Genomic DNA, 130514 nt, shown 5'->3' on the forward strand with positions numbered 1-130514 from the left:
TCCCACCCTGGGCAAGCCCCCACCACCCCAGTGTATGTGTCCATTGGTTATGCTAATATGCATGCATACAAGTCCTTTGGTTGCTCTCTAACATCCCCCCCTTTCCATTTTTCTCTGGATCTATTCTTGTTCATCAAATTATGTTGATCATTATATCCCACATATGAGTGGGATCATGTTTGTTTTTTAAGTAAAAGCTTAGAAGCATGCCTTTAAAATGAGATCGTTCATGATTTGTTCTTTGAAAGACTTTATTTTAATAAGATTCTTCTACAATTGGATGGTGACAAAGTTTAGGTTTGTTGGGATTATTTTCCAACAGCCAATCAGCTAGCCAAATCTATGGGGAAAAAAAAAGATATCTTAACTTAGTAAACATTTAAATATTTTCTTCAATATACAGTATATCGATTTAAACCTTAAACAGTTTTCAAAATCACTCTAAGAATAATGAGAAAATGACCATTAAAAACTGAAACACTAAATTTTATAGTATGTAAGATTGTCAAGTACAGATCCAAATTGGAAAGGAAGAAGTAAAACTATCTCCATTAACAAATGATATGATCCTATATATAGAAAATCCCAAAGAATCCACAAGAAATCTACCAGAGCTAATACATGAATTTGGCAAAGTTATAGGTTATAAGATCAACACATAAAAATCAGTTGTTTCTATACATTGCTAATGAACAATCCATAAAGGAAATTAAGAAATCACTTTCATTTATAATAGCACTGAAAAACAAGTATCTAGGAACAAATTTAACCAACTTGTATAACTGAAAACTATTAAACATAGCTGGTATCCTATGTTTAGAAGTTGGCTTTTTGCATATCTTGGTGTTAAAAGATAAAACAAAAACAAAAAAAATCACCACATAGTTGAAAGAAATTTAAAGACCTAAATAAATAAAGACATCCTGTGTTAATGAATAGAGAGACTTAATACTGTTAAGAAGTTAAATATCAATACTACCCAAACTGATATGCATATTCAGCACAATACATATCAAATTTCCAACAATAATTTTTGCAGAAATGGAAAAGTCAATTCTCAGATTTATATAGAATTTCAAGAGGGCTCTGAATAGCCAAAGCAATCATAAAAAATAACAAAATTGGAGGATTTTCTGACTTCGTTCTTTCTCATTTCAAAATCTTTTTCAAAGCTATAGCAATCCAAGCAGTGTGGTTCTGGCATATAGATAGATATATATAGACCAATGGAATAGCACTGAGAGTCCAGAAATAAATCCCAACACATATATAAAAATTAATTCAAAATGGATCAACAGCTGAAATATAAGAGCTAAAACCATTAAAATCTTTTTTAAAATATATTTTTAAATTGATTCCAGAGAGGAAGGGAGAGGGAGAGAGAGAGAAACATCAATGATGAGAGAGAATCATTTAAAGGCTGCCTCCTGCAGGCCTCACACTGGGGATCGAGCTCGAAACCTGGGCATGTGCCCTGACCAGGAATCAAAATGTGAGCTCCAGATTCATAGGTCAATGCTCAGCCACTCAGCCATGCCAGTCAGGCAACCATTAAGATCTTAAAAGAAAACATAGAAATAAATCTTCATCACCTTGGCTTTAGCAATGGGATTCTTAGATATGATACCAAAAGCATAAGCAACAAAAAAGATAAATTGATTTTCATCTAAATTTTATAACTTTTTGGTATCAAAAAACATTATCAAGAAAGTGAAAAGACAACCAACCTACAGAAAGGGAGAAAAATGTAACAAATAATATATCTGACAAGGGTTTGATACCTATAACATATAAAAAACTACAACACAACAACAACAAAAAATTAAAACTGGGCAAAAAACTTTAACTGGAACAGACATTTCTATGAAGAAAAGATATAAATGGCCAATAAGCACATGAAAAGATACTTAACATAATTTACATTAGAGAAATGCAAATCACTGATAAACTATTTCACATCTACTAGGATGATTATAATGAAACAAAAACAGAAAAGAACAAGTGTGGGCCAGGATATGGAGAAACTGGAACTCTCATACATTGCTAGTGGGAATGTAAAAAGTGGTCACTGTGGAAAATTAGTTGGTGGTTCCTCAGAAAGCCAAACACAGTATATGACCCAGCAATTCCACTCATAGGTATATGCCCAAAAAAATTCAAAACAAGTACTTAAATAGATAATTGTGCACCAATGTTCACACAACATTAAGCACAATAGGTAAAAGGTAGGAACAACCCAAGTATCCATCAACAGATGAATGAATAAACAAAATGTGATATATACATACATGGAATATTATTCAGCCATAAAGGAATGAAATTCTGATACATAATACAACATGAATGACCTTTTAAAACATTATGCTAAGTGAAATAAGCCAGAAACAAAAGAACAAATATTCTATAATTCCACTTACATGAAATATAGAGAGGTTACTTTACTAGGGCCTGGGGGAAATAGGAAATGGAAAGTTATTGCTTAATGGTTACAGAGTTTCTGTTTGGGGTGACAAAAAGTTTTGAAATAGGTAGTGATGATGGTTGCACAACATACCATATATGTATATGCCTATACAATGTGGCAAAAGTTTATAGTTGTAAGCAAAAAAGTTTATTCTTGTATTATTGATTAGTGGCCCAGTGCATGAATTCATGCACATTGAAAGAAAATTAATTAGAAAGTGGCTGGCAGGGTGGGACTGGGTGAGGTGGGCCAGACACACCCTGGAGCCAACCTCCCACAGACCCTCCTTGGTGGCTGCACCTGGGGCGGAGCTGTGGCTCAAAGGGCATCTGTGGAGTGAGTGGGGTCCCTCCGGCAGGTTGGGTCCATTGGCCTGGCCAGTGGGGCCTGCGGGGATTGAGTTGAAACCAGCTCTCCAACATCCCCCCAAGGAGTCCCAAAGTGCGAGAGTTGCTATCCCTGGGCAACTCCTGCATTGAGCATCTGCCCCCTGGTAGTCAGTGCACATCATACCTTCCAGCCAGTCAGCCAGTTGCTTAGCCTTTTATATATATAGATTCTTGTATGATATATTTTCCCATATGATCAACTGTAAACCTACTTTTACCAATACTAGGTGTACTAGTTAATAATGCAGATTTTTTTCAATAGATGGAGTTACATATATGTTGATAAATATGTGATTTGATATGTATGCTATTTTGTTGTATTGACAGCAAGCTTCAAAACTTCATATGTCAAATTTGCTGAAGGTGTTAACATCATCAATATTTTTACTCTTAAAAATGTCGAATTTCATGCCAAAAAAAGAGCATTGGCGGGATGTTTTAATTCATTACTTTATTTTGAAGAAAAGTGCTGTTGAATATTTCGGGAAGCTTACGGTGAACATACTCCATCTCAAGATACTTGTGAACGCTGGTTTAAATGCTTTAAAAGTGATGATTTCAATGTGAAAGACAAAGAACGTCCAGGTCAACCGAAAAAGTTTGAAGACCAACAATTACAGGCATTATTGGATGAAGATACGTGTCAAACTCAAAAACAACTTGCAGACAGATTAAACGTTGCCCAGCAAACAATTTCCAATCGTTTACAAGCAATGGGAAAGATTTTAAAGGAAGGAAAATGGGTGCCACATCAACTGAACGAAAGACAAATGGAAAACCGAAAAGTCATCAGTAAAATGTTGCTTCAACGGCACGAAAGAAAGTCTTTTTTGCATTGAATTGTGACTGGCGATGAAAAGTGGATTTATTTTGAGAATCCCAAATGCACAAAATCATGGGTTGATCCAGGCCAACCATCAACATCGATTGCAAGGCCAAATCGCTTTGGAAAGAAGACAATGCTCTGCATTTGATGGGATCAGGAAGGTGTGGTGTATTATGAGCTTCTAAAACCAGGTGAAACCTTTAATACTGATGGCTACCAACAACAAATAATCGATTTGAACTACGCTTTGATCTTGAAACAACCAGAATGTGCCAGAAGACACAGCAAAGTAATTTTGCTTCTTGATAATGCACCATCACACACTTCAAAACCAGTTAAAGACATGTTAAAAGATCTTGCCTGGGAAGTATTAACCCAACCGCCATATTCACCAGACCTCGCTCCTTCAGATTACCACTTGTTCTGATCAATGGCACATGCACTTTCTGTGCAGCACTTCAAAACATACAAAGAAGTGGAAAATTGGGTCTCTGAATGCTTTGCATCAAAACAAAAAAAGTTCTATTGGAAAGGTACCCACAGATTACCTGAAAGATGGTAGAAATGTGTAGCTAGTGATGGACATTACTTTGAATAAAGCACTTTTGATGTTTCTCTTGAAATTATCGTGTTTTCTTTGATTATAAAATCTGCATTATTAACCAATACACCTAATATATGCATATATTTTCTCACAAAGATTATACTAGAGGCTGGTAACAGCAATTTACTTCAAGGACCACAATTGGGTGGGTGAGGAACAAGAATGGCAAGAATTACTTTTCATTATAAATCCTTTTGTGACCTTTGAATTATACTATATTCAAATATTACTTATTCAAAAATTAATAATTAAAATATAAAGCAAGTTCTTTAAGGGTCAATTTTAAATTATTTGTTATGTTTTGAATTATAAGTCTACTTTCTGATTTCTTTCCAAATGAAATAATCTCAATATGTGAAAAGTTTTATTCTAAGGCTGTTTATTGTTATAGTATTTATAATAGCAAACAACTCAAACAGTAAAAGAATAATAATAAAGGTAATAAAATAAAAATCATGTAACTATTAAAATAATCTCTATAAAATATATATTTAAATATAGTAACACTTATGCCATGGCACATGCCTGGGTTGTGGGCTCAATCTCCACTGTGGGACACACAGGCAACAGCCAATCAATGATTCCCTCTCAACATTAATGTTTCTATCTCTCTCTCCCTCTCCCTTCCTCTCTCTGAAACTAAAAACAAAAAAAGTTAAATATACAGAAGTATCTAAACTATATATAAACCTTTTTAAAAATGACTCTCATGCCCTACCTGGTTTTGCTCAGTGGCTAGAGAGTCAGCCCATGAACTGAAGGATCACAGGTTCAATTCCGGTCAAGGGCACAAGAGCATGTACCTTGGTTGCAGGCTCCATCTCCGGCCTGAAGTCAGAGTGTGTGCGGGAGGCAACCAATCAATGTGTCTCTCTCACATCAATGTTTTTCTGTGTGTCTCTCCCCCTCCTTTCCACACTCTCTAAAAATCAATGGAAAAAAAGGTGAGGATTAACAACAACAACAAAAAAAACCCAATGATTCTCAATACCTACACTGTTTCAAAGAATACAATGTTTGAGATATGAAAACTATATTCAATATTCTTTAGTGTGAATAAAAAGATTTCTTACACAAGGATCTGCTGGTTTTTGCTTACAAAGCTCTGTGAGTCCTTTAAGCAGAGTTGGTATTACATATAAATTTAAATAGTCCTTAGCAGCTTGTCCCACTGGAATAGGCTCAACAATCACTGCAAATACAAATGTATCCCCATTAAAGCTAACATAAATGATGAAATATTATACAGACATTAAAAAGGATACCTTCAAAGAAAGTTTAATGTCATGAGAAATACTTATAAAGGTTTTTAAGGGCATAGAACTGATACATAGCATAACAGTTGATTCAAAAACACACAAGCACACATATAAAAAAATAAGACTACATAAGACTGGCAAGAAACATATCAAAATGCTAATAGTAATCATGTATAAGATCCTGATTATTTTTTCAACTATATCTTTTTCTGAATTTTCATTTCCATGTTTTTTACAGTAAATGTTATAACACACAATGTTACGAAAAAGAAAAATATGAAGAACATGTAAAATCAGGGAGATTAATTCATTCCAAAAATTCCTGCCAACAAAATGAAGGCGTTTTGCAAAGTGGTAGGTACAACAGTGAATAGTTTGTAGTTCTTGCTCTCTTATAGACTAGTGAATATACACAAAGAACTTATATCTGTCTATATAATATGTATTAATATTCTTGCTCTTATTTTTTAGGTTTTTTTTTTTTTTAAATGTATTTTATTGATTTTTTACAGAGAGGAAGAGAGAGAGATAGAGAGTTAGAAACATCGATCAGCTGCCTCTTGCACACCCCCTACTGGGGATGTGCCCGCAACCAAGGTACATGCCCTTGACCGGAATCGAACCTGGGACCCTTGAGTCCGAAGGTCGACGCTCTATCCACTGAGCCAAACCGGTTTTGGCATTTTTTAGGTTTTTAAATGAATTATTTAAAAACTTGGAGAAACTGTAGTCTTTTCAGCCTTATTTGAACACTATGGAGGTGAATCAGATTTGCAATACAAGAAAGAATCCTATATGATAAAAGGCAAATATGCAAATTGTCCCCTTGACCAGAGTTCAACTGGGAGTTCGATCAGGGGACAGGGCCGCCGGCCAACCACCCATGGCCCTCCCGCGATCAGCCCCCTCCATCCCAATCAGGGCAGACTGGCTGGACCTCACCCATGCACAAATTCATGCACTGGGCCTCTAGTATATTTATACAAGAAAGAATGTATTTTATAAGGTTTAGTAGATCTTTTGAGATTGACCTCCATCAATATGCTATTGATTTTAGAGAGGAAGGGGGAGAGAGAGAGAAACATCAATTTGTTGCGCCACTCATCCATGCACTCATTGGTTGATTCTTATGTGCACCCTGACCAGGGAGCAAACCCACAACTTTGGCATATTGGAAAGATGCTCTAACCAACTGAGATACCCATCCAGTGCTCTTGGCCCTATTTTTAAAATGAAAATCAGATTATATCACTCCTGTCCTTAAAATGCTTCATTGGCTCTTGCTTGCATATATAGTCAAGACAGGACTTCATATTATGGCCCATAAGACTCTGTAGCATGTCACCTATACTACCTCTCCAACCTCATCTTATTTCTCTTACCACTATCTTTTTTGTTTATAGAATGTGCCATGTTATTTCCTGCTCATGATTTGAGCACATGCTATTCCTTCTGCTAGAACATTCTTCCCTTTACTCTGGTTAACCACTGCTTACTCTTTGGACCTCAGCTAAAAAGTCACTTCCTCCTAGCCGAAACCGGTTTGGCTCAGTGGAGAGAGCGTCAGCCTGCGGACTCAAGGGTCCCAGGTTCGATTCCGGTCAAGGGCATGTACCTTGGTTGCGGGCACATCCCCAGTAGGGGGTGTGCAAGAGGCAGCTGATCAATGTTTCTCTCTCATTGATGTTTCTAACTCTCTATCCCTCTCTCTTCCTCTCTGTAAAAAATCAATAAAATATATTAAAAAAAAAAAAAGAAAACAAAAAACACACAAACTGATGTTTGAGATATGCTTCAAAATAATATGGAAGCACGAGATATAGGAGCTGGCGTTACAGATGAAATATGATTGACCATAACTACTAAAATTGGGTGATGAGCTCATTAGGGGTTTATCATATTATTCTGCCTACTTTTGCATATGTTGCAAATTTTACACAATAAATAGTTCTGAAGAAAACGACACCTTAATACAATGGATATGTGACAGAAATTAGATCAGTAAGATTAAATATAAGTAGGCAAATACTTTCGGATACAAATATCTATAAAACAGGTTTTTTTAAATATATTTTATTGATTTTTTATGGAGAGGAAGGGGGAGGGACAGAGAGAAACATCGATGAGAGAGAAACATCAATCAGCCTCCTCCTGCACACCTCCACTGGGTATGTGCCCACAACCAAGGTACATGCCCTTGACCGAAATCGAACCTGGGACCTTTCAGTTCGCAGGCCAATGCTCTATCCACTGAGCCAAACCAGTGAGGGCTATAAAACAGTTTTTGTTTAAAAATCAGGACTTTTAAATATCCAAGATAGCTTTTAGTTTTCTTTGAATAAATATTCAGTATAAAATAGAGAGGAACAAGTCTAAATGAGTTAGAAAAGAAATAACATGCAAAAAAAGATTCAAAACTACCTGATGCTTTGCATTTTGTCTTCATAATGAAAATCAGCAAATGTTCTTTGTCTTAAAATTACTGAAAACAAACTAAAAACCTCAGTGTTGTCCTCATTGTGCCTACTTCTAAAAGATTTATAGCCCTAGCTGGTTTGGCTCAGTGGATAGAGCGTCGGCCTATGGACTGAAGGGTCCTGAGTTCAATTCTGGTCAAGGACACATGCCCGGGTTGCGGGCTCGATCCCCAGTGTGGGGTGTGCAGGAGGTAGCCAATCAATGATTCTCTCGCATCATTGATGTTTCTCTCTCTCTCTCCCTTCCTTTCTGATATCAATAAAATTATTAAACAAACAAATAAATGATTTATAACCTCCACAACAGGATGGAAACAAACAAAAAAGGCCAAGAATTATTAATTTCACAATTGCATGTGTGCTGGACAAACAGTACACTGTTAGAGAAAATGGAAAACCAATAATAATTTCCAAGGGAGATTCTTTTTTTCATGTGTAACAAACTTCACTGATGCATTATAGATAACTCAAAGGAATTACAACAAGGAGAAGAGAAATCCTAAATATTTCTAGTCCAAGAGAAAAGAAAGAAAAAAATTAAACTGTTCTCAAAAGACTTCCTAGAAGGCACAATTTAGTTCTGAAGATAATGTTGAGTTTTCTATGCTTGGCTTTAAGTTAACTACAACTTGAAAATATGACAAAATATATTGGAGAAAAGCCATTACTTTTTTCCTAGTTACATGTCAAAATAAAAGAAAAATCAAACAATAAGGAGATGCAATTGACTAATTACTCATCTATAACTCACCTTCAGGAAACATGAATCGAATTTCTCTTTCAGCTGCAGCAAAATCGTAACTCCCATGAAGTGCATTCCTTAGGTCATCTGTGCCATAAATTGCCCTTAGACTAAAAGCAAGTTAGAGATGATGACCATCCAACCTGACATCCTTTTTCTTACTTTTTACATATAAATCCTATTTAAGTATTTTACAAAAGCTTTGCCACTTCTCACATATGGTTTTAAGCTTGAATTCAAGCTTTAATCTATCTAGATGAGGGTCAAATATCTTTAAAATCTTCAGGAGGGATACAATGGGGAAACAGGAGTTCTCTGGATGAAAAAGAGGTGTTTTGTGAGAAGTGAAAAAGCAATATCAATTCAAAAGTGCAAGAACTCGCCTGGCTGGCGTGGCTCAGTGGTTGAGCGTCGACCTATGAACTAGGAGTTCATGGTTCAATTCCTGGTCAGGGCACATGCCCGGATTGCGGGCTCAACCCCCTGTGTGGGGTGTGCAGGAGGCAGCCGATCAATGATTCTCATCATTGATGTTTTGTATCTCTCTCTCCCTTCCTCTCTGAAATCAATAAAAATGTATTTTTTAAAAAAGTGCAAGAACTCACTGTCCACTGGTTTCTAGACATTAATGATAATGCTGGAAATCTTGAGTTCTGGTCCTGTATTATCAATATTCTTTTAAAATACCACACCAATTTTCTCATAAAAAACCCTACTTCAGCGGTAGTTTAATTCTAGAATAAGCGAATAAGGTTAATCAACCATAAACAGACATTCCCTGAGACCTTTTGTGGTATTTGGTATTAAGATACAGATTTAAATAGTTAAAACATAAAATGGACCTCCCTGCCACCCCAAAAAAAACAAACAACAACAACAACAACAAAAACAGTTAAATTTAGGAAAACTTTAAATAAAAGAAAATCCCTATTACAATAAAATCAGATTTTTTTTTTTCATTTTCATAGTTGGATTGCATTTTTCCCTTGGAAAGTTACCTGTCTGGGTGTGTCTCCTTAGCTACTAAGCTATTACTTGGTCCCAAAAGTTCTTTCCAGTAAGAGATGGCTTTATGTCTAGCTAATATCATGGCAACAAGTGGTCCAGAACTCATATAAGCTGTTAAGTTGGGGAAAAACATTTTCCCATACTGTTCCACATAAAAGTTACTACAATGCTCAGGGCTAAGTTGTAGTTTTCTTCTCTATAAGAGAAACAAAGTCAACAAAAGCATTTAAAATGACAGTTCAATAATACCTGGTTAAGTCATTAATAACTTGAAATTAGTACCAACCTGATTACAAATTTGACATTTATTTTTGTATTATGAAGAAAGGATGAGGTAAGAAAATTAAATGTAGGATGTAAATAAAATTATAAGAATTATTTAACCAACTTAAGAAAAATTATTCCATCAACATATAGTTTTAAAAAATATATCTTTATTGATTTCAGAGGAAGGGTGAAGGAGAGATAGAAACATCAATGATGAGAGAGAATCACTGATTGGCTGCCTTCTGCACGCCATGCTCTGGGGATTGAGCCTACAACCTGGGAATGGGCCCTGATCAGGAATTGAACTATAACCTTCTGGTTCATAGGTTGACTCTCAACCACTGAGCCACTCTAGCTGGGCAACATACGCCTTGTTATTAACAAACTCATCATATCTCCTTCTTAAAATAAAAACATTCTAATCACCAGTATTTTGTTTTTTGCTTTTGTTGTTGTTGTTGTTAATCCTCACCCAAGGATATTTTTTCCTTGATTTTTAGAGAGAATGGAAGGGAGGGAGGGAGGGGGAGAGAGAGAGAGAAAAACAACAACAACATCCATGTGAGAGAGACACATCGATTGGTTGCCTCCAGAACATGCCCTGACTTGGGGGGCGGGGAGGGGGGGGGAGGAATCAAACCTGCAACCCACGTAACTGCCCTTGACTGGGAATCAAACTTCTGACCCTTCGGTGTGCAGGGCAACACTCTAAGCACTGAACCACACCAGCCAGGGCAGTATTTTGTTGATGTATACTCTGTGTACATTAAAGTAACAAAAATGAACTTTAGAATATTCCCATTCATTCTTCTTATCTATTTGTGGTATTTTCCTATTTATTGTGAAATTTTCCTACAGTATTTTAAGGGAGCTGGTCTAACTGTGGCACTTAAAAATATGCAACTAATATGCAGTAGTTTCAAGATGGCAGCAGAGTAGGTGGATCTTTCTTGCACTTCCTCCCAGAACCAAACTGGAAATAAACTAAACTGGGGAACTTTCACCCTGATGACTAGCTGAAGAGGAGATTTTTTAACAAGAAAGGGCAGAAACTACCTCAAGACTGGTACAAAAGGTGGGGTCAGGAGAGGGGCTGGCCCTGATCCGACCAGCTGCAAGCCAAGGATGAGGAGGGATATGCAGGCTGTGGGGGATTTTCTTTGAGAGGAGCATGGCCTGGGTTACAAGCCAGGCTCCTTAGCCCAGAGCACCAGAACTAAGAACAGTGGTCCTCATAATATCCAGCTGTGAAAGGTATCAAGGCATCTATCCATCAGGAAGAGAATGAATCTATTAGAGATAAAGCCACACCCAGCAGGTGTGATTCAGTGGATGAGCATCAAACCATGCACCAAGAGGTTCCCGGTTCCGTACCCTGTCAGGACACATGCTTGGGTTGTGGGCTCAATCCCCAGTGTGGGCCATGCAGGAGGTAGCCAATTAATGATTCACCATTGATGTTTCTCTCTCTCCCTCTCTGAAATCAATAAAAAAATATATTTTTAAAAACCTATATATGCCCTGGCCGGTTTGGCTCAGTGGATAGAGCGTCGGCCTGTGGACTCAAGGGTCCCAGGTTCAGTTCCAGTCAAGGGCATGTAAAAAAAAAAACCTATATATGTCACTTCCTATTAATACATACATTAGATATATTAATACATGTATTAATATAAAGTAGGACTGTTGAGTAATAGGGTATACCATCTGTAATAATGATAGAAACTTGCCAGATTCCCTACCACAGGAGTCATGCCAGGTACTTTTATATACATTTTTTAAATTATTTTTATTTTTTTAATTTTTTAAAAATAAATCTTTTTGTTCAGATTATTACAATTGTTCCTCTTTCCCGCCCCCCCACATAGTTCCCCTCCACTGGGTTCCCATCCCACCCTCTGCCCTTACCCCCCACCCACTGTCCTCATCCATAGGTGTATGATTTTTGTCCAGTCTCTTCCTGCACCCCCCACACCCCTTTCCCCCCGAGAATTGTCAGTCCACTCCCTTTCTATGCCCCTGATTCTATTATATTCACCAGATTATTCTGTTCATCAGATTTTTTATTCACTTGATTTTTAGATTCACTTGATAGATATGTATTTGTTGTTCATAATTTTTACCTTTACCTTTTTCTTCTTCTTCCTCTTCTTAAAGAATACCTTTCAGCATTTCATATACTACTGGTTTGGCAGTGATGAACTCCTTTAGCTTTTTCTTATCTGTGAAGATCTATATCTGACCTTCAATTCTGAATGATAGCTTTGCTGGGTAGAGTAATCTTGGTTGTAGGTTCTTTTTTTTTTTTTTTTTTTTTTTTTTTTTTTATTTTATTTTATTTTTTTTTTTTTTTTTTTAATTTCTTTATTGATTAAGGTGTCACATATTTGTCCTCATCCCCCCATTCCCATCCCACCCCTCTCCCCACGCATGCCCCAATCCCCTGTTGAACTTAACCGTTGGATAGGCTTATATGCATGCATACAGGTCCTTTGGTTGAACTCTCCCCCTCCCCCCACCCTCCCCCTACCCTCCCCTATCCTCCCTCTGAGGCCCGATAGTCCGATCGATGCCTCCTTGCTTCTGGTTCTGTTCTTGTTCCTCAGTCTATGTTGTTCATCATTTCCCCTAGATGAGCGAGATCATATGTCACTAGATATATACTAATAAGCACTGAATGTGAGACGAGCAATAATAGTTATGCTGACAGGCAAATGAATCAGTCTGTAGCGAGCTTCCCCCTGGACCAACAGTTCTTTTGAGACTCAATTTCAATGTCCAGTAGTTCCTTATGTGTACATGTCAGCACTGACCCCCCAGCTCTGGATGGTGGACAAATGGCGGTAACGGAGGTCCGACTCCCTCTGGTTTGGTCTCGGCCGAACCCAGGGGCACGGCGTCACCCGGACTAAGGGGCACGTGGCCTCACCCATACCCAAGGGGCGCGTGGTCTCACCCGGGCCTGGGACCCAGCCTCACCCGGATGGATCCAGGGGCACACGGCCTCACCCGGACCCAGGCTCTGGCTTCACCCGGACCCAGGGACACTTGGCCTCTCCCAGACCCAGGGCCACTTGGGCTCACCCGGGCCTAGGTGCACGAGGCCTCATCTGGATCCAGGGACACATGGTCGCACCCGGACCCAGGGACGCTTGGCCTCTCCCAGACCCAGGGCCACTTGGGCTCACCCGGACCTAGGTGCACGAGGCCTCATCTGGATCCAGGGACATATGGTCGCACCCGGACCCAGGGACGCTTGGCCTCTCCCAGACCCAGGGCCACTTGGGCTCACCCGGGCCTAGGTGCACGAGGCCTCACCCGGATCCAGGGACACATGGTCTCACCCGGACACAGGGACGCTTGGCCTCTCCCAGACCCAGGGCCACTTGGGCTCACCCGGGCCTAGGTGCACGAGGCCTCATCCGGATCCAGGGACACATGGTCGCACCCGGACCCAGGGACGCTTGTCCTCTCCCAGACCCAGGGCCACTTGGGCTCACCCGGACCTAGGTGCACGAGGCCTCATCTGAATCCAGGAACACATGGTCTCACCCGGACCCAGGGACGCTTGGCCTCTCCCAGACCCAGGGCCACTTGGGCTCACCCGGACCTAGGTGCACGAGGCCTCATCTGGATCCAGGGACACATGGTCGCACCCGGACCCAGGGACGCTTGGCCTCTCCCAGACCCAGGGCCACTTGGGCTCACCCGGACCTAGGTGCACGAGGGCTCATCTGGATCCAGGGACACATGGTCGCACCCGGACCCAGGGACGCTTGGCCTCTCCCAGACCCAGGGCCACTTGGGCTCACCCGGGCCTAGGTGCACGAGGCCTCACCCGGATCCAGGGACACATGGTCTCACCCGGACACAGGGACGCTTGTCCTCTCCCAGACCCAGGGCCACTTGGGCTCACCCGGACCTAGGTGCACGAGGCCTCATCTGGATCCAGGAACACATGGTCTCACCCGGACCCAGGGACGCTTGGCCTCTCCCAGACCCAGGGCCACTTGGGCTCACCCGGACCTAGGTGCACGAGGCCTCATCTGGATCCAGGGACACATGGTCGCACCCGGACCCAGGGACGCTTGGCCTCTCCCAGACCCAGGGCCACTTGGGCTCACCCGGACCTAGGTGCACGAGGCCTCATCTGGATCCAGGGACACATGGTCGCACCCGGACCCAGGGACGCTTGGCCTCTCCCAGACCCAGGGCCACTTGGGCTCACCCGGGCCTAGGTGCACGAGGCCTCACCCGGATCCAGGGACGCATGGTCTCACCCGGACCCAGGGACGCTTGGCCTCTCCCAGACCCAGGGCCACTTGGGCTCACCCGGGCCTAGGTGCACGAGGCCTCACCCGGATCCAGGAACACATGGTCTCACCCGGACCCAGGGACGCTTGGCCTCTCCCAGACCCAGGGCCACTTGGGCTCACCCGGGCCTAGATGCGCGAGGCCTCAACTGGATCTATTGACCCCTGGCCTCACTCGGACCCAGGGGAGCGCGGCCTCCCCCAGACCCAGGGGCGCTTGGCACCTCCGCAAGAGTCCCGCCTCTCCCCGCAGGCATCTGGGTCTCCCACGGGTCCCCAGAAGCTGGATTTCAGTGTGATGGAGAGCTAATCTCCCCTAGGTTTGGAACAAAAGCCCCTTTCCCCCGCCACCAACCAGACCCACGCGCCTCCACACCTCATCCCCTCCGATTTCGCTGGTTTCCTCTTCCCTCTTAGCTATAGATCTACCATTCAGCCATCTCTCCTGTAGTTCTGGATGGCAGAGGCTCTGTCCTCCATTCGTGCCCCTGAAATTGCTGTGCGCGGTGGAGTTCGCAGTTCCTTTGTTTAACTTAGCCGCCTTCTTGATTCTCCTCTGTCAAAATGGCTTAAAGGGCTTGAATGTAAGATGAGAACTCCTAAGAATCCTCCAAATCGGTGTTGGCGGCCTCCGGGGCCTCGAGGATCTCACTGCGCAGTTCGGCCAGGTCGGTGGCGCGGATGCGCCCCTCCTGCAGAAAGATGGTCTCTTCCTTCACCGAGAGCCGCTGCGCCGAGTCCGCGGCCGCCGCCACAGCAGCTGCTGCGGCGCCCACGAGCCCATGGCCCCGGCTGCGGTGCTGACTGAGAGGAGCAGCCGCCCGGTCTGGGGAGACGCGAGCAGCAGTCGCCACCCTCACTAGTCCATGTTCCAGTTGTATTTCCGAAACTGCCATGTGAGGCAACACATCAGCCTTCACCTCCGCCGTCATCTTTTTCGAATTCCCCAATTTGTTCTTCTTAATCCCTTGAATTCAGTCAACTCTACTGAGGTCTAGTGGCGCCGGGAGGTGCACGGAGAGGGCGCCCGGGCCTCCGTCCGTTGTGCGGGGCGCGCGCCCCGCGGAACCAGGCGCGCGGGGGCCTCGCGGCGGGGATGGGCGCTGGGCGGCCGCCGGGCTCCGGAAGCCGCTGCCGCCGCGGCGTCCCCAGTGCCCCGGGCCGGGCGGCCTGCGGGGGCGGCGCAGTTGCGAAACTGAGTGAGTATCTACAGTTAAGTCTTGATTGTTGTTGGTGTCACTAGGAGGAATTGTCCTCCAGGCCAATTGTCCATGAGGACCCTCTTTGTCTATATAGGAAGAGTTGCTGTGCAGGAGACATGAGGCTCCTGTGTCTGTGTCCCTCTGTATTCCTTGCAAACACCTCTGAGAGAAACGCGCCCTGGAGTTTCGCCCGCTGCCTGGAACTGGGTTTCAATGTAGTTGGAACTGGGTCTCAGCGCAGTCTGGCGCCTTTGTCTCCTTCCCAGCAGGGCCATTCAGTGGCGCAGGCAACAGTCCGTCCTCTGCGCGCCCTCCCGTGCGCGCCTCTGGAGCCGCCGCTCCTCTGTGCCTCTGCCCCACAGGCCAAATTCATTCCCCCAGCATGCGCCTGGCTTCCCAGGGTTTCGCCCGGAACTGGGGTTCAGTGCAGTCAGAACTGGGGTTCAGCACGGTCCGGAGCCCTTGTCTCCTTCCCGCTAGGGCAGTTCAGTGGCGCAGGCAACAGTCCGTCCTTTGCGCCCCTTCCTGCGCGCGCCTCTGGAGCTCTGCCTTCCGCCGCTCCTCTGTGCCTGCGCCCCACAGCCCAGATTCATTCCCCCAGCCTGCGCCTGGCTTCCCAGGGTTTCGCCCGGAACGGGGTTCAGTGCAGTCGGAGCCGGCGCTCAGCGCAATCCGGAGCCTTTATCTCCTTCCTGCCAGTGAACGCCGGCCAGGCCGTCAGCCGCCCCTTCCTCTCCGGCTCTATCCTCCCCGCAGGCGCGCGTGCTCGTGTCTCCGTCCGTTTCTCCATACCTCAGGCTTTTGCGGCTCCCCCGACTGTCCCCGTGGCCTTCTCCTTCTCCCCAGCTGTGGGCATTTCAGTCCGCCAGCTTTCCTGTGGTTCTGGACGATGACCGTTCTGACCTCTAGTTGTATTTTTGAAATTGTTGTGCCCGGCTGCGGGTTAGGTGTTTAACCTATGGCGCCATCTTGGTTTTCTCGGTTGTAGGTTCTTGCTATTCATCACTTTGAATATTTCTTGCCACTCCCATCTGGCCTGCATAGTATCTGTTGAGAAATCAGCTGACAATCGTATGGGTGCTCCCTTGTAGGTAACTAACTGTTTTTCTCTTGCTGCTTTTAATATTGTCTTTTGCTCTTGGCATTTTAATTAGGATGTGTCTTGGTGAGGTCCTCTTTGGATTCCTTTTGTTTGGGGTTCTCTGCGCTTCTTGGACTTGTAAGTCTATTTCTTTCACCAGGTGGGGGAAGTTTTCTGTCATTATTTCTTCAATTAGGTTTTCAGTATCTTGCTCTCTCTCTTCTTCTGGCACCCCCATAATTCTGATGTTGGTACACTTGAAGTTGTCCCAGAGGCTTCTTACACTATCTTCATATTTTTGGATTCTTTTTTCTTTTTGCTTTTCCAGTTGGGTGTTTTTTGCTTCTTTGTATTTCAAATATTTGACTTGATTCTTGCGATCCTCTAGTCTGCTATTGGATCTCTGTATATTATTTTTGATTTCAGTCAGTGTATGCTTAATTTCTAGTTGGTCCTTTTTCATATCCTCGAGGGTCTCGCTAAATTTATCAGCGGTTTCGAGGAAATTCTTTTTTTTTTTTTTTTTTTTTTTTTTAGATTCATGAAGCTGGGAGCTGGGTGGGCCGCCAACCTCTCTGATGGAGAGGCAGCATGTCGCGCCCAAGCCACGCAGCACGTTTATTTTAAAGGCCTAGATTTACATATCTAGTCCCACCCCTGCCTACACCTGGGCTGCTATGATTGGGGAAGCATGTTCCCAGGGTGTGACTCAGCCTACGCCCTGAGTTCAGCTGATGATAATTAAGGAAATGCCAGGTGCCTCCCAGGCGGCCCTCTACATCTCACCCTTTCTTTTGTTTTTAAGCTACTATAATAAAAGTAAAATTTAAACATTAAGAATAAAACTCTAATATTAACACAATTGCAAACAATGCCAATGCAAAACTAAACTACATACATGTTATCATTTTCAAAACTTGAATGTCAAGAGCAAAACTCTGGCTATTAAATAATAACAAAACAATGCCAATGCAAAACAATAGTAAGAGAGAAATCAGAACTATGGACATGTTAACATTTTTAGCTACTAAATGAAAGTCTCTTTTGCTTCTGGTGTATATTTACTCAGAGTCCTTGAATTTGGCTGCGCAAGACTTTGCAGAAGACTGGCAGTCAACAGATGCTAGCATGAGCAGGAACATGGTTGAAGTAGCTTCAACTTCTTGCTTTTCCACAATCTGCTGCGCTTCAGTCATTAACTTCTTCAGATGACTCTATATTGGCAACTCAGTCCCTTGTGTAGCTTTCAGTTTTCTTCTTCCTCCGCTTTGCTGACATCAGGGCAGTACTTAGTCCTTTTGAGTGAAGGGACACAGGAGCTTCTCTGGGTCCATTGTGGTGATGGACGTAAGGCTGTGGCACCCAAATTGGCTACATTGTTCTTTCTGGAAAGATATAAAAAACAAACTCTTCCCCACATTATTACTGAATCTGATAAAACTCATGTCTGGTTTGTACTTCCTTCTACCTAGCTAACTCGGTGGAGGCTATTGTACAGGAGGCCTGATGCCTTTCACCTGCTGTACAATCCTTTGCATTACAATTAAAATTTTTTTTAAAGTATAAAAAGCATGACTGAGCCTCTTTAGAGGTGACACATAACACCTGTCTTCCCCTCTTTGTTTTAATAAATGATTTTAAGAGTATAATTGGCTCTTTCTACAATTGAGTGACATCCATTTTGTCAATTTGATTAGGTTTAAGTCCTCAGGGATTTACCTCCAAAGTTGGCACAGAGGTGGATAACACACTGAGGACACTGCTTCCAATAAAACATGGACATTGTCCTTCTCTAATAACATTTTAAAGGCTGAAAATTAAATGAAAAGTTCCACTGAATTAGTGTGGTCTATAGTAGCTGTTTCAATAATTTTTGCCATACTTACCACATAAGCACTATTACTATAAGTTGATGCGCTCCGTAGCAAATTCTATTAAGGCATAAATAAGAGCTTGTATTTCTACTGAAATATAAAGGGTTTGAAGGATCTTTGCTCTTCTGCTGCAGTAGATCCAGCCTTTCCAGAACTGGATCCATCTGTAAAAATGGTTAATGCCTGAGGTATAATATTTCTTTTAATGTGGCAGTTAATACCATTCCCTGTGTTAGAACTAAAGACCCTCAAGTCAGGGGTCCTGGTAAAAACACAAAACATCAAACATTTTAAACTACAGAACACTGAAAAAAGAGATAGAGGAAGACGTAAACAGATGGAAGAACATACCATGTTCATGGATTGGTAGAATCAACATCATTAAAATGTCCATACTACCCAAAGCAATCTATAGATTCAATGCACTCCACATTAAAATACCAATGGCATATTTCACAGACCTTGAAAGAATTCTCCAAAAATTCATCTGGAATAAAAAAAGACCCCGAATAGCCACAGCAATCCTGAGAAAGAAGAATAAAGTAGGAGGGATCTCAATACCAGATTTCAAGCTGTATTACAAAGCCACTGTTCTCAAAACAGCCTGGTACTGGCACAAGAACAGACATATAGATCAATGGAACAGAATAGAGAATCCAGATATCGACCCAAACCACTATGCTCAATTAATATTTGACAAAGGAGGTCGAGGAAATTCTTGAAAAACCTTATAACCGTGGTTTTGAACTCTATATCCAGTTGTTTGCTTTTCTCCATTTCTTTCATTTGTGACCTGTTTCTTTATCTCCTCATTTTGGCTGCTTCCCTGAGTTGATAGAGTGGCTCTGTGTGCTAGGTGTCCTATAGGGCCCAGTAGCTCAGCCTCCCCAGTTACCCCAGGTGGACACTCTTGGTGCACCCCTTTGTGAGCTGTGTGCACAGTCTTGTAGTTAAGCCTTGATTGTTGTTGGTATCACTGGGAGGAATTGACCTCCAGGCCAATTGGCTGTGAGGATCAGCTGTGTCTATGATGGGAGAACTTCTGTGCTGGAGACACCCTTATGAGACAAGACTTGCTTCAGTGGGGCTTTGGTGCTCACTGAGTCTGCCCTCTGAGTGCGTCCCTTATGTATCTGAGGAGTTGTAATCTGGATGGTCCCACTCTGACCCCGGGGTACACTGGCTCTTGAATCTCCAAGGTGGGGCTAATTTAGCCTCTGCCTGAGGCCACCCAGCAGGAGCTATGGAGAGATCTGCAGATTCCTCTTCTTTGTTTGGGTTTTGGAGGTGCCCAGATGAGGCCCAGCTGTGAAGCAATGCAAGCTGCTGTGGGGCCTTGGGCCTTCTTTTGGATGTTCTGGGTCTCACTGACTCAGTGGCAGTTTGTTAGGTAAGTTTAGAATTCAAAGTACCAGGCCATTCACATGCAAAGCCTCTGCACTCAGCTTGGATGGGGCGGAGTCTCAGGGCAGAGCAAAGAGCAATGGCTTCCTATCAGCCCTGCCCTAAGAGGCCCCTGGGTCTCAGTGTCCCGCAGTAATCACTGCAAGCACCTCTGAGAGAAAGTCGCCCTTGAGTTTTGCCTGCTGCCAGACAGTCCAGTTTCTCCCCATATGAGTCTGGGTCCCCAGAGTCTTGCCTATAACTGGAGTTCAGAGCTGTCGGGAGCTTTTGTCTCCCTCCCAATTGAGAAAGCCAGCCGCGTACTCAGTTGCCAGCTCTCTCCACGTGCGCCTTAGTACCTCTGCCTTCCGCAGCTCCTGTGAGTCTCAGTATGCTTTTCTCTTTCCTTCTAGTTGTAGAATTTCCACTCAGCCAGCCTTCCTGTGGTTCTGGATGATGTCCGTTTTGTCTTTTAGTTGTAGTTTTGAAATTCTTGTGCAAGGCAACAGTTGTAGTTTTGAAATTGTTGTGCGAGGCAACAGTTTAGGTGTTTACCTATGCTGCCATCTTGGTTTCTCCTACTTTTATATTTTTGACAGATGCTTTCTCAGTGTTAGTTTAGTTTGCTTTTTTCATACTTAGAGATTGAGTATCTTTTCATATGTTCAAGAAGCATTTTTTAAAATTGATTTTTGATAAAGAGGAAGTGGGAGAGAGAGAAACATTGATTTGTTGTTCCACTTCATGCATTCATTGGTTGATGCTTTTATGTACCCTGACTGCAGATCAAACCTGTGACCTTAGGGTACTAGAACCAAACTCTACCCAAGTGTACTATGGGGTCAGGGCCAAGAAGCATTTTTGTCTGTGATCATCTACATGTTCTGCCAATTTTCTGCTGAATTTTTATCTTTTTCTAGGAGCTCTTTCTTATTAGGGAGATTAGGCCTTTGTGATATGAGTTGCAAACCTTTTTTTCAAGTTTGTCATTTGTGTTTTGACTTTGCCTATGGTGTTTATTTGGTCATGCAGAAGTTTTTTATGTTTATAGTCCTATCGAACTTTTCTTTCATAGTTCCTAGACTTTAAGTCAGAGTTAAAAAGGCTGTCCCACTCCAAGAATAAAGAAAATCAACTTGCCCTAGCTGGTTTGGCTCAGTTGATAGAGTGTCGGCATACAGACCAAAGGGTCCTGGGTTTGATTTTGGTTAAGGGTATGTACCTTTGTTGCAGGCTCCTCCCTGGCCTGGGCCCTGGTGCAGGAGGCAACCAATCAATGTGTTTCTCTCAGATCGATGTTTCTCTCTGTCTTTCCCTCTCTCTTCTATTGACCCTAAAAAAATCGATGGAAAATATTCTAGGGTGAAGATTAACAACAACAACAAAAATTTTTAAAAAAGAAATTCATCTTTTCTTCTAGTATATGGTTTATCCTATATAATAAATAAGTAATATTCAAATTGACCATCACTCCAACACACAAGATGGCCGCCCCCATGTGGTCAAAGATGGTCTCTCCCATGTGGACACAAGATGACCACCACAAGATGGCCAGCAGGGGAGGGCAGTTGGGAGGGACCAGGCCTGCAAGGGAGGGCAGTTGGGGGCGATCAGGCCTGCAGAGGAGGGCAGTTAGGGGTGACCAGGCCTGCAGGGGAGGGCAGTTGGAGGGAACCAGGCCTGCAGGGGAGAGCAGTTGGGGGAATAGGCCTGCAGGGGAGGGCAGTTGGGGGCAATCAGGCTGGCAAGAGAGGGAAGTTAGAGGGTGATCAGGCTGGCAGGCAAAAGCAGTTAGGGGCAATCAGGCAGGCAGGCAGGAGACTGGTTGGGAGCCAACAGTCCTAGATTGTGAGAGGGATGTCTGACTGCCTGTTTAGGCCTGATCCCACCAGACATCCCTCGAGGGGTCCCAGATTGGAGAGGGTGCAGGCTGGGCTGAGGGACACCCCCGCCCCCATGCATAAATGTTGTGCACTGGGCTTCTAGTTTTTTTAATATTTAAATTTCAGAACCATTTGCCATTTATCCTGGTATATGTAGTATAATACTTGAATCCAACTTTTTAAAAGAATCACAAATAGGATTTTTTATTTGTCACCATTAAATGTCTGAATTTTAAACAGATTCTCAGACTGGGGGCTCATATCCATTAGCTCAGTGGTCGGCAAACTCATTAGTCAACAGAGCCAAATATCAACAGTACAACGATTGAAATTTCTTTTGAGAGCCGAAAACCGACTTCTGTGCATGGGCCACGAAGTTTCAATCACACTGTACATGCGCGCCCGCATGTGGTATTTTGTGGAAGAGCCACACTCATGGGGCCAAAGAGCTGCATGTGGCTCATGAGCCACGGTTTGCCGACCACTGCATTAGCTCATTCAACTTTAGCACCGGTCTGATCCCCAGTAGCTTTTCCAGAACTGCTACCTTCACCATGAAGCTCCATGAGTTTTCCCAATTCAAATTTGAACTTCTTCAGCATTTTGACTTTTCTTACGAAGACATCATGGAGAGAATAAATAGATTGGTAAGCTTTTTCTGCGTTTTCTAATGCTACCTGGAATCGGTTAATTGACCACTTCTTTCAAGTCATTTGTTTGCACCTCTTGGGTCATGATTCCCTCGAGGGGTCCCAGATTGGAGAGGGTGCAGGCTGGGCTGAGGGACAACCCTGCCCCTGTGCATGAATTTTGTGCACTGGGCCTCTAGTTTTTTTAATATTTAAATTTCAGAACCATTTGCCATTTATCCTGGTATATGTAGTATAATACTACATTATTTGGTGGACCTGTTGATGCTGAGCTTAAGAGTCTTCCAAATCTGATTCACTTTTTTAAAAAAATAAAAACAAAACAGATAGATGAAACAACTATCGCTAATATTGACAACAACATGAGCTTCTATCATGATCTGCCACTTTTTTTACCATTTTGTCACAGGTAAGATCCATGCCATGGAAATTAGTCACACAGTTTTTGCCTGAACAGCCTCAGTAATTTGCTTGAATTTTCTAAATGCAACTCATCATTCTGCAGATCAGCTAGGCTCATTTCAAAAACATGACCCTTGAAACCATCAGATGTGATTTTGGTTCCTTGAGTTCTCATGACTAGTGTTTTTCCAACATTTCTTTTTAAAAATTAATTTATTAATTTGTTTATTTTTAACCCTCACCTGACAACATTTTCCCCCATTGATTTTAAGACAGAGTGGAAGAGAGACAGGATAGGGGGAGAGAGAAACATCAAAGTGAGAGAGACACATCAATTGGTTGCCTCTCACATGACCCCAACTAGAGCCAGGGATAGAACCTGCAACTGAGGTACATGCCCTTGATCAGGAATTGAACCCTCAACCCTTTGGTTCAAGGGCTGATGCTCTAACCACTGAGAAAAACTGGCGAGGGTTCCAATATTTCTTATATTGAATATAGCTAGTGCTTTCACATCATATCAAGTTTTCTTAGAAAATGGGTCAACCCCCTTTATTCTTGGGTCCCTTTTTGCCTCCTTTCGTAAGAGACTGGTTCTTGCCCACTGCCATGGTGTTGCTCAGAGAGCCTAAAGGCCAATCCAAGTTTTTAAAAAATGGCTACTTGATTTTCCTAACAACATTTATTAAAAAGTTCATTTTACCTGAGTCCTTTCATTACTATATGAAACATTTCCTTATACTTTCCTGTATTATTTCCTTACGCTTTCTTATATCTCCCTGTCTTCAGCCTCCACCTATCCTAAGTTCAACTAATATCCCATTTCTTTCCTGAATATTCTGTTTTTCATTTTTTAAAACATTGACTAAATAGGCAATATGACACAGTATAAGAGAATAAAAACAGGAATTTCAAATAAAAATGATGCAAAAAAGGAAGATTAAACTTATTCACTTCTATTTAATATTTTTTACATTCATTTTCAAACCTCTACCAACTGCAGAACAAAAAAAGGCTTAAAACATTAAATGTTTGTAATGATTGAAAAAAAAAATACCAACAGTCTCCAAGTCCATCAATAGAGGACCAAGTAGCCCAGCCAGTGTGGCTGTCCTTGAGCATGGATTCATGCACCAAGAGGTAATTGGTTGGATTTTCAATCCGAGAGCCTGAGTTGTGGGCCCAATCCCCAGCAAGGGGTGTGCAGGAGGCAGCCAATCAATTTGGTGTTTCTCTCTCATTGATGTTCCCTCTCTCCCCCTCTCCCTTCCTCTCCCTCTAAAATCAATCCTTTTTTTTTTTTTTTATGAGGACCAAGTAAATAAATTGTGATTCATCCACACAGGGGGATATTACACAAAAGTTAGGACGAATAAGCTAGATTCAGATGTAATGATCTGAAATGCTATTTGAGGGATTTGTAAAGGTGGTCAAGAGAAGGGGATTGTCCTGTTTTAAGCGGGGAGAGGGATACTTGTGAATGCATAGAAAATCCTGGAAGAACAGAAAGTGTTAAGTGGTTGCCTCTTCAGGAGACTGGGATTTGGAGTGGGAGAGGAGGCAAAATAATTTTATTTTTCATTTTACATATTTTGAAGTGTGAAAAAAACCTTAAAACTATCTCATATAACTTTTATAGTTAGATGAATAAACCTAAATTTAATGCTAAATACTATGGATCTAAATAAGTTAACACATTTACATAAACGTAAAAAAGAAGGATCAATGAGAGAAAATAACATAATCATCGTGCCCAAAAGTTACCTGAACAATGGTGAATCCAGATCTGATAATAATATCTTGTATCTCCTCCTCTTTGTCAACAATATCTGGTTTGATAATGGCCAGAGTTTTTTCTACATATATCTGAAGTGGGGACATCGATAGTTCCATTCTCGTTTTTTGAGGTACAAGTTAAAACGATTCTTGACAGGTATCAACTGCAATGACATGCATTCCCCTAACCCCAATGAAATGTAATTGTGATTAAGAACGGCATTATTAGGTGCTTGATTTTATTAATTTATAAAGTTAGAAACTGCAATGTTTTTCTATAAGCAGTGTCTTTGATACAGGCATACATGGGAGATATTGCAGATTCTATCTCGAGTATCGCAATAAAGGGTGTAATAACCTTTTGCTGGTGGAGGGTCTTGCCTTCAGTTTGTAAAACACGCAATGCCTATGAAGCGCAGAAAGCAAGTGCAATAAAACGAGGTATGCCTGTAATACGATTTCTACTCTGCGGTTGTGCCCTGGGATTTCCTGAACACTTTTTCTTCTCTCCCCCCCCCCCACTCCCCACCCTTCATCACCATTTATCCCCTCTATGCCCACTTCCACCTCCACCCTATCCCATCCCTCCACAATCATTACACTACTGTCTATGTCCATGAGGAATAAGCAAAAAAGAAAACGAGAGGAGGGAGGGAGGGAGGGAGGGAGGGAGGGAGGGAGGGAGATTCCTAAATACTTCCAATGAGGTGGAGAGGCCACGGGGCAACTTGACGGCTGGAACTGGCAAAGATTTTAGGCTCAGTAACAGGAGACTGTGTAAGCAACTCTCCGCGATACTAAAGCGAGAGGTTGAGCGCCCCGGCCCGCCAGGATGACTATGCATAGGGTCAGGCAGGGTTGGAAAGTAGAATCCCAGGTCCCCTGGACCTCTCCCAGCCGCATCCACAGATTCTGAGTCTGACGTTGGTCTGGGCACTCACCTCCGTGCTAACTTGTCCTGTGCGTCCACTGCTCGTTGCTAGGAGACGTGAAGCCCAGTTTAGGGACGGTGGCTGCAGAGAGTCAATCCCAGCAGCCCGCTTCTCACCCTCTGGAGGGCGCCTCTTAACCAAGGAAGCCAGCCACAGGCATTTTTATTCCCCTTAAGAATCTTAGCGTACTAGACGTTTTCTTACATTTTCGTCATAATTTAGCTTCTTTCATCCTCCTACTCATTTGAAGTACGCTTCAATTATCCCCATTTTATAAATGAGACAAAGCCATAAACACTTCACCCACCCCCATCCCCCTTCCATGTCAAATACCTTCTTCATTTCACCAAATGATGCTGTCCCCTCTATTCCCAGCTTCTGTAATCATTAAAAAGCAATCTTATACTTGTGAAGTAACATTTATTTATAGAGCAGTCATAAGAGGTCTAATCCAGTTACCTCTAAATTAAGCCTATGGAACAAAGATATGGGTAATGTTTATTACCTCAAATAAGTTTCCCCCCTTTTCTTAAAATTATGTCCACAGGCATCTTTGACTCCTAGGTTGTGAGTTAAGGTATTATTATTATTATTATTATTATTATTATTATTATTATTATGAAAGACAAGAGAGAAGGTAAACAAGTACTGGGATCTTCTCTGGATCAGTCTCAATGAGGTCCAAATTCCAGAAAAGGTCGGGGTAGCAGCTCCAGGTTTACAACACAGGTTTTCCATCATGCACTGGGTTGGCTCGTTCTCATTCCAGACTATTTAAGTTTCTTCTTTTGTCTAGCCAAATACTCAGCACCTACAGGGTCAAGGCAGATAGTGAGCTATGAATCTTAAAAGCCAAAGAGGTTTGAATTTCTTTTTCCACAATGAAATTTGATTATCCTTTTTTTCTTTAAAATATGATGTTACCCAGAAAAGAAACCCTCAAATGTCATCTTCTGGCTACTATCTTATCCCCTATGGACGGGATAGTGTGAACATACATTAATATTAACATTTAAAATGGACAGTGACTCCAGCCTCTGGTTTGCATGTTTAGCCCTCTAGTTTGAGACTCTTGCAGCGGGAGCTCCCATTACCATTACAGCTCTCTTGAGAACCCTTCAGTACTTCACTGTTAAAACTGGTCCTACTGAGGCTCAGAATTTTCCAAACCAGCAGGTAAAATGTTAATCCTTGAATCACCTCTAAACATAAACTCTGGAACACTTCAACATCACCCACCCTTATTCTCAGACTTTCTAAAATCTGGTTCCAGAGATTACACTTGTTTTTCTTGCAGCTGTCTACATACAGTACCTGAATCTGCTCCAGGACTTCTCGCTGCATCTCCACAGCCATATGATACACATGATGATCAGAGTCATTGTACATCACAGCATTTTGGAACATCAGCATCAAGTCTCGCTGGAATTGTGCCATGGTGCGAATCCGTCCTTTAGACAGATTCCTTTTCAGGGTAGTTAAATCCATGGGTCTACAGGTGGCCAAGAAAAAAACCTTCATGTGGAACATGTGGTGACATAACATGATCTCTTGAAGAACTAATCAGTTGTGTGTTTTTTTTAAGCATTTTTTAAAATTGATTTTTAGAGAAAGAAAAAGGGAGAGGAAGAGAGAGAAACATCTATGCGAGAGTGAAACATTGAACAGCTGCCTCCTACTGGGTATCGAACCAGCAACCCTTATGGGCACAGGATGATGACAAACCCACTAAGGCGAGGGCAGTCGCCAGCTTTCTTTCTTTTTCTTTTTTTAAAATTTATTTCATTGATTTTTTACAGAGAGGAAGGGAGAGGGATATAGAGCTAGAATCATCTATGAGAGAGAAACATCGACCAGCTGCCTCCTGCACACCCCCTACTGGAGATGTGCCCGCAACCAAGGTATATGTCCTTGACAGGAATCAAACTTGGGACCCTTCAGTCCACAGGCCGACGCTCTATCCACTGAGCCAAATCGGTTAGGGCCCAGCTTTCTTTCTTGTTGTTTTTTTTTTTGTTGTTGTTGTTTTTTGTTAATCCTCACCAGAGGATATTTTTCCATTGATGTTTACAGAGAGAAGAGAGAGAGAAATATCGATGTGAGAAAGATGTATTGATTGGTTGCCTCGTGCATGAGCCCTAACCAGAGCCTGGGCCAGGGAGGAGCCTGCAACCAAGGTACGTGCCTTTGACTGGAATTGAACCCAAGATCCTTCGGTCCACAGGCCGATGCTCTATCTACTGAGCCAAACTGGCTAGGGCTCCATTGATTTTTAGAGTGAAAGGGAGGGGGAAAGACAGAGAGAAACATCAATGTGAGAGACACATTGATTGGTTGCCTCCCACATGTTCCTGGGGATCAAGCCTACAACTAAGGTACATGCCCTTGACTGGACTCAAACCTGGGACCTTTCAGTTCTTGGCCGACGCTCTATCTACTGAGCCAAACCAGCTAAGGCAGTAACTAGCTCTTAATGAAAATGGTAGTAAAGATAACGATCTTCATCAGATAATAAAATAGCAACAGCAGTTAACATTTGACTGCTACTACCTAAAATAGGCCAAGTACTAAGTTAGGTACTTTCCATATTAACTCAGTTAAACCTCCCAATAAACCTATAAGGGAGGTACCATTATTACAACCAACTGGCAATGAGCAAACTGAGATCTGAAGAGGTTAAGTACTAGCTCAAAGACACAACCTGGAATCTAATTGGGACGCAGTCTGACTTCAGAACCTATAGGCCCAACCACTATAGTCTACTATTGTAGGAGGAGGGTTGGCCCCAGGTACCAATGCTGTAAAGAACTCCAACGATCAATTTGTCATATGGTAGTTATTGACTGATTGTTTACAATGTGGAGTCATATATTAGGTATTAAATCTACTTCTATTATTGCATAATCAAAAGCTGAGAATGTTTTTCTCCTTTCATTGACAAGAGTGAGAATCAAGTGAATATTAAGACAAATTATTATATATATATATATACACATATATATATGTGTGTGTGTGTATATATAATTGATTTTGGAGAGAAAAGGAAAGAGGGATAGAGATAGAAACATCAATGATGAGAGAATCATTGATTGACTGCCTCCTGCATGCCCCCTAGTGGGAATTGAGCCCACAACCCAGGTATGTGCCCTTGACTAGAATCGACCCCGGGACCTTTCAGTCCATAGGCAGATGCTCTATCCACTGAGCCAAACCAGCTAGGGCTTAAGACAAATTTTTAATGAGACACAGAGAGTTGGTATATAAGAGAAAAGCAATGTAGAAAGAGGACTGAAGTGAGAGGTAAGAATCTGGGATTTAGCCCAACCAATGTGTCTCAATGGTTGAGCATCCACCTATGAACCAGGAGGTCATGGTTCGATTCCCGGTCAGGGCACATACCTTAGTGCGGGCTCAATTCCTAGTGGGGGGATGCAGGAAGCAGCCAATCAATGATTCTCTCTTATCACTGATGTTTCTTTTTTTTCTTTTTTTAATATATTTTATTGATTTTTTTACAGAGAGGAAGGGAGAAGGATAGAGAGTTAGAAACATTGATGAGAGAGAAACATCGAACAGCTGCCTCCTGCACACCTCCTACGGGGGATGTGCCCGCAACCAAGGTACATGCCCTTGACTGGAATCGAACCCGGGACCCTTCAGTCTGCAGGCCGACGCTCTATCCACTGAGCCAAACCAGCCAGGGCTTATCATTGATGTTTCTATCTCTCTCTCCCTCTTCCTTCCTCTCTGAAATAAAATATATATATTAAAAAAAAAAAAAGAATCTGGGATTTAGTTCTAACTCTGCTATTCACTGTTGATCACAAGGAAGTCAAGACCACCTCTGTGACTTAGTTTCCTTATCTATAGAATGAAGGAATCTGTCTCCAATGGTCCTTTCCTGATCTTTTATATTCTATTAACATTCTGGTTTATGACAGCATTATTTATTTATTTATTTATTTATTTATATTTTTAAAATCATTGTTGAAAAGTGTAACATATGCCCCCCCTTTCCCCCTCATTGATCCCTTCTAGCCCACCCCCCAGGTTCCGAAGGCCTTCACCACCCTACTGTCTGTATCCATGGGTTATGCATATAACCATACAAGTTCTTTGGTTGATCTCTCCCCCACCTGCACCCCCACCTTCCCGCTGAGATTCGACAGTCTGTTCCAAGTTTCTATGTCTCTGGATCTATTTTACTCATCAGTTTATTTATGACAGCATTTTAAACGAAACATGCTATAAAAATCCAAAATACTACAACCAGACAATGTTTGTAACATCATTTGGATTATCATCTTTGCCTTAGTCATACCTATAACTGTCAAAATGAATACAGTGTTCCTTTTAAAATTTTGCTCCAAAAGAACAATGTCAAAAACTACGGAAAGTGCCCTAGCTGGTTTGGCTCAGTGGATAGAGCATCAGCCTTCGGACTGAAGGGTCCTGGGTTCCATTCTGGTCAAGGGCACATGCTCGGGTTGCAGGCTCGATCCCAAGTAAGGGGCACACAGGAGGCAGCCAATCAATGATTCTCTGTCATCATTGATGTTTCTATCTCTCTCCCTCTCTGAAATCAATAAAAAATATCTATTAAAAAAATACTACTGAAGGCAAATGTAAGATCATAATAAATGCATATTACCTAAAATTTAACAATTAAAAAAAGCCCATTTTATCTTTTTGTTCCCTTCATTCCTTCTCAAATAAAGACTGAGCTCACCATAACTTTACAAACTTGTTCAGCTATAAACTTTATTTTAAGTTTGTAAGTAATATAAATGAAATAAATAATCTAATAGATGGAAAATAACGTAAGAAAAGACAGACATAAAAGCAACCAACCTTTCTTGCCCCCTTTTCCACTGACCTTTTCACCACATCCTTGTATCCTGGGGCCTGCCTTTCTGACACTGGCTTCAGAAATGGACTGCTGAACCTGTTAGGGGACAAATCCAGAAAGGATGAAGAAACCATGAAAGTCACTCTAAATGAGAAGAATGGCTATGAACATCAAGAGTGGTTTGAAGATACCTGTGACTGGCAATCATCTTCCATACTGGCAGGAGAGTCTTCTTAAATAGTAAGTGATCCTGAACAGGATCACTCTGGCTTAGATCAGAACTATGAGATAAAAAAGGACAGAAAAGAAACAATAATTTCACAAATGGCATTCTGTCACTCCTAGGGGGTAATGAGGTTTTCTCAAGACAGTGTTCCTACTTAATAACACCATAAGAATAAAAACATAATTAATGCTTCCATAAGAAACCCCAAATTCTATAAATATTCTCTTACTAATCACTATTACTCAATGAAGTAGTTACCATTTTATCAAGTATATTACAAATCTACAATTGCCCTTGCCTTTTAGTCTCTTTGCTGATTTGCTCTTTAACACCTATGACTCTAAAATACTGGTCTATGAAAGTAGTCTTTTTTCACTGGTATTTCCCAAGTGCCTGGCACATAGTAGGTGCTCAATTAAGTATCTGATAAATGAATCTGGTCCTATTTTTATGTAAAAATATGACACACTGATAATTATGTCTCCCATGTTTCCACAGAAGTAAATACTTGGTTCCACATCCCAAAGAATTCTCACATTTTATCTGATTGCTACACAATTTAAGTATTTTTCCTTTTCACTCTCCTCTATATATAGTAACTCCTAAAATACCTAAGAAAATTTCATTTATTCTCATGGCCATTCCTTCTCTGAGTTAAACTATCTATTTAGTTTTTCTTTAGAGATGAAACTGTCCAATATTTTCTTTCTTTTTTTTAAAAATATATTTTATTGATTTTTTTACAAAGAGGAAGGGAGAAGGATAGAGAGTTAGAAACATCGATGAGAGAGAAACATCGATCAGCTGCCTCCTGCACACTCCCCACTGGGTATGTGCCCGCAACCAAGGTACATGCCCTTGACTGGAATCGAAACTGGGACCCTTGAGTCTGCAGGCTGATGCTCTTATACACTGAGCCAAACCGGCTAGGGCCGTGGTCGGCAAACTGCGGCTCGTGAGCCACATGCGGCTCTTTGGCCCCTTGAGTGTGGCTCTTCCACAAAATACGACGGCCTGGGCGAGTCTATTTTGAAGAAGTGGCGTTAGAAGAAGTTTAAAAAATTTGGCTCTCAAAAGAAATTTCAATCGTTGTACTGTTGATATTTGGCTCTGTTGACTAAAGAGTTTGCTGAAAACTAGGGCTTTCTTTCTTTCTTTCTTTTCTTTTTTTTTTTTTTGTAAGAGTGGGAGAGAAAAACACCCGTTTTTCCACTTCTTCATGCATTCATTGGTTGGTTGCCCCTTACATGTGCCCTCACTGGGGATTGAACCCACAACCTTGGCATATAGGGAGGACAACGCTCTAACCAATTGAGCTACCCGGTCAGGTCTATCTATTTCTTTTTATAATTTCCCAAGTTGGCAAGTTTTCTATTTACTCCAAAGTTAAACATCATGTTACACTTTCCACTTTATCCACCCTATTATTTTCTCTAAATGAGTTCTCTTCACAGCTAAGTCTTCACACCCTCATTTTGCTTTATGTACCTTATTAAGTGTGCATCCATTTGAGAACTCATATCTCCAATTTTATATTTTTCCAATTTGAGCAGCTTCACATAACTGTTCATTTTCATGATGCAATATCTTACCTGCTTCTAAATTATATACCACAAAAATAAATTTATCCTTAAACACAGAAGCCTATCAGAACAAGGCATTTAAAGTCTTGCAAACAAATTTCTTCCTTTGTTTCTGATCAGTCAACCATAATGAATAATAACTCCTTGGTGCTTGTGCAATTTTATTCACACATCGATGCAACAGATATTTAATACATTTCCATTATATGAAAGGTATTGCACTAGGTTCTGTAACCTCATAATCAATCGCCTTTGCAATATTTTAAGAAACAACCTGTTGCTTATCTTTACTTCCACCTATTTAGAAATGCATGGCAAGCAACTACAAGTAAAAGTGTGGGAGTGGAGCCCTAGCTGGTTTGGCTCAGTGGATAGAGCATCGGCCTGCAGACTGAAGGGTCCTGGGTTTGATTCCAGCCAAAGGCACATGCCTGGGTTGCAGGATCGATCCCCAGTAGGGGGCATACAGGAGGCAGTCAATCAATGATTCTCTCTCATCATTGATGTTTCTATCTCTATCCCCCTCTCCCTTCCTTTCTGAAATCAATAAAAATTAAAAAAGGAATCTAGAGAAATTAAAATAAATAAATAACTTTAATAATAAAAAAAAGTGTGGGAGTGGAAAGGAGCTGCAGACTGGGAGCGACGCTCCAAAGGCTGTACTTCTCACTACTCTTGAGAGTCAGTACAGACTGAGGGTGAAGACAGAAAAGAGGGGCCTGGAGAATGTCTATCCCTCAAAGTAGTTTTAAGCTTCCCAATGATAGCACAAGAACTCAGCTTTCTAGTTCCCCTTAAACTATCTGACCAAGCAAACTCAATTACTAATATCTATTGCCTTTCAAGACACTGAAATATCTTGGAATAATACATCCCAGATTAGAGATTTCCTGTTTTTTTAGATAGTTATCACATGCCATCTGCTCATACACAGAGAGTTACAGAAAAGCAAAGGAAGCAATTCTTCAATAACGTACGTTTTAAGCTATATTCTATTTGTATAACAAAAATTTGAAATCTGCTATTTAAAATATATATATATATATGTATATATATATATGTATGTGTATATATATATATATATATATATATACACACACACACACACACACACATACATACATACATGGTTCAGTTGTATACCTTAAATTTAAAAAGGCTAAAATAATGATTGGTTTGCCTTTCCACAGATATGTGGGTGGATCAGGAATATAGTGAAAACAAAACACTATTCATGCTATCTTCTCTCAACAGACAAAAGACCAGGCCCAGAAAAGGAATTATTTATTATCATAACAAAAATAACTTCGTTTTCTGATTTAGAAAAAATTCACTTTGCCGAAATCGGTTTGACTCAGTGGATAGAGCATCGGCCTGTGGACTGAAAGGTCCCAGGTTCGATTCCGGTCAAGGGCATGTACATTGGTTGCGGGCACATCCCCGGTAGGGGGTGTGCAGGAGGCAGCTGGTCGATGTCTCTCTCATCGATGTTTCTAGCTCTCTGTCCCTCTCCCTTCCTCTCTGTAAAAAATCAATAAAATATATATTTTTTTAAAAATTCATTTTACTAAAAAGGAAAAAATTCTAAAATGTAACCTTTGGCCCCATAATTACTTATAAAAAGATGAGACAAGCATATAAACAATTTCCTAAGATTTGTGAAAAAGGAACAGAGATCATAACTTCAAAATAATTTTTCATTTCAAGTTAATAGGAGCTGTCTTAGTATATTTTAAATAATTTATTGATTGATTTTAGAGAGAGAGGAAGGGGAGGAGAGAGGGAGAGAGCGAGCAAGAGCAAGAAAGACATCGATTTATTGTTTCACATATTTATGCATTCATTGGTTAACTCTTATATGTGCCCTGATCAAGGATTGAACCCACAACCTGGTGTATCAGGAAATGCTCTAACAAACTGAGCTAACTGGTTAGAGCCTGTCTTAGTATTTTTAAAAGAAATATAGTTTGTATAATAGACACGAGAGACAATCTGAATTAGCAATATTGCCTGAATAAAGATTTGAAAGAAGGATTATTTATGAAAGAGATTCTTAATGTTGATAAGACAGACTTATTTTATAAGAGGAAAGCATATAGACTTATATTTATACAGTAAAATTACATTTAATTCTATTTCTAGTGTTTTCCAACTCTAATTTCCTTTTTTTACTTTGCAAAAGTAATCTATATTCATGCTAACAATTCAAACAAGCATAAACAGAAGTAAAAGCATAAATCCTAACAACCTTGGATAAATATCTATACTTACAGATTTGAGGAAGTAGCATGGCTGAAAAGGACATCCACCAGAGGAGCCTCCTGAATGCTAGAGCCATCATCACACTCACCTGAGGAGGGCCGGTCTTCCATCTCTGACACATACCCTTCGCCCTGGTCCTCCTCTTTGGATTCTTGCTGAACCTCTCTCTAGGAGTGCCAGGAAACAATGGAAACTTAGAAAAAGATTTATTATCTGCAAGGTAACTTTAATTTATTTATTTTTATTACTGAGAGATTTATTATTCCACTTATTTATGCATTCATTGGTTGTTTCTTGTATGTGCCCTGACCAGGATTGAACCCACTACCTTGGAGTACTAGGTTAGTGCTCTAAACAACTGAGCTACAGGTTCAGGGCCTCTACAAGGTAATTTTACATGCATGGAGTAAATGAAAGCTGAGCTTAAGGTGAGAAGAGGCCAATTATATAAAGCTATAAAATAAATTAGAGAAATATGACTTAACTAGACCTAAGTCAATTAATTCTTGTTAACAATCTTGCTGGAGAACTTTGTACTCCAAGAAAAAAATGAAAAAGAAATATATTCAATTCTAGATGAATGCTGTATCCTTTTATTTACTAGAGGCCGTTGCACCTGTGGGGTCCCTCAGCCTGGCCTGCGGGGATCCAGCAGAAACCAGCAGTCCAACATCCCCCGAGGGATATAGTAGTGTGAAAAGCAGCAGGTGGCTGGGAGGAGCCTGAGCCCTGGCTGGGCACAGCGCTGCTCCTGCACATCCCGGCCCTGCTGCACCTGCCGCCACTGCCACTGCCACTGCCACTCAGTAGGCTCGGCTCGCTGCCGCTCTGCTGCGGTCTCTGCACACCCATCCTAGGGTAATACTGGTGCGCCCATGACGGAGAAGCAGCAGCGGGCTCATGCCCAGTAAGTCCTGTTCCAGGTCCTGGTCCAGATGGGGGAGGGGCGCGCGGGGGAGTGTCCGCAGGAGAGGCTCCGCCACCGCAGCCAGATGTGAGCCCAGCATCTGACACCTATAGGTCAGCTGAGCACTGACCACCAGGGGGCAGCTTCTGCATTGAGCGTCTGCCCCCTGGTGGTCAGTGTGCATCATAGCGAATGGTTGAAAGGTTGCTTAGGCTTTTATATATATAGATTTATTTAGTTAATCCTCACCTGAGGATATTTTTTCCATTGATTTTTAGAGAGAGTGGAAGGGAGGGGTACAGACACAGAGAAACATCAATGTGAGAGACACTGATTGGTTGCCTCCTGCATGTGCTCCAACCAGGGCTAGGGATCGAACGTGCAACCAAGGTACATGCCCTTGACCAGAATCAAGCCCGCAACTGTTCAGTCACCAGGGTGATACTCTATAACCACTGAGCAACTGGTTAGGGCGAATGCTGTATCCTTTTAAAATTTTCATTACTTTTGTGGTCCTGGAGCTAACTAGTCTAACTGATCAGGTAATTTTTTTTAAAATATATTTTATTGATTTTTTACAGAGAGGAAAGGAGAGGGATGGAGAGTTAGAAACATCGATGAGAGAGAAACATCCATCAGCTGCCTCCCGCACACCCCCTACTGGGGATGTGCCCGCAACCAAGGTACGTGCCCTTTGACCGGAATCGAACCCGGGACCTCTCAGTCCGCAGGCTGACGCTCTATCCACTGAGCCAAACCGGTTTCGGTTGATCAGGTAATAATATTTTATTATAAATTCTGAATTTTACTGATTGCTTACTATGAACTAGGCCCTATGCTAAGTTTTTCCCATGAATTATCATTTAACCTCACAGCAAAACTATAAGGTAGAGAAAGAACTAATTCCAGTTACAGCAGAGAAAACTGAGGTTCTAAAATGTTCACTAACATGCTTAAGGTCCCATAGCTAATTGATGCTAAACCAAGATTTGGACCCAGGTATTTGAACTCTGGAGTTACCTATGTGCTTTACCACTCTGCTCTGCCTCCCTGTGCAGAGGACTAGACAGCTGGTTTAAGTTATTCACTTACCTCTTTATTCTCTGTTGGTAGTCCCCAAACTGCACAAATATCTGAGGGAGCTGGAGCCACTTCTGGCCTTCCATTTTCTCCCAGTGACTCCTCAGCTACCAATGGTTCTACCTTAGCTGAAAGCTCTTCAGGCTCTCTGCAGGGCTCCTCGTCTCCTTCAGTAGCTTCAATTTCCCTTTCCTCTTGTCTGGTATCAGGTGAAGGGCAGCAACCTTCATCTGATTCTTTGCTGCTAATGCACAATGGCTCCATTAAATAAGCTACCTGCAATCATAGTCTATTGTTAGATTAGAAACACCAATGGAAATCATCTACATATCAATAATGCCACATGATTACACTGCCACTGTGTCTAAGCCTGAGATGGCAAATAGATTAACTTCTTCGATCATTTAAAATTCATTAACTGTCTTATACTAGAGGCCCAGTGCACGAATCCGTGCACCAGTGGGGTCCCTCGGCCTGGCCTGTGGGTTCGGGCCGAAACTGGCTCTCTGACATACCTCGAGGGGTCCTGGATTGTGACAGGGTGCAGGCCAGGCCAAGGGATCCCACCAGTGCACAATCAGGGCTGGGGAGGGACACAGGAAGTTGGCCAGCCGGGGAGGGACCGTGGGAGGGCTCCAGGGCATGTCCGGCCCATCCTGCTCAGTCTCCATCAGCCAGAACTCAGCAGCAAGCTAACCTACTGGTTGGAGCATCTGCCCCCTGGTGGTCAGTGCATGTCATAACAAGTGGTTGAGCGGCCTTAGCATATCATTAGCATATTATGCTTTGATTGACTGACCGAACAGTCAACCAGACACTTAGCATATTAGGCTTTTATTATAATAGGATACACAGGCACTGTACTAGTTGGTAGGGACCTAACAGTAAACAAGATATTGTTCTTGCCTCAAAGAGCTTATATTCTACATTTTCATCTCAAGTGTCAACTCTGATCAATTGGGACTGGCTACCAAACTGCTGAAAATTTTGTCTGCCAAAACAGAAGTGGCAACATTTGAACTGGATTCTTGCTGATCTTGACCTATATTATCCTAAATGTGTAGTTGCTGCATAAATATAAACTGTCAAATTCTGTTTATTTCTGATCCTCAGACCTAGGATAATAAAAACACTGTAAAATATTGCCTTAACGTCATATGTTATAAGCTTTAAGGTGAGTTTGGGCAAGAATCACTTCTCATGACTGAAAGAATGAATTGCAAGAATACTCTTGTAGGGTAGTCCTGCATACAGAAATTTCATTTCCTTTGACTCAGGGTCCCAATGACTGGATTTTAGAATATTCAGCTCAAAAGTACACATTTGAAGCATATTTTGTGTTAGTACCAAGGGCTGAAGACACAGCAATGAACTTAGTCCCTGCCACTGTGGAGCTTATATTTCAGTAAATAATATTAAAAGTGGTAAAAATATATATGGGTAAGCATTCTCTTAGAGTTAAGACTCTTCCAACTTTGGAAATAATGGCTCCCCATTACCTCAGAGAGAAAGTGGAGGAGGTTCTGTTGGCTGATTTGCTCTGTCTCTTCCTGAGATTCCTCACTGCCTCCGTCCCCCATAAGCAGCTCACTAGATTCTGTCCCTGGGCTGCTTTCCACTAATTCCTCAGTCCCTGGCTCCTCAGTTTCCCTCCAGCTGCCCACATCAAGATCCAGATTGGAGTCCCACGAGCTGAAGAGGGACCTGCAGTTGTTGCTCAACTCAGAGTCATTGGGATAGTCTTGTGCAGAATCCAACCAAACCCATTCACGCCCCATCTGTAAATACACAGAAAAAAATGCATTAAATTCATTCAAATCAATATTCCTAAGACAATTACATCTCCCGAGTTCATTAGAAAGATAAGGGGACGGAAATGTATTTCTACTCATTAATAACAATAAAAGATAGCTGAAATGAGATACCAGGAGACAAAATGATCTGTCATTGGGAATAAAGAAAAAGTCCCACGTCAAACAGTAAAATAAAGATATTACCGATAAGTATTTTTTTTCTTGGACTTCCTCCTAACTCCAAAAGAAAAAGAACTGGAGCATAATTACAGCATACGAAATAAATATAGTCAACAATATTGCAATAAATATGTATGGTGCCAGGTGGGTACTAGAAATATCAGGGGGAACACTTTGCCAAGTATATGATTATCTAACCACTATGGTGTACACCTGAAACTAATACAAAATAATATTGATTATAAACTGTAATTGAAAAATATATAAAAAATAAAGAACTGGACCATAGCTGAACGAAATTCCTCTATTCGAAATCATTCTTAAAATCAACTGCAAGACAATAAATTTGAGGGATAAGTATTTTCCTTAGTTTATAGGTATGAACCTATCAACCATTAAATCCTCAAAACACATTTTAAGATTACCCATTATATCCAATTCTCACTTTTCAGAATGAAAACTGCAACATCAAGTTTTAAAAATATCTTCCTTTCCTTTCATTACACTATACCAGTGGTCGGCAAACTGCAGCACGTGAGCCATATGCGGCTCTCGAGCCGCGGTTTGCCACTCTGTTGACTAATGAGTTTGCCAACCACTGGGATAGGGGCTTAATCACAAGGAACAACAGCCTGTAATTATTGGAATCGAGAGTCTAGGTCAGTGGTCGGCAAACTCATTAGTCAACAGAGCGGCAAACCGCAGCTCGCGAGCCGCATGTGGCTCGTGAGCCGCAGTTTGCCGACCACTGCACTATACTGATTTTCCTACCCCTTTGTTCTTTCCCTTTACAACTTTCAATAAATCCTTATCTATGTTCTTGCTTGGTCCTCTACTTCCTCATTGATACATACTTTAAAAATATATATATACTTTGAGGTTTCAATTTTGGTATCTTTTCAGGGGGCTCCCAAATCTGTCTTTTAACTTATGTGCATTCTGGCCTCATTTTTCCCTGTACCCAAAGGTCAATTCCCTTTTGGTGTCCTACCATCTGCTTCAACTCAACATTTCAAAAACTTAGATCACTTCTTTTTCTGATTATCTCCAAAATCATTTGCTCTCACCAATTTCCTTATCCCCATCAACACTATTTCTTGATCCTGTTTTAATTCATCTCCTGCATTTGGTAAGCAAGTCCACTTCCCAGTTTTCTTCCACCATTTTTCTCAATGCCCATTCTTTGCTCCTCAATAAATACTGGTCAAATTTTCTATCTTTAATCCAATCTGCTCTCAACGTCTCCCTGTGCAAGGCTTTACAACAGCTATTCCCTCAATATAAATTTCTCAACCTGCCACTCTAAGAACTCCATAAATCAAACCCTACTTTGCTTCCTTGGTCTGGTATCTGTACTTCATTATTCCTTAGATGATCCCTGTTCTAATTACGTCTCCCTATTGCCCCCACCATAGATACCTACACCTTTAACCTGGATTGCTAAACTCATTCACCTTCTCTACCAATCCAAAACCTTTGTCCCTTTAATGGTTCTCCTTGTCCATACTTCTCCCACTTTTAAGGCTTCACTGCTTATTTACATGCATATTTGTGCATTGCTTTGGGGGTATTCTGCAGTTATTTTCCTGGACTCATTAAACTCCTTCCCATCACCTCATTAAGGCTGTATTCTTTTAGCTTGTTAGCATCCTAACAAACTTTAAAAAATATGTAAATCAAAAAGATCTGGCCTGGCCAGCATGGCTCAGTGGTTGAGCAGCAACCTATGAACCAGAAAATAATAGTTCAATTCCGAGTCAGGGAACATGCTTGGGTTGTAGGCTTGATCCCCAGTGTGGGGCGTGCAGGAGGCAGCCTATCAATGATTCTCTCATTGATGTTTCTCTCCCCCTTCCTCTCTGTAAAAAATCAATAAAATACACACACACACACACAAAAGATCTGACTTCTAATCATCTTTTTGTTGTTAATTCTCCATTTATTTTTAGAAAGAGTGGAAGGGAAGGGGAGAGACAGAGAGAAACACATCAATTGGTTGCCTCCAGCACAAGCTTTGGGACAAGGGATCAAGACTGCTGCAACCGAGGTACGTGCCCTTGACTGGAATGAACCTGGGACCCTTCAGTCCTTGGGCTGACGCTCTATCCACTGAGCCAAACAGGCTAGGGCCTAATCATCTTTCTTAAACCCATCTTTCTCAAAAGGCTCAAAGTATGAAGCAATACCCTATTAATCTCCATCTCTTTATAATAAAAGGCTCATAATTAGTTTCCACTGAGTTAATTTTTATGTAGTAAGAGAAGTTAGAATAAGCTCAAGTGATAAATTTGATAACTCTTAAACTCAGTTTAGCCTTCAAATAGCAATGTTATGAATCCTAAAACACATAAGAACCCCACATATAGAAATAGATAACAGTACTATCCTAGAAATACCATCTGCATAGTATTATGTATAAATGAACGAAATAAAGGTCAGCACTACCGATACGTCTATGCTCAAATCTAGGGCAATGACATAAACAAAACTTTTAAAACCTTTAAGTTTTTCCCAACATTCAAGAAAAGCTGAATGAGTCCTTATTGCACAACGCAACACTTTTAAAACAGCTGTTGCCAACCAGTGGTCCTCGAGGTCCAAAAGGTTGGCAACTGCTGGTTTAAGAAACCTTTGGAGCAGTGATCGTCAACCAGTGATCTCTGGACCACTGGTGGTCAGTGAGGTCCGAAAGATTGGTAACCACTGCTCTAAAACATTAATTACAAATTAAATCTTGGTTATTTATTTACCTTCTCTGAGTTGTAACAGAATAATTCATTTTATAAGACCACTTTCCCTCTCTAACAAATGACGAAACAGTTATCACGCAGAAGAAATCATAGGTTTCATACACACACATAGAACACACCAAAGACGAGTTTTCTTTCAGAGTTTATTTTGAACACAAACACTTCACAGATTTTTTTTTTTTTAAAGTCTGTACACTTCACAAGACAGTACAAATTAGCTACAATCTGTTAGTTACACATTAGGACATTAACACAGCCCATGATTTTTGCCCTAAAACAGGCAATTATGCTACTCCCAACTCTCTTGAGATTTTCCCAGATCATGTCACATGGCCCAGGAGCCTCCTCTTCTGTAACTCCTACTTCTGGAACTGGGCCCACAAGCCCAAACTTTAACTTGTTTATTTCTTTTTCAGGTTCAGCTCAATGAGGGTACTCTTGAGACTTCACTTTTTCATCTTCATATCTGCTTCAATGGCACATCGGCGCCCCCTGGTGCCACCATCCTAAATGACAGGCAGACAAAGAAAGGGAGCATGAGTGAATTGGTTAAAAAATAAGAGAAGGAACAAGAATGCTGGGGATTTGATTTCTTAGGGGAGAAGGGAATCAGCAGAAAAATCTAGGAAACGAGGGGCATATATGTCTTCCCATAGTGTGTGGTAAAAATCACCTGGTAGTAGTTTGTAAGAGAATATACAGTACAGAGTATCTTGCTCCTGCCCACCAGAGGTTGCTGGAGTTCATCTGGGGCCCACAAAATGACTATTTGTCATCCCTCCACAGCCCCCAAATTATGTGCAAAGGAACAGGAAGAGTAAAAGAAAGGTGAGAGAGTCAGAAAGGGCAGTGGATAGTGAGATTCTTAGCTAACATACCTGTCCAGCTGTTTGTTGGTCCCTAAAGAAAGGCCTTTCCTGCAGACTGACCCTGGCACTAGTTCCCTAGCACCTCCTGACAGTTGTTTTCCATGAGATCAGGACAATCAGAAGGCTTCTTTCCATCTGCTGCTCTCTCCCTGCAGCCCAGATCCTTCCTCTTGTGCATTACATTGCTGTCTTCAATAGATAAAAGATCCTATTAACCAGCCTTGTAACAGCCAGCCAATTGCTTGGGGATCCAGAGTCACTGTTGCAGGCCAATAAAAAAGAACGGAGATTATAGTGTTCTGTCTGTGGTACAGGCTGAGGCCTGTAGGCAAGATGAATGAACACTTTTGCTTGGCCAGGCCATTTTTACATTTCTAACATTTAAGGACTCAAATATTTAGAGCTCACCAACACAAGTTGCCTTTGAGGCAACAGTAAAAATAAAAATACCATCTTGTATTTGTATAACACTTTAATTTTTTTTCAAGCCAGTTCCATACCCCTTATCTCATTTTATCCTCACAACATCCCTGTGAGGTAGGCTGGACAGGTACATCATTCTATTAGCTCCAGCAGACAGATGAGGAAAACAAGGCTCCAAGAAATAATCCAGTCAATTTAAGATCATGTGGTTTTTCTATCTAGCCTAATGCCCTTTCCATTATATCATGTCTCAGCACCCCAAAATGAATAACAGAGTCAGAGGGTCTCCAATTCATGGAGGAAGGAATAAAAGTCTTTAGGCCAGCTTCCCTAGGCTTATCACTATTTGCACCAGCCACTATTATCTGCAGTGGTCATTGTTACAGAGATCTTTATCTTATATTTTACTGAATGCTTATGTATCAGACATCAGTCTTGCAACTTAATATTAGGGTAAAATATAAAAACTGTATTGAGTATCTAGTATGAGGAACACTTTTCAAAAGCCAGCTAGCAGCTGCTTCTCTGAAAAATTTTCTATTTGTAAGAAAAGAATTGGCAAAAGGTGGAGTCAGGAAATGAGGAGTGGTACATCCTAGATCCTTACCAATACCTCATTCCAGCCCAGTGAACTCATAAAAAGTCCCTACCCAGCCCACACACACACATGCAGAAAGACAGGAATGCAGAAGAGACAGGTTCTTATTCAATGACCTGAATAAACAGAAGTTCAACACATTGCTACAGTCTGCTTGTTGGCTTTCCCTCTGCCACCCACCCCCAGCGGGAGCAGAGAATCTCTGTGGCAACACCACCCCTTGCAGCCATTCAATACTTACAAAGAGAGAGAGAAGGAAGGCAGGAGAGCCCATGGGGACACTGTCCTGTTAGAGGACAAACAAACACTGATCAGGTTCCACAGAAACTCTCAGCCATAAGCACCCCAAACCTCAGGACAGAGAAATAAGCACCACACACACAAAGACAAAACTTAAAAACTCAAGAACAAGAGGAAAGAGATCCAAAAGCAATCAAGCCATTATGCCTCTGGAACAGGAACTAATGGTCTACAATTTTTACAAGCCAAGTCATTTCCCCCACCTTGCGAGCACTCACAGAAGAATTAGTAATTTGCTCACTCAGCTCACAATTTCTCCCATGTGACTGGGCCTTCCAGTCACAGCAGGTTTCTTCTGTTTGGATGGAAGCAAATGACCAACATTCTAAGATCTGTACTAGGTGTACCAGTTAATAATGCGGATTTTGTAATCAAAGAAAACACAGTAATTTCAAGAGAAACATCAAAAGTGCTTTATTCATCCCTGGCTGGCTTGGCTCAATGGATAGAGTGAGGGCCTGCGGACTGAAGGGTCCTGGGTTCGATTCTGGCCAAGGGCACATGCCTGGGTTTCGAGTTCAATCCCAGTGGGGGACATGCAGGAGGCAGCTGATCAATGATTCTCTCTCATCATTGACATTTCTCTCTCCTTCTCCCTTCCTCTCTGAAATCAATAAAGATATATTTTTTTAAAAAGTGCTTTATTCAAAGTAATGTCCATCGCTAGCTATACATTTTCCCCATCCTTCAGGTAATTTGTGGATACCGTCCCAATAGAACTTTTCTTGTTTTGAGGCAAACCATTCAGAGACCCAATTTTCCACTTCTTCGTACATTTTGAAGTGCTGCTCAGAAAGTGCGTGTGCCATTGATTGGAACAAGTGGTATTGTGAAGGAGCGAGGTCTGGTGAATACAGGGGTTGGGTTAATACTTCCCAGGCAAGATCTTTTAACGTGTCTTTAACTGGTTTTGAAGTATGTGATGGTGCATTATCATGAAGCAAAATTACTTTTCCATGTCTTCTGGCACATTCTGGTCGTTTCACGAACAAAGCGTGGTTCAAATCGATTATTTGTTGTTGGTAGCGATCAGTATTAACAGTTTCATCTGGTTTTAGCTCATAATACACCACACCTTCCTGATCCCACCAAATGCAGAGCATTGTCTTCTTTCCAAAGCGATTTGGCCTTGCAATCGATGTTGATGGTTGGCCTGGATCAACCCATGATTTTGTGCATTTGGGATTCTCAAAATAAATCCACTTTTCATCACCAGTCACAATTCGATGCAAAAAAGACTTTCTTTCGTGCCGTTGAAGCAACATTTTACTGATGACTTCGGTTTTCCATTTGTCTTTCGTTCAGTTGATGTGGCACCCATTTTCCTTCCTTTAAAATCTTTCCCATTGCTTGTAAACGATTGGAAATTGTTTGCTGAGCAATGTTTAATCTGTCTGCAAGTTGTTTTTGAGTTTGACATGCATCTTCATCCAATAATGCTTGTAATTGTTGGTCTTCAAACTTTTTCAGTTGGCCTGGACGTTCTTTGTCTTTCACATCGAAATCATCCCTTTTAAAGCGTTTAAACCAGCGTTCACAAGTATCTTGAGATGGAGCATGTTCACCATAAGCTTCCTGAAGTATACGATAACTTTCAGCAGCATTTTTCTTCGAAATAAAGTAATGAATTAAAACTTCCCGCAAATGCTCTTTATTTGGCACGAAATTCAACATTTTTAAGCGTAAAAATATCGATGATGTTAACACCTTCAGCAAATTCGACATATGAAGTTTTGAAGCTTGCTGTCAATACAACAAAATAGCACACATATCAACATATGTGGAACTCCATCTATTGAAAAAAATCCGCATTATTAACCGGTATACCTAGTATGTACACCATTGGAATATTGAAGCCCAACAATACCAAGCCGTAACATAAAATTCTTTGGATGCTTCAGACTTCTAGCACTGGAACAATGGCAAACAGGCTCTTTCTTGGTCTCCTCACCTTCTCTGAAGCATCCTGTTTGCGGGTAGAATCTCTTCCTCGAAGACTTTTAGCACTGATCCCAGACTCAGATGTTTGCATAATCAACTGTGTGGCCAGGAATTGCTGTAGGGAGAAGAAACACAGTTGGCCCTAGAGACCAGATCCAGTAGGGAAGAATTAAAGACACCTTAGGCTTTGTAAATATAGTACCCTTTTGCAATCAGCATTCAAATACTTCTAGAAATTTAGAACACTCACTTTTAATTTTCGTTGTTCATCTTCAAGAATCTAAAAATGCCAAATGGCTCTAACTTTTTTTTTTTTTTGCTATAACATAGGATCAAAATTTCTATTCTCTAAGAAAGAATAAAACTAGATGAACCAAAGATCACCAAGTAATTTAGCAGACTCTGCAGAGATAGACCACATCCCTTCAAGTTTAATACCCCAAAGGGTGTCTGGCAATGCATTTATAGGTTAGAAATAAGTTTTCTATTTGCTGACTGTCCACTATACTTATACTTAATGTAATACAAAATATACGCTAATCATTTTATAAGAATTTTATTTTAAAATTTCAGGAAATTTGCCCAAGAAAGATAAGACTATTCTCTCACAACTCGTTTACAAAACCAACATGAGCCCAGCAGACATGGCTCAGTGGTTGAACATCAACCTATGTACCAGGAGGTCACAATTCGATTCCTGTTCAGGGCATATGCCCAGGTTGTGAGCTTGATCCCCAGTATGGGGCGTGCAGGAGGCAGCTGATCCATGATTCTCTCTCATCATTGATGTTTCTATCTATCTCTCCCTCTCCTTTCCACTCTGAAAACAATAAAAATATATTTAACATGAACCCAGCAAGAATAAAATTTCATGTTCCTGTGTTTCTGCCTGATGCTATTCCAAGTAAAAGCCACCCTTTTCCTGACATCAATGTGAATCATTCCCTTGAGTATTTTCATTTCATCCATGCTCAAAAACTGAGGATCCTCAAAGTACCTGGATCTGCTCCAAAACATCTCGCTGCATCTCTACTGCCATGTGATAGACATCATGATCCGAGCTATTATACATTACAGCATTCTGGAACATCAACATAATGTCACGTTGGAATTCAGCTGTGCTGCGGATCAGTCCATTTTCAATGTTTTTCTTAATAGTTGACAAATCCATTGGCCTGAAAAAGAACAACAGGTAAATCTAGGAGAGGGGAAGAGGACGCAACTGGATCCCTGAATATATTATTACCATATAGATCTTCTCATACATCCTGCTAATCCCAGCTGCCAGGACTTGAACGCTAAACCCTCACCCTGAAACATGCACTGAACCCAAAAATGAAAGTCAGCCTGTATAATAAGTACTGAGAAAGGAAATAAAAGGGGTTAATTCTTTTAGACTATCATTAGTGATCCAGCTGCTGAAATAATCAGTTTAGCAGTTGGTCACCTTTACTCACATCAAAAACATTTGCTTTAAACTTACTGTCTAAAACAAAAATCCACTAAGACTGGACAACTTACAAACCAGGGAAGTTGGCATGCTGAATTGATTATGGCTTACCTCTGCACAATGCTGTGGTAGCCAGGTGCTATGTCATCTGTAACAGGCTGCAGAAATACATTGGCATATCTGTCCAAAGAGAATAAGGTGCAATTACTGGCTTATCCTCCAAAGCAGAGGTGAGAGAACTTGACCTAAGTGGCTGAAGGTTGTTAAGAGCCAATGCCTCCAGCCCCAAATAAGCCTCCTCAAATTTTTTTCTAGTCACCAACAATGAGTAGGAGAAAGTGTTCCTACTAACTGGTAAAGCCCCTACTCACCTATGATTAGCTGCAGCTCTCCATACAAGCATGATGGCTTTCTTCCAGATTTTCTGTGCTTGAATAGCTTCCTGATCCTCACTACAGACAGAGCTAAAATAAAATAAAATAATACCGAAGTTCCACTAGGCATAAGTTTAAAAAAAAGTCCTAATTATTTCTTGTCAACTACAGGCATACCTTATTTTATTGCGCTCTGCTTTACTGAGCTTCACAGATGTTACATTTTTTACAAATTAAAGGCAAAACCCTCCACCAGCAAAAAGATTATGACTTGCTTTATTGTGATACTTAGTTTATTGTGGTGGTTGCGAACCAAAACCACAGTATCTCCGAGGTATGCCTGTATTTGTTCCAGGCCAAGAAAGGGAAGATGAAAAAGTAAGATTAAAGAAAAGATCCTCTCCTACTTCTCACCTTCACTGCCTTGACCTCAAAGGAAGAATTTTAGATACTCACAACTGTGAAGAAGCAGGGCTGCTGGGGATGGAGTCCGCCAGTGTGTGGGACTGCAGAGTAGCATTGTGTATACTAAAGCCATCATCACTCTCGCTCACAGGGGGTTCGTTATCCATTTCTGACAAATAGCCTTCTCCTTGATCTTCTTCCTTAGGCTCCTCTAGACTGGCTGCTTCACTGACTCCATCTTCCTCCTCATCCTCACCTGGGGCATCCTTAGACACAGTGTGCTCGTTAGCAAATGCAAGCAAAGTCATTATGCAAAGCGTCATTAAACATAATCTGCCTTTTGGGTTAGATCAGTTCTAGAAAATGACCTCACACTGTTTCCTCACTGATCCCTCTACCGCTTATCCTACCATCCACTTACAGACACTGTGTGATCAAGTAATTTAGAACCTGGACAAAGCCAGGATCTTTTTAAAAGGAAGAAACAAAAAAAGCTACTTACTTAAGACTAAGCTAAGAGGCGTTCCTTCTTTCCCCTTGCTCTTGAGAGAAACTCTGACCCTGGGTACAAAGTTATCAAAAATAGTTTTTATTTTGTGTCTTATCTGATGGAGCAAGCTCTCATCGCTTTATTTGAGTCTATTACTACTACTTCAGTAATTCTAAAAAGAAAACTTTGGATGATTTCCTCTGAATAGTATAACTAATAACCAATTTCTTATATGTTCTCCCTATCTCTAATATCCCTATTCATTTGATATATCACTCTGAATATATCAAAGCTTCTTTGTGCATTATATGCAAAGAAAGGTCTGTATGATATTCATAAATTTTCAGATGGGAAGCACATGTTGCCATAATATTCCCACTACACCTAACTGTCCACTGCAGCTCTTCCCCATGCAACTCCTAAACCAGTCTCATCTCAGAGAATAGGGATGGGAGTTTACGGAAATTTATTAAAAAGGTAGTGCTATAGGGAAATCTAGTCACACACCAAGAGGAATAAAGAAAAGTCTGAAATACCTTTATCTGGCTTCCAAAAATAGTCCCTGATTCTTCTTTCAATGAGTCTGCAGAGGAGAGAAAGACTACCTGAAGAGTTTTCCACCTTAGCCTTCCCCTTCCTATGGACAATAATCCCCTGCAGCTCTCCTTTGCATGCTGACCTATTCTATCTCCTCTACTTGCCCACAACCCATATTCCCTCAGAAGCCAAAGCAAAATGTTTTTAAGTTAGTTACAGAATACAGATTTCCTGGCCTTATTATTTACCTGACATTTCAAATTTGTGCTGAGTTTCTGCCTCTAAAGGATCTTCCATGGGATTTGAGCCATGTGATGGAGATAGAATGCTTTCGGGGGATGCCTAAAGACCAAAAAGAACAAACACCCTAAGTACTGGTAAATCACTACAGCTTACACAATTTTATTCTTCAATGATAATGTGACTATATAATCAATTCCAAGTCCTATCCATGTAATTAGATTCTAATATATTTAATAGATATAGGTTAAGTATATGTATGTATAGCACTGATCACACCTATACACTTTAGACACATCAAACATGTCAAAACTCAGGAATGCAACAAAAAAAAGAGGCCTAAACTTTCACTTCTTACCTAAGGTATAACCCTCCATCCTCCCAGGCCCTTATCGTGAATACCTCTGTCTTTACAGTTGTAAGTGGAGTCTCATCGCCTTTCCCACTGGCAACATCTACTTCAGCAATCTCTCCAGCTGCAGTACTTCTGGGTTCCTCATCTAAGTCCTGATTCCTGAGTTCTGGTGGCTCCATACATGTGGCTGGAGCAACCCCAGTGACTATTTCAGCCCCTGAAATGCCTTGTTCTGGTTCTGTAGGTTCCATTTTGATCTCAACACCAGGTTCTCTGATGTCTACCAGTTCATGGATTCCTTTGTTTTCTGATTCCTCAAAGTCCAGCCTCTCTTGCTTGACTGTCAATTCTGGTGCAGAAAGAGGTACTGGCTTGTCCTGTTCCTGCTGCATAGGGTGCTCCCAGGGGCCAGGCAAAGACCGAGGATCATCATTGTCTTCACAGAACGACAATGCAGCTTCCACTGCTGCCACGTCCAGCACTTCAGGATGATCATCTACCTGTCCCATAAAACATACACTGCTGAAGTCGCAGAAGCCCAATTACCTCAATTCTGTTAGCACCGAATGAGATGGCCTGAATCTGCAGCTTCTCTCTCCATTTTCTCCATGTAGTAGAAGCAATCAATGGACAGGCATCTGTCATGTGCAAACCAATAACATAGGGATGGCTCAGGAGATAACTAGTACGTCAGCACCAAAGGGCTTTGGGACTACAGAGATGGAGGCGGGAAGAAGCAGGAAAGTTGTTTATGTAATTGTTACTATGAGAAGCAAGGAGAGGCTGAGGAGAGAAGCCTATGTATGACCCATGAGAGATTCTTTTGGGTGTTGCTGAATAGTTACCTTGTCCTCAATGATAGCAATGATGTCTCCAACAGTCTCAAAGTCGAGCTCTTCACCTGTGTAAGACACAGCTATATCCATCTTCTCAGCCAGATCTAAATCTTCCTTCCCATCTATGCTGGGAGCCTTTGATCCTCCAGAAGCCTCTGCTACCCCTGATCGGAAACACTCCTCTTTGATAGAATTGATAATCATGGAGATTTCACTGCTATCCATGGAAACAGTCACAGTATGTGGATCCCCCACAGCCTCCATGGGAACACAAGTGTCAGGCTGACTCACTGAATAACAGGAAAAGAAAAGTATCTCAGAAGCTTACTTAGAACCAACCGATGACAGGGAGATCACATCAAGGATGTAGACAGATGCCAAGTACCCATACACTAAAGCTCAGAAAAAGTTCTTACATCTGCCTGTTTTCTTCTCCCAGTTTTATCTAGAAAGTAAGGTGAGAACATATTCTCAAGCCCACTCCTATGTGTACATTTGGCCTTTCCCCCAACACATAAATGCCCACCCACCTCTTCTCATATCCTTGTTTTTCTAAGGATAAAGATGACAAATATCCACGAGGAACAGAACAGAGGCATGTGAATTAGAGCTGATGCTCTTGATCACCTCTAACTGAAATTTTGGACCTAGCGGCTGCTCAGGGCGTGGGTCAGGGACGCACCTGGAGCTACACTCTCAGGAGTGGAGACAGCCGGAGCAGAGGATGGTGCTGGTAGCGCAGGCATCATGACAATGGTAGCCTGGGACACAGACTCTACAGGGGGTGGCACAAGTTTAACTGGAGGCTCACTGGCAACAGTAGTGAAGGAAGCAAGAGGTGTGGTGAACTGTGTAGGACCAGCTTCTAAAAGCCGGGAAAGAGTGGGAGCACCTAACAGACAAAGAGGTACACAAAATGAGGTAAGAAAGAAGCACATGAATAAGAAGCAATAGCCACTTTAAGACACAACCAAGAAAATTTTAATCTCAAAGGATGAAAGCAATTCCTGTTGAATAAACTCATTACCTATATCTTTACTTTCTCTAACTTTACTTAATATCTTATACCAGTGGTCGGCAAACTCCTGTGGCTCTTGGGCCCCTTGAGTGTGGCTCTTCCACAAAATACCACGTGTGGGCGCGCACATACAGTGCGATTGAAACTTCGTGGCCCATGCGCAGAAGTCAGTTTTCGGCTCTCAAAAGAAATTTCAATCGTTGTACTGTTGATATTTGGCTCTGTTGACTAATGAGTTTGCCGACCACTGTCTTATACCAAGATAGGAATGACCCAAAGCACTAGAACACACAATGTATATGAAAATTGGGTAGTAATTTTTCCTCAGAAAAAAATTAAACATAACAAAAAACTGGTCTGAATAAATGTCACTTCTGCTAAAGTTAAGTGTGCCATAAACCACCCAAACCAAATGCCAATGTTTGTTTAGTATTTTGTAAAGGGCTTTTTTTTGTCTTACATTTTCTACATCATTTAATTCTCACTACATTTTTTGCAAAGTATAAACATTGCAATTAATAAAAGAGAAAACTGAGGCTCAAGAGTTAAGTTACTTAGCCACGGTCACAAAACCAGAATGTGGTAGGCCTGAGACTCAAGTCCAATTCCCTGAATCTAAATCTCAATTCTCTACTCTATAAACTCAGGAATCTTGATTTGCAAGCTCCAGAGAAGCAGCTTCACTATTAACTTCTCTAGTCCTCTCATTAATATCTATGCTGTGGTTATCCAGGGCTATCAATATTTTGAAGATGAAATGGATTTAAAATCTGGGACACTACAGGGTTTAACAGTTAAATAGTTCCAAGATTGGACTTTAAATCTAGGATTAACAACTGCTTAGTAACAAAGGCTAGAAACCAAGGACTATCCATGCCAAGTTCAATATCTCTAAAGTAAAATAAATAATGGAAAAGTGATGACTTACCTGAGGCAGCAGGGGAGGCTGCAACAGTGTTGGGTGTTTGCTGCAAATCCCCACCATGTATCATGGGAAGGACCCCGCCTACCTCCAGGAGGACACCTGTACTGTTCAGGTGGCCAGAAGCCACAGCCATTTCACCCTCATTAACCTATCAGGGAAGAATAGAGGTGAAGGCTACACTCAAGCTTTCCTTTACTACCACTTCCCAAAAAAGCTCCAGCAGTTGACCAAACTTTACAAAAATAAAAGTTAATATCCAAAGAGAATAATTTCAGACCCAAGGGAAACTCTTAATTTTGTAACAAGAGTTCTCTGGAGAAGAGAACCAAAATAATTATGGTTTCAAATACCTCAGGATCCAAGAGTACTATCAACTTACTGTGTTGGATTTTTTGTTTGTTTTTTTAATTAACATTTAACTAGATCTCTTCCTCTTTTGAATCTTTTTTTTCCATGTCATATTTTAGGTCCCAGGCACTCCCTTCCAAAATATTAAATCACCACAGCTCTCAAACACCCACAGAAGTCTCCATACCAGTCTGGGGCTAGTAGGCAGGAGGCTGCCCTTCTTCAAGAGCTCTGACAGCAGAGGGGAGGGGGGTGGAGTTGCTTTCTGTCCAAGCATCTTTTTCTGGGGTGAATCATCTGTTACTGGGGTCATGGGGGCTTCTAAGGGTGCAGAGCCTGGAGGAAGGGTGTCAGGAATCCCAGGAAACGAGGTGACTGGGGTACTCGGCAAAGTCCCAGGGGTTACCTAAGAGACAACAGAGAACCTTTATCTGACTTCTCAAACTCTGAAAGGTTCCCTATTAATCTGGGTGGGTTAGTGTGTCTAACTATTATTGTTTTAGTCCTGAGTGGAGCTGCCCAGAAACCCCCTACCCTCCTGCTCTCAGCCACAACTTTCTTCCCCACAATTGTTTCTTTTACACCTACCCACAATGACCCAATCACTCCACCCAACCTACCTTTTATACAAACTCCTTACCCGCTACCAATATTATATATTACAAAACAACTGTTCCTTATTTCAGCATGAATTTCAAAGGACTAATACACTTATAATTTCTTGACATAGTCTTTTACCTATCTCTCAAAAGGTCAAAACCTCAATGTTTTTAGGTCCATCCTTATCTTAGAGCACAGAACAAGGTAGTCTTTGACATTCAGACCAAGAGAGGAAGTTGCCTCCAGGCCAAAAGTGATTTCCTCATCACTCAGCTCTCTGCTGGCTTATTGCCCCTTTGCTGATTAATTCCTGCATATGGAAATATACTCACCCCAGAGGTGGCCTCTTCCATAGTGGTTGCAGTCAAGTCCCCAAGTGGATAATCACTTCCTGGGGAGGCAGAATCTATAGGAGATCGAACCATCACAGTGGGTAACCTCCGAGGGGGTGTTTTTACTGCTTGACGAGCTAGAACATATAAGAGAACAATTTCTAAGTCTTCATGATTAACTAAATGAAACTAGATACTACTTGGCTATTATATAATAAAGGACAAATAGGTATAGTGCATTACTAAAACAGCACTGAGTTTGGATTAGAAAGCTATCTTTGTTGCGTCTGTTATTTTCATTTTCACTGTTATGTCCTTTTCACATTTCTAAATCTCAGCTTGATCTATGGATACTTTAGAATGACATAAAGCAGATAGGAAGGAATATGTATATATTTATTGCACATTTGCACATCAAATACTTTAGAATGACATAAAGTAGATAGGAAGGAATATGTATATATTTATTGCACATTTGTACATAGTATCATATGTGGTCCTTTCATGAAATCTAGAACTCATGGAATTGCTTTTGTTTTTTTCTTTTGGCCTATTCTGAGTAACTGTAGTGCTAAATTAAAATAAATTTTTGAAAAGGCTTTCTATAACACTTTTGGGAAACAAGAAAGCTTACCCAAGAGAAATTCTTACATTAAACAAATACCTTTTAATTTTTTATCTAAAAAAAGGAATAAAAAATGTTTTTATTGATTTTAGAAAGAGAGGAAGGGGGAGGGGCAGAGAGAGAGAAATATTAGTGAAAGAGAAACACTGATCTATCAATTGGCTGCCTATTGCATGCCCCACACCGGGGAATGAGCCCACAACCCGGACACGTGCCCTAACCAAGAATTGAACTGACGACCTTTGGTGCATGAGTCCAAAGCTTAACACCTCTGAGCTTCACCAGCCGGGCACATTAAGGAAACATTTAAACTATTCAATTTTCCCAAAGATCCTTGGAGTAGGAAAGTGGTTTAAACATCCCTCAATATCCTCAACAACTTATTATTAAGATCCTGCTTTTGCCCAGCTGGTGCAGCTCAGTGGTTGACTGTTAACTCATGAACCAGGAGCTCACAGTTTGATTCCCAGTCGGGGCACATACCCAGGGTTGTGAGCTCAATCCCCAGTAGGGGGCATGCAGGAAGCAGCCAATTGATGCTTCTCTCTCATCACTGATGTTTCTCTCTCTCTCTCTCTCTCCCTCTCTGAAATCAATAAAAACATTAAAAAAAAAAAAAAGATTCTGCTTTTAACAAGAAGGAAAGACCTCATGAGCTCAGAGCATGTATTCCTAGAATTACAAATGCTTAAGTTCCTCTCTTTATCCAGTGCCTGGGATATTCTCAATCTTTTTATAGGCCTTTGACTTCTAAAATCTTAATTATGTTCAATATCTTTATTTTCAAGCCTTTGTATCCTAAAAGGACACAGATCTAGTGAGACTTGAGCAGAGCTAATTTTCCAAGAGTTCTTTCCAAAAAACAAAGGGGTGTTTTTATTCTGATAAAAGAGATGACAAAGGAAAGTGTGCAGGTAAATTGGAATCAGTGGATTCTACATTATAAAATAGTTTTCAATTGTTTTTAGCATGCAATACTGTATAGTCAATCACTAAATAGTCACTAGGCTCAGCTTACCTTGATATGCAGCATCCGTAGCCTTCCTCTTTACTTCGGCCTCCTCTTCCTCCAATTTCTTTTTCCTAAAGAGGAAATTAAAGATTAGATCCTAGCCAGCTCTAGCTCCTCCACAGTTCACAGTGCCTAACAAGAAAATTATTTGCCAGGCTAGCAGTTTCTGGATGAAAGGGCTAAAAAGGAATCATTATCAGCAGAACAGGAAATTTTGAGTGTACTGCCTAACTACCAGTTCTTCATCCACACAAACTAAAGCCACTTTTAAGTTAGAACTAAGTTATGTTCTCACACTGAAATGTTCCATCTAATTACTTTCTAGAACTCATTTCTCCACCCACCGCCCCCACGCCAATACCAGGCCACTATGCAGCTTTCCCTTTCCAGAATCTCACTAAGTCTTAAAGGAATGGGAGGAGGAGGAAAGGGGGTAAAGAGAGAGAAAGGAGTATAAGAAGAATAATATAATGTAACCCACATTGCAATGTCATTGCAAAGCTCCTCCAGTCTGCTGTCCATGTGCCCGGCTTGAATTAGTTCTGCATCTCTTTTCAGTCGTCTGTAGGAAGAAAAAGAGGTAGACAGACTTGGGTTTTTTTAATCTGCTACTTAAAAAATTCTGACCAGCCCAGCCGGTGTGATTCTGGGGTTGAGCGTCAATCCATGAACCAGGAGGCCACGATTCGATTCTCAATCAGAGCACATGCCCAGGCTGTGGGCCCCCAGTGGGGGGCATACAAGAGGTGTCCGATTAATGATTCTCTCTTATCACTAATGTTTCTCTCTCTCTCTCCCTCCCTCCCTTCCTCTCTCTGAAATCAATAAAATAAAATCCTGCCCTAGCTGGTTTGGCTCAGTGGATAGAACCTCAGCCTGCTGACTGAAGGGTCCTGAGGTCAAGGGCACATGCCCAGTTGTGGTCTCGATCCCCAGTTGGGAGCATGCAGGAGGCAGCCGATCAATGATTCTCTCTCATCATTGATGTTTCTCTCTCTCTCTCTCTCTCTCTCTCTCTCTCTCTCCCTCTCCATTCCTCTTTGAAATCGATAGAAATATATTAAAATGTTAAAAATAAATAAAATCCTGACCAGTATTAGAAGTCAGTCTCTTTTGTCTCCCCCAATCATTTGGTATTTCTCTGAAAAGTACCTATATTTTTCCTGAGTTTCCTTTATCATTTTCTTTAGTTCCTCAACTCGTTCAGCAGTCAGTTTCCGAACAATGACATCTTCAACAGTTTCCACCACTTCTCCCTTTTCACCCCGTTTCCGTCTGTGGAAAATTAAAACATATACACATTTGAATAAGTGAACATCTGTTCCCATTCCCACTTGCTTTCTTTGAGCCTTTTCAACCACCACTAACCACAGATAACTTCTCCAATACTTTTATCACCCAGTATTTATAAATAGATATAAACCAGACTTCCTCAGTAAACACTCTCCACTAAAGAGATTCAGCTTGAGTGCCTGGTTTTGTACTTACTTTGGGGTCTCGGTAGTTTCTAGAAGTTCAGAGTACTGAGAAGCACAATGCTATGGAAAAAAAAGTGAAAGATGAGCAAGCCAGAAAAATTTCAACATACTAAAGTTTAGAGAAGGGAGACATGAATGTTTCTAGGAGAGCAAATTACTTAGCATCAAATCAGTTCAAAATAAAAAGATAACCTAATAGCCAATATTTATAGCTATTATCTACTGAGTAGTTACCATATGCAAGGCACTGTGCTAAATGTTTTATAGGTATTACCTCAGTTGAATCTTCAAAACAATCCTGAAGCAACTTTTATCTCTATTTTACAAATAAGAAAACTGAAGCTCATTGTCCAAAGTTTTCAAGTAGAGACATATTAAACCCAGATCTATTTAATTCCCAAGCTTGGGCTCTTTTTTTTACTTTTAGACATTATTTTTTGAAGAGGGGCTCTTAACAGTTATGCTACACTGACAATAGTAATTTGTAAAATGAGCATACTTGGATAGATAAGCAAACAACAGATAATGAAAAGGTATTCTCAACTACTTTCCCTCTTCATGGTATAAAAGCCTTGTGATTAAAAGGCAGGGAACCCACTTCACATCTCAGAGACTGCTCTAAAACTTGCTTAGGAACTTACTTTTTGAGAGAACCAGTCTGGAGGGCGGCCAGGTTCTGCAAAGGGTTTGATTGCTCTGCTAACTGATACCCTATAAAATAAGAAAAGCCTTAATACACACCAAACAGAAGGAAAAAAGAAGGGGGTGGGGCGGAGAGGAAAAGTACACTGACAGTTCAATGTTTGGAGTACAAACCTTGGAAAAAAAACTGCCACTGGGAGGTATACTATAAAATGTGACTATGGAAAATAACATAACTTTAAAGTCATTTAGAAGGAAAGAGTCATTGTTAAAGTTTTCCTAGGTATGTATTTCCTGGGTGAAGTGAAGGTATTAGAACCTAATAAAGCATCATTTCTGTTCATTTGGGGAAATATTTTTATGTTGATTTTGGCTTCTTAGAAAAGATCTGCCTTTTGAAAAGCCATTTATAATATAATACAAACCTAAAAATGTTCTTTTGATCCAAAAATACAGCTCCTAGTAATGTAATATAAGAAAATAATGTAACAGCCCTGGCTGGTGTGGCTCAGTGGTAGAGCATCAGCCCTAGCACGGAAGGGTCACAGGTTTGATTCCTAGTCAAGGGCAAGTACCTGTGTTGTAGGTTCATTCCCCTGCCCACGTTGAGTGCATGTAGGAGGCAACCAATGTCTTTCTCATGTCAATGTTTCTCTCTCTCTCTCCTCCTTCCTTCCACCCTCACTAAAAATCAACGGAGCCCTGGCTGGTTTGGCTCAGTGGATAGAACGCCGGCCAGCAGACTGAAGGGTCCCAGGTTCGATTCCGGACAAAAGCACATGCCTGGGTTGCAGCCTTGATTCCTGGTTAGGGCCATGCAGGAGGCAGCCAATCAATGATTCTCTCTCATCATTGATGTTTCTATCTCTCTCTACCTCTCCCTTCCTGTCTGAAATCAATAAAAAAATATATTTTTTTAAAATATATTTTATTGATTTTTTTTTTACAGAGAGGAAGGGAGAGGGATAGAGAGTTAGAAACATCAATGAGAGAGAAACATCGATCAGCTGCCTCCTGCACACCCCCCACCGGGGATGTGCCCGCAACCAAGGTACATGCCCTTGACCGGAATCGAACCTGGGACCCTTCAGTCCGCAGGCCGACGCTCTATCCACTGAGCCAAACCGGTTTTGGCTAAAAAAAATATTTTTAAAAAATCAATGGAAATAATATCCTCAGGTGAGGATTAAAAAAAAATTTAACAAAATAAGCAAGCACCAAAGTACAGTGTAGACTTGATCCAAATGGTGAATTGTTAGGGTATTCCTAAATGCCTGCAAAAGGACCTTTACCATATGCCTCTTTAACTCTATGAAATATTAAACAGTCCATAAATATAACCATGAAATATATATGGTGATATGGATATTTATAACAATAATATTAACTAAAAAAGCTGACAATTTTCTGCTATGAAGTAATTATACAACCTTTTAAAAAGTTGCAGGTATAGCTGAAACCGGTTTGGCTCAGTGGATAGAGCGTCGGTCTGCGGACTGAAGGGTCCCAGGTTCGATTCCAGTCAGGGGCATGTACATTGGTTGCGGGCACATCCCCGGTGAGGGGGGTGCAGGAGGCAGCTGGTCGATGTTTCTCTCTCATCATTGATGTTTCTGGCTCTCTATCCCTCTCCCTTCCTCGCTGTAAAAAGTCAATAAAAAAAAAAAGTTGCAGGTATAAAGATAAACATGCAAAAATGAAGAGAGTTGGACCGGAATGAGATCAAGAAAAATTGTAGAAAAAAGTGTAAAGGGGCTTCAAACTGTCTATTTCTTTAAGAAGAAAACATGACAAAATATTAAGATTTGGCCCAGCCAGAGTGGCTCAGTTGATTGTCATCCTGTGCATGGAAAGGTTGCCAGCTGGATTCCCAGCCTGGGTTTCTGGTTCAGTCCCAGATCATTGTGCATATGGAGGACAACTGAAGTTTCTCTCTCTCTCCCTTCCTCTTTCTCTAAATCAATAAAAATATATTTTTTTAAAGTGTATTAAGATTTGTTCTGTCCAGGTACTGAGTACATGGGCAATCTAGATTAATTATTCTCCATACTTCTCTATAAGGTGGAAATATTTCATAACTTTAAAAAGTTTTTAAATTTTATGTTAGGATAACAGTATCACAGAACACTTTTTAAAGGGAAAGTTAATTTTAACATTGTTATATGGATAAATAAATTTTGATCCATAATTTGTAACTTATACTGAGAAAAGTCCTAAATACACCAAAGATTTAAATGTTCAAAAACTTTAACCACTTAATCAATAAAGAAATTTAAAAAAAACTTTAACCATGAAAGTACTAGAAATCATAGATTATTTTATATTTCAGACTAGAGAAGAACTTTCTATGACTCAAAATCCAAGTGCTGTAAAAGAAAATTATTAACAAATCACATTTTTAAAATATTTAAATTATTTATTTTTATTGATTGATTTCAGAAAGAAGGATGGAGGGGGCAGAGAGACACAGAGACAGAAACACACTGAGAGAGATGGATTTGATTTTCCAATTATTTATATATTTACTGGATAATTCATGTATGTACCCTGATCAGGGATCCACAACCTTGGCATATTGGGACAATGCTCTAACCAACTGAGCTACCTGGCGAGGGCTTAAAAGTTTTAAGGTAAAAATACCACCATAAGTAAGTCAGATGGCACAAAAAGCTGCATCTCACACCTCAAATGATTAATCTCTCCAATACACAAGGAGCCCCCAAAATTAAAAGGATATAATCAAATAGAAAAATCAGTTTATAGAAGGAAATAAAATTGGCTTAACACATAAAAATATTCAACATCACTCATCACAGAATAAATGCAAATGAAAATAGAAAAATTATTTCTCACCTTTTATGATACTGTCAAAGATCAAAAACACAATATATGAACCAGGGCATAGAAAACAGATACTTTGGTATATTATCAATGGGAGTATAAATTGAAACAATCTCTGAGTAGGTAGGGCAATTCGAAATATTTGTCAAATTTTATAAACTCATATATTCTTTGATACAATCATTTTACTTTCAGTTTATCTTAGATAGAACTTATACATAACTATGCAAGATTGTATTTGTGTTAGCAAATGTCCATTAAGACAGTACCAGTTTATGATATATCCAAAAACAATACCATGCAGCTGTTTTAAAAAAAGCAGCAATAAGATAGATCCTGATATAGAGATATACAAAGACCTAAAAGATATAATATGCCCACTGGTGTGACTCAATGGTTGAACATCGACCCATGAACCAGGAGCCCACAGTTTGATTCCAGGTCAGGGCACATGCCCAAGGTGTGGGCTCCATCCCCAGTAAGGGCGTGCAAGAGGCAGCCAATCAGTGATTCTCTCTCATCATTAATGTTTCTATCTCTCCTTCTCCCTTCCTCTTTGAAATCAATAAAAAATATATTTAAAAAAGAAAATATATTTTTGTTCATATATACAAAATTAATGCCTAGAGAAACACACAAGAAACTGCTAACATGGGAAATGAGGGAGAAAGACACTGTACCATTTTGAACTTTGAACCTTATGTCTTAGTACTTCCTCAAAAAATAAATACCAATTTAAAATTTCAAAGTGTTTTCACGCTATTTTTCTAATAAAATTGTGAGAAAATATACAGATTAGATTGTATTCCAAACCAGTTTCCTTGGTGGTTTGTTTAAAAAAAATCAGTTCAGTCCTTGCCAGTGTGGTTCAGTGGTTGGAGTGTTGACCCAAGCACCATAGGGTCTTGGGTTCAATTCCCAGACAAGGGCACATACCTGGGTTGCAGGTTTGATTCCTGGTCCCAGTTGGGGCGTGTGTGGAAGGCAACTGATTGATGTGTCTCTGCTGTGGATGTTTCTCTGCCCACCCACCCCCTTCCCTTCATCATAGTTTGATTCCCAGTAAAGGCACATGTCCGGGTTGTGGGCTCAATCCCCAGTAGGAGGCATGCAGGAGGCAGTCCATCAATGATTCTCTCTCATCACTGATGTTTCTATCTTTCCCTCTCCCTTCTCTAAAATCAATAAAAACATGTATTTTTTTAAAAAGGTGTGAGATATTCTATGTAGCAGCTGTTCTTGCATCAAAGTAAATGGTAAGCCCCAAGACAAAATGAACCACACTAATTTGATAAATCTCAGATTTAACTTAAATATAACTCAACTCAAATATAAATTGAAATGATTTTTTTTTGTCTGTTAGCTTGTTAATCCTGAGGACATTTTTCCATTGATTTTGAGAGTGGAAAGGACGGGGAGAGACAGACATGGATATGAGAGAGACACGCTGATTGGTTGACTCCTGAATGCACCCTGATCATGGCCGGAGATCCAGCCTGTAAACCAGGTACCCACCCTTGACCGGACCAGAATCAAACCCGTAAGCTTCACTCCAAGGGCTGACGCTTTACCCACTGAGCCAAACCAGCTATGGCCCCACTTACATCTTTGAAAAGTTATTTTTAAAATAGATAAAGTGGCAGAAATACTAAAGGTAACCAGTAACAGTGCTTTTGTAAACTCATCTGAATGGTTCAAGTAGTAGAGACATAACATGTAAACACAAATGTGTATAGTAAACAATAAGGCTTAAGACAATTAAAATGGCCTTGGATCCTGAGGGAAAGCAGGGGGGGAAAAAGAGAAACGTTAAAAATGAAAAAGTGTATGTCCTAGTAGCAAAAAAATTGGAAACCACAGTCCTACTATTTGACACTTAAAAAGAAATACTGGAGTGCCAAAACAATTCAATGAAAGCATAGTCTTTCAACAAATACTGGGTATTGGGAGAGTGGATATCTACATGCAAAAGAGTCCCCTGCCTTAGAACATACATAAAATTACCTCAAAATGGATCCAGGATCTAACTATATAGAGCTAAAACTATAAAGCTCTTAAAAGAAAACATAAAATTAAATGGTTTCTTAGCTATGACACCAAAAACACAAGCAACAGAAGAAAAAAAAATACATAAATTGGACACATTAAAATGAAAAACTTTTGTTTTTGTAATCAACAATACCAATCAAGAATGTAAGACAATACACAAAAAAGGAGAAATATTTGAAAGTTATCTGACAAGGATTTGTGTCCAGGGTAAAGAATTCTTTTTTTTTATTAATATTTTATTGATTTTTTACAGAGAGGAAGGGAGAGGGACAGAGAGTTAGAAACATTGATGAGAGAGAAGCATCGATCAGCTGCCTCCTGCACACCCCCTACTGGGGATGTGCCTGCAACCAAGGTACATGCCCTTGACCGGAATCGAACCTGGGACCCTTCAGTCCCCAGGCCGACACTCTATCCAGTGAGCCAAACTGGCTAGGGCCAGGCTAAAGAATTTTTAAAAGTTAGTAATAAATATAAGTAATCCAAGGACCTGAACAGACAATTCTCCAAAGTAGACATACAAATGGCTAATAAGCATATGAAAAGGTGTTCAACGTTAGGCATTAGGGATATGCAAATCAAAACCACAATGAGGTATCATTACATATCCACTAGTACGGCTATAATAAAAAAGACAAAAAATGTTGAACCCACATTTTTATATATAGCCCATTATAACCCATATATATAGCCCAGCTGGTGCAGCTCAGTGGTTGAATTGTCGACCCATGAACCAAGAGGTCACTGGTTCGATTTCAGGTCAGGGAACATGCCCCAGTTTCAGACTCGATCCCTAGAAGGGAGTATGCAGGAGGTAGGGGATCTATGATGTTTCTCTCTCATCGATGTTGCTATCTTTATCCATCTCCTTTCCTCTCCCCCAAAAAACAGTAAGACATTTTTTTAAAAAGTGTTGAACATAGAGAAATTTGGGCCTTCGTTTATTGCTGGTGGGAATATAAAATGGTGGGGCCACTGTTAAAAAAAAAATAATTTTGTAGCCTGCAGACTGAAGGATCTCAAGTTCGATTTTGATCAAGGGCACATGCCTGGAGTGTGGGCTCAGATCCCCAGTGGGGGAGCATGCAGGAAGCAGCCAATCAGTGATTCTCTCTCATTGATGTTTCTATCTCTCTTCTCCCTTCCTCTCTGAAATCAATAAAAAAATAATAACAATTTTGCAGTTCCTCAGAAAGTTAAATATCGACTTAAAACAACACAAAATGCTCATCAACTGATGAACGGATAAACAAAATGTGGTATACTCATACAGACCATTATTTAGTCATACAAAGAAAAAGTACAAATGATACAAGAACCTTGAAAGTATTATGCTAAGTAAAAAAAATCCAGTCACAGAAGACCACAAATTATTTCATTTATATGAAATGTCCAGAATAAGCAATCTATAGAAACAGAAAGTAGATGATTAGATGAGGTGGAGATTTTAGTGACTGACAGTTGCACAACTCTGAATATACTAAATTCTGTGAATACATTGGTTTAATTTTATGGCATGTAAATTACCCTATCTAATAAAGAGGGAATATGCTAATTGACCCTCACACCATTACAAATATGGCTGTACCCACAGCCAATGAGAGCATATGCTAATTGACTGTCCCACCCTCAAAGATGGCGGCGCCCAGTCCCCTCAGCCCCGTTGGGGCGCATGCCTCCAGAGTCCCCCAGTCCCCTCAGGCCCCCAGCCGCCCAGGGCCGGCCAAGGCTTGTGCTGCCAGCAATGGCAGCAGCAGAGGTGTGATGGGGCATCGTCTTCCCCTGACCGCAGGGTCACCTCTCACCCCTGAGGGCTCCCAGACTGTGAAAGGGGGCAGGCTGGGCTCAGAAACACCCCCCCCCCTCCAGTGTATGAATTTTCACGCACCGGGCCTCTAGTATCTTAATAAAGCTATTATAAAAGAAACTTAGAGGCCCAGTGCGGGTTCCCTCAGCCTGGCCTGCGCCCTCTCACAATCCGGGACCCCTTGGGGGATGTTGGACTGCTGAGGGATATAGTAGTGCTTGAAGTGGCAGGAGGCCGGGGAGGAGCCAGAGTCGGGCGGGCACCACTCCAGGTCATCCCATTCCTGCTGGGCCTGCCACTGCAGCTCAGTAGCACTGCCTCCAAGGTGGGAGAGGCTCACGCTGCCACAGCTGCACTCTCCAGCCAAGGGCCCAACTCACTTGGGTCAGCTGAGCGGCACTCCCACTGCAGCAGCTCCTGCATTGTCTGCCCCTGGTGGCCAGTGCGTGTCATAGCTACCGGTTGCTTAGGCTTTTATATATAGAATATATATAGAATAGAGGTCTGTCCCTTCAGTCCAGCCTGCACCCTCTTGTGGTCTGGGACCCCTTGGGGGATGTCCAACTGACGGCTTAGGCCCGCTCCTTGGGATTGGGCCGAGCGGGCCTAAGCCGCAGTTGACATCCTTAGAGCTACTGAGGAGGCAGGAGAGACTCCCACCACCACAGCTAAGCTCGCAGCAGTGAGCAGGGCTTGTGGCTGAGTGAGCTCCCCTTGTTGGAGCGCACTGACCACCAGGGAACAGCTCCTGCATTGAGCTCTGTCCCTTGGTGGTCAGTGTATGTCATTGCAACCTGTTGTTTCCCACTGATAGGGTCAATTTGCATATTACCCTTTCATTATATAGGAGGATACTGCTTACAGGTCAGTATGACTAATTACAGGAATCCACTTATGTAAAAAAAAAAAAAAAATGCAACAATTTTGAAGACCCAAGAAACCAGACATCCGAAATACCTTACCAATTTTGATCCCCACTCCTCATGACAGAAGATGCTAAACACAGCTTCTCTCGGATGGACCATGGTTCTGTGGGGCCACTACTCAACAGCTTGTGTTCTGAAAGGAGAGAAGGTTTAGAAGCAACCACTGAGGCACTAGTTCTTGGCCCCAAAGGGAGGTCTAAAAGCCTAATACAAAACATCCCAGCTTGTAAGGACAAAGTGAGCTCTATCACCAAATCTTGATTTTCACCTCGCTAGTAAAATATCACCACTCGATGGGTGGTACCTATTCACTGCTTGCGAATTGCAATGAGTATCTGGTAAAATATTTAATTTCTTCATGACTACCCTGCTTTATGAAAAATAAATAAAAAACAATGTCAGATTAAGATAAAGCAGTTCTCCCAAAAAGCCGTTTTAATAATACATACTTTATCCCAATTTGAACTCCAGGACTTATTTCATTTCTCAGGATTCCAAGTAGCCACCCCCTTACAGCACCGCCTCCTTCTAAGCATAAACTTGTTTACTGTTTTCAGAATCTCCCCACCCCCACCCCCCTTCAGTTGTCGGGCCTAAAAGATCTTGTCAGTCCACAAAACAGAGGAAAATGGCTGAGGTGCAAGAGACGCAATCTCCCTGGTGGCAGAAAAAGCTCACGGTTAAAATATCCTATTTCTCTGTGTCAAGAGAGTAGGAGCCCACAAACGTTGGTCCGAGTGTGAATGGCTCTTTGAGATGCCGGCCACTCGGTATGGCTCACAACACGTCTTGGTCTGCACGCCGAGTCTCTAGAGCAGCTTTATCATTCACTCCACACAGTTCCCAAACACGCAAGGATTTGCTGAGCTGCTTCTTTCAAATCTCCGCGGCCGCCCTAAGACACAAGACCCTACACTTTTCGACCCCCAAACACTGGCCTTCCACGACGCCGTCGAGCGAAAGTCTCTGAAGACTCTGGGCTCTCAGGCAAATCATTGTTTCCTACTCCCCAAGCGTGTGACAGAAACCCGGTGCCCGGCCTCGGCTCTACAAAAGCTTTCCACGCACAACAGCACAGATACTTACTGCCCGTCCCTGTCGCCATCTTGGCCCGAAGTCTTCAACCCCCGAGGGAAGACCGCTTTGTAGGGCCGAAACGTGGGGGAGTCTGGGAAATAGTTGGGGCGTTTGTTCGTGTGTCTCCTGGGAAATGTAGTCTCCCAGCCTAAGACGAACAAGCGTCTGAAACCAGCTCTCTTTTGCGCTCCTGAGAAGGAACGTGCTCAAGGACAAAGGATGAGGGCTGAAACCTCAGGATTTCCTTTAGCGTTCGTGGGAAATAAATGCTTAGGGTTCAAGGAAAAGTATTAAGCGGGAAGAATCCCACGGTACTCAACTCCAAACTCCGACAGTTGGTAACCCGGACGCACATTAGAAAGGAAAGGTCAACCCGGAACAAACCGTTTCCCAGTTTTACCCGCCCCCTTTCCTTGCGCTCATTGGTAGGTGAAGGCTTCTCTATCTGATTGGCGGACGAAGGCAGCGCGTAATTTAAAACATTGTATCAGTAACAAAGGTGCACCTCGTGGGCGGAGTTTTGTTCTATAAAGTCCGGGTTCGGCGGCGGGGTGTGAGTGGGCCGGTACTAGACGGGGAACAGTGTCGCGTCTTCGGGTGAGTATGAGGTTGTGCTGGAGCCCAGCTGGGGTACCGGCTCTTTCCCTCGCAGAACAGGCTGTCGGAAAGCGAAGCTGCTTGCCATCAGTTTTTTCTTAATACCTCTGTCCTCACTGGGGCCTGGGGGCGAGGTTGGAGAAGGTGCTTAGGCCTACTGACGCCACCTCCACATCACCCGTGGGCGAGGCACCACACTTGGAGCGTGACCTTCTGCTGTTTGAACCAGTTATCTGTTTATTCCAGTAGGTGGTCTTAAACTGTATTAAATGATTAACTCCTATCATCCCCTTCCCCTCTACTGCGAGTGGAAGGGAAAGGAGAGTTTAGGGATTCAGGAGGCGATGCCAAGGTGTCCTGGGGTAAGGGAATTGTTTTTTACCTAGAATTTGCAACCCTTTCTGTCCTTAAGGTTCTCCTCCTTACCCACTTTTGTCTCTTTTTAGACCTAAGTTGCCCCAGCTATGTCCCAAGGGATCCTTTCTCCGCCAGCCGGCTTGCTCTCGGATGAAGATGTCGTACTGTCCCCCATGTTTGAGTCCACAGTTGCAGATTTGAGGTCTGTGGTTCGTAAGGACCTGCTGTCAGACTGCTCTGTCATCTCCACCTCCCTGGAGGACAAGCAGCAGGTAAAGGAGTTGGAGAGTGGTAGGAGCAGAAAGTGATATCCTCAGCCTACTCTACTGAGTAGTTAGTATGAGGTCAAAGACCAGCATTCCTCAGGGTCTGAGAGTTCAATTCAAAATTAAGAGCATGACAAGTAAAAAAATGTAGAGTTTGTGTCTGTAAGAACTATTATTTGCATTGCATTAATAATATACCCTCAAGGGCATGCTATCAGTTAATACCTTGAGGGAAGGATAATAGTTATCTCTCCACCATGAGGCCCAGAGGCCTTGAAGATTTTGCACAAGGTCAAACTGCCATTAAATAGGTGGAATGTACATTCAGGTCTTAATGCCAACCATAGCTTCCATTTATGAAGCCTTTGTGCTTGGCTGGGGTTTCTCATTGACATTTTTTTGTTTGGTTGGTTTTGGTAGCCATATATATAACGACCTATATTTATGTTCAAAACATACACCCAAATTGGGGGCAGGCTGGTTCTTAACACGTAGTCCCTGATTTGTCAGAATGTCATAAAGCCTTGAAATTTGATGCAGAACTTTGATGTCAGTTGCACTGGTATATTATTCAGCTAAAACAATTCAGAGTTTGCATCAAGATCTGGAAGGCGTTCATGAATCCAAAACAGGTGGGAAACCAATGTAGCAGTTAAGGCTTTTGATTTAGGTCGCCTGAGGGGAAGCAGAATATTGCCAGGTCTTGTCACAGCCCTCACCCTTCTTCTGGAGGAGTTCAGGCTGGGCATCAGGCCTGCCCGTGACTCCCTTCTCTCTACTCCTGGGGCCCTACAAGGCCAGGTTTACCTCCAGAAACCTGCTAGGTGGGTGGAAGGCCCTACATCTTTGGCACCTGGTGGGTTCTCATTGACATTTGAGACCTGATAATTCTTTGTTGTACGGGTCTGTCCTGTGCATTGCAAGATGCTTAGCAGCATTCCTGGCCTTTACCCACTAAATGTTAGTAGTACCTTCCCACTTGTGACAACCTAGAAACTTGTCCTGACACTACTAAATGTTCTTTGGGAGGGAAATGGCCCTGGTTGAGAACAACTCTACTCATAAGTCTCCTCTTTTTAGAGAAAGGTTTATCAAAGCAGGAGCCTCAATAATGCCTCTTAGAGTTCCTGGGCCATAGTAGGCAGATCTCTTAAATATCTGTTGAAAGAATGAAGTGGCTACTATATTATTAACCTAATTCTATATGAGGAAAATGAGGCAAAGAGAATTTAAAGAACTTTTTCAAGGTCTTATAGTTACTAAATGATGGAATTGGGACTCAAATTCAGGTGTGTCTGCCTCCAAGGTGCTTAACTACTGTGCTTTAATATCATGCCAGTCAACCAGTTCTAACTCTAGGTGTGGTAAGCCAGGATTATAGGATACTGAAGAGACAGAGGAAAGGGATAAAGTACTAAAGAAATCTATGTAAGTTGGAATGATTATGGAACTAAAGAGTAGCTATAGCTACAGAGAGACACTTGAGGTGGAACGAGTGTAGTGTTAGCATTATTTTCAGGAACTGTGCTATGCTTGCCCATCTGCTCAGAGATAATTGCTGAGATTAATCTGTAGTTCTGGCCTGGAATTCTGCCACAGGTTCCATCTGAGGATAGTCCAGAGAAGGTGAAAGTGTATCTGAGGGTCAGGCCCTTGTTACCTTCAGAGCTGGAACGGCAGGAGGATCAGGTGAGTTTCTGAGGAGAGAGGATTCAAGGTGGAATGATACAATACCGAAGAGGTTCTCAGGAATGCTTCCTTCTGTGTCAACTGTGTTTTCCCCTTTCTTAGGATTGTGTCCGTATTGAGAATGCGGAGACCCTTGTTCTACAGGCACCCAAAGACTCCTTTGCCCAGAAGAGTAACGAGCGGGGAATTGGCCAAGCCACCCACAGGTTCACCTTTTCCCAGGTATGAAAGTACTGGTCTGTGAACAAGGGACCACCATGTAGGGGCAACCTTATTCCCTCTTTAGAAAGAAAGCTTTTTACTTGCTTGTGAATTTTTTATAGAGGGTGGGAGAAAGTACTTTTATAGTTGTGTGTGAAATAGAGTTTATTCTTGTATTATTAATTATATTAATTATTGTATAATTTTCCATGTTAACTGTAGACCTACTTTTGCCCTACCCTGTATATGCATGTCTACAATTTTAGGCACCCTTGTTATGAGCTAGCCAGAGTGTCAAGAACTTTATGTGCATTAATTCTCAACAACTCTATTGTAATTATCATATTGTCCCTATTTTCCTGACAAGGATACTGTGGCTCAGTGAAGGTAATGTTGCTGAAGCTAGTCAGTGGTAGGGTTAGGACTTGAATCTGCCACAGGTTCCATCTGAGGATAGTACAGATGCTTGTGACCATTATGTTGCAAGTGTCACACTCAAGGGGCCAAAGAGCTGCATGTGGCTCGTGAGCCGCAGTTTGCTGACCACGGCCTTAGGTATTTGTTAATCTGGATGAAAGATGGGACTGGCAGAGAGTAGTTGAGTCCTCAGTGTTTAGGGAGCAGCTGGCAGCACTGCAGGAAGAAGTGGCTTGAGCATTATCCAGGGCCAGCCACCCAGGAAGAGATGCATCTGCTAGCTCTGCACAGGAGGCAAATGGGAGATGAAAGGTCTCTGAGAAACTGAGTCTGTCTCTAGATCTTTGGGCCAGAAGTAGGACAAGCATCCTTCTTCAACCTGGCTGTGAAGGAGATGGTAAAAGACGTACTCAAAGGACAGAACTGGCTTATCTATGCATATGGAGTCACCAACTCAGGGAAAACCCACACAATTCAAGGTGAGTAGTAGGCCTCACAGGATTGCTGATTGCCCTGTAATGGTATTGTCATTGCCTTTGGATGCTGTCCATTGGAGGAGAAAGGCACTTGCCTCAGCTACCCATCTTTTGCATTCCTCTAGGTACCATCAAAGATGGAGGGATCCTGCCCCGGTCCCTGGCTCTGATCTTCAATAGCCTCCAAGGCCAACTTCATCCCACACCTGATCTGAAGCCGTTGCTCTGTAATGAGGTAATCTGGCTTGACAGCAAGCAGATCCGACAGGAGGAAATGAAGAAACTGGCCCTGCTAAATGGAGGCCTCCAAGAGGTGAAGTGTTAGTGTCTACAGAGGTGAGGATAAGGGGACAAATCTCTGGAAAGTTTTATACTTATTTTCTCCCTGGGGCCCTCCAGGAGGAACTGTCTACCTCCTTGAAGAAGAGTGTCTACATTGAAAATCGAAATGGTACCAGCACCAGCTTTGACAGTGGCATTGCTGGGCTCTCCTCCACCAGTCAGTTTACTAGCAGTAGCCAGCTAGATGGTAAGTAACATGGCTGGGCTCAGTGCCAAGTCACAGTAAGAACCCACTCCCTGCTCTCAACAACTGTCAGGAGTATAGACCAGAGATTGCAACCTGAGCTCTGCCTTCTGAGGACCCTGCAAGCCAAAGGGGAGATGGACTACTCTAGGGTTGATGTTTCATTTGCTTCTTCCCCAGAAACAAGTAACCGATGGGCACAGCCAGACAGTGCCCCCATAAGTGTACCTGCAGACATTCGCTTCTCCATCTGGATCTCCTTCTTTGAGATCTACAATGAACTGCTTTATGATCTATTAGAACCACCTAACCAACAGCGCAAGAGGCAGATTCTGCGGCTATATGAGGATCAGAATGGCAATCCCTACGTGAAAGGTATGGGAAAGCAGGGAGGCTGACATGAACCCTGGACAGGACTTGGACAGAGACTAAGAAAAGAGTTAGGTACTCCCATCTTATGTATGCCCTTCTCTTGCCCTCAGATCTCAATTGGATTCACGTTCAGGATGCTGAGGAGGCCTTGAGACTCCTGAAAGTGGGTCGTAAAAACCAGAGCTTTGCCAGCACGCACCTGAACCAGAACTCCAGCCGTAGGTTAGTGGGTTGTGAGAGCCAGCCTTTGTTCTAGGAAATATTAATCCTCCAGTTGGTCATGTAATATGTGTAATGACCTTTTTCTTTTTCTTAACTTCTAGTCACAGCATCTTCTCCATTCGGATCCTGCACCTTCAAGGGGAAGGGGACATTGTCCCCAAGATCAGCGAGTAAGATTTTCCATTTAGAAATTTGGACTTCTTGGCCATAAATGGTAGGGAGGGGGCAAGGGAGGTGCTCAGAGGAATTACTCTGATAGATGCTTGTTCTCCTTCCTTAGGTAGTGAGATTCTTGGTGGTTCTTCCTCTCCTCACAAGTATAGGAAGGCCTGGAAGGTTCATAACATGTAGGGTCCTTATGTCAGATCCTGTCCTTCTTTCAAGGTTGTCATTCTGTGATCTGGCTGGCACAGAACGCTGCAAAGATCAAAAGAGTGGTGAGCGGCTAAAGGAAGCAGGAAACATTAACACTTCTCTGCACACCCTGGGCCGCTGTATTGCTGCCCTGCGCCAAAACCAGCAGAACAGGTGAGATTTTGACTGCAAGCCATGGGCTTGGATGGTCTGGAGCTCTGCAATTTACTAAGAAACTTCCTGGTCACCACTAGGGATGGTGCTAGAATACTTCAAGAGCTGGAGTTCTGCTCACAGCTCTACTCTTCTGATTCCCTACCAGGTCAAAGCAGAACCTGATTCCCTTCCGCGACAGCAAGTTGACTCGAGTGTTTCAAGGCTTCTTCACAGGCCGAGGCCGCTCCTGCATGATTGTCAATGTGAATCCCTGTGCATCTACTTATGATGAGACCCTTCATGTGGCCAAGTTCTCAGCCATTGCCAGCCAGGTGAGAAGTTGGTACCTTTGGAATGATACCTTTGTTTAAGAAAGTTACTAGGGCTGAAACTGGTTTGGCTCAGTGGATAGAGCGTTGGCCTGCGGACTGGAAGGTCCCAGGTTCGATTCCGGTTAAGGGCATGTACCTTGGTTGCGGCCACATCCCCAGTAGGGGATGTGCAGGAGGCAGCTGGTCGATGTTTCTCCCTCATCGACGTTTCTAGCTCTCTATCCCTCTCCCTTCCTCCCTGTAAAAATCAATAAAATATATTTTTAAAAAAAAAAAAAAGAAAGTTACTAGGGACTAGTCCTGGACTCAATTGAGATATCTTCCCCCTGCTAGCTTGTGCATGCTCCACCTGTACAACTGGGACTCCCATCGCTACATTCATTCATCAAGGAACACAGTCTGCAGGCGTCTTCCAGCTTAGAGATAGGAACTAAGACAGACCCAGGCCCTGATGATGACATTGAAAATGAAGCTGATATCTCCATGTATAGCAAGGAGGTGAGAATACAAGAAAATTTTGTTGTAGCAGCTTGATGGCTGCACATTTCCTATGCTGCCTTCCAGGTGGGCCTGGGCCTTTTAGGGGCATGGCCGTCTGATTACCTTTGACCTGTGTCCCTTCTAGGATCTCCTACAGGTGGTGGAAGCCATGAAAGCACTGCTTTTGAAAGAACGGCAGGAAAAGTTGCAGCTGGAGATGCAGCTCCGTGATGAAATTTGCAATGAGATGGTGAAGCAGATGCAACAGCGTGAACAGTGGTGCAGGTACCAGCTGAGTGGCCCCTCTTCGTCTGTCACCTGGATCAGAGGGTGGGAAGTAGGGACTAGGATGGAGTTGTGACTCAAGATCTGTCCTCCATCCTTTAAAATTCTTCAAACTGGTCATAGCTGGACATTAAATTAACTTAATAGATATTAAATTCATTTTAGTTTTATAATTTTGGGGGAATTTATTGAAGAACCAGTTTAGACTCCCATGTGGGGAAGGGGAAAGAATCTCACAGCACAGACTCCCACATGGGGAGAGGAAAAATCTGTCCTCCAGGTTCACTCCTCAGAATCTTCACTCACTTCTGTTTTCTCCTCTGACAGTGAACATTTGGACACCCAAAAGGAACTATTAGAGGAAACATATGAAGAGAAATTAAAGATCCTCAAGGAGTCACTGACAAGTTTTTACCAAGAGGAGCTTCAGGTGAGTTGCCCTGAACTAGCCCCAACTGGCTACTCAGATTCCCATCACTACTTGCTTGAGGTTAACAGATTTTATAAACTCTGGTAGGGGCAGGAATATGTAACTCACCTTTTTTTTTTTTTTGTAACTCACTTTTCTGTGGTACCAGTGCTTTGTATGTGCCAATCTGTTTGGCAAATTGATTAAAGGTCTGGTTGGCCAGAAAACGGTATATGTGCTAACCAAAAAGCTTATGTATCAGGGAAGATTTTGTTCATTATTGCAGTCATCTGTTTCTGCAGTGTTTGACTATGGATGGAATTGTGCCTTCTCCTTCCTACTTAGGAGCGGGATGAGAAGATTGAAGAACTAGAAGCTCAAGTGCAGGAAGCCAGACAACAGCCAAGAGCTCATCAACAATCAGGGTCTGAATTGTCTGTAAGGCGGTCACAAAGGCTGGCTGCTGCTTCCCACTCCGCGCAGCAGCTCCAAGAGGTTACAGCCAAACTGGACCAGTGCAAAGCAGAGCTGAACTCTACCACTGACGGTGAGGAAGGAGAGAAGGCAGTGACTCAAGGCAGAGCTATTCTCCAAACTTAGGCCTTCTGGCGCTAGCTCCAACATAATTTCCTTATTTTGGCGCTACCTCCCCAGACCTTTCACTCTAGGATGCACAAGGGCTCCCTTTCTATTATATTTGCTGCAAGCTGTTAACTCAGAGATAAGTCCAAGGTTAGAAAGCTTGCATATTAATGTTTCTTGTTTCTTCCCTCAGAGCTACGGAAGTATCAGAAAATGTTAGAACCACCACCCTCAGCCAAGCCCTTCACCACTGATGTGGACAAGAAGTTAGAGGAGGGCCAGAAGGTGATTACCTTTCTCTGTTACCAAAACTTTACCTAAGCCCAGCCAGCGTGGCTCAGTTGTTGAGCATCTACCTGTGAACCAGGAGGTCACAGTTCGATTCCCAGTCAGGGCACATGTCCGGGTTGTGGGCTCGATCCCCAGTGTGGGATGTGCAGGAGGCAGCCAATCGATTCTCATCGTTGATGTTTCTATCTCTTTCTCCCTTCCTCTGAAATCAATAAAAATGTATTTTTTTTTTTAAATCAATCTCTCTAAGCCAGAGAGATTAAAAAAAACAAAACAACTTTTACTTAAGGTGATGTCCAACACTATATCCCTGGTTCATGTAAGGCTAAGAAGTTTTCTATGCACTGTCCTGGAGGGTGGCTACTTGATTCAGCTGACCAGCCTTGTATCTTCTCTTCAAATGGCTGACTCCTCCAGATCATTATCCTGGTTGAACTTGGCCACAATTTATTACTCCTCCTTCTTTTTCAGAATATAAGGTTGCTACGGACAGAGCTTCAGAAACTTGGTGAATCTCTCCAGTCAGCAGAAAGAGCTTGTTGCCACAGCACTGGGGCAGGAAAACTTCGCCAAGCCTTGACTACTTGTGATGACATCTTAATTAAACAGGTTAGAACAGCCTAAATATCCCCTTCTCTCCCATCAGCCCACACCAGGGTTATGTGAAAAGGGGAATGAGGAGCAGAAGAGAAAGGTCAAGATTTTAAGTATAAGGCACTGTGTTAATTTATAGGCATTTTCTCTGTTGTAACAATACTAGGGAGGTAGGTAGTATCACATTTCATCCAAGATACTTAGATTGTAAGAAACCATTGTTTTATGCACAGGCCTGAAACCCTCTAAGACAAAACACTAACAATTAAGCTCTGAAATTAAAGAGTTACAGTTGTAATTAGTAGTGGATGGCATGTATTACCTTGCCCTTCTTATTCTCTCATGTACCAAATATGATTTCTATGACTTGACTGATCTTCCTTAGGATCAGACCCTGGCTGAGCTGCAGAATAACATGATGTTGGTAAAAATGGACCTTCGGAAGAAGGCGGCATGCATTGCGGAGCAGTACCATACTGTGCTAAAACTCCAAGGCCAGGCTTCTACCAAAAAGCGCCTTGGTGCCAACCAGGAAAACCAGCAACCAAGCCAAGAGCCCCCAGGGAAGAAACCATTTCTTCGAAATTTTCTTCCCCGAACACCCACCTGCCAAAGCTCAACCGACTGCAGCCCTTATGCTCGGATCCTGCGCTCACGGCATACCCCTTTACTCAAATCTGGGCCATTTGGCAAAAAATACTGAGGTTGTGGGGAAGGAGAGAGCAGTCCTTGTCCTGAAGTGGGTCAGCTACTCAGCTTAAGAAATAAGTCTCTCTTAAACTTCACCATATATATACCTTGAACTTTATGCAAAATGTAATATTCACACACTAGTTGTTTTTGTCTTTTTTTTGTAATATAGTCACCTATGTAACCTCATGCTTTTTTACTTATGTTTTTTATGCAGCACAAAAAAGAAAGCTATATTAAAGATACTGTTCACATTTTTTAATCTGAATCCCAAATTTTAAAAAACCATTCAAATTATAAAAGGAAAGAAAAATTTAAAATTCTCATCATTCAGGCCCATGAAAACCCTGCACAGGAATGTCGCTAGACATCTAAGAAAGCTTAATAATAAATGAATTCAAGGGACATTATATATTCTAAACCTTCTTTACTATAAAATGAAGTATCACACATTCGGAGGTGAATAGGTAACAAACTTGTTTTGGAAACATGAACATAGGAAGGCTGGGTCCTGAGCTCAGAATAATTCATGTCATCTGTACAGATTCATTGCAGCATACATAACCATCGCATATTCCTCCTACTAAATACGCATGCACAGGCCTGAAACCCTCTAAGAGCACACTAACAATGATTCCCTTTACCTTGTCTAGCCGGAAAAAAAGACAATTACATAAATATTAAAACAGACCAGCTTGAATGAGTTTATTCTTGTCTGTAGTTATAAAAAGTTATCTCCAAATGGCCATGAGATTATCTGTAATCCTGTCTCCTTACTTCACTTTTGGGGGGAGAATATAGATAACTAGACATCTTTTGCTCTTGGTAGGGGCCTTCATACTCCATAAGATTATGTTTGTCCCTTCTATTCAACTCTAGTAAGATACCTCGAATTTGAAATATTCTAGGAGACTCTTCAAAACAAATGTACAGGCAGTCTTCGGGCTACATCAGACTCAACATACAACGCTCATGGTTACGTCACCATCTCTCATTTATTAAAAAAAAAGTTCGTCATTTCGACATGTGCTTTATGTTTTTTATTATTTATTTACAAGTAAAGGTCATGAATTGTTATCTTTCTCTGTCACTTCATTACTGCTGTGTATGTGCTCCATGTGAGTGACGTAGGTGCTTATGTAGGTGGGTTCTGACTTACGATAAAAATCACGGCGTAGGAACGGATCTCCGATGTAACCGAGGACCTACTGTATAGTTTTACTCCATTTAAACCTAATCTCTGACAGAACAGTCATGCTCAGTAAATCCAAGAATACCATCATGTCTATCCAGGGCCCTGACCTTGCTAGGGTATCCAGTGCCCCTACTGTCAGCAGAGGATAGAATCACTAACTTTTCTCCTTTCCTCACTTCTCAGGAAACCACTCCCAGCAGCATTAAAACAGTTCCTGTAGCCTGTAGCCTTGCCTGTGCTAAAGTGCTAGTACAAGGATGTTTGGGGGTGAGGTGGGGAGAATCTGGGAAGAAGGCCAAGCTCTGTAGCTACTCTGAACATAGGAAGAAGTGCTTCTAACTGGCAAGACAGTGTCTGTTTCCTGCCAGGATTCTTCTGTCAGTCTACTCTGAAGGTGATTCTATAAACTCTCCCCAAGGAGCTGTTTCCATCTGTACACACAAAAAGAGCTAAGGTCCTTGGAAGAATAGACATGGCAATTTTTTACATGGAGGTAAGGCAATGTGCTAGCTTGAAATTAGTCAACTATGGTGTGACTGAAGACAAGTTGAGTGGAGAAACTCTGCGTGTAGGAGTATTGTTAGCAGACAGTGACGCCGGTAGGAAAAAGGGTGCAGGCATCTCAGTGGAAGGAGTCTCTCCTTGGTTCCGAAGCTGCAGGATTTGCCGGAGCAAGGCCTTACCTTCTTCCCGGGTCTGAAACAAAGGCAACTATTTCAAAATATGTCCAAGGATGTTCTCAAAAACAGGTTCTAAAATACTCATGTGTAAGTTTCACAAATCAAGATAGCCTTTCCACTTATTATCCACTTTCTACTCCCAAATCATGGTAAAGATTATATGTTTGACCCAAATCCAAAGTCTTAAATAACTGATACTCACATCATTGAATGCACAACACTTTTGGGCACAAGTTGAAGCTTCATCCCACAGCTTGCACTTAAAATAGTACTGGGCCAGATAGCGGAAAGCTGTGCTCTCCTCCAAGTGTTCCACTATTTCCTAGATAAGGAAAGCAGAGATGACTAAGGTGATAATAAATAAAATCAGCAACCCAGTCCTCATGTCCAGGACACATACCCCACAGGTATAGATATCTTGGATATATTTGATGTAACATTGAGCAGCCTGTTCTGACTCAGTCAACTGTTCATGAAGCCTACAAAAGAAATTGGTCTTTTAAGTACAAATCAGATCTCAAAGCTAAATAATGATAAATAGTAAAAGCACATTATTAAGACCCAAAAGATGACAACACAAAGACAAGTACAAATTTTTACATAATGGCACACTGGGACCCAGAATAGTATTAGTACCCAGAAGCGAGGTTATTTTATCAAATTTAGTATCATTACTCTGCTACTGGTAATGGAGGGAGAGTTAGCAAATACATAAGCTGAGTAACACACCTTTGCAAAAACTTTGTTAATATCCTAAGATTTTAAAAAAAGATAATTCAGATGTTTTTCTAATAAGCCAGAAAAGAACTGGCATGAATAAAATTATATTTAAGAACCTTTTTGCCTACTATTTCTGAGTTATTTTCATAGTTCTTATTAGAAGATCAGTACTTAGTTTTCCTAGACTGCTCTTACATAAAAATTTCATTTCTTTCAATTCATTCTTGGTTCCTTGCCTAATAGGAAAGCAATTCCCACTTTAAAGAGAAGTGTCATTCTCTCAAGTGAAATGGCTAAATTTTCAGATCAATATTCATACATCCTGCTACATCCCCACATTCATGTAGGATGATGGATAGAAGGCTCACCCACCATACCAGAGGAGCCAACAGAAATATCAATAGCGTTTTACTCCTTTCACTCACTTTGCAAGTTTCACCAGAGCCATCTTCTCCACATCTCCCACGGCATAAGCTCTCCAGTAACACTGTCAAAAAAATAAACTTGTCACTTTGACCATTGCCCAGGTGGCATGACTAATCACACAAAGGCTCAAGTCCTGCAAGCCTCCCAGAACTTCAGGTTTGCAGGATGCAGGCATTTTTACTAAATCATAGGTCCAGGCTACATACTGACATTCCCACAGATGATGTCACCCAAGCTTTGCCTTTTAGCCTATTATGTATTGCGACTTCCACATGTAGAGATACCAGAATGAAGAAAAGTTACAGAGCACAGATAGCCCCACCCTTCATCCAAGCAGCAGATTCCCACTCAATTCTCAAGGGCTCAATCTCAGATACCTTTTTGGCTTCCACAAGTTGATTGAGTTTCTCATAACATTCTCCTAAAGCAACCAGCATACGAGAATCATTGGGCCTGAGACAAAATAGTAGTAGTGTGAAAAAGTATTATAGATAACTAAAGTCCACCACCACCACTACTGTAGTGATCCCCCCTTATTCGAGGTTTCACTTTCCACAGTCAACTGCAGTCCGAAAATATTACATGGAAAATTCCAGAAACAAACAGTTTTAAATTGCACACCATTCTGAGTAGCATGATGAAATCTCACACCATCTTGCTCCTTCCCATCCAGGACATGAATCATCCTTTTGGCCAGTATATCCACACTCTATATACTACCCACTAGTCACTCAGTAGCCATGAAAAAAAGAAAGAAAAGTGTCAGCACTCCCCAAAACAAACACATTGTCAAGTGCCCAGACTTACCGAAGCTGATGGGCCCGTCTATAATAATAAAGGCAGTAAAATGGCATCTTAAGGATTTCATAGGTCTGCCCGAGGCCATACCAGGCTCTGTAGTCCCGCTTATTAACCTCAATGGCATGTCTAAGAAATGGAAGAGAGACTGGTAAGACAGCAGAATCAAAGTTAGCAACTTGCAGGCTCAAAAGAGGCTCCTAACATCACAGCAATCTGCTCTACCTAACCCCACAACTAGGAGCTCACCTATAAGCCTGAATAGCAGCAGATGTGTTCTTCATTTCCATGTACTCATGTCCCATTAGTGTCCAGGCCCCAAGATACCGAGGATTCAATTTCAAAGCTCTTTGGAAATATAAGGCTGCTTTCTCATGCTGAGAACGCAAACTATAATAATTGCCTGATTGAAAAACAAAAAATATGAATAATTAGAAAGGTAAAAATAAAAGTTCACTGCCCTAGCCAGTTTTGTTCAGTGGATAGAGCATCAGCCCATGAACTAAAGGCTCATGGGTTCGATTCTGGATCCCTGGCCCAGTCAGGGCCACTGGGGGAAGCAACCAATCAATGTGCTTCTCTCACATCGATCTTTGTCTTTCACATCAATGTTTCTCTGTCTCTCCCCCTCCCTTCCACTCTCTCAAAAAATCAAAATAAAAACATCCTCAAGTGAGGATTAACAAAAAATTAAATAAAAATAGACAGCATTCCAGAGTAGACATGAAACCATAACTCATTCCCCCAAATTCCTTGCAGAACAGCCGAACTGTACATAAGGGAAATATCATCGCTCCCTTGGGAAATATATATCATTTATCACACATTATGGTTTTTAAAAAAGTGTTCCCTAACATTGCAAGTTTTTCTTCATTTTATCTGGATATAGCATTTATACACATATTTTGTTAAAGGGTAAGACATTTTTAAGAGTAAGCTTTATATTTTGGTTTTCCAACTATATTGCTAGGGTACCTCAAGGGTGAAAAAGGTAGAGCTCTGAGCTCCGCTCTCCCTCAGGAATCAAAGCAGTTATATTTGCACGAAATTTGTGCACAGGCCGGGAGGGGTGGTCCCCCTCAGCCCAGCCTGCACCCTCTCCAATCCAATACCCCTTGGGGGATGTCTGCGGGATCGGGCCTAAACCGGCAGTCGGACATCCCTCTCACAATCCTGGACTGCTGGCTCCTAATCGCTCACCTGCCTGCCTGCCTGGTCACCCCTAACTGCCCCCCCCGCCAGCCTGTTTGCCCCTCACTGCCTCTACGTGCCAGCCTGATTGCCCCTAACTGACCCCCCTGCCGGCCTGGTTGCCCCTCACGCCCACCCCCCCCACCCCCACTGGCCTGGTCGCCCCACGCAGCCTGCTGTTCAGTCGTTCGGTTGTCCCTCACTAACCTCCTGCCAACCTGGTCGCCCCACGCAGCCTGCTGTTCAGTCGTTTGGTCGTCCCTCACTAACCCCCCTGCCGACCTGGTCGCCCCACGCAGCCTGCTGTTCAGTCGTTTGGTTGTCCTTCACTAACCCCAGCCGGCCTGGTTGTAGGCAGCCATCTTGTGAGGGCCTGAGGGTTAATTTGCATATTACCTCTTTATTATATTGGAGGATTGGTGTTGAAAAATGCAAGTCAGTCCTGGCTGGGTAGCTCAGTTGGTTAGAGCATCGTCCTGATACACCAAGGTTGTGTGTTTGATTCCCAGTCAGGGCAAATACAAGAATCACCAATGAATGCATAAATAAGTGGAACAACAGACTGATGGCTTTCTCTCTGTCTCTCTCTCAAATCAAATCAATAAAATACAATTTTTAAAAAAGAGCAAGTCAGCCTTGGTCAGTGTGGTTCAGCTGATTGAAGCATTGTCCCATTCATGAAAAGGTTGCAAATTCGATACCTGGGCACATATCCAGGTTGCGGGTTTAATCCCCAATAGGGATGCATTTGATCAATGTTTCTTTCTCTGCCCACCCCCTTCCTTTCTCTCTAACATCAATAAACACATACTCAGGTGACAATAAAAAAAAAAAAGAAGAAACAAACAGCATGGTATTGGCAAAAAAACAGACACACAGACCAATGGAACAGAATTGAGAGCCCAGAAATAAAAACATATGTATATGGGCAATTAATTTTTTACAAAGAAGCCATAAACATACAATAGAGAAAAAAAAAAGCCTCCTCAATAAATGGTGCTGGGAAAACTGGAAAGCCACATGCAAAAGAATAAAACTACATTACAGTTTGTCCCCATGTACAAACATTAATTAAAAATGAATCAAAGACCTAAAACAATAAATTACATAGAAAACTTGGGCAATCTGGTTCCAGAGTCCAAATCTTAACTTTGTTGTACTGTCATATATGTTGATATATACATACTTACATATACCCTCAGAGATTGGAACTCCAGAAAAGATGCAGAAGGAAGCAATCAATTCACATCAAGACATAAAAGCAGAAGCAATGACTAAACAACTAGGAGATTCCTGTCATCACTCTATTCTTAAGTTGTTGCATTTTCTCTTAAGTCTTCAGTTTCTTTTTTCTCTCTATCCTTCTTTCTCCTTTCACTTCCTCTGAATATGCTATAATATGAAAGCTGAAGCATATTCTGTCATATCTAATGTTCCTTATTCTTTTTTCTTTTTTTTAAATATACTTTATTGATTTTTTACAGAGAGGAAGAGAGAGGGATAGAAAGCTAGAAACATCGATGAGAGAGAAACATCGACCAGCTGCCTCCTGCACGCCCCCTACCGGGGATGTGCCCGCAACCAATGTACATGCCCTTGACTGGAATCGAACCTGGGACCTTTCAGTCTGCAGACCTACACTATATCCACTGTGCCAAACTGGGTAGGGCACCTGCAAATATTTTTTATCAGCACAACTAGGGGGAAGGAGCAGTGGGTAGAGGCTAAGGATACTACTAATACCCTACAATGCAGAGGACAGCCCTCCACAAAAAATATTGTTACCCCAGCCGAAACCGGTTTGGCTCAGTGGATAGAGCGTCGACCTGCGGACTGAAGGGTCCCAGGTTCGATTCCGGTCAAGGGCGTGTACCTTGGTTGCGAGCACATCCCCAGTAGGGGGTATGCAAGAGGCAGCTGATCGATGTTTCTAACTCTCTGTCCCTCTCCCTTCCTCTCTGTAAAAAATCAATAAAACATAAAAAAATATATATATATTGTTACCCCAAAATGTCATTAATGCCAAGATTGAGACACCCCAATACATAGAAACAGGTACTCTCATCTCTTTTCATAGGATTGGAAATTCTTACAAATTTTTCTTTTTAAGAGGAGGAGAAAGAGAGAGAACATCAACCAGCTGCCTCCTGCATACCCCCAACCAGGGTTAGAGCCCGCAACCAGGGCATATGCCCTGACTGAGAATCCAACCAGCAAGCTCTTGATGTACGGGATGACACCCAACCAACTGAGCCACACCAGCTAAAGCCTTACAAACTTTTTAGTAGTACTAAAGTTTAAAAAATATATAGAACTTTTGATCCAGTCTTTTACTGCTTATTATACAGAAACAATTGCATTAACATGCAAAAATAAATGTACACATACAAAAATGTTTCCTGAAGCAATTTTTATATTAAGTAAAATGATGGCACATCTATATAATATTAGATAACAATAAAACATAATAAAAATCTAGATAAAAAAAAGATATACGTTTAAAAAAGGAAGTTACAAAGCAGTGTGTATAATGATATAGTTTTTACAAACAAACTGTACACACACTTGCACACACACATTTTTAGTATTCACACAGAAAAATATTCTGGAGTCATGTTCTCTAAAAAATCTTGGGGATGGGGTTATAGTGAGCTTTCACATTCTACTGTACATAATTTTGTTACCTTTGACACTTTTATACTGTTATTTCTATACTTGTATTATTTACAATAAAGGTTAATCTTAAAAGAAAAAGAATAATGATTCTTACCAATTACACAGCAAGTTTCTACACGATATTTATCAATCTCACAGAGGTTGTGAGCCAGATAACTCAACTCAGATTTCATGCTCTGGAAGAAAAGAAAAAGAGAGTCTAAGCATGAAAAATGAACCTCTAAAATTATTTTGCTTGTAGTTAATGCAACTGGATGACAATCCAACCCAGATGAAAGCACAAATGAGCTTAATCAAGTCCAAGTAAAGGAAGCAGCTCACCCTGACGTAAAGAAGGTTGGAGAATGTATCCATATTCTCAATCCTATAAGGGTCTTGTTTCCTTAGCTCATTAAAAATAGAGAGGGCTTTATCAATATCTGCAGAAAGAACATAGTTCAGAAAACAACACAATGATACTTTCAGGTTTTGAAGAATTTCATTGTCCTTATTCACTTACCTCTGATATTGTGATAGGCAACTGCAATTTGGGAAACAATATAAGAGCTCTTAGAAAAGCCCACATCAATGAGATTCTGATACTTTTGCAGGGCCTCCTCTATCAACTGCAATTCGGTGTATATATGAGCCAGAAAAAACTCTTTCATCCAGGTGTCTGGCAAAGACAGGAACTTCAGCTGGCAGCAGGAAAGAGAGGAACACATTTAATATATTTTGATCTCTCTCCCAAAAGAACATCAAGGAACTATTTTTATTGTCTAAAGCAGCGATTTTTAACCAATGTGCCACAAGAGGCACAGTGTTGTGCCGAAAGAATTTTTAAAACATGCAACACCTGACTATTTAGTCAGGGGCACTGACCCCTTTTCCCTTACACTGTCAAATAAAAAAAGTGACAAGAGTTAACACAACAGTACCCGCCTGGAATGAATGACCCAAAATTATACCTATATTTTTTTGGTCAGATCGACAAAAATTGTATTTTTTAGTGTGCCACAGAATTTTAGTAATTAGTTTTTGTGTGCCATTAAATGAAAAAGCTTGAAAATCACTTGTCTAAAGGTGTTTATCACTGGAAATTTTATTACAGCACCTAATAATGGACACGGGGCATTTCAAGTGTAATAGGATTTACAAGCACAATAGGGAGGAAAGGCCCAGTTGGAGAAGGCTTCAAAGAATAGATAGGATTTGAGGTGTCTTGGAGGGTGGGTAGATTTGAACAGAAAAAAGGGGAGAGAAAGAGAAAAAAATGAATGTTCTAGGCAAGGACAACATAAATAAAAGAAAAACGGTTATGATGAATGTGGTTGAAGAGGTTGATGAAACTAGGTTGTTTGAAGGGAAGTTTTGTGCTGGGACGCAGTGGAAAAATAAGACTGAAATGGTAGGGTGGTTCCTATAGTGCAATAGGAAATGGTATGCAACAGGAAACCACTGAATTTTTATGCAAGAGAATCATGATGACATGGGTGTTTTAAGAATAAATTTGGAAACCGTGTACAGGAGGGCTTAGAAATGGGAATGTAAAGATGGGAAAGTTAGATAGAAAGTATATATTACTTATAAGAAATCCAAGTTGGAGATAAATAAGATGGCAAAGGAAGCCAATAGAAAAAAACAGATACAAGAAGAAACCATGGCCCTAACCGGTTTGGCTCAATGGATAGAGCATCAGCCAGCAGACTGGGGGTTTGATTCCAGTCAAGCGCATGTACCTTGGTTGCGGGCACATACCCAGGAGGGAGTGTGCAAGAGGCAGCTGATCAATGTTTCTCTCTCATCAATGTTTCTAACTCTCTATCCCTCTCCCTTCCTCTCTGTAAAAAATCAATAAAATATATATTTTTTTAAAAAAGAAGAAGAAACTATGGCCATGTCTGTGGTTAAATAGATAAAGGAGATAAGAGAAAGGGAAGAGGCAAATATGATTGAGGCATTAAGACTGGGTGTGTTCACTGCCTGGCTTTTTGCAGTTTGCATGTCAACCTCATTTAGTCAAATAAATTGTTTGAGGAGATGATGTTGTTTCGAAGAATTCTTCAGCTCTAATTATACAGACATTTTCCTTGGCTTTCTTTAGTGATTGCAATTCTTCTGTAATGCTGTAATAAGAGCACCCTGAGACCCCAGCTTCTCCTTTTTCTTGGAAGGAGAAGATAACTATTGGCTCAGGGCTGATGTAATAACAGAAAATTTGTGATCTCACCCCATTTTGACCTCTGACATGGAGGATTTAAAATACAAACTTTCAATAATCATAATTTATCTAGCTAGTATAGAATGTTGCTAGTGGCTTTTACTATATGCTTAATAAAGTAAACTTAACTTGATATTCAAGATCTACTGTAAACTGATTCTAACTTGTCTTTCTAGCTCTTTGCTCATTCATTTATTAGTTAACGATGCTTTGTAAACCAGAGTTCTAAGCCACGTCTTTGAGGTACTCATTTTTTCCTGGGTATGTCGCATCTGTACATGTATATATGTTAATAAACTTCTGTCTTTTTCTTGTTAAAAAAAAAAAAAAAAAAAAAGACTGGGTGTGTTGCCCTGGCTGGTTTGGCTCAGTGGATAGAGCATCGACCTGCGGACTGAAGGGTCCTGGGTTCGATTCTGGTCACACATGCCCAGGTTTCAGGCTCGATCCCCAGTGGGGGGGGGGGTGCAGGAGGCAGCCGATTAGTGATTCTCTCTAATCACTGATGTTTCTCTCTCTCTCTCCCTCCTTTCCTCTCTGAAATCAATAAAAATATATACTTATTTTTAAAAAAGACTGGGTGTCTTGAGAAATAGTTATGCTAATGAGACTGGGTGTCTTGAGAAATAGTTATGCTAATGAGACTCTATCAAGTTGAGAGAAAGAGCCTGGCCTGTGTGGCTCAGTGGTTGAGTGTCAACCTATGAACCAGGAGGTCATGGTTTGATTCCCGGTCAGGGCACATACCTGAGTTGCACGCTCAATCCCCAGTAGGGGGTGTGCAGGAGGCAGCTGATCAATGGTTCTCTCTTATCATCGATGTTTCTATCTCTCTCTCCCTCTCCCTTCCTCTCTGAAATCAATAAAAATATATATTTTTAAAAAACTAATATTAAAAAAAAGTTGGGAGAAAGAGAATTTGGTACGTAAGATGAAAAATCTAGTTTTGTGTATTTTGAATTCAGAGATAAAACAAACTTTCAATGAAATTCTACTAGGCAGTTAGAGATAGGTAAATACAAGTAAACAAAGGTAAAATTTCAGACACAGACTTAGTAGCATATATCATTATTAGGAGAAACCAACCAGACTTTGGCTCTTCAGAGCAAACAAAAAGAAATGTGTTGCCCTAGCCAGTTTGGCTCAGTGGATAGAGCGTCGGCCTGCGAAGTAAAGGGTCCCAGGTTCAATTCCGGTCAAGGGCATGTACCTTGGTTGCAGGCACATCCCCAGTGGTGGGTGTGCAAGAGGCAGCTGATCGATGTTTCTCTCTCATTTTTCTCTCTCAACGATGTTTCTAACTCTCTAGCCCTTTCCCTTCCTCTCTGTAAAAAGTCAATAAAATATATATATTAAAAAAAAAAAGAAATGTGTTATCATTTCCATTAATTACTGAAGAACAGCAAATAAACTCTATAGACAATATCCTCTAATAATGACTACTAAAATGATTGCAGCTTATATATATTACTTCCTTAATTAACAAATCTCTGTATCTTCTCAGAATCCTATGAGCTCAGCAGAGACTTAAAATGTTTTAAATATGATCCCCTTTTAAAATATATATTTTTAATTGCTTTCAGAGAGGAAGGGAAAGGGAAAGAGAGATAGAAATATCAATGATGAGAGAATCATCGATTGGCTGCCTACTGAATACCCCCCACTGGGGACAGAGCTGAAACCCAAGCATGTGCCCTGATGGAGAATCGAACCATGACCTCTTGGTTCATACATAAGTGTTAACCACTGAGCCACACCGCCTGGGATAAATATGATCCTTGATATCAGAGGAACCTTTCCTATAATAGCATCTTTGAAATTAAGAAACTGTAACAGGCTCTTGCAGCTCGGCCACCGACATGCCATCCAGACTCAGGAAGACCCGAAAACTTCGGGGCCACGTGAGCCACGGCCACAGCCGCATCGGCAAGCACAGGAAGCACCCCGGGGGCCGCAGTAATGCTGGTGGCTTGCATCATCACAGGATCAACTTCGATAAATATCACCCAGGTTACTTTGGGAAAGTTGGTATGAGGCATTTCCACTTAAAGAGGAACCAGAGCTTCTGCCCAACTGTCAACCTTGATAAACTGTGGACCCTGGTCAGTGAGCAGACACGGGTAAATGCTGCCAAAAGCAAGACTGGAGTTGCTCCTATCATTGATGTGGTGCAATCGGGCTACTACAACGTTCTGGGGAAGGGAGAGCTCCCAAAGCAGCCTGTCATTGTGAAGGCCAAGTTCTTCAGCAGAAGAGCCAAGGAGAAGATTAAGGGTGTTGGTGGGGCCTGTGTCCTCGTAGCTTGAAGCTACATGGAGGGAAGTTCATTTTGTCCAAGTACAAAAAAAAAAAAAAAATAGAAACTGTAACAGTATTTAGTCTATAAAACAAGTTACAGTAAAACTTGAATGTGAACACATGAATATGAAAGGTATCTTCTATAATAATAAAAGCGTAATATGCTAATTAGACCGGACAGCCGAACAACCTTCCGAATGTCATTCCAGACAAAGCTGCCGCGGCGGGGTCTGAAGCAGAGGTGGTTAGGGACGATCAGGCAGGCAGGAGAGCAGTTAGGGGCAATCAGGCAGGCAGGCAGTGTGGTTAGGGGCAATCAGGCAGACAGGCAGAGGCAGGCTGGCAAAGTGGTTAGGGGCGATCAGGCAGATAGGCAGAGGCTCTCAGGCAGGCAGGCAGAGAGGTTAAGGGCAATCAGGCAGTCAGGCAGGCAGGCAGGCAGGCAGGCAGGCAGGCAGGCGAGCGGTTAGGAGCCAATGGTCCTGGGTTGCGAGAGGGATGCCTGACTGCCAGTTTAGGCCCAATCCTGCTGGGATCCCTGTGGGATCAGGCCTAAACCGGCAGTCAGACATCCCCTGAGGGGTCCCAGACTGCGAGAGGGTGCAGGCCGGGCTGAGTTACACCCCCCGACCACCAGCCCCGAGCACGAATTTCGTGCAACAAGCCTCTAGTCTATAATAATAAGGGTAATATGTTAATTAGACCAGACGACCTTCCAGACAAGCCAGGGCTGCGAGGGAAGCCTGGGTCCCAAGTCCCAGGTGCCTGCTAGCAGCCAGAGGGAAGCCTGGGTCCCAGGTGCCTGCCGGTGGCTGGAGGGAAGCCCAGGTCCCAGGTGCCAGAGGGAAGCCGGTGCTGGCAGCGGGGGAAGGAAGGCCTACTTGCACGAATTTCATGCATCGGGCCTCTAGTCCTAATATAACTGGATGCAAATCAAACAGCAACTACCAAACATTTGTCTTTCAAATGAGCTAGACATTTGTCTTTCAAATGAAGACCTGAAGACCGAAATCCCAACAGTGAAAGAGACCAGAGAAGGAGCAAAGAGCTAGCTATATAATCAAAGGCAGGTGTCCTCAAACTACGGCCTGCGGGCCACATGCAGTTGTTTTTGCCGTTTTGTTTTTTTACTTCAAAATAAGATATGTGCAGTGTGCATAGGAATTTGTTCATAGTTTTTTTTTAAACTATAGTCCGTCCCTCCAACGGTCTGAGACAGTGAACTGGCCCCCTGTTTAAAAAGTTTGAGGACCCCTGATCAAAGGCTTAGCAAACCTCTCTCCTCCCACCCCATTACTGCAGAATTATATAAAACTTGAAGTACAGACGTTTTCCACATAGCTCATCTTTTTAAAAAAATATTTATTGATTTTTGAGAGGAAGGGAGAGGTAGAGAGATAGAAACATCAATGATGAGAAAGAATCACTGACTGACTGCCTCCTGCACGCTCCCCACTGAGGATCAAGCCCGCAACCTGGGCATGTGCCCTTGATAGGAATCAAACCCAGGACCCTTCAAACGCAGGCGATGCACTAACCACTGAGAAAACCAGCTAGGGCCACAGCTCATCTTTGGCTCAGTGGATCTTAACTTACCATCTCTTTGTCTGTAATCAAGTTACAGAGTTCTATCCAGGCTCCCCAATGCAAAGGCAAAACATGAGTAGCCTCCACAAATACATCAATGGCCTCTTTCACCAAGTCCAGTTTTCGAAGCACAACACCATACCTAGAAAAGAAGGAAACCATCACAGAAGGTAATGCTCTATAATAGCTCTCTTCTGCTCAGGAGAACACGTTGCAGAAAGTTCCAACTTACTCTAACACTTACAGATAAAGGCCAAAACCATCAAGTTCCCGAGCTTGGTGCTTTTTGCTGAGCTCCACTCTCAATTCTCTAAGAGCCTCATTTTTTACTTGTCCTTTTTCCAGAGGGCCTAGAAAAGAAACAAAGTCTCTAATCTAAGAGAAAACTGCTGGTCTTCATTTTATAGACCTGATATTCCTTTTGGCATCAAACAGCTACACCTGAAACTTCCAGCAAGCACTCAAAAGTAGTCAATATCTTACACAATTTTTTTCCTCCAAAAAAATAACAACTGATAACTGGTCTGCAGTCATATTTTGCTAGGCCCATACAGGTTTTTAAAGTTTTGAATTAGTATCAACATTTAAAAATCAGAAGCCTCAACTAAAAATCTGAATTTCCAGCTTCAGGCAATGGAGTAGAGTCTGAGAAGAAAGCCTTGACAACAGCAGGCCACAAGGCAACCCTCAGCTGGAGCTGGGAGACAATCAGCCAGTTGTGCTATCTAATTTCCAATAGCCCTCCTCGGACCACTTCACACATTTGTACTACCTGCCTGGCTTCTATAGGCATTTGTGTGTGCAACCCCTGCTTTAATCTAAAAGGTAAAAAAAGAAATTCATACCTAGGCTATCAACTGTTTCATCATCCTTCTTCTTTTCTCCAGACTGTAAGAGAAAATCCACACATAGGTCTTTTTACCAGTGAATTCTGAACCTGTTCTAACACTAGCAGCCTGATTCCACCTAAAGGGCCCAAAACCATCCAAAATGGCAGCTACTATTGGTCACTAATTTTAAGTAACTATTCACGGGCTCCCATTGGTCAAATCTGGAATAATCTGAGCACCAAATAATTAAGTACTGTAATGAATTATATAAACAATTAAAAATAAAAGAATCCTTAAGTCCATGCTAGGTAAATAGATAAATGGAAAGGGAAGGAAAGACTCTTGCTTAGAATAGAATGACAAATGAGCATCAATAAATGTGGAGAGCCGAAACCGGTTTGGCTCAGTGGATAGAGCGTCGGTCTGCGGACTGAAGGGTCCCAGGTTCGATTCCGGTCAAGGGCATGTACATTGGTTGCGGGCACATCCCCAGTAGGGGGTGTGCAGGAGGCAGCTGGTCGATGTTTCTCTCTCATCGATGTTTCTAGCTCTCTGTCCCTCTCCTTTCCTCTCTGTAAAAAGTCAATAAAATATATTTAAAAAAATAAATAAATAAATAAATGTGGAGAGTGCTAGAGGGGAAAATCATCATTTTGCAACATCATAGTAAAAAATACTTCAGGCAAGATTTAACAATGAATTTCTTGACTAATGGATATTTAAGTTGTTGACATTTTGGGGGTATTACAAAAAAATATTTCCATGAACAGATGTATTAACATTGGGCAAGTTACTTAAAGTAGAATTGCTTGGTCATAGTATTTCAAATTAACATAATCTACCCAAACTGACTTCAAATGGGGGGAGGGTGGCGGGGGGGGGGAATCTACTGCCTCGCACCTTTGTCAATAATGAATATTATCAGTTTTTTAAAACATTTTCTTCCATAGCATTATTTTTTTAACTTTATGACAACTTCTTTATTATTGTCAAATATTTATAAAGTACATTCACCAAATAGGCTATTGCTATGCTATTTAAAAGGTTTAACTTTTTCCACTTGGTTCAAAATAGAATGACGTCTTAAAATGGCCCTCACCAGGTATCTAGAATACATGTACAGGAAATAGGCTTTCTTGCTATTGCAACCATGCAGGAAATGTGCTGCCCGATCATACTCTTTAACATCAAAGTAGGCTTTGGCCAGGGTGTAAGCATCCATATCCTGGGCATCTTCCTAGAAGAGACAAATTTTTGTAAATGATTGGGAATAAGACAAAAAAGTTCAAATCCAATTTCAAGATGTAAGAAAAAATAATTTTTCTCTCCTTTTCCTCCTCCCAAAACCATATATATAATGAAGTGAAGTCAGATAACTTTTTTCTTCTTCAAAATAAAAAGTTATGGGAGCCCAGCTACAGTGGCTTGGTGGTTAAGCATCAACCTATGAACCAGGAGATCCCAGTTCGTTTCCCAGTCAGGGCACATGACCAGGTTGAGGGCTCAATCTCGGGGGAGGGGGGGGGGCGCAGAGGGGAGCAGGAGGCAGCCTATCAATGATTCTCTCACATCGATGTTTCTATTGCGCTCTCTCTCTCTCCCTTCCTCTCTGATATCAATAAAAATACATATTTTTTTAAAGTTAGAGGAAAAAATAAATAAAAATTTGTAAAATATTAAACCAACACACTCAGAAACTTTTATTGTTTCTGCAAATGTAGAAATTGTATAGGCTTCAGTATTAGGGACCTATATTCAAATTCTAACTCTGATTTTCTGGCTTCATGACATCAGTAGGAAAGTTACTTAGCTTCTCTGAGTATTCACTTCTTCATCAGTAAATGGAGCCAATAATATAGATTTGACATGAGGGAAAAGGTGAAAGAGAAAGTTACAGAAAATGTTTGGCATTAATATTTGGCATTCCCTTCCTTCCCCAGGCTTTTAAATTTCTACATAAATGCAATATGCTGCAATTACTTATACTTTTTGTACTTCAAGAACATTTTGACATGTTAGTATTGCAAAAAACTAAAATACACCTATAATTCTCTGTGAAAAAAATGAAATAATGCATATTTAAGTTAAACATATAATCCACATCCCAAATTCTAGGGATAAGCTGATTAAAACTTTAATAATTTCATTCTCCTCATCCTTCTTGCCCCAAATATTACCAGCACAAAACAGGAACCAAAACATATTCAGTGTTTTCTTGACTGAATAAACGTGTCTTAAATGTGGCTCTTCAGCTTAGGATTCTACTGGCTGTTTTCATATCCACTTACAATTTGTTTATTTCTTCCCCTGCCCCTTCTCAACCAGCATTACACCTTTTTTTTAAAATGTTTTTATTTATTTTAGAGAGAAAGGTAGAAAGAGAGAGGGAAGGAGGGAGAGGGAGAGGGAAAAGGAGAGAAACAGAGATCAGCTGCCTCCAACAAGCACCACTGGACCAGGGAATCAAGCCTGTAACCTGGGCATGTACCCACCCGGACCGGGAATCAACCAGCAACCTTTCAGTGCACCGGAGGACACTCAACCAACTGAACCACACCAGCCAGGGCTGCATTATACCTTTTAGAGTAAAAAATATTCATTGTTTTTAAAGGGAGGGAGGAATCAAGTAACAAAATGGATTATGATGAAAAGCATTCAGACTACATAGTCTATGTAAACACATGTACTATGGATGACATAAAATATATTCACATCTCATTTAATTCCCTCAATAGTCCCATAAAGTAAATACTATTATCCGCATTCCACAGATGAGGATACTATGGCTCAGGAGGTTAAATTGCCGAAAGTCACCACTGTGGCTGAGATTTGAACCCAGAGCTGTATGAATCCGGGCCAGTTTCGCACTGTTGTAAAAACCTTCGATTCTGGCTCATTGTCTAAGCTGGGCTACAAAAGCGAAAAGGCTGAAATCCTAAGCAAGGATTTTTGTCCTTATTCTCTCCAGCTTAAGTAAACGCACCACCAGATCTTTCATAGCTCAACACAACCACACAGATAACATCGCTTAAAACGCCCAGCTCTTTCAATGCTTGAATTCCTTTTGCAAACATTCCTGCGAAGCAAGCAGTCGGCTCCCTCCATTGACCAGTCATTCCCTCTTGGGCCGGTGGGGAGCAGTCCTTACCTCTGTCATAGGCGGAGGCGGCTGCAGCTCGACTAGAGGCAACGCCGGGAGGGAGAAGGCCAACTCCGCCGACCTGGAACACCCCGCACACTGAATCAGCTCCACAAGCCCCCCAAGGCCAAGGACCCAAGCCCGGTCCCGTCCCACCCCGACATCTCACCATTTGCTACTGTGCAGTAGGCCCCGCTCTCGGGTAAGGCCAGCGATAAGTAGCAGCTGCTTTTTAATTTCCCGCAAATTTGAGAAATCGCCACTAGCTGACAAGACGGGTACCCCCGGAGTGGTCAGGGCCACAGGAACTACAGAGGGGCTCGCGGCCATCTTTCGGTCTCAGCCGCTCCAGCCAATCAGCAGCGGCGATGCTAGCTGTGCGCCGGCACCCAAAAAGCTTGCCTGTTATTGGTGCGCTCTTGCTCCGGGACAAGCAATCAGAGATCTCACTTCTGACAACGTCACCAAGAGGCCGGGAGAGAGGGGGCCATTACCTCCCCGATTGGCCAAGAGCTACTGGGGCGGGAAAATTAGAAGCAGGGAAGTGGGGTGGGGAAGCCACGATCTCCGGGCGCGGCTGAGAGGAAATAAGTGGCTGGGAACGGTGGACTGGAAAACGGGAGGTGGGAATAGGAGCAAGAAAGTGGGCAGAAGAGGGAGTGCCCTGCACCTTTGGGATGATGTCATTGGACTAAAGATAAAAAGAGTGTCGTTTGTGAGCGGATCCTGTGCCGCTGATTAACCAAAGTGATGCATGTGTCTAACGAATCCTTTCAGAACAGCTTACATCTTTGCCCCACCCCCCTCCTCGATGAATAAAATCCCTTGCAAAACTCCGGGGTGACATGCAGCTGGTTGTTTAGACTCTATGTCCCAAGTCCGGCCTTCTTTTTTGCATTGCCTCTAGTCAGCTGCCTCCGTCTGTTACAGAGGTAAGGACTACTTACTCCCCATTAACCCAAAACGTAGTGACCTGTCACTGGAGGGGAGCAGACTGCTTACTTCGCGGGAATGTTTGTAAAAGGAATTCAAGCATTTAATGAGCTGGGTGTTTTAAGCGATTTCAAGTGTGGTTGTGTTGTGATCCCTGCTCTGGCCAACAGATGGAGCCATTCCCTCCCTCCCCACTCTTCAAACCGCTTAAGCAGAAAAGCGGTTGCTTAAATTACGCCATGTGGTCCACAGATGGGAGGACTGTGACCATCACAACACTGGAGGCCAAAGAAGGGCGAGGACTGTGACTGCTTACAGGAAGACTTTATTACAAATAAACCCAGTGAGGACTGAAAGAAGAGTCCGTTTCCCAGTAGGGTTTTGGCCTTCTTAACATTTTGAACTGGTTCTTCGTTGGGGAAGGGGGAGGGCTGTCCTGTACCATTGTAAGATGTTTAGTATCCCTGGCCTCTACCCACTAGATATTAGTAGCATGCTCCTCCCCTAAGCTGTGACAACCGAAAATGTCTCAGACATTGCCAAATGTCTGGGGAAGGAGGGGCAAAATCATCCCTATTTGAGAACCCCTAGTTTGGGCCAGTAATGGTGTTGGGGCAGTGGTCTATATAGAACGGGGGATGTACTCTGAGGGCCACCTGCCCTGAAAGCTCAATTTCCAATGCTTGGTAGTTGAGGGAAGAGCCTTAAAACAAGGAAACTAGCTGCCCTCGCCTGATGAGTAGGAAAAGCTAAGAGGGTCACAAAGAAAAGGGGAGAGAGCAAAAGTGAATTTGAAACATACATTCTTAAGATTGTTCTATGAGGTGGGGGTTATTTATATATATACTAGAGGCCCGGTGCACGAAATTCGTGCATGGGTAGGGTCCCTAGGCCTGGCTGATCTGTGGGGTGACCGGCAGGGCAATCAGGAGGGTATGGGGAGCCCCGGGGGGGGGGGGGCGCTGGCACCCACCTTGGCTGGCCTGGGGCCTGTGGGCTGGGAGCAGCTCCTGTGTTGAGCATCTGCTCCCTGGTGGTCAGTGCACATCATAGCAACTGGTCATTCCACCAGTCATTCCACCATTCAGTTGATTTGCATATTAGGCTTTTATTATATAGGACTGGTAAAAGCCCAGCAACCCTTAAGGTAGAACGACCAGTCGCTATGACACGCACTGACCACCAGGGGGCAGACGCTCAACACAGGAGCTGCCCCTGATGGTCAGTGCGCTCCCACAGTGTGAGAGCGCTGCTCAGCTCAGCCGGAAGCCTGGCTCACAGCTGGCAAGCACAGCAGCGGTGGCGGTGGTGGGAGCCTCTCCTGGCTCCGCAGCAGTGCTAAGGAGCGGCCAGCCAAGCAAGGAGCGAGCAGGCAGGCAGTAAGGAGCAAGGGGTCCCAGATTGCGAGAGGGATGTCTGACTGGCGGTGTAGGCCCATGTGCTAGGATGTGGGCAGAATTAAAAAGTTGAAAATACAGATGGACATTAACCTGCCTCCCCGAAGCTTAGGAAAGGTTGAGTCATAGTCTTCTGGGGATGAAGAATATGAAGATGATAGGCAGCCTGAGCACTGGGGAAAAAATGTATTTTTAATAGCTGCGATGACCATCTAAGCTATTATGGCCCCATCTTTACTGATCTAAGCTCATACTTAAATGGAAATTTACTTGAAAAGCCCTTTCTTTGCATAATGGAAAAGCAGGCTTGTCCAATTCCATCTCCCCAAGGTAATAGCCCCAGGATGTAATGGGAGACCTCCCGACCAGCCCTGCTCATCTGGGGCTTGCAGCCTGGGTACTCCCCCTTCTCAGTGTCCTTCATCCCTATTACTCAATAAAGTCCCCCTAAGGATGCCTCACCTCCAAGGTCACTGTTGAGAACTGTTAGGAAGAAGGGGAATTGATCAGGCTGACATCATTGTGTTGCTCGGCCTCTTTATCTCAGGAAGATGTTCCAGAAGGGCTTCCACTGCAGGGGTAACAGGCTGAGCCTCATTGCAGCAGGCTTCCCATTGGGTAGGCAAAAATGGTGACTTCCCCCAGGATAGCCACAGGACCCCACACCAGGCTACCCATGGTTCCAAGCTGGGTGTGGCTCCATCCTTACCCAACCTGGCAACAACTGCTTTCCTGCACTGCTCTGGGCCCTACCAAAGGGGGGCGGGCGGGGGGCGGGGGGGAGTTAATATTTTTTAACTACTAAAGTGAATATTTACTTAGAATAATAAAAGAAGTCATAACAAATGACACATTTAAGAAAACTGACAAATAGGACAAGCATTACAAACTAGGGGAGGAGGACACCATATATTTTTATTAATTAACTTCCTGACGTATCTAAATAATATATTTTTCCCCTACGTTTTAGGCTACAAGCTTCTTCTTTTTTTTTAATTGAATCCTTTCACTTTACTAACCTTGACGCACAAGAGCTTCCTTTTGTTTTGTTTTGTTTTTTAATTGATTTTAGAGAAAGGAAGGGAGACAGACAGAGAGACAGAGACAGGAGAAACATCAATCGGCTGCCTCCTACTCAAGCCCCAATGCGGAATCAAACCCGCCACCTTTTGGCGTATGAGACAACGCTCCAACAAACAGCCACACCGGCCTTTTGCTTTTCTTGTACTTGAATTTTGGTTGAGGTACAAGATGCATACAATAAAATGCGAAAAGCACACTAATCTTAAGTGTACACTTCAATGATTTTGTTACATATGCACATACTCATATAACAACCACCCAGATCAAGACATACATATTTTTTATCTGCAGTTGGGAATACATGTATGCGAACAGGTGACCTAATTTTTTATTTCATGGTGGGTCGGTGCCCCTAAATCCTGTGTTCTACAAGGGTCAACTGTAGAACATTTCTGACAGGTGTTTACTCTTAACCCAATTTTATTACTAATAATACCATTTTTTAACATTAATTCAGGTCCAGGTATTAGGCTAAGTGTTTTATGTTCATGCTATCATTTGATCCTTTACAACAAATTACAATTATCAACTCAATTTTATAGAGAAAGAAACTGAAGCTTTGAGAATTTTAATGCCTTGCTAAAGGTCACCCAAAGAAACAGGTACAGCATGGCACTTGAACCAAGGTCTGCCAGACTTCAAGGCCCACGTGCCTACCTACTGCCATAGCAGGGGGCTCCTACTGGGACCACTTCAAAGTAACCTAGTGTTTCCCCATTTTTGTTTTAGTTTGCTTATGTTCTCCAGGAACCTCTGGGCTCCCCCTTTAAAACTGGGATGAAATGATCTCCATTCTCAATATAGCCCCTCCTGCAACCCCAGTGCCTGATTCCTGCCCCCTGAGGAAGACATCAGAGGACCCCACACCAGCCCACATTTCTGAAAGACACTGTGGCTACTCTGGTGGGCTTGTGAGTAGAGAAAACTGCAGAGTTCACACTCTTGCCCAGGAGTCATGAGAGTGGAAAGTTTAGACCTGCTCAGACCTGAGAATGTTCTTTATTTGGATTCAGAGTATAAAAGTCTTCATTTTGGAGTCAGACAGTCTTTGGTTCAAATCCTGCTTCAACCACTTCCTAGCCAAGTGACCATGAGCAATTTATCTCTTAGAATGAGAGTTCCCTCAGCTGGAATAGGAGGATATTAAGAAAAGCTTGCTCATAGGGGGTGTTTTTTGAAAAATATGTTTTTATTTCTTTCTTTCTTTTTCTTTTTCTTTCTTTTTTTTTTTTTTTGATTTTTTACAGAGGAAGGGAGAGGGATAGAGAGTTAGAAACATCGATGAGAGAGAAACATCAATCAGCTGCCTCCTGCACACCCCCTAATGGGGATGTGCCCACAACCAAGGTACATGTCCTTGACCAGAATCAAACCTGGGACCCTTCAGTCCACAGGCCAACGCTCTATCCACTGAGCCAAACCCATTAGGGCTGTTTTTATTTCTTTTAGAGAGAGAGACATTGATCAGTTGCCAACTGGAAACCTGGGTATGTGCCCTGACTGGGAATCCAACCGGCAACCTTTTGGTGCATGGAAGGATGCTCAACTAAGCCACACCAGGTAGTTGAGCTGTTTTTAGGATGAGATGAGATCGTGCTATGTACATAGTAGGTACACAAAGATGTTTGCTCTTCCAACAGGCACAGGGGCAGTGTCCTTGCACACTTGCCAGATGACCACTGGGTTCAGGTCAGGAAAGAATCAACCACAATCAATTTGGGGTTGGTGGCAAATAAAAATGAGGGAGGGGAAGGGAGTCGGGAAGATGAAAAATCTGGGCAGAGAGACTGAAGTATAAGCCAGGAGTCCATAGCTGGCACCTCAGTCTCCGGATTGAGTCTTTGCTGGGGCATCCTGTCTGGTGAGGATTTAGGCATCCCAGACAGCTCACAGCTTGCTTGCATCTGCCTACTTGGAGGCTCCACTAGTTATTGGAGGCTACTAAAATCCTCCTTTCTCCTCACCCCGCTACTCTGCCCTCCAAGCTGAAGCTGGTCCCAAGCTGACCCATCTGATAAACACATCTCCTCATTACTGACCTCATACTGAGGTGGCATGGCTCAGTCCATGCCAGGGGACACACAGAGACATGTACCCCATCCACAGCCCCTACCCCACCCCACCAGGCTTCAGCAAGAGAAACTGCATCTTCTCTCCTGCCTCTCTAACTTGAGGAGGATGACAAGAAGGCTAAACTCACTCCTGTCCAAACTGACCCAAGAAAAATCATTAGTGCCCATTTATTGAGCCACTCTGGGAGTGAGGGCGGAGATGTGCAGTGAGTAAATGCTAACTGCTATGCCTAGTTTTCTCAACAACCCTGGGAAAGCAGTGTTATTTCTTCCTTTTCATATGTGAGGAAACTGAGGCTCTGAGAAGTTGACAGCCATAGCACAACACCAGTGTGTGGCCAAGGCAGAATCCAAACCCAGGTTTACATCTAAAAACTTCGTTGTTTTAACTAGTACCTTTCCATTTAAATTAGCCTTTTTATAGTGAACTAGAGGCCTGGTGCACAAAATTTGTGCACTTATGGGGCCCTGCTCCCCAACCCTCCAATATTCATGTATTTTTGTATATGTGTGTATGTATGCACTGTTGGTTTTTTTGTTAATCCTCACCTAAGGACATTTTTCATTGATTTTTAGAGTAGAAAGGAAGGAGAGAGAGAGAGAAACATGGAGAAAGACATATCAATTGGTTGCCTTCTGCACATGCCCCAACCAGATCAGGCCGAAATAGCACTGCCAACAGGGCCGACGGCTGGCAGCCCACTGGGGCTCAGATGTTGAGCATATGGCAATTTTCTGTCCCGCCCCCAATTTTCTGCTTCCACATCTGGTAGAGGTCCCGCTTGTAGGAGCTGCTGATGTAGCGACCACTTTCTGTCTTGATCTTCTTCTTGTCCTCTTGTCCTGATTGTCCTACAAACCGCTTCTTCTTCCAGTCCCACTTGAGCTGCTGCCGGCCCCTGGTCAGGTTCTGGGCCTCGCCCCCCATCAGGTCCAGGACAGCACCAGCCACCTGCTGCTCAAAGGCACCTCTGGTCCCCACCAATGCTTAGGACCCATTCACTGTCGAAATCTTTGAGCTGATAGGGGACATAGAAATCCTGGTCTAGCTGCCGGGCCTCCTCCTTCCACCTCTTGGCTCCCCGTTCAGGTCCTGGCTATTGCCGTTTTCGGCCGACAACCTCTATGAGACACCCTCCATGCTCTCTCCCTCCTCCTCCTCCTCCTCCTCCTCCTCCTTCTTCTCTTCCCCAGGCTGCTCCGCCTGCCACACTGGCAGCTCGGGACTGGACCAGCCAGGCCCTCCTGCCGCTCCTGCCGGCCCTGCCGGAAGCTGGCGATGGCCTTGAAATCCTTCTGCCGCTTGGCCAACATCACCTGGCTGCTCAGGTCCTGGCTGGAGGCGTTGATCTCAAAGATGGTCGCCTGTGAGCGGTACTGCTTGATGCTGTCCCACCAGCCTCAGCTGCTGCAGCTCCTCCTCCTCAAAGCTCAAGCTGAAGAGGGGTTGTAGGCCCAGCCCCGCAAGGTCCAGCTCCTTGGCCTGCTTAATGGACTCTGGCAAGTACACCGGCTCCCCCTTTTTGGCCTTGGAGACGGAGCAGACACCCCTCCCCACTTTAGATGGCAGGGCAGCCAGGTGTCTGCTCTGTCTCCCCGCTTTCGATGGCAGGGGAGCCGGGTATCCGCGGCAGCCCCTTGAGAGGTGCGGGGGAGGGGGGGATAGGAGAGGGAGGGACTCGTGAGTCCCGCCCCCCGCGCCACCGCCCATCTGGCTGTTGAGAGGCGCCTCTCAATGACCGGATAGGCCACCTGAGTCCCGCCCCCAAGCCTCCCGCTGCCCAATCATGGGCGTAGCGGAGTGATGGTTATTTGCATATCACCCTGTTATTAGGTAGGATGCTAATGTTCCAAACTCACAAAGAAACCAAGGCTCACGGAAATTTAGCGATTTACCTGCAATCATGCAATTATTCCTTTCCTCATTAAGTCTGCTATTTCCCACATCCCTGTTGACTGCCCTCATAGAGACTGTCATTTGTTGCTTCAGGTTGGAGCTGATTGGCTAAGAGTCCAGCCTCCCTGTTTGCTCTCATGGTGCCTAGTGTGTGCCAGGCTATTGGCCTCCATGCATAGTCAGTGCTTGCTAACTGAAACTAATTCCAAAAGGCTGCCAGAGTCTCTCCGAAGCCCTTGCCTCTGAGGGTCCCTTTGGGCCCAGAGAAGTGTGATGACCTCAGATTGGGCCAAAGGCAATAACCAGGAGCTTCAGTCATCCAGCCCCAGGCAGCAGTCAGAGGACCCAGAGTAAGTCTGATTTAATCCCATAATGGAATGTGACTCAGATAAGGCTTTTATCAATCCTTCCTGGGCTGTGAGGGTGGGGGAGGGAGGAGGCTTCCCAGAGTCATAGAGGGATGCTTTGCACTGTCCTGGGGCTGCCCAAATGTCTCTAAAGGCCTGGCCCCACTGGAAGGCCTAGGGCAAGCATGTCAAACTAGAGGCTGACGGGCAGCATGTGGCCTGCCGGCTTCGAATTTAGCATGCTTGGCCTAGGGGAAAGTGGAGATATCAAGGGACACTCAGGGGTACTTGACTCAAATTTTCATGACCAAGCAAACAGGAGGGAAATCCATATGCTCAGGCACAGAGGACATAAAATTCTTAATAACACTTAAAATTATAACAAGAATAATAACTAGTATTTACTAGGCACTGTACTAAGCATTTAAATGCATTCTCATTAAGCCCTCACAAAATGTCTGTGCAGCAGGCACCATTATTATCCTTATTACAGAACTGGAAATCAGACTCAGGCAGATAGGAAGTTGCCTGCCCAAGGTCTCACAGTTGCTAAAAGGGAAGAGCTGGAATTTACACCTTAATCATCCTGATTCAATGCCCTCCGGCCTCTCCAGGGCAATGATTGCCCAGACACATTTACTCTTCCTCACACGCTCCTCGGCACCCCCTCACCCCCACACCCCCGCCCCGGAATCTTTGTTTGCCAACACCTCATTTGCTTTCCTTCTTCCTGGAATAATTCCAGGAAGCTTTCTGTAACCACAAACTGCAGCCTCCCCCATTACTCCGAAAGGAAAGAAATAAAGGATAAAGCAAGGTGAGCTGACCAATCAGGAGCAGAGGGGCTGTACAACCCCACCTCCCAAGCCCTGGGGGCAAGCCACACCAAAGGCAAAGTGAAGTCTGGCCTTCTGCCAACCACTTTCCCTCACCCCCACCCCCGCCCCAGCCCCAACCTTCCACCCTCACTTCTCATTTTTTCTAGATCAACTTTACTTTCCATGCCCTTACCCCATTAGTCTTGTTCATCCAAGAACACTAAGTACCCACTGTTAGCAATAGACTACGGATTTACCTCCCTCGCCAGAGAGGAACACATACAATGCAATATTAATAGTCATACCAGCTAACACTGAACATTACTATATGCCAGACACTTTTCTTTCATTCTGAACTGGAAAAGGCAAGCAGAACAAGCAGTAGCTTTTATGTCACTTACAATGAGACTAAGTCAGACAAGGGGAGGGATTCATAATAAGCAGCCCCAAGATGTACATGCCTCCATGGTGTGCAGATTATTTTGAGCTAAAGGTAATCAAGACTCTACTGGCTCAAGAGAAACTTTCCCTGCTTAACTGTCTAGAACAGTGATGGGCAACCTTTTGAGCTTGGTGTGTCAAACTTCACCAAAAAACTGAGCATAACTCGGGTAGTGTGTCACTTTGATTAAAAAACTAACTCCAAGACTCTGGTCGCAAATGTTTCATCCTCAGGAGCAGCAAATGTTTCATCCTCGGCATGCGGCCGCGTATCATCAGAAATGGCTACGCGTGTCAGTGCTGACACGCGTGTCATAGGTTCGCCATCACTGGTCTAGAAGAATTTAAATTTAGGAGCTTGGCGTGCGGTAAGAGTTTAAATCAGAAATAATTTTTTACCTATCTAGATGACAGGGCAAACTACTAATTACTGCACACATGTCCTCCCTGCACCCTACAATTACCTTGTGAAGCCCCTCATGCCTGGCTCAGAGAGGAAGGGGGGAAGAGAGAGAGAGAGAGAAAGAAACATCAATGTGAGAGAAAAACATTACCGTCAGCTGCCCCCTGTACATGCCCCAGGGATTAAACCCAAAACCCAGGTAGGTGCCCTGACCAGGAATTGAACCCATGGCCTTCTGTTGCACAGAACGATGTTCCAACCAACCAAGCCACACTGGCCATGGCAGAAGGTCTTATATACCCATGCTCCTTTCTGTCTCTGAACCTCTCCTCTATGTGGGGTCTCTGACTCTCTCAGGTATATATGGTTCCCATACATATGTGTGTATTAAATTTGGCTATTTTCTCTTGTTAATCTGTCTCATTTTTTATTATTAAAGCAGCAAGAAGAACCTTAAGGGTAGAGGAAAGTTTCTCCCTCCCCACCCCCACATACACACTCATAATATTCCACAAGCTTCTCCTATGTACTAGACCGAGACTCAGGAGACAGAGGAGCATGGGACCAAAGAATATAGACACTAGACTCAGGCCAACTCACATCGGGGGGTCAGCTCCATTACTGACTAGCTAGTTCTGAGTCTCAGGTTCTTCATCTATAAAATGTATATAATAATCATTTTTTAAAAATATATCTTGTGCGGGGCCAGCACAGTCAAGGGTTCAGTGAGCCTGTGGGGGGCGGGGACGGCGAAGGATTACAGAAAAGACAGACAAAGATAATGAGCTGGGGCTTGGTGGATCTCCTATGCCTGACTGAGGCCACAGAGAGAGATCCAGCCAGCAAGCTGAGGCTTTATTTTATAGTTAGAGAAAACAGGGTAGTGGTCAACACAGTTACAATGTTCTTGTGAGTTTCACTTGTTTTGTCAGCACTTGCTGCATCTCCCACAGCACATTAGCTACCCAGGAAGGATCTAGGGAACGTCATAATGTCAAGGTTAATTATGCTAAGAGGGTCGTGCCCTCTAAGCTGGGACTTGTTTGTGGCTTTGCCAACAGGTCAGTCCAAGGCTTAACCCTATAGCCGCTCTCTACAATATCTTTATTTATTTCAGAGAGGAAGGGAGAGGGAGAGATAGAAACATCAATGAATTTTTTTTAATGGCAATACTAGTTCTGGAGTCTGCATGATTCACCACAATTGCTTGGTCCCATTCCCAGTAGACTGAGTAGAGGAATCTGATTTGTCCAGCTTATATTGAGTATTCACTTCTGGTCCCCATGTGGCCAAGGGGACAGGACCACATGGTACACAGTCGGTTATCCAGGTCTAGCTTTTTGGCAGGGACTATGAGTAGGAACAATTCCTGGAGAAGTGGGGCATGGGATGACAAAGCAAAGCATATATATTCATCAGTTTTGCCCTGGCCAGGGAGCTCAGTTGGTTAGAGCGTCATCCTGATATACCAAGGTTCAATCCCCAGTCAGGGCATATACCAGAATCAACTAATGAACACATAAATAAGTGGAACAACAATTTGTTGTTTCTCTCTCTCCCTTCCTCTCACTCTCTCTCCAAAATCAATCAAGCAGCCCTAGCCAGTTTGCTCAGTGGATAGAGCGTCAGCCTGCAGACTGAAAGGTTTCAGGTTCTATTCCGGTCAAGGGCACATACCTTGGTTGCAGGCTCCGGCCCTGGTCAGGGGCATGTGGGAGACAACCAATCGATGTGTCTCTCTCACATCAGTGTTTCTCCCCCTCCCTTCCACTGTCTCTTAAAAAATCAATGGGAAAAAATATATTTGGGTGAGGATTAAAAAAATAATAATAAAGTAAAATCAATCAAGCAATAAAAAGAATAAAAACAGTTCTGGAGACTATAATTGACCAAACTGCCTATTTTGTTCCAAAACATTAGCTGACAGATAAATTTGTGAACAGTTTTAATAATGGCTACCATTTCTTCAGCTCTCGCCCTCGTATTTAATTTAATCTTCACAAAACCCTTCCTGATAGGCATTTCTCTGTCTTACAGATGAAGAACCTGGGGCTCAGGAAGGTTACATGAGAAGCAGGCAAGTCACAATGAGCTAGGATTGAAGCGTGTGTCTAGTTCAGTGATCGCCAACCTTTCAGACCTCATGGGCCACCAGTGGTCCACGGACCACCGGTTGGCGACTGCTGGTCTAGTTGACTTCAAGTCCTATGCTCTTAACTTCTAGGTGTAGGAGGCTTATGCTACTGTGGTGAAAAGCAGGTTTCAGCTGCTGCTCTCTAGCTTAAAACCATAACAACAATTATATTCATAAGGTCTACAAACTTCCTCAAATTGCCTTTACTTCTATGACTCATATGTGCCCCCAGCCACCTGTGCAGTAGTCAGGATAGGATCAAATGAAGTGTCTTGTCCACAGGTGGGACTCCCAGCCCCAGGCTCTAAGCCAGCAATCGCCAACCTTTCAGGCCTCACGGACCACCAGTGGTCCACGGACCACCGATTGGCAACTGCTGCTCTAAGCTGTAGTGCCTGAAGACCTGATCTGCAATCTGCAAATTATTCAGTCATCATGGGGAGCTTCTGGTCTCCCGGTTCTCTGGAATCATAGGAGATTATATAGGCTAAGAAGTTCCTCTCCCCAACTCCCACTCCCACCCTAAAGCACCCACCCCCAGTAAACTCTGGCCTCTACGTAATAATAGATGGTTCCCACCCCAACCCCCTTTCCCATCAAGTTCAGAAAGAAAAACACAAAAGGATTTCTGGTTCAGGGAGAAAACTACCTCCTTTACACTTGGCTTCTTTTCCATTAAGATTGAAGGTTGCAAATCAATCAGGAGAAAATTGCCCTTGGGACTGTTGAGCAGACATCTTCGCTCAAATCAGACCTCTTATGCGTGTGTCAAAAGCACCTCACACTCTCATTCATTGCCAGCCAAGTCTCTGGGGCAGTGCAATTGATTTAGGAGCATTCACTGCACACATCTTCTGTATATTGTAACTGCCAGGCAAGCCATCTGATTACTACTCACTGGCTCACTGGTTCTATGGGCAAGGTGAATCTACAAGGAGATGAGGAGAATGCTAGGGAATGACAAGCAGAGCTGCCGTCCCCCACATTCCAGGATTAAAGAGCTGAGAAAGCTGAAGGTACTAAAAATTCTCCAGATTTTAAAGGAGTGGGGGTAGGAGCTATCATTGACCATCTACCACATGCCAGGTATTTGGCATACATTAGTTCATTTAATCTTTACAACTCTAGTAGGTTGATGATATTAATACCTTTACTTACAGAGATAAACTATTTTAACTATGGAAAGTAGGATTTCTTAAACACAATAATAAATTATGAGTAGGTTTTATGAGTGGAACATTCTCTTTAAAATTAATTTCTCTTACAGAAGAAGGGACCTGGCAAGAGTTCTCTGAGCAGAGTGGTTAAATGGTTATCACTATCTTACTGCTTTGCCCCACTGTCATCTTCCATAAGAAACTTAAAGTGCACTTTTGTGGTCAGACAGATCTGTATTTCAATCATGGCTCTTCTGGTAATCAGGAAAATGAATTCACGCTCAGTATTTCAAACAGAAAGAGTTTAATACTGAGAATTTAACACTGTGACCACTCAGGTGATGGAAAAACAGAAGCCAAACAAGGGGAAAGTGAGGTAACCCAGAGATTAGCCAGAGCAGGAAACCACTTCCATTCCTGGTCTGGAGCTGCAGCCCAGAAGCTGCTGCCCGGTTCAGAACGAGGCACCGCAGGATGTGCCTGTGTGGTGTGTGGATTGTTTTGAGCTAAATGCAACCAAGACGATGCAAGCTCAAGAGGAACTTACCCACCCCTTAACTACCTAGAATTTAAATTAGGAGCCTGGCCCATGATCAGATTACCACCAAAAATAACTTTATTATGGCTTATCTATCTACATGGAGGGCAAACTACTAACTGCTGAACATGTGCTCTCTCTGAAACGATCTTCTGAAGCCCCAAGGTGCCTTACACCTCAGCCCTAGTGCAGAATGTCATATATACTCCTCATTTTCTCTTTCCGTCTCTCAACCTCTCATGCATGCGGGTCTCTGACCCTCTCATGTATAGGGGGCTCCCACACACGTGCAATTAAATTTGGTCATTTTCTCTTGCTAATCTGCCTCGTGCCTCCTTGATACTTACGCAAGGGGAAAGAACCTTGAGAGAAGAGAAAGTGTCTTCCTCCCCCAAACTGCCAAGGCTGGGGGTATCCTGGCTCCTCCTGTCCTCCACCCTCCCATCTTGTGCCAGTGGCTCACCACTGGCCAAACCCAGCCAAAAGCCAGTGGACAAGGAAGCTTGGGAAAGGCAGCCTGCTGGGAGATGGGATGGAGGTGAGGAGTGGGGGTGGCCCACCTGTGACAGAATATCGGAAGGGGATCAATGGATCTGAGGGCAAACAGGCAAATGATGGGCCCCACTCTTGCTAATTTCATATTTCTTCTTTATAAAATATTTGTCTCACAGGGTTGTTGTGAAAATTAAAGAGGCAAATCTAAATAAATATTAGCATAGTCCCTGGCATGTACTATGGAGGCAGCTGTAATTTTTCCCTAGATGGGAAAACCAAGATTCCGATCAGATGATTTGCTCATCATGTTGGGTAGGTCACTTCCTTTGCCTGAGCCTCGGTTTCCTCACACTACCAGTTCACTGGGCTGGTGAGGGGCTTCATTCTTCCTGCAAATATTTACTGAGCACCTGTCACGCTTGGGGCTCTGTGGGTGCAAGGCAGGCCCCCTCAGTCCTTGCTCTCCTGGAGTTTACAATCTGGTCGGCAGAAAGACAAGACCAGAAAGCTGTACAGATGATACTGTGATAAAGGCCATGAAAGAAAGTGCTGGGAGGCTGGGTTACACAGCGGCCTGGCCTAGTCTGGGGAGGTCGGGGCGGCTTCCCGGTGCCAAAGCGCACAGGGAAAAGCACAAGGAGCACTCCGGTACGTTTAAACGTTGCCCCCGGCCTCTCCAGGGTCAGGCTACGGTGCTCGCCCGCGAGGACCTCCCGCACCCCACGCCTCGCGAGGACTCCCGCACCGCACGCAGGGTCTCCGACAGCGGCTCAGGCGGGGTTGCCCTTCTCGGGCACCGCATCCCCGCGCCCCCGGCGGCGGCCGTTGATAGTTCGCTAATGCATATCGAATTTTTGTTGAATTGGGCCCACCGCCCCCGCACAAAGCGCAGCGGCGCTGCCAGATCCTCTTAATTCCCTTTGCATCGATCCCGCCGTTAATGACATAACCTTCTACCCTAATTAACTGACAAATGCATTAGGCGGCGAGCCTCCTCCGCACGCCGCCCGCGGCTTCCCAACCGCGATTCCGCCTGCGCGGGCGCGGCGTGTGGGACGCCGCAGTCACTTCCTAACTAAACCCAGGGTGCAGCTGCTGGGGTGGGCGGCGGGGGACAATGTTTCAGGGTCTCCATGCCCCTGCCCATCTTACCAGTAAAAAACACGTTAGCCGTTGTGTTGTTGCTTACTGTGTACTGACACCGGGCATAGCACTTAACACCCTTTAGCTCACGGACTCAGCACCACAGCTCAGCCCCAGGCAGAAAGAGGAAAGGGGCGCCGGCAGGTGGAGGAGCACTCACCGGACCCCGGGCATGCAGCAGGCTGCTGCGGGAGGCGGGACTCCCACCCGTCCGACCCAAGTTTGTGTCCTTAACTCCTAGGCTACCTACGCTCCCGTATGGAACTCAGACCACACTACATATGGAATAGACTAAATGTGAAGCACTTAGCAGGCAACCTGGCACATAATAAACACTCACATTTTGTGTGGCAGGATAACTTGTTGAAATACTAATGTAGGTTTATTCTCCTTTTACCCGCCCTCTCCCGGATGCCCATTTGAATCAAGTGGTCAGGTTTTTGTGATGCAGCAGAGAAAACAGAGGCAGCTGCCTGGGACCTCTCGCCAAACAAACACAGGAGTCCTAAACTTCGTATAATTTACAAAGGAGTTCTCCTCCATCTCCTTTAACAGACACAAATGCACATTCTATGCTGGAACCAGGGCAGGACTTACCCTCAGTTTCATTTATAAAATAGGAATATTACCTTTAGTTCTATTTAAGATACAGTTTCTAACCCCTACTCCCTGCAAGCATGATATAGTCGGGGCTTTGTGGTAATGGATCTTTTCACATGCGTTACAGATTACTGAAATGATCTGGCTGTCACTCTGGTTCTCTCTTCACCCTGGTTTCCATGCCTTTATTTTCATCTTGTTGCATTGTGTACTTTTGATAAGGCACCTCAAATCTCTTCTGGGATAAGGCAAAATATGAAAATTGCATTTGAAAATAAAACAGATGAAATAACAATTCAAGTGTCTGGCCAATATTCATAAAGTTGAACTGGCATTTGATGGTGAGGAAACTGAGGCTGGGAGAGGTTCATGGAACTGAACTCTGGATGGAAACGCTCTGTCCATGCTTTGTCCACCGCCTCCTCTCTTTCCTTCTGCTTCCCACCCAAGTCCTGAGATCTCATACTGTCCACTTCCTGCAGGAGAAACCCAGATTTGACAAGTCTCTAACACCCAACACTGAAGTAAATATTAGGTCAATAAATCCCCAGACAAACATTTCCTCTTCCTCTGACAAACATAACAGACACCACTTTTTAGCAACAGGGCCCATCATTTTCCAGATCAAGAGACTAAAGCATGGTAAGATTAAGCAATTTGCTTGAATTCATCCAGCTAATAAGGTACAGTTGACCTTTGAGCAACACAGGTTTGAACTGCATGCATGGGTGCACTTATGCATGTGTTTTGGTTTTTTGTTTGTTTTTTTTTAAATATATATTTTATTGATGTTTTTTACAGAGAGGAAGGGAGAAGGGATAGAGAGCTAGAAACATCGATGAGAAAGAAACATCGACCAGCTGCCTCCTGCACACCCCCCACCGGGGATGTGCCTGCAACCAATGTACATGCCCTTGACTGGAATCGAACCTGGGACCCTTCAGTCCGCAGGCCGACACTCTATCCACTGAGCCAAACCGGTTTCGGCTGCATGTGTTTTTTTTTAAAACACCTTTTGGAATCAAAGATGTTAAGGGTCAACTGTATGCATTTGATCTACACCATTTATATAGGGGACTTGGCATCTGCTGATTTTGGTATGGGGGTATGTATCCTGGAACCAATTCCTCTGTGGATATTGACAGACAACTTAAGTTTATGAGGAATCTGGATTTTCAACTGAGGGGTGAAGGGGTGTTGGCATCCCCATCATTCAATGGTCAATTGTAATTTTGCTGGGATTCACACCCAGATCAAGCTGAATTCACTTTCTATTGTGTTCTTCTCACCATAACGTGCTTTCATTGAACAGAGGGCTGCATTTCCTAAGACATGACATGCAATTCCTAAGGAGTTAAGTGTATTTGATTTGGCCTAAGAAGGAGTTCATTTCTTGGATCCTTCACCACAGATTTCCCCCAGGGGAAGAAGGTTGGGTGGGGAGCCAGCCTGAATCAGATGGTCTTTTTCAGAAGACACAAGGAGGCTTTGTGATGGAGACTCTTTAAAGGGCAGGCAGACTCTCCCTGGGGCAGTTGGGAAATGAGGCAAATCTAAATGCCAAGCCAGCCGACCACCACTGAAAGGGAGGAGGAATGAGATGGCCTCCCTTCTGACATCCCCCATAGGATATGCTCATCTCTCTGACGTCCTTCCCTTCCTAAGAAACATTTCTATTGCCCATCTCTATCTATTGAGCTTCTCTTTATCCTTTGAGATCTTACTGAAACTTTGCCTCTTCTTGAAGCCCCCCATGATGAATTAACTGCCCGTCCCCTCACGAGTCTCATAGGCCCTGGATCATAGAGCCTGCTTCAAATCCACTTGCCAAGCACTAGCTCTGTGAATTTAGGCAAGTTTAACTTGTAGACATGTTTCTCCATCTGTAAAATTGGGATAATAGTGACTGCTCTCAGAGGGCCATGAAGAAGTTTAAAATGAATTATGCATGTGAGAAGAAAATATATTACCTATGTATATTCATGGCCTAAATCTGTCCTCTGGGGAGCATGGGGAGAGAGAAGAGAGTCTGGCTGGGTGGCTGCTTGTGTATACTATACAGACAGAGAGATGGGGAAAGTGAATTTTAAGTTTTTCTGTGTATTTTTTTTAAGACTGCATCTACATTACTACTTCAAGTAATGTAGATGCAAGACTGATACCATGTGCAGATGAGACCATGAGGCAGCTCAGCTTTTAAAAGGATACACATGTAAAGTTCTTAGCACAGTGTTTGAGACATAGCAAATGCTCAAATAATGAAGCCTCCACTACAAAACTTGTCCTCATCTCTGGGCCAACCTACTGTCCTACCCAGCCCAGGGTGAGTACTCAGCAGGAAGAAGCCTCCATGGGAACCAGAAAGCCAGCCAAAGTCTGGGAAGACCAGACTCTCGGGACAAATGTCCTGACGCTTCAGCTGACCACAGAAACTGGTAGAGAGGTCAGCATGGGGAGGGGCTATTTGCTGCTATGCCTCTGTGGGGGATGGACTCTCCCTTCCTATTTGTCACTGTTCCCAGCCCAGACAAAGGCTCACTTCATCTTCTGACCCATATACACTGACCTCTGTGCCTTGGGATGTCACTGAGGGGTGAGGAGCCATGGAGCGCCCGTGGCCAGGGATGTCAAGCATGCCAGGCCAGAATTCTGCACACCAGTTCCCCAAGACTCCTGCCTGCTCCACAAGGCCTGCCTTTCAGGACAGCGGCTCTGCAATTAGATGTGTCCTCAGAAGAGAGCTCCCCCAAAGCTGCTGGGACATGAGTGACAGGAAGACCTGGGAGCACCCTCCCTCACAATACTCGTCAGAGAAGACTACTTGTTTTCCCTCCCCAACACTCCCTGCCCTTTTCAATCTTTGCTCACTCTTTTCTCTAGGGCGCCCTTCACCCATTTCTACCTAATAAACACTATTCATTCTTCCAGCCCCAGCCCAAATAACGTCTCTTCCAGGAAACCAGCCTAAAAGAGCTCCCTCTGACTCTATAACCTTCATCGTGGCCTCTGTTATAATTTGGGAAGTGAGGTCTCACCCCAACACTGGATAAATGTGATGTGGATCAAATACTGTGCCTGAGAGTCAAGAAGATTGAAGTTTGATTTCTGGATCAGCCACCTGTCAGCCCTATAACCTTGGACAAGTTGCCTGGCCTCTCTAAGATCCCTTGTAAAAGAAGGAAAATAAAGTAGGATAGTTCCGAATAGTAAATGAGATAATGTTCATTAAGCTATTAGCATGGATGGTGCTTTGCACACATTAAGCTCTTAATAAATGTTAGCTATTATTATTGTCTCTGTCTCTCTTCCACCCTCACACCCACCCACCCGCAGTGTATCAGATAAGACCATGACCAGCTCAATATCTGAAGGAGGAATTTTATTGTAACCAGTCTTCCAGCTTCCAGATGTGAATAGGCTTCCTTCTGAGAGAAGCAGAGATGCTGAAAAGAGACTGGAATTTCCAAGCACCAGCGATCACAAGAGAGGAGTGAGGGTAAGAGCCTAGGGCTGTTGGTCAGAGGGGACATAGAGGCAAAAATGAAGGATTATCAGACCAGGATGTTGGCAATGCTTTTGTTGTGGAGGAAAAAATTTTTCTTCTGCCCTCTTAGAACTAGAATTAAGCTAGCAAAAGTCGGATTAATGGGAGAAAAGGCACAATTTTTATTAATATTTACCTGTAGAAAAGAAAACTTAAACAAGACTTGGGGTTAGATCGGAGCCTTATATATCCTTTTAACAAGGATATATCCTTTTAACAAGGAGTCCAAGGGACAATAAATTGTGGGGGTGACTAGGAAATCTATGGGGGAAACTAATGGGAGGGGCTATTTAAGTAATGTCCGCTTCTGTAAATTCATCTTGGTGTTGACTCTGTCTTCAGTTATGCCCTGCTTTCAGGCAGATAAGGGGTGGCAGAGAATTCTTCCTGCCTCTGTTGATTCTCAATTGCCTTCAATTAAAAACAATCCTTATGCCAAAGTGGCATATTTTGAGATGGCATATTTTTTTAAGATATTTTTATTGATTTCAGACAGGAAGGGAGAGGGAAGAGAGAAATAGAAACATCAATGATGAGAGAGAATCATTGATCATCTACCTCCTGCACTCCCCCTACTGGGGACTGAGCCTGCAACCTAGGCATGTGCCCTTGACCGTAATAGAACCTGGGACCCTTCAGTCCCCAGGCTGATGCTCTATCCACTGAGCCAAATAGGCTAGAGCGGGTGGCATATTCTGATTGTCTTCAATTTGCCTTCCTCTTCAACTGCAAGGATCAGAAATCTAGCAAGTCCCACAGTAGCAAAGCCTTCTTCTGCAGCCATAAAGAACCCCTCAGATCTACCTCGTAGAGTGGTTCTCAGACCCAAAGGAGCTGCAGTACCTGCCCTGTGTTTCTACATTCCCCTCCCTTCAGGGCATCCTAGAAGGAAGCTCAGAAAAATCACTTCTAGGTCAGGGAGGAAGCCACAAAAGCAAATCTGGACCTCAGGTGATTAAGATTCACCCCAGCCGAAACCGGTTTGGCTCAGTGGATAGAGCGTCGGCCTGCGGACTGAAAGGTCCCAGGTTCGATTCCGGTCAAGGGCATGTACCTCGGTTGCGGGCACATCCCCGGTAGGGGGTGTGCAGGAGGCAGCTGGTCGATGTTTCTCTATCATCGATGTTTCTAGCTCTCTATCCCTCTCCCTTCCTCTCTGTAAAAAATCAATAAAATATATTAAAAAAAAAAAAAAAGATTCACCCCAATTCCCTGACAAGAGTCTATGCCTTTGGGGGTACTAGTGAGCCACACTGACTTCTCTGAGAACTGCCCTCCACTAATAGGCCTGGGATCCTGGAATCACTTTGCTGGCACAGGGAACTGGTTTCTTTACCCAGCTGATAGGCCTGAGATGGACCCTCGATCCAGAAAAGCCAATCTAGAACCTGTGCGTGGGCAATCAGATTTTCCATGAATTTGAAATTGGGATAGGAGGTCATTTAGCTGAAGTTGCTGGACCTGGAATGCCATGCAGAAGAAGTAGGTCTGCAGAGAGAATGAACTAGATGGTCTATGATGTCTAGGCCTTCAATAAGTAGGGCTCAAAACTGGTTCCTGGCTTGCCAGTTCCAGATCCCCTAAGGCCTGGCTGTACTTCTGGGATTGGGTTGCATGACACTCCCCTTTTACCAAGTAATTCCAATGTTTCTGTTACTTGCAGCTAAAAGACCCTTGATTAAAGCATTTTCTTTGAGTCCATTGGCTTGTGCAAGGTCCTTCAGGGCCTGAGCTACAGACCCAGAGCTCTGGCTTCATCCTGGAGTTCAGATCTTGAATAGTGAATCTCCCAGAATTCAGCCCATTTGAAAGGAGAGCCAGCACCATCACTCACCACCATTCCAGTGCAGGGAGTGGAATACATGGTACCCACAGATCCTCTCCCAGAAATAATAGAAATAGCTGTCACTGATTGAGTCTTCATGCCGTATCAGGCACTATGCTAAGTGTTATAATTATTTCCAGTCCTCAAAACAACTCTGGTTTTAAATATTTTTATGGAGATCAAAACAAGCATAAATTCCTCATGCTTATTAAGCTTTTATAGAAATAGGAAGCCAAAAGATTGCCAACCCAAACCATTAAAATTGATATAAACATTAGTTGATATTGCCAATTAGTTTTTTTTAAATATATATTTTTATTGATTTCAGAGAGGAAGGGAGAGGGAGAGAGAGATAGAAACATCAATGATGAGAGAGAATCATTGATCAGCTGCCTCCTGCATGCCCCCCACTGGGGACTGAGCCCTGCAACCCGGGCATGTGCCCTCGACCAGAATCGAACCCGGGAACTTTCAGTCCCCAGGCTGACGCTCTATCCACTGAGCCAAACCAGCTAGGGCTGCCAATTAGTTTTTTAGCTAAAATTAAATTGCTAATGTTGTATGTATTTAAAAATAAAGCAAACCCTTTAAGTTGGCATCTCCACTGTAGATGAGGAAATAGTGGCTCAGAGGAGTAAAGACTAGTTCCCGAGGTCCAACAGCTGAATGTTATAATCAACCAGGATAAAGAGCCTCAGCCGCCTAAACTTGAGGCCCAGCTGCCAGAGTCCTGGGCTGCCCCTTCACTGAAATGGTAGCTTATGAATGGGTAAGGACAGATCTTGAAAAATACAGCCTGGCACAGAACAAGTACTTGTTAAAGGTTCGTTGACTGACTGAATGATTGAATGAGTGAATTTGAAGATAGTTGTTTAAAAGACAGTGTGCTTCACCCCAAACATGCAGAGGTCTACAATTCAGTTCTCTCCATTTATCACTGCTGCCAGCAGCTCTTCCCACCTCGCTACCCAGAAGCTAGTCTAATGGCATTAACCATCCCAGCCAGGATACCATTAAAAGCCTCAGTCCAGTCACTGTGCCCCCACCCCCGGTCTTGGCTCTGGGCCCTGGGCTGGGAGAGTGGTCTGGTTGTTTACCAGGAATTTGGACCTTCTTCAGAGAAAAGCACAGATGACCTATTAGTCTAATTCAAGCACTTAGCAAGGAATGACTGTACCATTCACACCCCAGCCCTAGGCTAATGGAGCCAAAGCAAATAGAGAGGCCTTGACAGCTCAGAGATCTTCCTGGGCGGGGAAGGAGGGGAAGGTTCTTCCAGTGTCCCACTGGAGTTTTCAGGGAGGAAGGTGGTTCGGATATTTCCTGGAGATGGGTGGCCAATGGGGATACAAGAATGTACAGGGAGAGGTTTTCCTATTCTACCCACCACTCTGCAGCCCCTCTACGCATCCTACGCCCAAATTGCCTTAAAATTTGGGTGGAGAAAAATAGGAAAACAAGCAAATATCTATTAGTATAGAACTCATTAAATAAACTATATATGTAGAAATATAAATTCATACAAGTCCATGTTATAGAGCTGATAAAAAGGGTAATGTAGACCAAGCTCTACTCATGGATGCTGAAAGATGCTATGACTTACACTTTCATATGCAGTGTCTGCCTCCCCTTATGTAAAAGTTATACATACCCATAGATGCTCATGTGTACAGATGTGTAGGGAGCAGATTTGGAAGTTTAACTGTGAGATTTTAAAGGTTTTTCATTTCTTCTTGATAATTATCTATATCACCCGAATTCTCTACAAAAACCTTATACTATAATTGCTAACTCTTTTGAGTTCTTACTTTGTGTCAGTCACAATGCTTTTATATGGCTTATCTCATTTCTTATGAGGTAGATTTTAGGCTTTTTTCCATGTTACACATGTGGATAATAAGGCCCAGAGAGGTTAAGCCCAAGGTCACATGGTTAAAAGACTGACAAAATCAAGTGTTGTTGGAGGATTAAAATAATTAATACATGTACTTGCACACAGTAGGGATTCAATAACTGAGGTTATCATTATGATTATTGCACAGCACTTATCACACTGCATTTTTTATTGACTGTCTTGTCTATTCCCCTGCCTTGTGAAAGGCTTGAAAACAGGAACTGAGTATTATTACTTTGGAATCTCCTGCACTTAGCACAATGCCTTGCAACCAGCATTCATTAGGTGCTTATGGAAAGGGTGAGTGAATGAGTTAACGGACAAATGTCCACAGCTCTGTAAATATATTCTTCCAACTACTTTGCATAGGTGGCTGTTTCCTTATCCCAACAGGGTTGTTAATTAGGTCAAGTACCAGTCTCCCCTTTCCTCAAGCCCCCATTAGACTGTGGAGCAGACCAATAACACAAGCAGGTACTCAATAAATACTGTGGTGGACTAAGGACCCTCCCCTCTAAGCTGCTGTGACAGATCCCAGGCAGTATCCCAGGAATGGCTGGAGCTTGGCCAGATACAGATCCACAGCCTCACATAAGCTATTTTTTCTTCTTTTTCCAACTCCATGTCAAGTACACAGAGAGGCTGAGAAACTTGCCTAAGGTCACACAGCAGTTGGTGGTAGAGTTGATATGTCTCCTGATCACTGGTCTGTGCTCCTCTGTCTGTAAAATCTCAAGTTCTGTATAAATTCACAATGTGTGAAAATGGAAAAAGAGCAAAGTTTTAAGTCAAAATGTTTAATCATGATTGAAGAGGCTGGGAGGACTTTGGGGCAGTAGCAGGAGGAAATCAAGGCCTAAATACTCCAGCTCCTGATGCTCAAATGCTCTGTAGGATTCCAGGGCAGGACAGGCAACAGGTTCCCATCCTCCATTCAGATAAGGAGACAAGCGACCAGGATTCTTGCTTTGCCCTTCCTAACAATGGGGACTGTGTTTCTAAGCTGCCTCAGAACACCCAGCCCTGACTACCTGGAGAATGCAATGGACACTGATTTGTTAAACCCTGATGATCCTGGTAGGAAGGGATCGGGAGGGAGCTTAGTAGAGCCAGTCACCACCAGAGGATATGGCTAAACCATGGTGACCAATTCCTAAGGAGGGGTGGCCTGAGTCAGCAGTGGAGGGAATGAGAACTTAGCCAGTCAGCTTCTATTGTGTGAATGTGCAGTGGTGGGGGTGTCAGGGTGGTCAAGTGTACTGTGCCTCCTTCTGGATGCTGTCCTGTCCTCACTTCTTGCAGGCGGCAGGTCAGGCTGGGTGTAGTAGAGGGGAAGAGGGCCCCCAGGGATGTCCAGCTATCAGAAACTTGGGAGCAGAATCAAGGTAAGTGTGCAGGAGAAAAGAGAGGGCATCCAGGGCTGTGGCCTCAAGGCAAGGTTTTTGTTCTGTGGAAGAAATGCAATGGAGTTAGCTCTATCCCCTTCACCACCTCGGCCTCAGTCAAGGTCTGTCCCCTTCACCTAAGGTGTCCATTAGAGGTCTAGAGTATTTCTGATAACAAGGAGGTTACCCGCTTCATCCCCCCAGTCTGCCTAGTCTGAGATTCTCCAGATGATTCAGTAAAGGTATGAGGAGTGTAATAGAGGAGGCCCTACCTGGCGTTCCATCACAGGTAAGGTAGAGTATGACAAGTCCTGGGAGAAGAGCTGGCTGTGCAAACGCATCTTAACTGCTATGGCCTCCACTGAGGAGAAAAGAGAAGATAGTTTAGAAGCGGACAGTTGTTGGCTCTTTAGGCTCCCAAGGAAGGAAATGGAATATCTCTGGGACCTGGGATATAGGAGGGTAGAAGTGAGGAAAGGACAGCATCAAGAAAGAGGTGTAGCCGAAACCAGTTTGGCTCAGTGGATAGAGCGTCGGCCTGCGGACTCAAGGGTCCCAGGTTCGATTCCGATCAAAGGCATGTACCTTGGTTGTGGGCACATCCCCAGTAGGGGGTGTGCAAGAGGCAGCTCATCGATGTTTCTCTCTCATCGATGTTTCTAACTCTCTATCCCTCTCTCTTCCTCTCTGTAAAAAATCAATAAAATACATATTTTTTTTAAAAAAAAAAGAAAGAAAGAGGTGTAGTGTCCCTGGGGCCCAGACGGGTTGAACAGGAAGCTTGGAGGTCACTCAGGGAGCAGGAGAAGGAAGAAAGGCCCAGGCTGGGGGATGTAAACCTGTTCTGAGGAGGGGGCTGCTCGGTCTGCAGGAGAAGGAAGAAAGGCCCAGGCTGGGGGATGTAAACCTGTTCTGAGGAGGGGGCTGCTCGGTCTGCAGGAGAAGGAAGAAAGGCCCAGGCTGGGGGATGTAAACCTGTTCTGAGGAGGGGGCTGCTCGGTCTGCAGGAGAAGGAAGAAAGGCCCAGGCTGGGGGATGTAAACCTGTTCTGAGGAGGGGGCTGCTCGGTCTGCAGGAGATAGGCAGAGCGGACCCTTTTCCTCTCCCTGGGTCCAGATGGCCTGGCCACTGAGGAGGGAGCAGAAGTAGCACACTTACTGAGGCAGGGGTTGTGGGAAAAAGACTCTTCCAACCGCTCACACTCCTCCTGCAGATTGCCACTGCCTCGGCAGGTACAGCTTAAGGCAACACTGGCATTGACGTTGCTGATGAAGTTGGGGGTCATGGCAGTTCCTGGGGGGTAAAGAGGGGATTGTCAGAGCCTAGGCCAACTCCAACTTCAGTTCCCACCCACTCTCATCAACCTCAGGAGCACTCCATCTGAGTTCAGTAGCCAGAGCATTCTCACCCCATGGCCAACCTATATCCCCTAGCCTCACCAATCATCCCCATGTATGCTTGCAGACATCTGGACTGTTCTGTAGCACAGGTCCCTAGGATGTCCATGGGATGACAATGGGTCTGAAAATCGGCCAGGCGTGATCTGGAAGAAAGAAAATTCAAGAGTTTCCTTTAAGGACCTGGCCTGCAGCCAGATCTTTTGCTGCCCCTTTAGCTGACATGCCCATCTTCATGACAAATCCTCCTCTGCCTTCAGAGCCTGGCCAGTGAAGTCTGCTCCTGTCACAGTTAAATGCACTATCACCCCAGTCCCCACAGCATATCACTCTGAATTTGGGCTCCACAATCCCTAGTTATGAGATCTCAGGCAGCTTCTTTAACCTCAATTTCCTCAACTATAAATAGAGATTATGGATTTTGTGAGGATGAAATAAGCATTTAGCATAATGCCATAATAACACTTATTAAGTGTTTAATAAACCTTAGATGTTATTATTTTTTTAAAAAAATATTTTATTGATTTTTTTTATAGAGAGGAAGGGAGAGGGATAGGAAGCTAGAAACATCGATGAGAGAGAAACATCGATCAGCTGCCTCCTGCACACCTCCCACTGAGGATGTGCCCACAACCAATGTACGTGCCCTTGACCAGAATCGAACCTGGGACCTTTCAGTCCGCAGGCTGACGTTCTATCCACTGAGCCAAACCAGTTTTGGCTAGATGTTATTATTACATTCATCCTACAATAGGTAAAACTTTATCTTCAGATGATGGAATTATGAGTATGTTTTTCTGTATAAATTTCTGCAGTTTTCCTTATATTTTGCTTTGTGTTAGGTGGTGGCTTACTTCTCTGTCATCCCCACTCAAATGCAAACTCCTTGAAGAAAGGAATGATATCTTTATCATGTAGGCCAGCACTTGTTATGTATCAGTACTAGCTACCAGCACAATAACAGGCAGTATGGCAGAGAAGTTAGGAGCACAGACTCTAGGCCAGACTTCATTCTCTGACTTACTACCTGGGTGAACTTGACCATGTCCTTTAACCTTTCTCTGCTGTGGCTTCTTCTTTTGTAAACTGAGGCTGATAAAACAACAACAACAACAACAACAACAACAACAACAAAAACCAGCATCTATCTTACAGAGCTCTTGTTAGGTTTAGATGAGTTAATTAATACATGGTAAGTATTAAAACAGTGCCTAGCCCATAGTCAGTACTCAGTAAGTGTTAGTATTATAATTATTGAGAGCTCTGACTGTAATATTTTGCAGAAGAGGAAAGTGGGACTCAGAGGCTAAACAATTTGCCCAAGGTTACAGAGAAGTGGTAGAATCAGGTTGCAAAACAAGGTTTGATGTGACTCCATTGTCAACAAATGTCACTTGAATGGATGATAACTACATTTTGGTGAGTGTTTTCCTGACAAGGCAGAGGAAAGCCAGATCAGAATTTGGCTAAATAATACGTACCAAACACCTTTCAAATCTCCATACCCTTTGATTTGGTAATGGTACTTGTAGCAACACATCCTAATCAATAATTAGATTTGTGTACAAAGATTAATAAATAAGAGTGATACTTATGCAGCATTATTTAGAAAACATCCTAAATATCCAACAATAAAGAATGATTAAATAAAATACGAGGCATCCATAAAATGGAGTAAGATGTAGGCTCTTAAAAATCAAGTGGTGCCCTGGCTGGTTTGGCTCAGTGGATAGAGCGTCAGACTGTAGACTGAAGGGTCCTGGGTTCGATTCTGGTCAAGGACATATGCCTGGGTTGCAGGCTCAATCCACAGTGGGGAGCTTTGCAGGAGGCAGCCATCAGTGGTTCTCTCTCATCATTGATGTTTCTATTTCTCTCTCCCTCTTCCTTCCTCTCTGAAATCAATAAAAATATATATTTTAAATATATTTTTAAAAAATCAAGTGGTTTCCCTGGCCGGTTTGGCTCAGTAGTTAGAGTGTTGGCCAGAGGTTCATTTCTGGTCAAGGGCAATACCTTGGTTGCAGGTTCAAACCCGGGCCCTGCTCTGGGAGAGTGCAGAAGGCAACCAATGTGTCTTTCTCACATAGTTGTTTCTCTCTCTCTCTCTCTCTCTCTCTCTCTCTCTCTCTCTCTCTCTCTCTCTCTCCCCCCCTCTCCTTTCCTCCCTCCCTTTTACTCTCTCTAAAAATCAATGGGAAAAAAATCCTGGGGTGAGGATTAACAAAAAAAAAAAAAGAAGAAGAAAGAAAAAAACAAGTTGTCAAAGGACAGTAAATGACAAAATAAGCACCACCATTTATTGAGCACTTACTTTGCACCAGCAAGTTAAGCACTGTACATAAATTATGTACTTGAACTCTCACCAAACTCCTATAAGTTACTATTTCAGTTTTTACAGAGGTAAACCTGGGTTAGGTGGAAACCTGGGTTAGGTGATGGAATTTTAGGTAAAATGATTGGCTCAAGGTCACACAGACACACAACTTAAATTTAGATCTGTCTGACTTCAGAGCCTGTCTTCACCACTATCCCATACTGCCCCCACCAGAAAATGCTCATAAGATATGTACCATAAATGAGAAGGAGATACAAGATATAAATATATTCCCAGAATATCAATTTTTGTTTACCTATATACAAAAAGGACTAGAAGGAAATGCTCCCCAAAGTATGGCAGATTAGCTTCAGGTGATGGATTCTGAGTGGTATTTTTATACTTTTTTTTATATTTTCTCAAGTTTTTACACAAATAAAATACGATATATTCTTTTTGAGAAACGAGTTTCATAAAATTTTGAAGGATAGCTACATTGTTAAGTCAGTCCACAGCCCCCGGGGGGTCAGACCCAGCACCGCCCAAAGGCAGCCTGGAGGGAATGGTGCACACTGTGTCCTTGCAGACCCCACCCACCCGCGCCCAGCCCCACACCTGCACAGCCGGTCGGAGTGGCAGAGGCGCTGCAGCTCCAGGCAGTTGGGGGTCCCAGGCGGCAGCGCGCAGCTGGGGGCGATGGTGTTGCGCCTGCGCTGCCCGCAGCCCAGGTCAGAAGGCGCACAGGGGCACAGCAGCAGGCCCTGCGCGTGGGGCTCCGATGCCTTCTCGAAGAAAGCACGGAGCTGCTGGAGGCAGGTGGGGCGCCGGCAGTGGGGCCCCGAGGAGCAGGCCTCCGCATAGGCCATGCGCAGCCGGTGACACTTGTCATTAAGAGTGCACAGCATGGCGAACTTAAGGCAGAGGTCCGAGTCTGTGGAAAGAGCCGCACCAAGTCACCAGTCCTCCTGCAAACCCAGCTTCCCTAGGAATCCTTGCAACCCTCTGATTTAACAAGCATGGTAGTGGGGGTAGGAAGAAAGGGAGGACTGCCCAGAGTAAGCTACTCTCCTGCTCCTCAGCTTGGCCAGGGGAAAAAAACCCCACCTACTGTACATCTAAAGCTCATTTATCTAGAATTCAGGTAGCCAGAAAGCTCAAATAGCCAAAACCCTTTCCTCAATCTTATGTATCGAATGAGATCTCATTCCCAAAGTGAACCTGAGGGAGGAAAGCATAGAAGGAAGAAGCATGGTAGAAATAAGCTAGAGACCCTACAACAATCTAAAGCACTTTCTGACCCTAGCTGGTTTGCTCAGTGGTTACAGCCTTGTTGGCTTGCAGGCAGGTAGCTAGGTTGCAGGCTTGATATGCGGGCCCCTGCGGGAGGCAGCCAATCCATGTGTCTCTCTCACATCGATGTTTCTCTCTCTGTCTCCTCCTCCTCCCTTCCACTCTCTCTAAAATCAATGGAAAAAAATATCCTCTGGTGAGGATTAATAAAGCACTTTCTGAACTGTCCAACAAATGCAACCAAGTTCTACTTAGGATTTTTGTTTTGTCTTACATCTACCTATTCTGCTCAGACACCTGCTTTTCTTACATTGGTTGATGCATGCATAAAAGTTTCCCATTCTCTTGAGTCTTGGGAAATTACAGTGATATTCCAATTAATAGAATATCCTAGCAATCAGAACAATGGAGTAACTGGAACAGGTAAATTCCTGGATTCCATGTAACTAAGAGTTTATGTATAAATCTCTTTGCTTTTCTCTCAAAATTCGAATATATAGGACTATACAACAAAACTCCCATCTTTCTCAAAAAGAGAGTGGATGTGTGTGTATTCCCTTCCAATTAACACGACAGCTTCGCTTTCCTGAAAAACATGCATCATAGTCCTTGCCAGACAGATGGCTCCCCACCCTGAGAAACCCCTGAGGAGTCACACTCTAACCATTTTCCCTGCCCATCCCATTAAAATGGTTGAAAACAAGCACTTTCCTAGTCTTCAGAGACAAAAAAGCTACTTAAAAAGAATTTTGGGGTTTTCTTTTAGAGAGAAAGAGGAAGGAAGAGAAAGATGGGTTTGTTGTTCCACTTACTTATGCATTCATTGGTTGATTCTTATATGTGTCCTGGCCAGGGATCAAACCCACAACCGTGGCATATCGGGACGATGCTCTAACCAACTGAGCTACCCAGCCAGTGCAAAAAAACCACGTTTCTGGCTACCTCGAATGAGGGTAAATAATCCATTTCAGCACATTTTTTTCTGGGTCTGCAGCCACTCCCACAAACCCTTTGCAGAAACCCACCTTTTGGAACCAAGGAGCCCTAATGGGCTCACTTCGAATGCCTCCCTGATAACTATTGCTTTTTGATGACTCTTGTGAGGCCAGACTACGCCCCAGAACTCAGGCTCCCACCCTGCACAATGCTGCTTTAGTTACCTGGCCAGTGAGGACTCTTCCCTCGCAAGCTCCCAGCTTGTGTCCCCACCAGGACCCAGGCCCAGCCCCACACCGTAGTCTCTGCTTGCCTCCACACCTGGCTTGAGGATGCTCAGTTTGCTGATATCCATTTTCCAGGGTTTTCTGGTCACTGTGTCTTCATAGGGGGAGACGTCCAGATCATAGTCACCTAGAGACAAGGTGGGGAGCACCAGAGTCCTGAGGACCAGGCGGGGGATGGAAGCAGGAGGGGCCGAGGCTGCTGAGTCAGACCTCAAAGCCCTGTGGAGAAAAGGAAAATGCAGTCTCTTCCTAACTAGCTGTAAGCTGTGCAGAAGAGAGAAAAAGCAGGGCCATGAATAAACTAGGCTTAATGATAAGAATAGTAAAGGTACCATGTTGAGCACACTGTGTGCTAGGCACTATAGTCTAAGTGATACTCTATATATACAGGGTGGTGTCCTCCTAAATATATACATACTTTTAATCCATTATTAATTCCAATGGGTTAAATCTGAAAAGAAATATCAATTGAGCTATCAGCTGTTAAAGTGTGTATACATTTTTGGGGGACATCCTGTACATATATTCTATATATATTTGATCTCCTAAGAAGCCTTTGGGTAGGTAAGAAGAAACAGGATGAGAGAAGTTAAGTCACTTGCTCAGGCTCACATAAGCTAAAAAGTGGAGCTGGGATTTCAAACCTAGACTAGCTGATTGCAGAATCTCTGCTCCTAAGCACTAGACATATTTCTGAGGGTCCATGAGCAGGCCACAGTACTCTGTCTTGTTTTCTCTTCCTATTGAAGAAGGGGCAGTGGTAGACTCTGTTCCAGGCCTGACCACTTGGCTATGGAAGCACTGCATGCTGAGGAGATGGAAGTGAGGCCAGGTCCCAAAGTGAACCTGAGGGAGAAAAGCATAGAAGGAAGAAACAATGATCTCGAAGGAAACACGTCTCTCACAGTACCCCCATGGGGCTGTGGGCTCCTTAAGGGGGCTTACTGGGTTTTATCCAATCACTGCATAGTTCATATACATAGTAGGTACTCAATAAATGTTGGTTAATAAATCTTGCTGGAAGAGAGGTGAGCTTGCAGGTTTGACACCCAATAAACCTCTATGAATGCATCTTTAGGAAATGAGGAATATGGATGATGTCAGCTAAACAGGAGAGGACAGTTTGAATACATGGAAAGACCTCATGCTTCTAAGGGGAAAAGGGAGGCAAAAGGATCCAAGGAAAGTCTCAGGGGAAGTTCTGAAACAGAAGGATTAAGATGAGGAGTGAAAAGCAGGAATCAAAGAGTGTGATAAATTGTATTACTGTTTCCAATTATTTGCTACCCACCCTGTGGGAAGATTATACATCCCCACCTGTCGCCATGTAACTTTCAGACCCCTATCCCACTGCCAGGCTTGGCCATGTGATTTGCTTTGGCCTGTGCATTGTGAGATGAAGTTTCATAAATCACATCCATCTGAGCAAAAGTTTTAAGAACCATTTCTTGGTTCTGCTGTTGCTCTCTTACCTCTATCAGCCTGTATCCCTGAATGAAGAAGACAGATAGAGCAACTCATGGAAGCCTGCAGCAGGTGTGTAACATGAGCAAGAAATACATTTTTGTTGTTGAAAGCCAGAGATTTTAAGGTTGGTTAGTTGTTACTGCAGCATAACCTAGCAAAGTCTTACTAAAAATGCAATTGGTAAGAAGTGGAGTGCTGCAGGAACAACAACAAAAGTCTAATATATGGCATTGGCTTTGGGACTGAACAGCGTGGTGAACTTGGAAGAAAGATGATATACTGAATGAGCTCATACTTTAAGGGGAGAAGCTGAGAAACAGAAGGTTAGTAGTATGTCTTCATGGCTATTGGCTGCATTTGGCAAGGAACTCAAAGGAAGATAGAAGCTCAGAAAAGAACTGGCCAGCTTGCAAATAGAAAAGAAACAGAAAAGGGAGAATCCAGGAATTCCAGGACTTACAGGATTAAGAGTTGCAACTGCTTCTCATATTCAAATGGTAAAAGATAAAACTGAAAAATGCTTTGAGTGCCCTAGCCCAGTGGTCGGCAAACTCATTAGTCAACAGAGTCAAATATCAACAGCACAACGATTGAAATTTCTTTTGAGAGCCAAATTTTTTAAACTTAAACTTCTTCTAATGTCACTTCTTCAAAATAGACTCGCCCAGGCCGTGGTATTTTGTGAAAGAGCCACACTCAAGGGGCCAAAGAGCTGCATGTGGCTCGCGAGCCGCGGTTTGCTGACCACTGCCCTAGCCGGTTTGGCTCGATGGATAGAGCCTTGGCCTGCGGACTGAAGGGTCCCGGGTTCGACTCTGGTCAAGGGCACATGCCCGGGTTTCGGGCTCAATCCCCAGTGGGGCATGCAGGAGGCAGCCAATCAATGATTCTCTCTCATCATTGATGTCTCTCTCTCTTTCTCCCTCTCCCTTCCTCTCTGAAATCAATAATATATATATATATATAAATGCTTTGAGTAATAGAGTCTGTTACAACTCAGCCTTGGAGCAAAAACCAAATCAAGTTTGTCGTTATCATGCCCTTTGTGGAGATCTCTCATTGATTGAGATGGTATCCTAAATCCTGCCAGTTGGACAAATGGAACTTAGGGAAAAAAGAATAAGGTAATTGCTCTCCCACAGAAGCCTGATAAGGGCAAGGTATCTCTAATTCAGTCTAGAAAGAGATGGAGGTCTTGAAAATAATTATAGGAAAGGCCACTACTGGCACAGGAGGTGACAGAAATCAAAGTATAAAAAGAAATTATATTTTGAAAGAGTTGAACTACTAAGAGTCACCAATTTGGATTAAAAGAGACTGTGCCTATTTGAGACTTAAAATGCCCCAACATTCCTCAGATAAGAAGCAGGCTGAGAATGCTGCTCAGTCGGGTTCTCTCTCCAGCCCTTTTCAGATGTGACCAAAGAGACACAGCAGGTCTTTGAATTATGTCATTTAGTTCTACGTTGTTTCATTATAACGTTGGTGAGGGAAAAAAAAGTTGATTCCCCACAGAGCAACGGTCTGTGTGGAGTTTGCACATCTCCCCATGTCTGCATGGGTTTTCTCTGGGCACTGCAGTTTCCTCCCCCTCCCAAATATGCGCATGTTAGGTGAACCAGCATGTGTGCACTGTCTCATCTGAGTGAGTGTGGCTGTGGGTATGAGTGGCCCTTTGATAGAAGGGCCTTGCACCCTGACCTGCCAAGATAGGCTCTGGTCACCCACGACCCTGGACTGGAATAAATTATCTTACTTGTTTTTATTAGTCTTTCTTACATGTGTGCATAGCTCACATTTATTTCAATGTTTAATATCAGAAATGTTTGGGTCTTTATTTAGAAGTTTGGGGATGTTTTGAGGCCAGAAAAATGCCATAGGAACTTAACTCTTGTTTATGTCAATTAGCCTCTGGGAAAATTGGTTTCATTCTATGTCGCTTCACTTAAAGTCGAAGTTTCCAAGAATCTATTGATGATATTAAGTGAGGACTTACTGTAACAGGAAAGGAAGGACCTCCCAGAGAGCTAGAGGACAATGAATAGAGCAACTCTCCCATGGAGCAAGAACAACCCCAGTTCCCCAGGAAGATGGCCCTGTGACATTTGTCTAGCAGGACTTCAGAGTCTCTATGAATCAATGTCTGCTGCATGACTCCCATCCCTCTTCTTTCTTACTGACAACGCTTGTTCTGGTTTTCCTGCCCCTGTTCCATTATTGTGCATTGAGTATATATGGGAGGCAGATGACTTGTCTTTTTAGACCATAATTTTCTAAATCAAGAGGAGCCACACTCAGACCTGATATAGAAATAATCACAAGATCCTGGACTTAAAGCCTGATGTAATGCTTGGATAAAACTCTTAGGGCATCTTCCTAAGATATGTATAAGTATATTTTGCTTGTGGAAGAAAGGAAAATGAATATTTTGACCAAGTGGTGGACTATGGAGACTGTATTATTATTTCCAGTTAATTTTGCCCTCACTGTAAAATTATATATCCTCACTTATTGGCATGTGATTTTCTTTTTCTTTTTTTTTTTATTAAGGTATTATATGTGTACATATCTTACCATTGCCCCCACCCCATGGCATGTGATTTTCAATGTTTCCCTGTGATGTCAGGCGTGCCTGCCGTGTGATTTACTTTATCAATGAAATGTGAGCAGAAGTATTTTATATATAACATCTGCACAGGAGCTTTTAAAGCCATCACATGGTCCTGTCATTGTTCATTTCCCTTTGCTATAAGAAGGGAACATCCCAGATAGAGGCTGTAACTTCAGCCTGGATCCCAAAATGAAGGGAACACATGGAACAGCCAACATGGAACATGAGTAAGAACTAAACCTTTGTTACTACGGCATGGTCCGGTAAAAACTGACTAACACCGAGTCAGAGGAAGCTCTTCTCTTTGGCTCTTCAAATACATTCTCTCTTTTACCATCTCCTGCCTGGGATGAGTATCCTTTCTGTTGAAGGCTGGACCAGCACACTGTCTCCCAGTCTCTGAATTTATGGATTACATTGTATTTGGAGCTTGTTTATGGGTTAAGACCATTTTCCTCCACCTCCTCTCCAAACACTTCTGTTCCAGCAGCTCCTCAGGTTGGACCTCAGCCTGGTTCAGGCCTCTGCCAAGAGGCAGCTACATGTTGTCAGGTAAGAAAGTGGGAAGTGAGACAGTAATGTTGGGAGACCCAAAAGGATACTGCCAATTCCTCCCCCCACTTCTTACTGATGCCACATCCCTCTTAGAATCTACTAAGTGGCTCATACACTGAAGGATTAAAAAGCAACCCCCTAAAGCCATCTTCTCTAGCTTAGTCCACTCTAGGATGGGGACCTCACCAAGGCTGCGGGCAGGGTGAACAGTCCAGTAGATGTCCAGGCAGGCAGTTTGGTTCTTCATGCGCCGGTGACATGTGCAACTCATCAGAGAGCTGTTCCTGAGGTGCTGTGCTGCCTCCAAGCAGTCCAAAGAAACTGACGGCTCCTCTGCTGGTGAAGGGGTGCTTACACTAGAAGTGCAGGAACTCAGGTGGTGGTAAGCAGCATTGCAAGTGGGATTGGCCTGGCATTTCCTCCTGGCCTGGATACAGCTGTTCATGAGCCGGCCCTCTGTGGGGAGGGGGTCCCCTGTGGAGGGAGAGATACCAGGTGAGGCTCACATAAGTCAGAGTAGCTGCCTGGGAGTACCAAGTCCTCGGGTAAGGTGGGGAAATTCAGGTGAAGCTCTGGGCAGGAAAGTATTGGGTGGCACAAAAGGCCTTTAGAAATAAATGTGGGGAGAAGGCAGCCCAGCAGAAGTAGAGAATAGATCAGGCCCAATAAGAGGTGGGAGTCTGAAGAGAGGCTGCTCAGCCTCCTGGGAGGGGAAGGAGGACCGTTGTCTAAACATGATCCTGTCAGGCATAGGGAGGAGGGCTCTGGGCAGAGCTATGTCATGGGTAGGACTAGCATCATAACCAGAGAGTTGAGAATGGGTATGGGCATGCTAAATGAGAGTTAGCAATAATTCTGAGTCACTTAAAATACCTTATAGTGGAAACTGGTTGAGGTTAGGATGGGGAGCTTTCGCTGACTCTGTCACTGACTCAGGAATATCAACATTGGTTACAGCTGAGCTCTGGAGGAAGTCCCTGCATTCTGGAACTTAGGGTCCCTATCAAGGGATAACAGAACATCATCATACCCCATTTTTCAAGGCAAAATATCTAGGAGTCATTCTTTTTTGTTTGTTTGTTTGTTTTGTTTACCCATGATTTATTTTTTTTTTTAATAAATCTTTATTGTTCAGATTATTACAATTGTTTCTCCTTTTTTCCCCCCATATCTCCCCATCACCCGGTTCCCTCCCCCGCGTTGTCCTTATCCATAGGTGTATGATTTTTGTCCAGTCTAGGAGTCATTCTTAATTCTTCTTTCCTTCACAACCTATCTTCAATCCAATAAACCCTGTCAACTCCACAACATATCTGGAGTCTGTCCACTTCTCTCCAAGGCAATTACTACCTCCTTTGCTCTAGTCAACATTAAATCTTGTCTGAACTACTGCCAAGACTTCTTATTGGTCTCCCTGACTCAATCTTCCACATTCATTCTCCTAAACCACTCACCCAACCCTTTCCAGCTTTATTGAGATTTAATTGATATATAACACTAGTGTGTTTTAGGTGTACAATGTGATTTGATACACATATATACTGTGAAGTGATTACAATAAGGTTAACATATCCTTCACCTCACACAATTACTCTTTTGTTGTTGCAGCCATCTCTTTTTAATGAAAATTTTAAGTTGGAAAGATTTTTACTGAAGTAAAATTCATGCAACATAAAATTAACCATCTTAAAGGGTACAATTAAGTGGCATTTAAATTCATGATTAGTCTAACCATCACCTCCATCTAATTTCAGTATTTTTATCACCCCAAAAGGAAACCCACACCCATTAATTACACCATTCTACCTTGCTCCTAGTCTCTGGCAACCACTAAACTGCTTTCTGTCTCTACAGATTTTCCTAGATATTTTATGTAAATGGGATAAAATATTTAATCTTTTATATCTGGCTTCTTTCACCTAACACACTGTTTTTGAGGTTCATCCACCTTGTAGCATGTATTACTACTTCATTCTTTTTTATGGATGAATAATACTTCATGGTATGGATATATGACATTTTGTTTATCCATACATCAGTTGATGGACATTTGGGTTGTTTCCTTTTGGTTACTTTGAATAGCACTGCTGTAAACATTCCTGTACAAGTATTGCTTGAACTTGTATTCAGTTCTTTGGGGTATATACCTAGGAGTGGATAGCTGGATCATATGGTAATCCTATATTTAACTTTTTGGGAAACTGCCAAATTATTTTCCATAGTGGCTGCACCATTTTACATTCCCACTAGTAATATACAAGGGTTCCAATTTCTCCATATACTTGCCAACTCTTGCTATTTTCTTTTTTTTTTTTTAAATAGCTATCCTAATGGGTATGAAGTGGTTTCTATTGTGGTTTTCATTTGCATTTCCCTAATAACTAATGATGTTGACCGACCATATTTTCATTGTAGCCATTTGTATATCATGTTTGGTAATAAAATTTTTATTGAAGCACAACATACAGAAAAGCGCATAAAAAAAAGTACAGTTTAATGAATTTCAAACTGAATACACCTGTGTGATCAGACCCCAGGTAAAGGACCAGAACATTACCAGTATCCCATAAGCCCTCTGCCAGTCATCATCCCTTCAAGGAAACCAGCATCTTCATTTCTTTTTAAATAAGAACATTTGTGGGGGTTTAAAATATATTTTTATTGATTTCAGAGAGGAAGGGAGAAGGAGAGAGAGATAGAAACATCAATGGTGAGAAAGAATCATTGATCGGCTGCCTCCTGCACACCCCACACGGGGGAATCAAGCCTGCAACCCAGGTATGTGCCCTAACTGGGAATCAAACTGGCAACCTCTTGGTACATTAGATGATGCTCAACCAACTGAACCACACCAG

General features: G+C 42.9%; 6 protein-coding genes across 7 annotated transcripts in view; 2 read left to right on the plus strand and 4 right to left on the minus strand.

Moving 5' to 3' along the window:
- Positions 1-217: 217 nt before the first annotated feature.
- On the minus strand, positions 218-25583 carry NME5 (NME/NM23 family member 5). 2 transcript variants are annotated; one of them, XM_054717004.1, is made up of 7 exons: positions 25539-25583; positions 24586-24781; positions 9760-9965; positions 8771-8871; positions 5357-5475; positions 2418-2448; positions 268-340 (listed from the first exon to the last, which is right to left on the minus strand). In XM_054717004.1, the coding sequence occupies exons 2-6, from the start codon at positions 24712-24714 to the stop codon at positions 2434-2436; spliced, it is 570 nt and encodes a 189-aa protein (XP_054572979.1). In that variant the 5' UTR covers positions 24715-24781; positions 25539-25583; the 3' UTR covers positions 268-340; positions 2418-2433. The 2 variants fall into 2 exon arrangements, with proteins under 2 accessions (XP_054572978.1, XP_054572979.1); XM_054717003.1 differs by lacking the exon at positions 2418-2448 and having other exon boundaries at positions 218-340.
- A 367-nt stretch (positions 25584-25950) lies between these two features.
- Positions 25951-65976, minus strand: BRD8 (bromodomain containing 8). The gene is made up of 27 exons (XM_054717886.1): positions 65667-65976; positions 64617-64713; positions 56957-57026; positions 56326-56375; positions 55990-56112; positions 55319-55399; positions 54844-54908; positions 53201-53337; positions 51924-52068; positions 50660-50869; positions 49987-50267; positions 49189-49641; positions 48795-48888; positions 48546-48592; positions 47571-47785; positions 47112-47204; positions 46852-46920; positions 46288-46465; positions 45301-45405; positions 43291-43335; positions 37936-38214; positions 36449-36712; positions 34459-34616; positions 30570-30659; positions 30406-30474; positions 26844-27021; positions 25951-26340 (listed from the first exon to the last, which is right to left on the minus strand). Exons 1-27 carry the CDS (start codon positions 65683-65685, stop codon positions 26290-26292), a joined length of 3666 nt encoding a protein of 1221 aa, XP_054573861.1. The 5' UTR covers positions 65686-65976; the 3' UTR covers positions 25951-26289.
- A 736-nt stretch (positions 65977-66712) lies between these two features.
- Positions 66713-75093, plus strand: KIF20A (kinesin family member 20A). Its single transcript, XM_008141815.3, has 18 exons — positions 66713-66883; positions 68477-68566; positions 68669-68788; positions 69525-69663; positions 69786-69973; positions 70060-70189; positions 70367-70561; positions 70669-70780; positions 70882-70950; positions 71165-71308; positions 71457-71622; positions 71956-72120; positions 72248-72387; positions 72715-72817; positions 73142-73343; positions 73572-73663; positions 74141-74278; positions 74649-75093. The coding sequence occupies exons 1-18, from the start codon at positions 66719-66721 to the stop codon at positions 74964-74966; spliced, it is 2676 nt and encodes an 891-aa protein (XP_008140037.2). The 5' UTR covers positions 66713-66718; the 3' UTR covers positions 74967-75093.
- Positions 75094-75349: 256 nt separating this feature from the next.
- CDC23 (cell division cycle 23) lies at positions 75350-93023 on the minus strand. The gene is made up of 16 exons (XM_054717887.1): positions 92863-93023; positions 92703-92775; positions 90654-90791; positions 89570-89612; positions 88969-89074; positions 88734-88866; positions 83139-83316; positions 82961-83058; positions 82734-82815; positions 79022-79175; positions 78782-78901; positions 78352-78427; positions 77974-78035; positions 77229-77307; positions 77031-77150; positions 75350-76844 (listed from the first exon to the last, which is right to left on the minus strand). The coding sequence occupies exons 1-16, from the start codon at positions 93021-93023 to the stop codon at positions 76674-76676; spliced, it is 1794 nt and encodes a 597-aa protein (XP_054573862.1). The 3' UTR covers positions 75350-76673.
- Positions 86683-87162, plus strand: LOC114232078 (60S ribosomal protein L27a-like). Its single transcript, XM_054717888.1, has one exon. The coding sequence runs from the start codon at positions 86699-86701 to the stop codon at positions 87143-87145; it is 447 nt and encodes a 148-aa protein (XP_054573863.1). The 5' UTR covers positions 86683-86698; the 3' UTR covers positions 87146-87162.
- A 23169-nt stretch (positions 93024-116192) lies between the features above and the next one.
- The window catches only part of GFRA3 (GDNF family receptor alpha 3), an 18196-nt gene continuing 3874 nt past the window's right edge, over positions 116193-130514 (minus strand). Inside the window, exons 2-8 of the mRNA XM_008145818.3 lie at positions 127846-128133; positions 123061-123153; positions 121129-121444; positions 118239-118342; positions 117958-118092; positions 117072-117160; positions 116193-116861 (exon numbers count right to left, since the gene is read on the minus strand). Coding sequence (XP_008144040.1) covers positions 116775-116861; positions 117072-117160; positions 117958-118092; positions 118239-118342; positions 121129-121444; positions 123061-123153; positions 127846-128133 — 1112 coding nt within the window. The 3' untranslated portion in view covers positions 116193-116774. The remainder of the gene's footprint in view (positions 116862-117071; positions 117161-117957; positions 118093-118238; positions 118343-121128; positions 121445-123060; positions 123154-127845; positions 128134-130514) is intronic.

Source organism: Eptesicus fuscus, chromosome 6 (assembly GCF_027574615.1).
Source record: "Eptesicus fuscus isolate TK198812 chromosome 6, DD_ASM_mEF_20220401, whole genome shotgun sequence".
NCBI lineage: Eukaryota > Metazoa > Chordata > Mammalia > Chiroptera > Vespertilionidae > Eptesicus > Eptesicus fuscus.

Bases quoted from the DNA above. Each gene is read 5' to 3' on its own strand.
- LOC114232078 (XM_054717888.1), top strand. From the start codon at position 86,699: ATGCCATCCAGACTCAGGAAGACCCGAAAACTTCGGGGCCACGTGAGC.
- CDC23 (XM_054717887.1), bottom strand. From the start codon at position 93,023: ATGGCCGCGAGCCCCTCTGTAGTTCCTGTGGCCCTGACCACTCCGGGG. The intron at 92,776-92,862 runs GTGAGATGTCGG...GGGGTGTTCCAG, and splicing joins CTACTGCACAGTAGCAAATG to GTCGGCGGAGTTGGCCTTCT. The intron at 78,428-78,781 runs GTAAGTCTGGGC...ATTTTGTCTCAG, and splicing joins AGACGGGCCCATCAGCTTCG to GCCCAATGATTCTCGTATGC.
- NME5 (XM_054717003.1), bottom strand. From the start codon at position 24,714: ATGGAACTATCGATGTCCCCACTTCAGATATATGTAGAAAAAACTCTG. The intron at 9,966-24,585 runs GTAACTTTTGGG...TTTCTCTTATAG, and splicing joins CTGGATTCACCATTGTTCAG to AGAAGAAAACTACAACTTAG. The intron at 341-5,356 runs GTAAGAAATCTT...TTTTCCCCATAG, and splicing joins AAAAACCAGCAGATCCTTGT to ATTTGGCTAGCTGATTGGCT.
- BRD8 (XM_054717886.1), bottom strand. The intron at 46,921-47,111 runs GTGAGTAGGGGC...CTCTTTGGACAG, and splicing joins AGAGCTGCAGCTAATCATAG to ATATGCCAATGTATTTCTGC. The intron at 30,475-30,569 runs GTATCTTCAAAC...GTCCCCTAACAG, and splicing joins AAGATGATTGCCAGTCACAG to GTTCAGCAGTCCATTTCTGA.
- KIF20A (XM_008141815.3), top strand. From the start codon at position 66,719: ATGTCCCAAGGGATCCTTTCTCCGCCAGCCGGCTTGCTCTCGGATGAA. The intron at 70,781-70,881 runs GTTAGTGGGTTG...CTTAACTTCTAG, and splicing joins AACCAGAACTCCAGCCGTAG to TCACAGCATCTTCTCCATTC. The intron at 72,121-72,247 runs GTGAGAATACAA...TGTCCCTTCTAG, and splicing joins TCTCCATGTATAGCAAGGAG to GATCTCCTACAGGTGGTGGA.